Genomic DNA, 144179 nt, shown 5'->3' with positions numbered 1-144179 from the left:
TGGATAAAGAGTTTGTATCATCATAAGAAAAAGCAAAAAGAGACATTTTGAGGGTATTTTATAGTCCACCAAAGGGAAAGTTGTTCATCAGTGACATCACACATCCTTGTCGCATTGCCAATGTGAGGATCACCATAGCATTAGTGATTGCAATATTCAAATGCTCATAATAACTTTCTCACTATTTGTCCGATTTTTCTCAAACTTTATTCTTATTCTTTGATTTTTCTGTTTCTACACAAGCCTATTTGTTTCAAAGGTTTCATTCCCCTTTAAGGTTAAGGACTTTGATATTAATTACCCTGACTTTAGCCTGGTTGCCTTACAGCAGACATGCCTTTCAAGCAATTTATTTCTGCCAGGTATCTATTCTATTTACCTCACCTGGGTTGAGTGCAGCACATTGTGGTAAGTGGATCAAAACCAAGGAATGTGGATCAAAAAACAAAAAGAAATACATGCTTCTAGTCTATATTAAATGAAACACTGATTATAATAAGATCCCCTTTTTAAAAGTAATTTGACAACACAAAAAGCCAGCTTTATAATATTCTTAATCATTACCCCCATTTCAATAAAATTCCAGATTATGATTGTCAGTTGGCACTGATGAATTGTTTTATTAATATAAAGTGTTAACAGGAGATAGAATAATAACTTTGTTTGAAATTGAATCAAGGCTTCGTGTAAGATGTTGGGTACTATAAATGAGCTACATGTAGGCCTACATGTAGAGTAGAGAGTTTGAAAAGAAAACTGTTCTTCAATCTGTTTCTGGGTAATATAAAGTCATGCATTTTAAAGATTAAAAAGAGAAGGTAGAATACCAAGAAAGAGAGAATACCTCAAGGTTATCAAATGACTGATCTACATGTAATAATGCACAGATCATACTGTACATACACTGTATAGTATTAGTACAGGTTATCTGTGTAGCTATGGGAGAAAAAAAAGTGTTGGCATAACTCCAAATGTTTAACATTGAAATAGTAAAGCTCTCAGTTCAGTAAGAGAAAGGGCTCCCTCTTGTTCAATAAGAGATAGATTGAGTGTGCACACTGTTGATTGTTGTACGTCCTCTTCTCTGAAGTTCTCCTCGTACCAATTGATCAGCACAGGCCGTTTATGAGAAGTGAGTCAGTGCATTGGTTCTCGTGTGTGACTAACAGAGCACGGCATTGGCTTACAAATCTCTTTGACTGGTCTAGGACTGGTTCATTGTGCGACTCCATGCTGTTCCCCTTTAGGACTGTGTTGTGTTCTGGCTTGGAGTTGTTTAGGGTATGAGTAATCCTCCTAAACAAGAACTCTTCAAGATCTTGTAGGGCTGATTGTGTGTTGTGACACAATAACTCCAATACAATGATCTATTTTTGATAAACAGAGAGCTGCATACATGTGCATGTATGTAACTGTCCTTGCACTGCAGTACACTACATGTACCTGTACATAGATTGTCAATCCTAAATTAATGAAAAACATTAGGCCCTAATTGTATTATGTAAACCATTCCTCTGGATCACAGCCTCATTTGCATGCTTACACATGATTTTGGATTTTATTTTTTTTTAAAGTTTTTGAAGACCCTTTTTTTAAAGTCTGAGTAACGTTTGCATTTTATTTGAAATATGAAGAAATACACTGAAACACAACAATTTGTACATCTATTCATGTCCTGTGCTATGTATAATGCATACTAGATTATGAGTTTTAACAATCTTTGATCATCAACTTGAAACTAACTCATCAAAGTTTGATCAACATAAATTAAATCAGTCATAATACATGCATCCTTTTAAAAAGATTGCACTTTCAAGTTTCACAATCCCGAATGTGGATAATAAAATTCATGCCTTTTTCATGGAACTCTCCTGTTCAATCTGTTGGCTTGTAATATTGTACTGTATGTACAATATGCACATTTTCATACAATAAGCTTTGATAAACATAAAAATACATTGTTTTAATCTGTAACAGCTCACAGTCCATCCCTACATGTACATGTAGATTAAAATAATGATACAATATAGTTCTGTGACAAGACCTCTCAGTTATAATGCTTTCTTTTTTTCTATTATTTTTTTTCAATTTCTCTCTTCCCCCCTTCCCCTTTATCTTAAGTACTTAAAAACTCTGGGGAGGGGTGTCCCTTGCTCCCCTCCTCTGTGACACTGCCACTTGCTTTTAAAGGTCAAGTCCACCCCATAAAAATATTGATATTAATCAATCTAGAGAAAAGAAATCAAACTAGCATAATGCTGAAAAATTATTCAAAATCAGACAAAGATTTAAAAAACAAGAAAATTACATGTATGATGTTTTAAAGTTTTGTTTATTTTTCACAAAACAGATATGCACAACTCAGTGACATGCAAAGGAGAGAGTTGATGATTTCCATCACTCTCACACACTGTTTCTTGTGTTTTTTTTGTTGTTTGAATTGTACAATATTACAATTTTTTACAAATTTGACATTAAGGACCAACTTAACTTTATAACTGAACCATAAAATGTTATGACCATGGAGCTGTTAAACACAGAAATGGCTTCATGGTTATAACAATGGTAATAATACATGTTCAGGGAGGAATAAAACTTTGTTTCCATTGACAATAAGGGAAAGTTTTGTCCGATACATATACATGTACATTTAGAGCATCATCATTTCCTATTGGTTTTTCCATAACTTTTTGCAATTTTTTCCTTCAATAACAAATAGACTGACTGACCATAACTTGTCTGATAAAATGACATTACTTGGAGTCCCCAGTTTCTTCTTTAAAAAAGGGCAAATTCTGTGTGTGTTTTTTTTGTGACATACACTGTACAAAACACATGGTATGATTAAAAATTGTAAATCATAAATTGTAATAAAGTAAACTAATCATCATTTTCTTGTCTTTTTCATAAAACCGCTCCTCAAGTAAGACACTTTCCAGGATATACATGTATGCATACCAGTATCCTTTTCCCGTGGTGACATCATAAAAATTTGAATGTAAAATACATGTAGGTTTATAAAATAAGCTTTTGAAGTACATGGTAAGTCATAAAACTGAAAGTAAAAGGTCCTGTAGACATGTATGTTTTTTCATGAAACTCAGATTACTTGTAGTCTTGGACTGAATTCAGGCCTCGTACAATTACATCGACAATTGAAATCAAGGTAACAGCCATACCAGGTCATTTGAGGTCAATGAACAGTGACCATGTTCTATCAATTTTTAAATTCAATTTAATCTAGGTAAATTTGGTAAAAGAAAAAGAAGAAAGAGTGGATGAATGCTTCATACAGGTATTTCAAATATATTACCGTAAAAAAAGACTTTTGGTCATTTTCAAACGTGAGTGACACGACAATCGGAGAGGTTTAAGGGCTCATATCTTCAAACTTAAAGGTTATGAATCAATCATGACTACTATATTATATACAATGTAGGACTGGCATGGGCCACTACAAGTTTGATTTGAATTCAACAATTCGTTTAGTAGATATGATTACAAAACGGTGCGTGAGTGACACGACAAATTTCGGACATGGGTTTCTGACCATTAACACATATGGTTGGATTCGTGCCCAAGTAGTTGTCATGGAGTATTGTGAGTACCAGTAAATGGACATAAATAGTGTACCTATCTAACACATATAGTCAAAATCAATCAAACCTTCTCTATGGAAAATGGTACCCTCCTATATACCGTGAGTGACACGACATCCAAAACGTGAGTGACACGACAAGTGCAAAAATACAACATTTATCTCAACATTGAAAGTATTTTTTGCATGATGTAGAAGAGTAAAATACCATTAACCAAAAAACAAGCTTAATTACATAATAACTGCTTTCTTTGAAGTTCATAATATGTCATCCTGATGTTTTATTCTTGGTTTATGGTCATGTTTGCCCATCAACTCACATTCCCTCTACCATACCACATTGTCACACTAGAGCTTCTACCACTCTCCTCTTTAGTAAATGCAAATCTGCTCTGAACATGCATCGGCCCGCTTACGGGAATCACTAGCGGTATGAATGGTGGCCAAACAAATAGTGATTTTGAACTTGGCATGTAGCTGCTTCAAGCAATATCCAAAATGTTCTGTCAAATCTCAGTACATTCTCACCTGAAATGTTTATGTTTTCTTGCAAATTTGTTTATGTCATGTCCTGGAATACAAGCTTTATGGCAAATGAAAAGGTTGATTTAATCAATCAGAAGGAAAAGAAAAACATTTTCTTTTCCGAATTTGAAAAAAATGTTTGGTGTTCATGGTGATCTCTTATACACACTACTACTAAAATTTCTGCAAATTTCAAAAAAGGATCCCTGACTTTTCTCGCTATGAGTATAACAAAGAAATAACATTGCTCAAAAGAAAAGTGAACTTTCTGCTCATTTCTGTAAATGCAGACACAGAATGTTCGAGTAATACCTAGACCTATGACTTGACCCATCACCAACACCAACCATTTATGCATTGTAAATATGTCCATTGCTAAAGTATAGTGGTTTTTCTCTTGATACATTCATAATTTTGTGTTGATTGACTATGTTGTTATATTCTTAATCACAGTTCATTCACCAAAATATGAATTAGGATCCGAGTCTTCACACCAATGGAAAATTGTCAGGATTTTTTAAACCAAGGCAACCACGGAGAGGAGAGAAAATAGATGAACTTAATGTCAAATTCAATATTTCCATAAAAAGGAGTAAAATTAGGAAGATGGAGGAAATTATTAGCCTAAAATAGGCCTAAATGATGTCAGGAACAACATTTTGACTGTATCCCTGGTAAAACGCTTCAAAAATTACTGGATGTCCTTTTTTATACACAATATAATACCGTGAGTGACACGACATTGTGAGTGACACGACACAACTTTAACAGTTAATTTTAGCTTCACCTTAACACATTGGACCAAGTAACTTTATATACAATAAGGTACAAATAAACTGTATTTGCTCCAGTACTGGGATAAATTAATTTTCAGAATACACAGCTCTAGAAAACTTTTTGCATTTAAAACGTGAGTGACACGACAACCAGTTTTGAAAACTTCGAAATCCAATTTTTTTGAGAAAAACACTTCACAGAATTTTTTTTTGCTATTTAGGAGTTAGATACAATACACAGCTTGTATCTTGCCAACAAATGTGCTTCTAATAAAAATTTTATATTGTGATAGGCAATATGTGAATTTTAATGCAAAAATCAACATTTTGTAACATTTAATTTCCCTTGCATAAAATTCACTGTATCTCAAGACATAATTAATAATTTGATGTAAATGAAATGGAAAAATATACTTCAAGATGTCTAGTTTCAAAAAACATTGAAGCCTAATGATTTCTAGCAAGTTTTAATTTTCACCCCCATGTCCACTTTTGTTTGAAAATGACCTTTTGCAATTGTGTAATGCTGTCAAGACTGCTTGGATGTTCCACTTGTTTTTATGATAGATTCTAGTGGAACTGGAATGCAAATTATAAAATTTCTTTAAAGAATACCCCTACTCAGGTAGTCCTAAAAATACACCTCTACATTATATTTTACCCCTTTCATACTGGCCTCTTTTTATTTCCCCCCGGCGAACTTCTCTGGCTTGCATTCCCCACTTCCTCGATGAACAGAGAAAAAAAATGCTCTTTCGCATTGACATCTTTTCCCTGGCGAAAGTTGATGGGCAGTTTGCTCAGGCGGAAGTAAGTGCAAACCAGGGTTGAGAAGGTGCGCAGTTTTTAAATGTCCTGATATTGTGATAATAACGTACAAGCTCGACACATGCACAACAAACAAAAAGAAAATTGTAAACATTACTTATTACAAAAGATGTAAAAAAATTAAATTACAATTTACATCATATTTTAGAAAGATTATAAGCAAAAAAAAAATTAGGGTATTTTAATATTACGGATGATGTTAATCATCGTGGTAGGTTGAAATCGGAGTAAGAGATAATCTGTTGTCTCACGATGCGGCAAACTGAAATTGTGACGTTTCGATTGCACCCGCTAGTCTTCGTCAGGCAATGAAGTGGACACTCGCTTCGCGCGCCTTTTTATACCGTAGGCTGCGGGCGGTAGGTGCCGGAACCGCCGTGGTATGATTGGTCGGCGGATGACAAACAGAAGCCACGGACGGTGCGATCGACGGGGGGCTTGCTGACGTCGGGGAAATCCCGTCGGCTGCAGGCGGCTTGGAAAGCGGGCGATTTGCGGACGTCGAGGAGTCAATAGCGGCAGCTGTGCAATTACTAATGTGGTTAGATGTTTTAATATTTTCAGTTTATTTTTAGCTTATAAAAGACATTTTTTAATAAATAAAACCGTAAGTTTGAGGGTATTTAACTCTTTGGATTGATCGACCATCATCCACTTTGTTCAGCACGCGGAATCTCAGTTCAGGGGATTTTAGGGATACGAAACTTGACCTCCGATGTCATTAAAGTGGAAAAATTATCTGGTGAGCTTTGATATTGGCCTTTTTACCAGCGAACTTTGCCATGGAAACCGCTTTGCAAGGGAAGTTCTCCTGTGTACCTTTCACCCTGGACACCCTCCCCTTCTCCGGCGAACTTCGCTGGTGAAGTTCACTGGAGGGAAAGCGCATTATAAAAGGGAGTTTACATGTAGGTAGGTCAACATGCATGGATTAAAACACATCATTAACTGAACAATGTTATCAAGTGGGTGTATTACAGTATATCATAATTTCATTTTTGATAGTGATTCAAACGTCTAACTATGAACTTTATTTGATTTTCACAACACTCGGTAGTATTCAAATTCAAACTGCTGTTTTAGACAGAAATTATGCAAATGATGAGAGCCAAACAGACACAGTTAATTTTAAAGAATCAGAAAATGTAGTCACACACTTTGGCCATTTCTTGTGCATGTGAGCATATCTTGTAAATTGAGCTCTTATCTGCTGAATCTAATTTGAAAGAGATGAAATATGCCCCTCTTCTCTTACTTTATTTGTCTGTTTCCCATTAGCTGATCTTTTCTAATCTTTAAATCTTGAACTGCAAAGATAATAGAGAGCACATGAATTGGGCGTGTGAGGTAGATTATATGAAGATGAACTCTTGTTCCTCCTACGCTCTGCGTCTCTCTTTACGAATCAAAGGATTGTGAAACACACCCAGTATACTGCATGCACTGACTACATTTGCCAACCAGATTTATATTCTCAGTGTTGAAATTTGTGGTAAATAGTATCAGAGAAAAAATAACATGAGGCAGGGGGGGGTTCACCATTTAATGCTCAGAAACGCCCTGGAAACTAAAAAAGGGAGCACTGCAAATCCTTATTCATTGCAGTGTTAAAGCTTATCCGATGTTGCAAATTTTGATAGGCAGTAAGTTGTGATGAATAGCCCCCAAAAGTTCAAAATATTATTTTTTGGCATCAATAGTATGGATATATAGTTAGGACATTGTGCTTCCCAAGTACACGGTGTATGGGAAAAATTGATTTACTGTTTTTGTGCCTGCTGGAAAGACTAAAAATGTCTTGCAATAAATGGAAATATCTTCTTTCTCTCATTCTATTTCTGTTTATTAAAAGGGGAATAGGTAGTGTAGACTGCTTGTGAAAAAATGATGTAGAAAGAAAGATGGTCTCTCCTTAGTCTCCTAAGAAAATCTTGAAGATCCCCTAACTATCCTCTCTGTGTGTGCTCAGGGTCTGAACATCATAGCAAACATTGATTTCATAAACCTGGGCTTAGTTTGACTCGGTTTTTTACTGGCATTGATGAAGCCATCAGGGGAAAACAGTGAGGGCACTTTGACCTGATGCCTGGGAGAGTTGACAGAGACTTCATGAATTTTGCAGTAAAGCCCTGCACTTGTTCTGCCAAGCTGAGCCTGTTGTGCTGTGTATACCACTTGTTAGGTATACTGTGCTTCCTTTGGTTGACTAGTCATGTAGCATGTACATGTTGTCACGCTACACATTCTAACAGGCTACAAATATGGCAACTGTTGCAGAGGATGCAACGTGCAGCATTTTGTGGGCAATTATGAAGGGTTATGAAGAGCCATTGCTTCGTTTTTGCAGTCTTCATTGCATATATTATACCCCTTTCATAAACCCAATTATGCGGCTAATAGCAGCATAATTTTGTCGTAAAATCGGAGGAGGACCAGAGTTATCCGCATTATTTTGATGCTGCAATTATCCGCATAATAGCAGCATCGGGACCAGATTTTGACTTTATGAAAGCATTTTGAAAGTAATGCGGTAATTACCATGGTGCGGTCACAAGGTCACCCTTTTCCAACGCAACCGCATCGGAGGGGGTGTGTGTGGTTGCCATGATGATTATCCACCTTTTTCAGGACAGGCGCTCGTAAAAATTGTGTGGATTATTTTCGGAGTTTGTGAACGCAATTTTTATTGAATTATCCGCATTACTCTTAGGCGGCTACTTGGAGGATGGGTTTATGAAAGGGGTATAAGCCTATATCATGGCCTTTGCCCTGGCGTACAGATTAAGGGGGGGGGGGGGCTGGGGGCACTCCCCCCCCAAAAAAAAAAAAAAATTGATTTTTGTAATTTAGAGATGTCAAAATTTTATGCTCACCCATAACTTTTTGTATATTTTGCCCAATACAACATATCTCGCTCCCTCAGAATTTTGACTCATTACCCCTCTCATTTGCAAAGTTGACTGCAACATTATTTTTTGTCATCAAATACCTGCTTTAGAGAATCTAAGACCCTGTTCTCATTACTCTTTTTAAATCTAGTTTACTGGAAACCAGTTCAGGAAACCAGTTTGGAAGATCGCTCTGCTCGTGTTCCCATTTGATCACCTGAAACTATTGAATGTGGTTTTCAAAATCACTTCATATAAAGCGGTCTTTTTGCTATGGGAATACTCTCAGTGGGGTGACACATTTCGCGCAAAATTTGAAACCGCAGCATAGCTACACACCTTGTGTGGAGTAGCGCGCACAAAAGGTCGTGTCCTCACACTTAAATCAGTTTAAGGCAAAGCGATCTTGAAAACTACATCATGAGGTGGTTATCTGAACCGGTTTGGAAGATAGCTTCCAAGACTGCTTCGACCATTCTTATTTCGTTAAACTAGTTTTAATACAGTAAACTATTTTTAGCTTGTTAATGAGAATGGTGTCCAATTCTAATGATTTAAAGTATAATAATATAATAAAGTATAACATGAACAATTCTTAACAGCATTTTTTTGAGGGGCAGGGGCAACTGGTACATGTACGTACTAATTTTCAGGCTAATCCACCCTGAGCCCTTGACTGCTGAGTATTGCCATCAGCTGTATGTATGAAGATAACCTGTTTGATTCCAACATCTCAAAAGTGAATAAAGATCTGCTCTCAAGTACATGCTGTAGGAACATTTTAAAACCAAGTTTAAATATTCACATCGCAAATACTCAAATGCTGTGGAAATTCAAAAGAGCAATAATCAGTTTGCTTCAAGTGAAAAATATTGGGTCTTGGGTGTATATATGTATGTGTGTATGTGTTCCTGCCTAAAAAAGGTCACATGTAAGGTCACCAGCTTTTTAAAAAAAAGCAAGACACTTTAAATGAAACAGTATGACTTAGATGAAAGTCAATTTTTAAACTCTTGTGAATGATGCCCTAGTGCTAACCGAGTTATGAACACATGATACCATAATATGATCAAAGCGCTTTGATCATGTGTTTGGTAAAGCACTATATAAAGTACCTGTCATGTACAAGTACATGTATGTATGTATAAAGTCTAATTTTCCAAGTTGCCAGATAAGACAAAATTGGGAGGAGTTTCAGATCATACATATTTTCTCTCAATATCTAATTTTTAATTGAAAAGTAGTGGAGTGTCCACTATTTTGGGGAACATAATAAATGGCATAGGTATAAAATAGGAAATCCTGTTAACTCTTTTTTTCTCACTTCTCTCTCCTATTCAGTACCACCCCTCATCCCCTCTCTTTATTCTGTGTAGTTCATATTCTTTTACAGACATATTGATGAGGTATTTTCAATTTTTCCTCCTTGGTGTTAGGCAGGGCATTTTAGGCCTGGGTTATTATTCCTTTGTCTTACATGTAAATAATCATAAGTTTATAGTTTATAGCATTGTTTAGAGTATATTTTCTTCAGACTTTGCAGAATATGGTGTTCCCTCTACCACTATAGGATATACAAAAGAGTATTAATGTTCACTTGATTTCACTATTATTACAGCCCAAAATGCCCCTAATGTTCCCCAAATGGAATGTTTTTGGGTGACATATTTGTTTATTTGCCCCAAAAGCCCCCAAGATCTGCCACAAAAAATAATCAAGAATATTCATAATGTGTGGCAGAAAAGTTATGAATATTGATTATAGGCTACAAATGTATCATTTCAAATGACCAATAATAGCACCCAATAAAAACAAAATATTAGAAAAATAGCCCTTAAAATTATATTTTTGTCCTTCCCTAATACCTATGGACCCTGATATGAATAAAGTTTCTTTTAGCTTCAATCACCAACAGTAAGTGATGAAAACTGAATGTTTCCAAATTTGTTAGGCTTTGTGACTTTCATTCTATCATGCACTGTACATGTAGTGCAGAGTCTGTAATTTTGGTGGCAGCGGTGGGATTGTGGAGAAGATCACCATTAGCAAGTCTTCTTAAATTCATGTACAGCCCTGTTAAGTGATCATATCATATGTGCATTTTATTTTGGCCATTTCTAGTATTGTACACAACTGCACATGATGGTGTTGTGGCTGAAAGCTGCATGGATCTGTGCCGATAGTCCTACATGAACAGAGATTGCCAACTAAAAGACAAAGTATCAGGGCCAGCGTGTGATTTGGGGTTGGTTTTTACTTTAAGTTATACTGCTTTCTCATTTCTCAAGAAGTTTTTTTCAGATTTGACTTGCACATTAGTCTCCAGATTAAGCAATCATGAATACCTTTTCCTGAATCTTTTTGAAACTACATTCATTGCCATCGTAAGACTATACATTTTTAACAACTATGGGTGACAATTGTGCTGATCGAATCACTTTATTGTCTGTATTGGAATACCGCATACATGAAGGGGTAGTAATATAAATCACCTTTACTTCAGCAATAGTTATAGTTTTATATGACTTTGAGCAAAGTTTTTTGTTGAAATTGGTGAAGTGAGCAGAACAAAATCAATCAGTTTTTATAGTTTAAGTTTCTTAACAGTAACTCAGTGTATTACACTTCATTACAATTTATGTACTGGTCCCATAAACTGTAAGGGAAAAGAGACATCAGTATCACGAAATAAGTGCACATATATAAATGAGAAAATGCTTGAAAATTTAGTTCAGGTGCCCCCTAATATTCTTAGGCCCGATTTAGAAATAGTGAAGCCAAATTTAATTCGACAGACTTTTGGAAGTTGAAATGTCTGGTGAGGAAAAAGTGGTATGAACTGAATGATTATGGCATTTAAATGCAGGATGAACTTTGTTTTAACTGTCTGTTAATTAGTGCAGGGGAATTGTTAATTAATTAACAAGGTGTAGTTGATCTCTGAAGTGTATTCAGCATGTGTTACGTGCACATATATACACCATGTAGAGCAAACGTAACTGTTCCTTCCATTTCCGCATACTCTTCATTACCAAGGCAATGGTCTGGCATGGGTGAGACTCAACTGCTACAGCCCAAGCTGTGTACGAAACCCCCAGTAAATACACAGCCCACTCTATCACGCTTTAGTCCTTTTTCCCCCCTCTTATTCTCTATCTCTCGTTCCCTGTCCTCAGTATACTGGAATTGGCTGGATTGGGCCATGGCTGAATGGCTGTTGACGGTGTGTACACTGTACATGCATGTGTGTACGTGCGACTGTGCGTGGAACTTTGTGTACAGCTAGTGCAAGCAATCATATTTTTTACCCCAAGTTCATCATATGTTGATGGGCAATGAGAAGGCCTGATCATTTATTTGCAAAGCCAGTTTTGTGTGAGAAAGTTGCACATGGGGTCGGGCTGTGTGTGAGGTATGGTTGGACTTCATGATGTGAGAGTATATAAATAACGCAACTATACATATGTACATGTACATGTAGGGACTTTTTTTTAATATCCCCAACCAAATTTACATTGATAGGCTATGGCTTGCAATGAGCTCATATAGGCCTACTCTCTAGAAAATAAGAAGGTCTGTTCTGGTACTTCATGGTTATTGTCATGTAACTACGGTAATGAGTGAGGAAATTTTTATGGTACCATTACCAGTTATTATGCTTAGACACCATTCTCATTTTACTTTCTAGAACTAGTTTTACTGGAAACTGGTCCAGGAAACTAGTCTGGAAGATTGCTTTGCTAGTGTTCCCATTTGATCAGCTGAAAGTGGTTTTCAATCCCACTTCACGTTAATTGGTCTTGTTGCTATGGCCTCGCTCTCCGTGGGGGTGGCATTTGGCGCAAAATTCGAAACCGCAGCGTATACATTCTACAGTGCGTATGAAAAAAAGTTAACACTTTGAAAAAATCCTGCAAAATTCCACATTTGTAATATCCTGGAGATTTTTCCACATTTTAACATTGATACAGATCCATAAGCTAATGACGATATAACTGTCAACATATATTTCCGCTTGAGTGAGCACCACTTACTTTTGAAAAGTTAGTGAAAAATTATTTGCGCAGAACTTTGAAATAGTTATGGAGATAAAAGTAGACCTTTATCATGAAGAACACGTGGAATTTAGCTAGTAATTTTTGATTTGAAGATATCTTTTACCTCTTAAAACTTGTTTCCTTGCCCAAAAAACTTCGAAGAGTGCATTGCGCCCCTCCGCACTCCCCCACACACTGAGGCCATCAAGACGTTATTTGCTTTACACTGAGCTGCGATTTACATGAAATGGCTTAGGCTTGATTTTCATTTAGTTAATCATTTTCAAATCTTAGGAAAAGTGTCGAGAAACAAGTATTAAATGAAAAATGAAATGTAAACTCACTTGAAATGATAAAAACTTTATAGTGAAAAAAATGCTGGAGATGTCTGATATAAACTTTTGTTCAGATTCAGTTATGTCCTCAGATCCAGCTTGCACAAAAAAGGTAAAGATTGTGCTTACTAAATGCTAAAATGTCAATTTGGTTGGCAAAATTGTTACAAAATGCTTGAATGTATCCGTTTTATTTTATTTGACTAAAAGTGCAAGGGAAATGTATGAGAAATGTTTCGCAGGGTAAGTTTGATATCGCCCTTTCCCCTTGACACGGCGTGAAAACAAGCATTTCTGCGCAAACAGTTTGCTGCGAGCTTTACAAAAATTGACAGTACTCAAGTGTAACATTCTGTCATTACTTTTATTTCCATTGTATAGATGAGACCCAAACCCAAGATTATTAGTGATAAAAATATCCACATGTTGTATGTTTTTTAATTCCCAGGGCTTTTTCAAAGTGTAAACTTTTTTTTTTGATACGCACTGTATACACAGTGTGTGGATAGCGTGCTCAAAATGTGCGAAGATCACTTCCTGAAGAACGATTGTATCCTCACGCTAAAACCAGTTTAACAAGGCGGTTTCTGAATTGGTTTGGAAAATCGCTTCCAAGACCGCTTCGACCGTTCTCGTTACACGTTAAACTAGTTTCCATTAAACTAGTTTTAGGAAGGTAGTGAGAACTGAGAACGGTGTCTTAAATTAATCTATTAAACTGTAAAGAGTGTCTGTCTTCCTAATGTAATAAGGCATACTGACCTGAATTAGCAAGAAAACAATGTTTGCTATAAAGACATAGCCCTAATATGAAAATTATGTTTAAAATGATTGAAAGGGAAAAAAAAAATTGTAGCATTTTAAGAAAGCAGGCCTATACATGTAAATGTACATCCTTACCCAGAAAAATGGAGAAAAGAAAAGGCGATTTCAGCCATGGAATGTTTTTTTTATATTTTTCTTTCATGTACTTTGGGAGGGGGATTCTTTGGTTCTACCATAATACCAGAGAAAGTTTTGTCTTATCAGATGTGGCATGGCTGTTATTGGGCAAAGGAATGATAGATTACTCAATTAGGGAAAGAGAAGGATTTTTCTTGAGTAGCTGTAGAAAATGAAATTCTGTATGGCGATATGGGGGAGGGATGCAGCAAGGAAGTGTCAGGTTGGCTCCATGGGATGATGAGCTTCTTGCAAGGGGAAAAAAAGTGATAAAGGATGGAGAAGAGAGGGAGAGACATCTCGCTGGGTGTCTTGGTGAAGAAGAAGATGCGTCCTCTTCATCAGCATTGAATGCTGCCAAGCGCATCACCTTAGCCGCTTCCCCCATCAAACCATCTCCCTGAATAAGATTATAATACAGAGACTGCCCTCAAGTCGATTGCCGCCACTGTCGTGCGCCGGTTGCAGTTATATACCCCTCTCTCTCCCACGTATGATACCTGACTAGTCTTGCTGTACGAAGAGTGTTTCGGCAGCGAGGCAAAGCACAAGATAATTATGGATTATGCACTATAAGCTCTTGGAACAGCATTACACTTCTAAAGGATGGAATTACGTGCACACTGTTGAGTGTCTGTCTTGATGAAAAGTGTTGTGTCAGTACACAGTGATATCGTTTTATTTCATTATTTAAAGCGTTGCCTTCTTCCTACCTTTAATTGGAAAAAATGCAAAAGTGGTCTGATTTGCAAGACTAGGGTATAGGAGATAGGACATGGAGCATCTTTAGCTCCTTGGCATATCATTAACATAACTGTATATTTCTAGTTTTCTGTGTGTGCTTACATAGACTCACCAAAGTCAGGTGATAAGAGAGCTGACATTTAATTTTGCCAATGTTCCAGTGGGCTCCAATCCACAAAATCATCTTCCATTTTGATAGTGGTTTGGGAATTTAACTTACATAATACATGTAAAATTATTAAAAATAATATCATAATCCAGCTATTCATTTGGTGATTGTGTGAGCACTTTACAGATTACCATTCACCTATTACTAGTAATTGAATTGAATCAGTCTGGCTGTATGCAATATATGCACATTCTCCACTCCCTGAGGAGTATTCCACCCAGTCTCATGTGAGACACTCAAAATGGTTGACAAATGCAATTACTTTTGCATCCTACCAGTTCATACATGTACACATGAACTACCCGGGTGAAGGGTGGCAAATTGATAAAGTGGGAGTTCAATTTATGTAAAACACCCTGATAGAAAGGTTAGAGTCTGAACCACTATACATGTACATACACAATGACACTTCCATTACCCATTCTTGTGTCTATTTTCCAGATATATACATGTCTGTTGATTTTGTTTTGCTGACTGTAATAACCCTGAGAACACCTGCACCTGCCACAGCCACTTTTCATGAACCATCTTTCTGAAGAAAGAAAGAAATAAAGAGAATTTAAAACTAATGAAACAACCAAATAGGGAAAGCCATATTGATATTACACAAAGATGTTGATAAAAAGTAATGATTTTAAGTGACAGGGATATGACAAGCCCAATAAGTTTCAGCATATTAATCAAATTTATCTTAAGTTGAAATTGGCAAATATAATTTACCATTCTTCTATGCGTCTTATGTAGAATTACTGTACTAATATACATGCACACATGCACTGGAGGAATAAGAGAATAAGTCTGCTCAGTTGGTAAAGTATCTGCTTGTCGAACCAAAGATTTAGGGTTTGAGTCCAACCCGGGGTGCTTACTAAAGTTTAAACAATTGAAAACACCTTGTCCCTTGGATAGGACCTTAAATGGAGGCCCCTTAGTTGTAGAGGAATGATGTCCTCCTTGCTGCACTATTTGTTTAACTAGTACCCCGTTTTAAGATTTCTCTCTCTCATGTCACACTAGACAATCGTCTGGAGCCATGAAATTCCTTATAAAAACACGAGATGCTGTTTAGATCAACTGCGGTAATCACGAGGTACATCGTCTCCATTTTGACTCGCGAATTGCATTGTCATGGCAAAATGTCAATCAAGGGAGAAAGCGCGCACTGTACAATGATCGAGGCGATGTGCGCAGATTTAGGACTTCGTTTTCTTTTCCGAGACTGTTATAGTTCTACAGACTAACAGTAGATCAAGCCGTGTGATCTCGCGATTGGTGTACCCTCGCGATTACCTCAGATTCGTGCTTTGTCCTTTGTGCTGAGACCATTCAGATCTAACAACTCGTGTAGAACGACCTGCGGTAACCTCCGGAGGCACTCCAGATTTTTTTGCAGATCTAAACAGGGTATGGGGATAACCCTGGTGGAGTGGCCCACCTGTAAACCCTTGTCATTTTATTTTGGGAGGAGAGGCCCACAGGCCACATTCATTGATTCACTTTGCTTTTTGCTTCCTTGGCACAAAACGCCAAAAAGGATAATTCTGTGCATGTACAATTATATGACTCCTACATGTAGATAGATCCTTGTGATTTGATTGGTTGTTTGATATCATTCATGCAGCCCATTTCACAATAATGTCATCAACTGCAATTTTCGATCCATTTATCATGCAATTTTGGATCCATACGATTTTCCCCATTGCACGCATGCACCGAGACTGCAGCTACAGCCAGCTGCTGACACCAGCAGTAGTGCGTATGTTGTGATGACGTAACAATCATGAGCATTTTTGCATTGAAATGAATAAATTTCATGTGAAAAAAAAATTAATTTTTAGGTGTCATAAACCAAACAATAAATGTTTTTGAATTCGTGCAATGGATCATTCATCTTTCACCTCATGAAATATTCTGTCTATTGCACTCATAAACATTATTTGTATATCAATAAATACCAAGACAGGTTTACAATATACACTTTACATGTATATACACTATCAAATTCATGTCCTTGCATATATTTCAGTACAATTTTGAAGAAAAGTGTATAGTTATTGAATGTGACAAGTTTTAACCCCATTTATGTATATTGGATCATTGAGTTATTCAACCATACCAATACTATAGCAATTTATGTAGGCAATTTTTTTTCAAGAAACTTTTTTAAAACCCACTTTAATAACTATATACTGTGCTGCATACACAATGAAGCAATGTTCTGATGCACAATCTACAACTACATGGCCTACATGTACATTGACTATTGTCTGTTTTAGATATGTCTTATTGTTCAAACAGAGATGCCCTCATCATTACACCTTAGTTGATGACAAGTTCTATGTAGTTCTCTTACGGATTCAAATTACCCATTCAAGCATGTTACAGTGAATAGAGCCTGCCCCACTATTCCGAGCCCAACAACAAACACTGTTTGTTTCTTTCAGAGAGGAGCTTGTCTCTATTCTATTTCTCTGACGAAGAAGAGTTTCACTTTTTGACCTTTGGCGTTTGACTATGCTGCTTCGGCAGGGAGAAACAGTGTGGGAAAAAGAGGGATGGGAGTTGACTCTGTTCATTCCAAGTGTATGTGTAGCAGGCATTGATATTTTCAAGTTTTGAATGGGCGGCGGTTAATAAGTGCATACAATCGAAACATATTGTTCAAAATTGAATGTAAAAAAAAGTAGATCAGATAACAGGTGAATGAAGCTACCTGGCAAGAAAAAGATGAACTGATTTCCACTGTCTCAGTTCTGTCACCTAATTCATTTCTATTTCCTTAAAATTGTTATGCCAACCAAACACACTATTAAACATTTCAGCATGTCTGTTTTGGTAGACATATATGGTTCACATGCACTGTCCATGCAAAAATAGTGAATGATAGATAGATAGATTCTTTCAAAGTATGGTACACTGGACATTGTCGTTGAATGTACAAACATGACCAAACGGATTCACAAGGACTTGTTGTCTTAAAATTATTTTTTTATTGGTTAATGGTTCAATAGTGGTTTTTATTTTACCTGACTGAAGAAGAAATCATGAAAACTTATCAGTATTAAAGCAACCAGATAACCAATGACTTGTAAAGGCCTTCTCCAAGGGACCAGATTTTATTTTGTATGGTGACATCTTGTATTATTCCCATTACTCTCAAATTTTACAGCAAGTGCTCAGATAGACACGTATGAGCTCTCTGCCATTGCTGCAACAATTTTTACCCCTTGTTTGATCTATGATTAATGATGATGGATAACATCAGCAAATTTTCCAAATTTCGTTTGTTCGATATTTGGAATGTTCCATTCCATTCCATCAGACTGCCTGATCTTTAGCCCAAATAAGTAAGAAAATGACTGACCAACCGATAGAATGCATCAAATTGCCTAAAATGCCAGACTCCCATCTGAGATAGTTAGAAATCTTGTTAAAACTTTACAGTGGCCCACACATCTTTTCCTGATATGGAATGACTTGATCGGTTCAGCTTTGATTTATCAGGCTCCCCATGCTGATTTCCATGCAGTATGGCAGAGTATAAAATGTACATTCAACACAAAATATGAACATTTTCAGTCTTGTGCAATAATTCAAAGCTTTTTCAACCTGGCAACACTGCTTTCTACTTTTTATATATAGAACCACCATGAGATTTATGTTCATCTTTGCTAGATCATTGGCTTAACTCTACTCTACAGCTCTGGCTCTGGAACAGTGAAGTACTTCATGTATTGCACTTCCTCCACCAAGTTGCATATGTGCCATGGCCGACGTAGCCTGACGTAGCCTGGCATATCCTGGTATATGCACCGTGCAGCCATGACAGTTGGACTCTTCCTGTTTTGACAGTGATTTCCAGTAAAAAAAAAAAGAACGCAAATTAGGGGAATGATTTCATGTTCGGCTTGTCTTCAGGAAATGTGCAAGAACAAATACGTTTTTTTTTCTGGATTATATAGTAATTGGGTCTACATCTGGAAGTTGTTTTATGCACTATAGATATTAACAAAACAACAGAGATTTACAATGAAAATGCTATAATTGTGTTCCTTAGTGATTCTAATATAAATACATTTTTGAGATAATCGTGTTTGCAAAAACATAGCTTGAAGCAATGCAGCATTCGTTTACTTCTAAACATGGAAACAAAATGCAAAATAAATTTGAAAATGAAATCATAGGAATTATGTTTTGATGTTTGCTATAATAATTGTGTTCCTTAGTGATTCTAATATAAATACATTTTTGAGATAATCGTGTTTGCAAAAACATAGCTTGAAGCAATGCAGCATTCGTTTACTTCTAAACATGGAAACAAAATGCAAAATAAATTTGAAAATGAAATCATAGGAATTATGTTTTGAGAAAGTGAAAAATTTAATGACATGTCGCATTGTCAAATTTGGCTATGTGTTTCTTTTTTTTTCATTTAAAAGTATGTAGATATGTAGTCGTATATGTTGCATCAACTTCTTGTAAAGGTAGTAGCGGTTTGTTGAGGGGTGGGGGTTGCCATATCTACATTACTTCATTAAAGATAGAAAAGAATTGAGAAATGAAAACTGATCCTGATTATTAAAGATAAAGTAATAGTAATACATGTATGTGTGAGTGTGAGTCTTCAAGGTACATGTATATTCTCTTTTTGATTTTTGGATGGTAGGATAGAGTTCATCACTCTAGATATTATAGTTATGACTTTCCTATGCCAACTTGAATAATGGATTGTTTTTAAAGGGGGTGGGGTTGAAGTGAGAGAGATTAGAAGCAGAAAAGCACAGAAGTTTAATACTGAAATTAGAATACCATGGAAATTGCCATTTTTTTCTTAACACTACAGTTTAACTTACTGGTCATGTTGCATTCCATGCAGTGTGTCTTATATGTGTTATTTTGAACAGAAAGTTTTGTGATTGTCTTTAAAAAGGCTATACTAGTATTGTTGCAATAAATTTATACTAAAATTTTATGAGGTACATGATGATGTACATGTAGTATCATGAACCTGATCATCATCTATAGGCCTACTCATTTGGATTTTTCTCAGAATTACATGTATACTCCTTTTTTGTGGTTTTTCAGTCTCATTACAACACCAGTGCCTTTGATTAGGCAATTACACGTAGATGTTGGCACTCTACAATTACAAATTCTTGGATTTGGTCAATAACATTGTTCCATTACCCCAAAAAAAAAAGAAAAAGAAAAAAATGTCCCAATCATTTGCTTCTTCCAAATGATTATGGTCCTCAAAAAGTTAGGCAACTTGTCTGTTTGATACAGTTTTGTAAGTTGATCTTCTGTTATCTCTACACTGTTACTCATGTGCAAGTGTACACAGTTCATGCAGCTTTGTTAATCTTGGAACAGTAATACTAGAGAGAGCTGACCTCCTTTGTGTAAGGTCACCAATGAAGTGTATTCTTCAAGAACAAAATGGCCGTTGCTGTTGTCAGCTGACTGTTGTAGTTGGCCCCTGTTCCCTGGGCGATTGGGACATGTAGTCTGAACAAGTGCAGTCTCTGTCCCACTGCAAGTGAGTTCACTTGGAGAAAATCTCAATCTTACATTACATCATGTACATGTAGGTAGGCCTATGTTTAGGTAGGTGGTAACATGTGAATCTCCAGTTATATAGGCTTACGTGCAAGTCATACAGAAGGGATTCGGGTGTGCAGAATGGTTTCTTGAATTAGAAAGAAAGCTATTCTTGAACTGTCACTCAAAATCATAAATATTCATATTTTCAAACATACATCTCTTGATTTTCATGAAAATCATTTTTTGTAAACTCATTAATGTCATTATTAACAATAAAAATGAATCTACATACAACTTGTCTTGACTCAACATTGCATTCCTCTATTAAATACATATTTGCAAACTTCAGTGTAAACTATCTTTATTGGTTGGTTAATGGGCAGATTGAATGGTGTGTGCTTGCAACAATACAGGTGAACAAATGAACAAAAATGCATTGAAATCCATTGAAGAAAAAAAACCCTTCTAAAACAATGTTTTGTAGGTCTACATGGAAGTTAAATTATGCTTGCAAAGTTAGTGATACCTCTAAAATCAGTTGAATAAAAGTATTTAGGACCATCATGTTTTTTAATGTACATGTAGCATGCTGACATTCTGTACTGAAAATAAACTTATACTACACATACATGTATTTATACCATGACATGTGTAGGTGGTATTCTTGAACAATATTGGTATTCCCCTAAATCACATGATTTTTCAATCTGAATGTATGAGTTTTCAATGATAGAATCACTGCAGAAGACACGCTGCAGTGAATAGCAAATAAGTTGGGGGAAACAAATAGCAATTGAATTCTCAATGCTGAATTATGGGCCTACCTAATTAGTGCACGTCTAATCCTGTGCACAGCTTTTGACAAACCCAACTTGTGCTAGTCTTTGGTCTGTTTAGGCAGCATTTTACGGGTATGCACTTTGGACTCTCACATTGTACTTATATACCAAGACATCTTGATGCATGTTGATGGTGTACCGGTATGCATAGTTTCTTGACCTACATGTACAATTAAACTAAAATAATTCTTGATCGTTTGTTTTCAATTTGGGAACCACAATTGGCTGCCTTTTACCGAATTCGCATTGTAAGAAAGTGAACTCCACTTCGTAGGTAAAGTGTATTATAAAGCCCCCCCCCCAAAGAAAAAGATTAAGACATTTCACTCTGGCTGCACATGAATATACCTTCAAGTACATGTACATGTATGCATGAATTCTATAATATCTACCAAAGTATATTAAAAAAAAGTATTGGAGCAATATTGGTCTCAGGTATGAGCACAGTGTGATGAGCTTGTGACCTGAAAATCTCTTTCTGATTCTGCAGAAGTAGGTTTACTGTTCTCATTCATGGCGAAAATAGTGTAGGGTTAAAGCCTGTGTATAGCTTTGGTAAAGGGTCAATAATGTGATTGATAATCGAATATCATCTAATATGACAGTCTTACTGAAGCGTAGAGACCGTTAAGATATTTTTCCAACTGCACTTCTCTGAGAAAATTTCAAATATTCAAATCTTGGATATATAGTGCCCTCTCTCGGCGATGCTGGTTTTGAATTAAAAAATGGGCATTCAAGCACTTATTGTATGCATTTAGTGATTAGATATCCAAAAGTTACAGACAAAGAACATATCTTGAAAGTTTCAGCCCATTCCATGATTTGGAATAGGATTTAATTGAAAGACAAAAACACACAGATATTTTAATTTGATCGGGTGACCCGATCAAGTTAAATATCCATGTAAAATCGCAAAATTTATCCTGTAAAACACATTTTGATTTCATATCCTCCACATCATAACTGTTATAGGGCATATCCATTCATATCAGCTAGCAATGAATTGGAATAGTGATAGGTGCATTTTGGTGGATTGACCAAAACTATACACAAGCTTTAAGGCCTCTGTTCAATTTGATGTGCAGACCTTTTATAGTAGCAGTTGTTGCCAGAGTAAATGTCTTTGATTCACTCGGGCTTCGTTTGGGGGCTGCATTCTTTTCAAAGACATTTTAAAATCATTCGTTTGTTGGTTGTAGAAATAAGTTTCTTTGAAAATGCTGACATGGGACAGAAAGAAAATGTGTGTTTACCTCGCACATCCAAAGACAAGTTGATAAAATTCAACAGAGATCCCAATCGGGATTCTACCCCAGGCCTGCTTCCGGTTTGGACTTGAATTGCTATACACTCCAAATTTGACCTTTGCTTCCTGGGTCAAAGTAACTATTATATGTGATTCTAATACAATGCAGGACAAACTTGAAAAAAAGACGTCTGCATGGTACGTGTACACTAGTGGTGCACCATGCAATCACAAATCGTTTGTGAAAATAATCAAAAACAAAAACACACATTGTTTATGAATGTAAACAAAACTTCATGAGGAAAATATTAAATTTTGTTATGAGAATAGAATATCTAAAGTTTACACATCGTGGGGCAATATGTAAACAATGTGTCATTGAGTTTGTTCTTCAGTTGGAGTGTGTAACATTAAAAATCAATGATACGATGTCTAGGCCATGGGCGTGTTTATAAACTCCTCTGGTAGAACAAAGAGATATTTACATGTGCTTTTAGAAGTAACACCATCTGAAGCAGTCATTCTTGCCCCCAACCAACCGTCAAACGCTTTAACTCAATTTGCAATTTTGGTCAGTGATTGCTAGGGTACGGTGGGGAAGAGAGGCAGGAAGTTGATTTATGGGACGGTTCGGACTGGAGTCAAGTCCTCAGAATAATTATGTGAACGTTGACCTTGTGAGGATCTGAAATCAAGGATGATTTTTCTGAACCTACTTGGAAATTTCGCTTTGAACATTTCATAGGCTTTTAAACATGTAGGCCTTCATGTAGAGTATGTTTGGGATAGTACTGCCAGTTCCATGCTGTTAGCTCGGATGAACAATCTGCTTGTTTTAATTGCCAAACATAGGCCTAATGTACGAAACCTCCAAAACTAAACAAACCCTAATCCTCGTCTTTACAATAGTCTGAACCCAAATTGTGTTACAATCCAAACTCTAACCCCTCTGAGATACTAAATGTCGCAGGAGCAGAAGTCGTGTCACCAGAACTGCTGTGCCGTATTCAAACTGTAAAGAATCAAAAGTTTGGGAGGAAACTTGCATAGAGACGGCATGATTCAAACCAAATCATATTGTAGGAGCAGATTGGAAATCAATAGTTGAGAAGTCAACTGTCCCTAGCCTACTGCATTGTGTAATGTGATCTTGAGAAATCTTTTCATCTTCTATTTGAAAGGCGTCCATCGATTCAGGTCTGGACCTTCAATGACCGGTGAATGTCTGAACTCATTCATGTACAATGGTTGAATGGGAGAAAACAACAGACCTTGGATGGTTGTTTAGATCTTGTTTGGATTTTCTTTCCCATGTACACAACTTCTTACATGTAAATACAAGAAACGATAAAAACAGTGGCCACTTTTTTGTTGTTCTACAATCATCATGCCCATTTATCAGAATGGCCAGAGTGAATATACATGTACGTCTTCAACAATTCTCATTACCGGTAATTTTTAAGTCAATTGCCCATATGACCAAATGCAAGGAGAACATATGAAATAAATGATAAACAAAATCATTCCAAGAACATCTGTAGTAAAGGAAACAAGTATGACACCGTTCTCATTTTACTTTCTAAAACTGGTTCAGGAAACCAGTTTGGAAGATCGCTTTGCTAGCATTCCCATTTGATCACCCGAAAGTGGTTTTCAAAACCACTTCACGTAAAGCCATCTTGTTGCTATGGGAACACTCTCAGTGGCCTGTGGGATGACATGTTTCGCACAAAAACTGAAACTGCAGCGTAGGCAATTCACATACAGTGTGTGGAGTAGCATGCTCGAAATGTACATGTACGAAGATCGCTTCTTGAAGAACGGTTGTGTCCTCACACTAGAACCAGTTAACGAGGCAAAGCGATCTTTAAATGACAATCACAATGCTGAAAATTTCATCAAAATCGGATGTAAAATAAGAAAGTTATGACATTTCAAAGTTTCGCTTATTTTTAACAAAATAGTTATATGAACGAGCCAGTTACATCCAAATGAGAGAGTCGATGATGTCACTCACTATTTCTTTTGTATTTTATTGTTTGAATTATACAATATTTCAATTTTTACGAATTTGATAATTAGGACCTCCTTGCCTGAAGCACAAAATGTTAAAATAATGGAATTCCATGTGTTCAGAAAGGAATGAAACTTCATTTCACATGACAATGACAATGAAATAAAAATATTTCATATTTCATATAACAAAATAATGAGTGAGTGATGTCATCAGTTCCTCATTTGCATACTGACCGAGATGTGCATATAAGTGTTTTGTGAAATGAAGCGAAACTTTAAAATGCCATAACTTTCTTATTTTACATCTGATTTTGATGAAATTTTCAGTGTTATGCTTGTTGAATTTTTCTCTTTTTATTCAAATCAAGTTTTTGTTGGGGTGGACTTGTCCTTTAACCAGTATAGAAGATCGCTTCCAAGACCGCTTCGACCATTCTCATTACACATTAAACTAGCTTCCAGTAAACAGTTTTAGTACAGTAGTGAGAATGGTGTCTATTACATGTATATAAATCATCAAGGATTAAACAAAATAAGGGAGGTAAACAATCAAGATAAATTCTGTTCAGGCAATAAATAAAAGAAAAGATCTAACCAATTGACCCATTGTTTTTCAGATGACAAAATTTGTCCTTATCCCTAGGAAATAGGTAGGGCTAAAGGGGGGGGGGGGGTCTCAGCCCCACCGATTTCCCAGGGTTCAGTTTCAGGCTACATTTTACCAAAGTGCAACATTGTATGTTGTTACAGGTATTACAGGTATTTGGCTGTGCCAAAAAGTATGGTTAGCTGGCTTATTGCGGCGCTAGCTAGGCAGCTGCTGTGCTAAGAGCTGTAGTATGACACCAGTCGGGCTTAGGAAATACATGGCTTAATATCTTGCAATTTTCAGGGTGTTTAAACATTAAACTGCCAGATTTCAGCTCATTTTTAATATTTCATAATGGCCAGCTTGCTGAAACATGGCAAGTACTTAAAAAAAGCCTACTGTTATGAGACAATAACATTACACCTTGACTTTACAAGACTTTTATAATTTCTTACCAAGTCTATTTGAATTTAGCTTTAAGGAGTTGTGGCATATGTTTTATTGTGTCTCCCTCCCTTCAAACACGAAAGAACAGGGGTTAGGATATGACTAACATTTATGCTTAGAAGCAGGCAATCGGACCAAAGTCTTTCTATGTTGATTACATGCTTAAGGGCCACACCTACTTCATACAGCAATGATTCAACACCCGTTCTCGTATTACAGGAGGACACTAAAAATTATGAAAATTTGCAGCAAATATTAATAGGTCGGGTACAGGAGCAAGCAGTAATGTACGAGTGCGTGCATGTGGTGATTAGACAATTGCTGTACCGTTTGTTTGATGCTGTATTCTTGAAGGGAAGGGCAGGGTAGTTCTGTGATCTGGGGCCCCGTTTCACAAAAGGACTCGCAACTGATGTAACTTTGCCATTATGGCAAATGCCGTGGTAACAGGGCTCAGTAGCCAATGAGAATCAATGTTACCATGGTAGTTTCCATAATGACAAGGCTACAATAGTTATAAGTGTTTTATGAAACCCCCCTGATCCTCTGACTGATTATTATGCATCCACCTCAAAGGATGTGTCTTGACTCTTGAAACTTGCCAAAGAAGTTATGAGACGTACTACATGTATATGTGGTTCTGATTGGTGTCTTAAAAGTGATTGACCTTAAGATTTGAAGTCATTGTTTAGTAATGGGGGAATTGGCGCTTTGGACTGCATTGTCGACTAGAATGAATAAAATTGATGTTGAATCTTAAATTTCAAACACAGGTGTTGTACTTCTATTTATGCCTGTCTTGATTTTGCACAAAATGCATTTGTAACCAAGAGGCCGTTCTCATATTATGCTTTCTAAAACTAGTTTACTGGAAACCGATTCCGGAAACCAGTTTGGAAGATCGCTTCACCAGCGTTCCCACTTGATCACACGAAAGTGGTTTTCAAAATCACACCTGTTGTGGAGTAGCGCGCTCAAAATGTGCAAAGACCACTTCCCAAAGAATGGTTGTGTCCTCACTCTAAGCGCAAAGCGCTCTTGAAAACTACATCACCAGGTGGTTTTGTGAGCCAGTTGGGAAGATCGCTTCGACCATTCTCACTACATGTTAATTGTTAAACTAGTTTCCAGTAAACTAGTTTAAGGGAGGTAGTTAGAACGGTGTCCAACTTGTTGCAAAGACTCACACAGCAAAGTGTGGAAAGGGCATAATCTTTGAACTTGTAGGGGAAAATACAGCTAGCATACTGTAAGATAATGTGCAATTATAAAGAGTTTGTAGTGTAATACTCTAAGGTGCAAGTTAACCAGCGGGGACAAGACCTCCATGTCTTGTACTTGTCCTAGAAACTTGCGAAAGAAAATGAAGAGAAAATTTGAGGCTCATCTTATTGCCATTGAGATGGGTCAAAGACCTCTTCGATATGATCACTATGATGTAGTAGTAAATTCTCATTGAAAACAAGATCTGTATTATCTAAAACTTTTGTTGTAATTTCACACAGAAATTTGAGCATGCTGCAAGTTAGTAAACTAGCTAGCAATTAGAGTTGGTGGCAGGCTATTTTTTTACTACAAGCTAGCAAACAGTACATGATTATACATGCTCACTATGATTGCTCGAAAATTTTGCTGCATGCCTAATACAATCTGATGAATTTTAGGCCTGGTTTGAAAGTCCATTTTTGATGCACGTGTACACGGCGTGTTTTTCGGTCGTGTACACGTGTACACGTTGTAAACACTGAGTGAGAGTGAGTTACAGTATGTTTTCAGTGTTTCCTACATGTAGCCTAAGTCATGGTTTTAAAGCTTACCTGAGAAGTTAGAAGTATCAATCCACAAAAATTGGTGCAATTAAAAAGTTTACTCAGCTTAGCAGCGCATTAAATTAATAAAGAATGCAAAAGTAAATCAGTGCAGGGCCCTAGTTAGCGCCGACGTTCGTTGGATGCGCATTTTGTATACTGTACCGTACATGCATGCACAGATGGCTGCAGAATTAAGTGTAACTGAAGTTATCGATTGATTTTCATTATTTTATTGCCAATTTGAGGAGCGTGTGTTTGTAGGCTTGTAGCATATGTTTATGAGCGTATAACACGTAACTGGAGCAATGATCGCTGTCGCAATTGGTGATTCTCAAATTGGCTCTAAAAGTGATTGAAGAACGCTTTCGAGAGTCTCGTTACGTGTTATACGCTCATACACATGTGCTACAAGCCTACAAACACACGCTCCTCAAATTGGCAATAAAATAATGAAAATCAATTGATAACTTCAGTTACACTCAATTCTGCAGCGATCTGTGCATGTATGGACAGTACAGTATGCAAATTGCGCATCCAACGAACGTCGGCGCTAACTAGGGCCCTGCACTGACCGGAGCATACCCATTTCGTGTGGTACAAAAACTTGAGTCTCCAGAATAAATGTGGATTAAATCGGCGATTTTGGAAGTAAACTCACTCTAGGTTAATTGAAATATATTGACATATTAGTGATTAAAACATGTGCAGTGTCTTAGAACTAAGAATTAATGTGAGGCTGTGAGCTTGTTCACTGACTTTACAGTCCCACGCAAGCTTTATGCAGATGCTACCGTGTACACGGTGATGGAATTTAGTACACGTGCACCGACTTGACCGTGCGTGTACACGTGTACCCTAAACGGGCCTAATGAATTTACCCACTAGTTAGTACTTGGCTAGATGCTTGCTAGTTTAACAAGCTATTAGCAAATATTTACATCAAATAATATAATATTCAAACTTTTTGAGTAATGCACTGCTGTGTGAAAAAGGGTAAAATAGCATACTTTAAACACCAGAAAGTTTAGGACTCCTGAGTGACCTCTTGTTGACTCTTTTTTTTTTGGGGGGGGGGGAGGGGAGGGGTGGGGGTAATTAGGTGGGGGGGATTTGCATAAATATGAATTATTATTTATTTGTATCTCATACTGCGTTTTGTAATAATGCTTTCAATCATGATTCATGTTTCCGTTAAAATCTTGAAACTGGCATTGAACACACCCATAGTAAACTTTATTTTGAACAATGTCCATATCTGCAATCCCAATATTCGATGCAGACTTTCTACAAGATTCATGGGCAAGTCCACAATAAATATATCGAAATTTTGGGTTAGGATCTACATGTACCTACCAAACCTACCTTATTATGATGGACAATATCAGGATTATCTCTAATCTCACTATTTTTCCCCTGGATTCTTTAAAGATAGTATAGATAAGGATGAAACTGTATATGAAATTTCTTGTTTTAACTCTAGTCTTTTCCTAGACCCAAGTACCCGATTCAAGCTTTACGAAAACATTACTTCCCGCCCAAATTTTTGCAACCGCTATAATTGCAGTAGGCGTAGATGTATGTGTATTTGCATATTGACTTTTTTTTGGTTGGCACTTAGCAGATTAGACCAGAATTAAGAATCTGGACTTGTCCTTGATCTGCGGAGTTACATGTGAATCCCTCCACTCCAGGCTGTAGAATGCCTTCCAACCAGAAGCTGGCAATGCCTGGGTGGATCACGGCCCACAAACCTACTGAGCTCTCACATCCTCTTGTCAAAGTTGCTATTTCAACATGTCTCATCAAAGAAATTATTTTCATCTATTTACAATCATGCCATTGCACTATAAGATCAAATAAATAAAGTTCTAATTTGTTTAATAGCTCTTTGGACGATGCCCTTATACTGCCTTTGCTATTAAAGGAACTTTTTGCTGGGACCTGTGGAATAGCATGAGTACATTCACATTCTGATTATATTGTAAACAAGAAAAATAGATTTAATTTTTGAAGTTAATTTTATATTTATATTATACAATTCCAATTTCATTGAATTTATCTCTGTAATGTTCACCATTTGTCATGGATAGTTTTGGACTGAAACGTCCAATATTGCACTTTTCTGTTTAATAGTACTTCAGTATCAATATGTGCAACTCTATGTACGTAAGATACTAGTATATCAGGATGCTATGTATAATGCTATTCACATGTAATCATTACTATAAATTCACTCCCTAGTTTCATACAATAACAAATGAAATAAATGTGATTAAAAAATAATTATTTCAGTCTGCTTGGAGAACAGTTGTCATTTCCTCAATAGATTTATTTCAAGCAAAATAACACTGCTAGGGAAAACTGATTAAAATTATTTTAACCAAGAGACCCACCAAAAATGAAGAAAAATTATTATTTATTTTTTTCCCTTCAAAGTCCTTTATTATTTCTACATTACTCTTGGATTTTGCAATACAAACTTGCCTACAAAGATGTAGTATATAAACATATCAAGCTACAGTGTATGAGAGTTTAAAGGGATGGTCTGGGCTGAAAGTATTCATAACGTAATAAGTAGAGTGGAATTTATTGAGCAAAATGCCCAAAATTTCATCAAAATTGGATAACAAATAACAAAGTTATTGAATTTTAAAGTTTAGCAATATTGTGTGAAAACAGTGGTCATGAATATTCAATAGGTGGGTTGATGATGTCACATCTCCACTTGTTCTTTTGTATTTTATTATATGAACTTGGGTTTATTCAAAAAGTTTTCCTCCAAGAACTAGAAAAATTGGATGAACAATTGATTTAGTTCATTAGATATATTTTGCTGCAATTTATTTCATTATAAGGTGGACATATTAATTATTATTCACACAAGTATGAAATAATGAAAAAAATATTATTTTATGTAATAACGTAAGAAAACGGAAAGTGGAGATGTGACATCATCAGCCCACCTACTGAATATTCATGACAACTGTTTTCATAAAATATTGCTAAACCTTAAACTTCAATAAATTTGTTATTTGTTATCAGATTTTGATGAAATTTTCAACATTTTGCTCAGTGATTTCAACTCTATGTATTAAGATATAAATATTTTCAACCCGGACCATCCCTTTAAGAATTAGAACCGTATGTCCTGATAATGGTCGAATATGTATCTGTGTCGTCACTGTACCAGATAATATAAGCCTGAGCTTCATCCATACTATGAAATACATCACAGTATTGCCTTATGTACATTTTCTCTTAAATCAACAAAGACACCTTTCCTGTTTCATTGCCACGGTGTATACAGACAGGACTGTCAGGCAGCCATAAGAGCTGTGAATCGTTTGAGCGGACCAAGGAAGTTGGCGGAAATAAACTTTTTTTTCTGTTTTCTCCCCCGCTCGTTTGAGACAGGAGAGGAAGTAAATTTCCCCACTTCCTGGATGGTCCCTGTGCACGACAGCCATGTTCTCGCAAGTTGTACGTACATGTAGGTGGGACGAACCCTGCATGCAGTGACAGTATGATTGTAAGCAGGCTTCATTTATGAAGCTTCAGAATTGTGTCCAGATGCAGAATCCTCAAGAGCTTGCAGAAGTTGTCTACATTGTAGTTTTTGGCCCTGTATATCTTTGCACACTGTAGTCCGATATGCAAGAGGGTTTCAAATTCTGGGAATTGTATGATCTTGGTCATTTGTTGACATTTTAAATGTACTTTTAGAGGGACATGATGGCCCTCTCCCATAAGCTACATGTACTTAACAAAATTCAAAATTCTTTCCCCCGGGGGGGGGGGGGGGGGGAGGGGGATACATGTACATCTCCCTGATATTGTGCCTATGACATTGTGATGGGTGTGATATAGTTATATTAAACTGAATGTTTCTTTGTTTAATATGCCTATGCCTACATTTAAAGCATATCCACGTATATCATAAATATAAAAAATGGATTCTCATATTCATTTTGTCGCACACGCACATGATTGTTCCTGTGCCCCACTCTTCCATTCTATCTAGTTTCACTCTCATATTGGCATCTTGTCTGTCACAATCTTCCTTCATTTTGTTTGACTTACGTGTAAGGAGCTCCGTAAACACAAACCACTGCTTAAAATGCTACATGTTACATGTACATTGATCGCTTGCATGCTCAAGAAAATGATAAATCAAATGATATTTACATTAATATCAGCACAGTTTCGGTTAAAGACATACTGAACATAGAATATGAACTGTGATCCACATTCATGGTTGCCCTACATGTACATGTACTTCCATGTGGGCATGGGCTGCAGTGTACAACACCAATGCTGTAGACAACTTTATTTGACAACACTAGACTATAGTAGAAATCATTGCCTTTTTCTGTTACTCTGAGCGTTGATAGTCAATGTGGAGTAGCGCACTACTCCCACGCACATGCCTTGTCTACAAAAACAAACTTTTTTAAAAACTGCTCATGGTATACTTTGACACTGTTAGTGTAGTGGTATCATACAATACTTTCTACATTGTTAGTCAATGTTTCGACATTAAAAATTGATGAATAAGAAAATGCTTTGTAGACCAGTGTTATTATAGACTTACATTTTCATGTTTTTTCTATTTTTTTTGGGGGGGGGAGAGAAAAAGCATGAGTGTATTTTTCTTCTCTTAAATCTCTGAAAAGTATCGTAAGGGGTGAGTAAAAAAAAGTATTGTTTTCACTTTTCTTTAAACATACAGTATTATCTTGAATCTCCTACTTTTGATACTAGATATTTTTTTTTGCTATTTTGGTTCATAACGGTGAATTTTGTTTTCCTTTTTAAAACTAGATGGGTTTTGCAGCTTCAGGAATACACCTCTATCAAATCCAACCTTGAATTCCTTCCATCCCAATCTCCACAGCAAAACTTGTATTCTGTCCTGTAATCAAATCTTAGTGCCGCTCTTGTATAATATCATACACGTATTAAGAAATTTGAGGAAACAACGACTCTGCTCTGTCCGTTTGCAACTCTGAACTCTGTGTAAGGCATACAAGTGAGTCTGTATTTGCAGACTACTATGCCACTACCAGTCCATATACTTCAGCAGCTCGCCAGGCAGTGCAGGCAGCGGCACTGCACCACTGTACAACAGGCCCAGGTCAGCTTTTCAAGAGAATACATTGGGCACTGTCATCGCATCCTCACCATGTCATGCTCATAGTGTGTCAAATTTGAATAATGTATGCATGCCCTACTTCACTTGTTCGGGGTCATACAAGGTCCCTCCAGCGTTTGATCAACTTTGATGCAAAATGGTCCTTATAAAGCTTGGAAGCTTTGCACTTCAATTGAGCAATAAGTCTCAACAAACATTAACATAATAATAGCAGTGCCATGTTGGAAGACTGCTAGTAAAGACTAGTAAGTGTATCACCTATGTAAGGCTTTGTTTTGGAGCAAGTGTATCAGCTATATAAGTACATTTTGTATACATCATAAATGATGTTTCAATTTTTAGGATATGAAAATTAATGTATTGGTTTCATTTTGCTGTTTTATTTGTTTTCCTTCGTAGTTCATAGTAATAATTTTCTTTAAAAAGAATCCACTTGAGGCATTATTGGGTGACTTTTGTGTAGGCTGCATTTAATACTGTAGATCTTTACTTATAGATTACCTCATCATTACCTAATCCACAGAAACTTAGGGACCTCTTGATGTTTTGGTTCTCATATAATTTATAGGACAGATAAATAATGACAAATTAATATCTGAATCAAATGGGTCCTGCTGCTGGATATTTAAGACAAGTGAAACGAAGTTCATAGTAGACATAGGCCTATATTCTTCTTTTTATGTGAATATTACAAGAAAAAGGGCCTACTCCTATGGTGAAATATATTGTAGGTGTTATGCATTCAATAACTGAATTTGGTTGCTGCTTTTCAACCCTCTCTCTATTAAAGCATTGCATGTCATTATGCTATTGACCAAACTAAGATACATGTACATGCATGTGTAGCCAGCAGCCACAACGAGAGAGAGCGACAGAGGGACGGCCCAAGCCAAGGAACTCCCTGGCAACCCAGGTATATTGATACACCAGGAAGGCCTACATGCACATATATACACAGCGGCTCCACGACGACAGGCCAACCTTGTGTGCATGTACAGTGGTAGTCGACCCAACATGGAATGATCATAGATCTATGTTAATGTAGAGAGTATGTTAATGGATGATCAACACCAAACATTATATGGCCTGTTGTCATCTACCGGGGTAGTTTGATTGGTGGAATAATAATACACTTCCTTTACTTCCATTCGGTCTGTCAAGGACTCTGTGTACATGAATTCAAATTCTGTAGGTTGGACCATTTGTAGGAAACTATCTACAAATTCCGTCATAGTTGAGCATTTTTTGTTCGCATTACGTAGGGACCTTTATTTTCATAAATTTTGCTAATGGTGCAGAAAGAACCCCCTTCCCCCCTCCAAAAAATATAATTGTTCGAGTCATTACTTCAATAAAATAGTAAGCATTTATAGTGGAACACATGAATATAATCTAATTACTTGCTCTTAAAAATTCAGAATATTTTGATATTGGTCTTTGAATAGATGACAAATCATATACACTGTAGGCCGCCTACATGTAATTCTGAATACAATGAAACAATCGTCAGTACAAAAAATATTGTAATATGATCTAGGGCAAGTTATTCAAGATTTAAGTGATCCGAAAAGTTGCTCAATAACATGGTAGCCAAACAGTGTGACTTAAGACAAAAATTGAACATGGCAATGTGAACTTGAAGTCATAATTTGATTAGATAAAACATTAGAGTTAAGAATAGTTGGAGAATCCTGCACTGGAAAGTGGAAAGGAACTGGGAGATTTCAAGCAAAACAAAAAGAGGTGAGGGGATGGAATGAAAAGAAAATATGACAATAAAATATTAAATAATGATGCTACTACTACTACTGCTGTTAATTACACCAACAACTCCAACAACCTATAAAAAAACAATAGAAGCAGTGCACAACAACAATAAGAACTAGATTGGGGCTGTTTCATAAAGCTGTTCGTAAGTTAAGAGCAACTTTAAGAACGCCTGGTGATCCTTTCTTATGCGTTAAATAATCACCAATGCTTATACCATTTACTACAAGAAAGGATCACCAGTCGTCCTTAAAGTCGCTCTTAACCTACGAACAGCTTCATGAAACACCCACCTGGTTTTAGGTTTAGCTGTTGCTTCTTCAGCGGTGATCAGTGGATTGAAGGAATCAACCCTGCCAAGCACCCAGGCGCCTCACCTGTGTTGAGTGCAGCACAGGTTTGGTGAATTCATTGCTGAAGTAAATTTTGCCATGGCTGGGTTTTAAACATACATGTACTTCCCTTTGTTTGAAAGCTGAGATTCAGAACCATTAACAAGTGATGACTCGTGAAAGAGAGAGAAAGAGGGAGATAGAGAGGGGGTAAATTACACTTTATTTTTACCGATCAGTATATCATTACCTTCAGGATTCATGACTTGTTCATAACTTCAAAAAGTCAACAATAAGGCACAAATAGTTCCTATCCTCTTCCTAGTATATTCCCACTCATATTTGTTTACCTTCCATCGGGCCCAACATGAAATGGAATTTGCGTATTGCGCAACATTCTTTCAAAGTGCAAAAATATGAAGTTGGAATTGCATCATATATACAGTGTACAGTGCAATTAGGTTTTTGAGCCAAACTTGAGTATTTGTAGCTAGCAGAAAGAATTGTAAGACATTAATTTCATAGTTATTGCATCATCATTTCTCATGAAGATTTACTAAGTTACACAGAGCGAGCTTAACATGAATTATTGGAAACTGGCTAAAAATCTAGACCCATTTGCCCATATGATATTCTTAACCTGGGTTTAATTCAAACTCTGGTATAAATTTGCAGTTTAACTCTGCATAGCCAGCTGTGACCATAATATCCTACAGTATACATGATCAATTTATGTGCTTATTTGACATTTGTCCTGACAATTGTCAGGAAATAATCACTAAAATCGTTTTCTTCACCTTTAAAGGGGAAGTTCACCTTGACAAAAAGTTTATTGTAAAAATAGCAGAAAAAATAATAAAAATAATGCCGAAGGTTTGAGAAAAAAATCATCAAATAATTAAAAAGTTATTAGAATTTCAATTATTTGATTTGTGACGTCATATGCGAGCAGCATTCCTACATATCGAATGGTAAAAAATCAATGAAATGTCATTTTCTCCGAAAATTGAAAATGTTTTTCCCTGTACCTTTTGTATATCGATAGACGAATCATTTCACACCCGATCATGAATAGAAAACAAAATTAAGTCAAAAGGAAACAAACAAAATTTGAAATTCATGCATTTTTATAATATATTACATAACACATGGGGCAGCTGCATCGTTTATGATGTCACAAATCCAAAACTTTGAACTCTAATCACTTTCTTACTCTTTAACAGATTTTCCTCAAACCTTCACCAATATTTTTAACTATTTTTTCTGCTATTTTTAAAACAAAGTTTTCTTCAGGGTGAAATTCCCTTTTAAAGCATGAGGAAAAAGCGAAGTTCACATTAAAAAAGAAATGATAATGTAAATGAGTGTTGACACTTTCTGCTACCCAAAATTTAAGCACTAACTTAGACCATGGTCTAACTTGAGCCTGACTTCAAAATAAGGGCCATTTATATTTGTAAGAAGTTAAGAAACCATTGTGGCTTTAAATTTAGAATTTTTCACTAGTTTTCATAGAGGTATTATTTTGCACAAGCTGAAAGCAACATGATTTAGTTTCTACTTAACAAAGAGGGGGCTATTTCAAATTATTCCATTCATGTAGTCAGTGTATTGCCTGATTTGCCTCCACAGTTTACTGTACATGTACATGATCCTCCATTGACATAATACATTATACATTAATAGCATTCTATTTTTGTTTAATAGTCATCATGCCATTATATAACCATCAGTTGAGACATGACATGTATTGAACATGACCGTGGCAAAAGCGATTGCTTTAAAGGGGGGGGGGGGGATGAACTGTGGGTGGTCCCTGCTGATCTGTATATCATGATAGTATTCAAATCAGTGGTGGTCTCTCATCGACTGTGCATTACAAATACGTAGTCTTAAAATATACGTTTCCTGATATCTACTAATACTACAGAGAATAAATTGACCTATAATTGTATTTGTATAGGGAAACCAAAATTTCATAAAAATCCACAAATGAAGAAAGTATGACATTTTACTGTTTTGCTTTAATAATTTTTACAGTCATAATGCACAACACAGTGATATGCAAACTGGAGAGTTGGTGATGTCACACAATTATCTTTTTTTCTAAGCCTCAAAAATTACAAGAGCCTCTTCCTGGATCAGGCGGGTGTAAATGCATATAAAACAAATTATCAAGCATTTTGATTCCAGAACAAGTTGGAGTTTTTGTGATCAGTTTGGTCTGAATTTGCTAACTCTATATGCTATAAATCTCCTGACATAGTCATGAAGCCTACCCACAGAATAGGTGGTTTCAAACTGCCTCGATCATAAGAATCCCTGTTAAATTACGAGAACTTTTTAAGTTCTCGTAATTAAATACCCATTGATTATTCCTGCATTCACACCGCCCCGAAACATACCCTACGGGATAAATTCCTGAAGTCAAGAGCATGTGCAGTATGGTCTGATAAGCAGGCAAGGTGGAGATTCAAAACCACTAGCTCAGCAGCCACTCACGGCTCTCGTGCCCAACTACACGCTGGGATAAAAGTTCCAGTAAATTGCTTTCACATTGCCAAAATACCTGCGACCTTGGAAAAATCACCGCGAAAGTTTTCATAATTTTGCCAAGTCCTACTATTTAGTGGGTATTTTTTTCGGGGATATTACGCGTAATTTGCTTTCACATTGCCAATACTACCTGGTATTTTCTGATCGGGTAAATTTCCCGATCAGAAAATACTTGGAACTGACGAACTTCGGTCTGAAACCACCTAATGAATGGGTAATGAAGGAAAAGAGATTGTAAACAAAAAGAAAGAAAACCTTTGATAGGGCCTTGGTTATTACATGTATGTAGGAAACAGAAAGTTTGACGTGGTGATTGTTTGGCATTACAAGTTCAACTAATGGAGTGTAAGTGTTGCAAGAAACTTACAAACGATTGCAAATCAATTTTGGTTCCCTAAATCAATCATAAGTCTTGTAATTAATTGCAAAGTTCGAATTGATTGCGGGTATGTTTCTTGGTTCAACAAGTCTAAATTGATTTAGTTTAGTTGAAATTAATTCATCACTTAATTTGCAACTGATATTAGTAACTGTTTGCAAATGTTTTCTTGCAACACCCTTAAAGAAATTAAATATACAATCTTGTCAGAATATCAGTTAATTGAATGAACGTCAGTCATCGCATGATATGGAATCTTTTTTGTTATGTTCTTTTGAATTTTTAGATATTGAATATGATTGTTTTGATTTTTTCGATGAAATATAACTTTGCTTGAACTCCTGTCTTGGAGTTTGGTAGTGATTTACATGTACGTGTGCATGTTTGTACTATTGTCCACAATTACTGTAATTCCTGTGAACATCATTATCAATATAGTTAATTGGGACATTTTAGGAAAAAAGAAACGAAACAAAATCATCCACCTTTTGCTCAAATAGAAAACCATTTCATGAACATCAGGTCTTGTTGAAGGGAAATCGATTTCAAATCAGGGGAAACTAAGATGTGTTAAGGCATAGAAACCTGCAGTAATTGCTGGAATGGCCTTCATTAAAATTTCAAATGTTCTTCTAAAATACTTAATGAAGTTCTTAGCTTGCAGTGTAAAGACATCTAGTCCAAAAATGATGAGAACAATCCGTTTTGACTATGAGAAATCTTGTGAAGCAGTGGATTCCAGTTATAGGAGCAAGTATAGTGCTCGTTGAACTCTAATTAGTCTTAACATGTAGATTCTGACAAAACATTAGGACACAAATACATGTTACATATTAGAAAGACATGGTAGTGAATGGGCCTAAAAAGACATCACTTTATAATAATAAGAGGAATAGAGTCAAGAATTACAAAAAAGTAAAAGAGAGGACTACCGGTACATATAAAGAGGGAAGTGCTGTAAAGACATGTACTAGTACTGTACTGCCCGCCCTACATACTAGTTCATGGTCATGCGTATTCATAAATTAGCCTGACCTATCCTACAAAGTTTATTGTCTATGAGTTGAAACTCATCCTGCATGTGTGTCGGCTCCACAGATTGTGGGTTTGTATACACGGAGATCCCCAGTACACATGTACGTAATAAAGGGTCTGCAGTGTAGTTACAAGTGCCAGCAGTGTTTGTATACAGCCAAGAACTATAATATGTACTGAGTTGTATGTTGCAGATTTTGAAAAATGTTTATCGGTATTTGTTATTTTTTGGTGGTATATTGTAAATGTGTGCCAAAAGTCCCTCTCTTTAGGATTATGCTATAGGGGCCTGACTAATGAACTTGAAGAAATATTCTTTTTTGTTGTACATATTGGCTACTTCTTGGAAGGAATAAGAGTTTGTGGTAAATGCTTAGGCACGTCATCAAAAATCCCTTATGCGTCGCTACTCGTCGCGACGGAATATCAAGATCCGGGTCTGATTCCAGACGGGGAGCGACGAGAGCCGACGCAACCCGACGACCCCCCTTTTCCCATTCATTTTGGGTGATATCCCTTCCCGTTACATCCTTTTATCTTGCCGACTCGCTAATTGGAGCGTCTCGCTTCGTCGCAAATAACAATGACGGATCGATAAGACTGCTAACAACATCCGGGTTGCGTGAAGCGAACGTGATTGCATATATCTATTTTTTGCACAGGCATGCCTTTTAATTGCATTAATTGCGATTTTTATATGAAATAACGATTTCATCATATAAATGCGACATAGATTATATTCCGATGTCTGAGTACTTACCGCCGTCGGCGCTCTTTACTCCCCGACATCGCTTATCACCCACGGAGGGTATTCTGTAGTCACATTATTTTTATCTTGGTCATCATATTTCTTACCTCGACATCCTTTCTGTGGTCATAGATTATATTCCGATGTTTAAGTACTTGCTACCGTCCGCACCATTTATTTCCCGTCATCGCTAACCACCCACGGAGCGCATTCTGTAGTCATTTATATTATTTTTATCTTGATCATCATATTTCTTACCTCGACATCCTTTCCGTGGTCATAGATTAAATTCCGATGTCGAAGTACTTCCCGCCGTCGGCGCTATTTATTTCCCGTCATCGCTATTTATTTCCCGTCATCGCTAACCACCCACGGAGCGCATTCTGTAGTCATTTATATTATTTTTATCTTGGTCATCACATTTCTTACCTCGACATCCTTTCCGTGGTCATAGATTACTTTCCGATGTCGAAGTACTTCCCGCCGTCGGCGCTAGTTACTTCCCGTCATCGCTAACCTCCCACGGAGCTCATTCTGTAGTCATTTATATTATGTTTATCTTGGTCATCATATTTCTTACCTCGACATCCTTTCCGTGGTCATAGATTATATTCCGATGTCTACGTACTTACCGTCGTCGACGCTATTTACTCCCCGACGTCGCTAACCACCCACGGAGCGCATTCTGTAGTCATTTAAATTATGTTTATCTTGGTCATCATATTTCTTACCTCGACATCCTTTCCGTGGTCATAGATTAAATTCCGATGTCGAAGTACTTCCCGCCGTCGGCGCTATTTATTTCCCGTCATCGCTAACCACCCACGGAGCGCATTCTGTAGTCATTTATATTATTTTTATCTTGGTCATCACATTTCTTACCTCGACATCCTTTCCGTGGTCATAGATTACTTTCCGATGTCGAAGTACTTCCCGCCGTCGGCGCTAGTTACTTCCCGTCATCGCTAACCTCCCACGGAGCTCATTCTGTAGTCATTTATATTATTTTTATCTTGGTCATCATATTTCTTACCTCGACATCCTTTCCGTGGTCATAGATTATATTCCGATGTCTGCGTACTTACCGTCGTCGACGCTATTTACTCCCCGACGTCGCTAACCACCCACGGAGCGCATTCTGTGGTCATTTAAATTATGTTTATCTTGGTCAACATATTTCTTACCTCGACATCCTTTCCGTGGTCATAGATTATATTCCGATGTCTGCGTACTTACCGTCGTCGACGCTATTTACTCCCCGACGTCGCTAACCACCCACGGAGCGCATTCTGTAGTCATTTAAATTATGTTTATCTTGGTCATCATATTTCTTACCTCGACATCCTTTCCGTGGTCATAGATTAAATTCCGATGTCGAAGTACTTCCCGCCGTCGGCGCTATTTATTTCCCGTCATCGCTAACCACCCACGGAGCGCATTCTGTAGTCATTTATATTATTTTTATCTTGGTCATCACATTTCTTACCTCGACATCCTTTCCGTGGTCATAGATTACTTTCCGATGTCGAAGTACTTCCCGCCGTCGGCGCTAGTTACTTCCCGTCATCGCTAACCTCCCACGGAGCTCATTCTGTAGTCATTTATATTATTTTTATCTTGGTCATCATATTTCTTACCTCGACATCCTTTCCGTGGTCATAGATTACTTTCCGATGTCGAAGTACTTCCCGCCGTCGGCGCTAGTTACTTCCCGTCATCGCTAACCTCCCACGGAGCGCATTCTGTGGTCATTTATATTATGTTTATCTTGGTCATCATATTTCTTACCTCGACATCCTTTCCGTGGTCATAGATTATATTCCGATGTCTGCGTACTTACCGTCGTCGACGCTATTTACTCCCCGACGTCGCTAACCACCCACGGAGCGCATTCTGTAGTCATTTAAATTATGTTTATCTTGGTCATCATATTTCTTACCTCGACATCCTTTCCGTGGTCATAGATTAAATTCCGATGTCGAAGTACTTCCCGCCGTCGGCGCTATTTACTTCCCGTCATCGCTAACCTCCCAAGGAGCGCATTCTGTAGTCATTTATATTATTTTTATCTTGGTCATCATATTTCTTACCTCGACATCCTTTCCGTGGTCATAGATTATATTCCGATGTCTGCGTACTTACCGTCGTCGACGCTATTTACTCCCCGACGTCGACGCTATTTACTCCCCGACGTCGCTAACCACCCACGGAGCGCATTCTGTGGTCATTTAAATTATGTTTATCTTGGTCATCATATTTCTTACCTCGACATCCTTTCCGTGGTCATAGATTAAATTCCGATGTCGAAGTACTTCCCGCCGTCGGCGCTATTTACTCCCCAACGTCGCTAACCACCCACGGAGCGCATTCTGTAGTCATTTATATTATTTTTATCTTGGGCATCATATTTCTTACCTCGACATCCTTTCCGTGGTCATAGATTAAATTCCGATGTCGAAGTACTTCCCGCCGTCGGCGCTATTTACTTCCCGTCATCGCTAACCTCCCACGGAGCTCATTCTGTAGTCATTTATATTATTTTTATCTTGGTCATCACATTTCTTACCTCGACATCCTTTCCGTGGTCATAGATTATATTCCGATGTCTAGCGCTGTCGGCGCTATATGTACTCCCCGACATTGCTTACCTATATATATCTGAATTTGAATAAAAAGTATATGTATTATCTAAAATGGTATAAAAATATATCAGATAATTATAATGTTTGTTATAACTATCGGAATCTACCCTGAATTCGATTTTCTTACACATTTTACTTTGTTTTCTAAGTGACAGTACAATGAAAATATGTATAACATTGTATAATTCAGGTGCATATTCATGTCTAAGGACTGAATTTATTTGAATTAAAAATGAACCTTTCCCCGTTCAACCTACTCCATTGTTATTTTTTTCTTTCAAGATTATTTTCATTTTGTACTCCTTCGATAATTAAAGTGGATACTAAATAAGAATACTTTCCATAATATAAAGGAGAAGTTGTCTTTATTGTTATACCCCATATAATTTATCCTCTTTGAATGAGGCCCTTGGAGAAGAATTAAGCACACTGAAAATAGGGTTCGATTATAAAACAATTATGTTGGGGAATTCGTTATATGGTTAAACTTCCCTTTTCTTACTTGTATAGAGCAGAAATAGATCAATTTGGAAAAGTATGTTAAAGTTTCTATTAAAACCACATTTAAAGTCAACACAAATTTTGCCCCGCTGACATTTTGTGTAGTAATAGTTTTTTTTTAAGAGCGGGATCCTTTATCAACGACTCGAAATCAGCTAAATGCGCGTCTACCAGTGTATGAGTATTTCCGTTACAATAAAATGGGAGTTATATTGAGTAAAACACGCATTAATATTAAATACGGAGAAACGGATAAATATTAGTATACATTGAATATTAAAAATGCTTTGGTCACTTGACCCTGCAAAGAGCAAATCTCAAGCTATTGTTCATCCCCTGCGTTTATCAATTCCCTGGCATTGTCAATCTTTTCATCTAAACGCACGAAGACGACATTCTTTGATAATCTGTAATCCCCACCCCAACTCGCTTACTCCCGTGAATAGAAACCGGTAAGCTCCGCAAAGGCATGTTTTAATGAACATTATGCACGATCCCTTGGTATTGCCATTCCATTCATCACGTAAAGACGACAGATATTCTTTGATAGTCCGTTATCCCACCCAGTGGCGGACCGTGATCCGGAGGAGACAAAGCACGGGGGGCACAGCATTGTTCACAGACAATGAAGTGCCCCCCATGCTTTGTCTCCTCCGGGTCACGGTCCGCTACTGTCCCCCACCGCAACTTGATTGATACTCTCGTGAATAGAAGCCGGAAAGCTCCGTAAAGGCATTGCTTTATTACGAACATGTTCAAAATCTATAGAACTAACATGTATTTTATTACCAAACCACCCACCCTCTCCTTAATTAAATCGTCCACTGATAGACTCGAATATGAATATTAATGACGATGTGCATATAACTCTTTTCACAGGATATTTCTAAATTTTAAAATTCAATAACTTCGTTATTTTCGTTATTTGTTATCCAATTTTGATGAAATTTTCAGCATTTTACTTTGTGAATTTTACTCTATTTAAATTGATATATTCTCAGCCCGGTAAAGACTTGAGAACATGCTTATGTAGTACAAAACCAGAATGGGTTCAATTCTCATTCTAATTGGTCTGCGTAATTAAATTAGGGTTGATTTTAGCCGCTGAATAGTCTGTAATAATTTACATTGTTAATAAAACATTGAAATACAAAGATGAAATAAAATAAATATACATAAAAAATTATAAAATCATATAATTGCATAATTAAAAAAATACCCTTTTTCTTTGCCAAAGCTATAAATTATATTCCAAAACTGACATAAACATCTTACGTGAAATTGGGCGTTAATATATATTATGCAAGTAATGTTTCCTTTATAATGATTCAACAAAATTATATATATATTGTCAATGGCTGGTAGGGATGTGTGATGCTTGTGCGTGCCAAATTTCGGCGCGATCGACGGCGGTTGAGAACATCCGCCACCCTAAATACATCTCAACACACTTAAAATGAATGGCAACATACTGTCCACTGTGTATATTTAATATAATTTCATAACATTTTACCTAACTTTCCAACAAAGTTGGAAAGCTATACTAAATGGAAGACTCAATTATCATCCCAAATAATGCCCGATTTATTAGACATTTATTGAAAATCGTTCCAGTTGCTATAGCGATATGAAAGTACTTTCGTATACCTGGCAGAATGAATTCTCTACTATCCCGCATAAGATATGATTTACGTAACTTTCCAATAAAGTCGGAAAGGATAGACGCAATCATCACCCCCAAATCGATACCCGATCGTCGGACATTTCTTGAAAATCGTTCAGGTTGCTATAGCGATATGAAACTACTTATACCTGGCAGAATGAATTATCTACTACTACAAGGTATTTACCTGACAATGTATGTTCAAGGTCATAGGTGGCGGAGCAGAGGATTATCTTTTGTGTTTGGGGGGACGCAACAATAGCCGCCCCCCCAAACACAAAAGATAATCTTCTGCTCCGCCGCCAATGTTCAAGGTATGTACCTGGCAGAATGAATTCTATACTATCCTGTACGTATAAAATATCATTTACGTAGCTTTTGAAAGTCGGCAAGCTATACTTTAATGGAGTAGACGCAATGATCATCCCAAAGTAATGCCCGATCGTTCGGTCATTAATTAAAAATGGTTCTAATTGCTTGACCTGGCAGAATTAATTCTATACTATCATGTATAAAATATGATTTACGTATAGCTTTCCAACAAAGTCGGAAAGCTATTCAATATTTGAGTAGACGCAATCATCACCCCCAAATAAATGCCCGATCGTTCAGTAATTTATTAAAAATAGTTCAAATGGCTAGACCTGGCAGAATGAATTCTCTACTATCCTGTATAAAATATGATTTACGTAGCTTTCCAACAAAGTCGGAACACTTACACTATACTACAATGGAATAGACGCAATCATTCCAAATTAATGTCCGGTCGTTCGGACATTAATTAAAAATCGTTCAAGTTGCTATACCTGGCAAAATGAATTCCCTACTATCCCGTATAAAATATGATTTACGTAGCTTTCCAACAATGTCGGAACAATACTACAATGGAATAGACTCAATCATCATCCCAAATTAATGTCCGATCGTTCGGACATTTATTGAAAATCGTTCAGGTTGCTTTGCCTGGCAGAATGAATTCTCTACTATCCTGTGTAAAATACGATTTACGTAACTTTTAAACAAAGTCTGGAAACTTTTTAACTAAAATGCAGTAGATGCAATCACCATCCCAAATTAATGCCCGATCGCTTTGACATTACCGTTATTAAAGTTCGTTCGAGTTGCTTGTGATGTCAAATTACTTTCATATACCTGGCAGAACACACGCTTACTATCTCGGAAGAAGTATTATTTGTAAGCCTGAGTTTGCAAAATCGGTGGATCGAAAAAAAATACTTCGGCCGATTCGTTTGGTTCACAACAATCAATCATCAAAATATCAGTAATGTCCAACTTGACTACTACTCAATACTTGATTTGTTTCCCCCAAAAATGAAACCGATTGTGTAATTATGCCTGCCTATAGCTATTCATCATTACTTTGAAGTTTATTTCGATCATATTTAGAGTCTTACTCGTCTGCTCGTGCCGAGATAATTCATGCAGATGAATTCATGAATATTAATGGCATCGCCATCGATCGTGCATGCGCAGTACTGTTCTTTAATCAAACCAGAAAATGGCGGGAAATTGACGCGATCAACGTGAAATAAATCTTGCTCTCAAGAACAATATTAATATCATGACCATATAACATTATTTAATCGTAATATTTAACAATGATTTGACGGAAACCTTTTTTTTATACTAACTTTCTTTTATTTTTCCTTCATTTAATCCCCCTTCATTTTTTCTTTCCTCTCAATTCATTTCTTTTCTTTCCTCTCAATTCATTTCTTTTCTTTCTCTCCTTCATTCTTTCGTTCACCTTCCCTTCCAATTCTTTATATTTTTTCACAAGTCTAACACTGTGTAGCCTTCTACGCGTATCTTTGTTTGTCGATTGTCCCGTATTTCATTTTGAGAAAACTGGCCACCCTGGCGAAACGTTTGTATTTCGTTTCAATTTTCAATGGAGGACATCATATGACGATCGACTTGAGTGCACCTGAAAAAAATGATTATCACGTCATGATTGATTCTCGAACATTGTCTCCATGCAAAAACTCTTTTCAAAATCGTAATATCACCAAATAATATTTTACATGACAAAACAGAGAAAATTGCTTTTGATATTTTCCCCCATCGATTTGAAGCTAGTTTGTGCCCAACTTTGGGCTCTGATTTCTTGAATGGAAATATGCCATACGTCATCGAACACGCATGCGCATTTTGCTTCTTTTCTCGGAGCTCGGAATTAAGAGACGTCCAGAGATGGAATGAAAATAATTCTGCCATATGAACATAACAAACTCTGCTGACGTCGTCAATAAAAAAAAAAAACATGCCAGTATTAATTCTTCCATATGAACATAACATACTTTGCTGCATGACATCGTCAATATTCTTAGTATGACCATAAAATCTTATTAAATCGTAATTATAACTGATGAATTTAGGGCTCGATCCGAGACATTCATATTTATTTCGATCGCATGCTCTTGTTTAAAAAAAATGGATTGTCATTATCAGGATTAATTCTCGAACATCGTCATAACTCATATCCACAATCTTTCCTCACAATCTTTATATCAACATTGAATAGCAATCCAAATGACCATCCACAGACCACAGAAGATTACATATTTATTCCCATCAATTTATTTGGAGCACATTTTGGATCCAACTACACAATCTCAGGCAAGTTACAGCGCTCTCCGCTGTTTGTACTTGTTTGCTGGCGCTGACAAGCTGGCGCTGACAAGCACGCCTGTTGTTTCGTGAGAGTGAGTAAAATCTTTCGGATCGACTCTGCGTGATTCATGTCTTAAGTATTGTTTCATTTTAAACTTATATGTTTTCATCTGCAAATATAATTGTTGGAGATATTTTGAGAAGAATTCGGGAAGAATTCTACATTGGTCCCCGGTCTTTTTGTGTTTTGTTATCATGGAAAATACAAAAGAACTTTGCTCTGTCATCTGCTTGTGCAACGCCCACCCCGCCAGCGCATACCGTCAGTGCATATGCATGCAGCTCATGCGTGCATAGCCGCATCGACGCGACGACGCAGGAGCAAAAAAATTGACCCAATTTTCTCCGCCTTCAAAATTCGATGTTCGATCGAATTAAAGCTGTCGAACACCGTTTTTCAAAATAATCGTAACTTTCCAACAAAGTCGGAAAGGGAAAAGCACTTGATGATATAAAAACAAATTGAGAAGGAAATACATAAATCAAGAAAAGATTCGTGCAGAAGCGATCAGAATGGAAGTATTGCGCACGCACGACAAGCCGTCTTCCCGATCAGAAAAAATAGTACAGTTGAAGCGAGATCGAGGCTCACATCCGGGTTGCGATGTATTGGATTAGTGGCGTTAATTGGGCCGTCGCAGGGCGTCCCGAAACCAATCAATAAACTGCCTCGGCTGAATAAAAAGCAGACGGACTTCGACGGGAAGCGACGAGGGGCGACGGGGCATTGAATTTACATCCTGTTTTTGCGTCGCGACGGGTAGCGACGCATAAGGGATTTTTGATGACGTGCCTTAGTTTTTTCCGGCTCCAATTTAACAGGACTTTATTTTTGCTGTTTTGTCTAAAATGAGCTGAGATGTAATTGTTAGGATAACATGATAATCTGCAAACCATTTCTCATAAGTAAAATAATAAGAAATAAACGGAGGATATCAGTAAAAAATAAAGATACAGGAAAGTATAACATTCATTCACATTTCATATGTTTCAAAAAGATAGAAAATGATAATGGTTACAATAATGATGATAATAATAATAAAGATTATTTTTTAAGCACATACTTAAAAAAATCACTCTACAGATGCACTTTACAGAGTAAGAGCATTACATAAATTTTATGTAATATATTAATTGCATTTAAAACAAAGTATTTGCAAGAATTGCAAAGCTGAAAAGCAGAAATTACTGAACAAAATTTATATCAAACAATTTCGACATAAGATGCATGTCAATAACAGGTATAAGTAAATTCACAAGATGATTACCTCTTGGACATAGCAGTTCATATACATGTTGTTATTTGATATTTTGTGCATTTATCTCACATTCTCATTATTGTATTGGCACTCAGAAAAAAAATCGATGAATTAGGAGAAAAAAAAAACATTGCACATAGAAGCAAGTATTTGTGATTTTATGTTTAGTGCAGAAAGAAAAACTTGTATTCAGTTTAAAAAGGAATGCTTGGAGATATGCTGAATAAAAAACCAAACATGATACAAAAAATATGCAGTTTTATTTTAAAAGAAACATCAGACACTTTATTTCTGTATACTGAAACACAAGCCCCATCGCCTTATCTGTGCATGCACTCATTCATTTTGCAAACATTTGATTTTAGTGAAACTCTGAATTTTAACAATTTTCACCATTTTGACTGGAATATTTTGATGGATTTCTGTCTCTTTCAGGAAAAGGAAAGTTTGATGTCCTGTTTTATGAGGCAGACCTACATGTATATGGACTGTGGATTATTTTGAAGGGGTCGAGCTGAACATACATAAGCTCTTATGCATATTTACTGAAAAAAGTGAGGGGGGGGGCAAGGGGATTTATTTCAGATTTGTCTAATGCCAATTCGTCCATTTGTCAACTCGTCTACCTCGTCTACTATCATTTGGTCTACCATTAGTTTGTCCCCTCACCACATGGTCTACTTTCATTTAGTCTTATCCCATTCCGTCTAATAACCATTTGGTCCAATAGCGATTTACTCCATATACCATTTGGTCTAATTGGACTACATGTAAGTGTTAAATTGTGCCGGGGGGGGGGGGGGGGGCACTTCCATTGACGAATGGATACCATGCGCAACCAACCATGGGGTCTTGAAAAGCACCCTAAACATATTTTCCATATTCTGAAAATGCACCCCTTAACAAGTATTGGCGTGTTAATCCCTACCCTTAACAAGTATTGGAAACAAAACGATACCCTTGGCAATTATTCCCTGAATTGAACCCCTAAACAAGTACAGCGATTATGTCACAGATGTCCGTCGTCGGTTTTATCTATACCTACATCATTGGGTTTAGTATGGCCTCACCTCCCACACCTCGCGCAAATCGGAACACTTACGTAGTGTTGACTGTTGAGGCAAAAAGTACATCCTTTATAAAACATTTTATTCTTTTTTATACCTACCCTCGCAAATTTGACCCTTGACACATAGCTTTCCTAGCGAAATGGATACCCTTTTTTCATTATTTTAGTTCTTTTGACACCCTTATTTTGTTACGTATGTAACATGCTCTATCTCTATCAATGTAAGTGCCCCCCCAGAATTGTGCAAAATGAATGAAAATGAAATGGATATTAGACCAACTGTTTATGAGAGGAAATGGTCATAGAAGAAATGATGATTGGACCAAATGGATGTTAGACAAAATGTTGATGGATGGAATGGCATTAGACCAAATAAAGGTAGGCCATGTGGTGAGTGGACGAGTTGGCAGTAGATGAATTGGCAATTGAACGGCAAGGGCTACTGTCCACTTCCCTGGTTGTATGGCCTCTTGTATCGATTGGGGCACCACACTTTACTTCACATTGTCACTGAAATGAATGAATATTTGAAGAAGTGTATTCTAAAACAGATCTTTGGATTTGAAATAAAGTTGTCAGTTTACCAAAATTGACTTCTGCAATTTTTTCCCCCTGTATTTTTTCCAACAATACAACTGAACTGTATTTTGGTATCTTTTGGTGAGTTTGGTATCAATGCAGCTTGTGAAAGTACAGGGCATAGATTCTTTTAATAAGGGACAGAAATTGTTATGCGAAATTTTGCATTGACTAGCATATTTTCAAACAACTTCATTTAGAGGGTATATAGGGTAGAAAGATCTTTGAAAAAATCTCAGAAAGTATGGTAGAAGCGATTGTTGCAGGAGCAAATATTTGGTCACCAATCAGTTGTGCTGGTCAGTACAGGCTTCCCCCTTGAATCATTAAATAATAGTGCAAAGTTATGAGCTTTGTCTTATTGAAACATTGCGAAAGGGCACAGATTCTTCCTTCCGGAATCTACCAAAGGCTTCTTTTGCCCCACAGAGTAATAGGACATCCACGTCATATGACACAAAGTTTCTTTCTTTCTACTCCTTTTCCCCATTTTGTATTCACTTGAAAGGAAGTAACTTGTACTGTTCATAACAGGAAATGACTTGACTTCTCCAAAAATGGGACCCACTTTCTTTTAGAGGGAGCTCTTCAATTTCAACTTTCATGGCGCAAAGTTATCTTTTACCAATGACCTTTGTTACAAAGCAACGTCATCCTGACATTGAATATATATTTGGATAGAAGCAAGAAATGGGGATGTAGTTGGTTAAGGTTTGATCAATTTCCTCATGTAATTAGGAGTCTGGAATGTTGATGTATTTATCAAATTAAATGAAACTGTAAAACTTTGTGACATATCTTTGAGACACATTTCCATCTCAATTTTTTCTGAGATGCTCAATATCCACTCAGGAATTGTGCACAATGTATCTTTGTAATAATTATTAAAAAAATGCTTCATCTATGGAACTTCTTCCTGGAAAAGATGGATTGGATTTGAGTAATAAAGAAACAGTAGAGTTAATTACATTTTCATATATCTAAGCTGGAGAGAGAAAGAGAGCAAATGATTGAAGTTCATATGTCACGAAGGTTTGCAATTTGCATTTAATTGTTGATCAATCCAAAATTTAGTGACACTTTGCTTACTTACTTTTGTTTTCATTCTGTTTCAGAAAAAGGCGGTGGATCGGAAACGACCCAATCCTGACTCTCCAAATCTGACGGGGACGACAGACGCGATCAACAGGAACCTTGCTAGTTCCAGCAGCGGCGTCAGAGGGGATGCTTCGCCGGCTAAGAAGCCATGTGTGGACAACAAGCAATTACCAGTGCAGGTGCCCACCCCAAGCCAGTACATCCAGCAACAAGATCCCAACAGGATGGGTGCCAATCACCAGGTACAGCCTACTGACAATGGCGTCACCAACCAGATGGTTGAGGGAGCTTCTGTAGCGGATAGCATCGAGGGTGTCCAAGCACTAGACTTGCTCAACGATATCGGCAACACGGATGATTTCATGCGTTTGTTGGACGATCCCAATGGAACGCAGTTGGATGAGATGATGAAATCCGGTCAGTTCAACCCAGACACTATTCTATCTGAACTGGCTAGGCTCGAGAACAATTTGAGTAAGCAACTCGGAGAAATGCCAGACATAGCCACAAACTCACCACGGAGTCAGGATCCAAATAAGCAGAGTGAAATGAAACCCGACACTGGTTCCAATAGTGCCGAATCTGGAGTGGTTCTCAAATCTGAGAATTCAGACTCTTATGACCCCATGATGAGGGGGCCTCCAAATACTGTTGCTACTGAAGCAGTGCCAAAAGGTGGACCATTGCCTAGTATAATTGAATTTAAACCCAATACAGGAAAGAATGTAATGATCAAACAAGAACCGCAGCAAATCAGTGCTTCACAGGCTGCACGGGCCGCTTTTAATGGACAAAATGTGCAGACAGCTGTGAGTAGTGGTGCCCAGAACATTGTACCCCAGGTAAATCATCTAACTTCAATGCAGGCCACTGCTTCATCGGCATCAGTCATGAATCCCTCAATCAGAGGGTCGTTTGTGAGTGGTGCTTCAGGGCAGCAAGGAAACTTTTTGAATGCACAGCAACAGCAGCAGTTAAATAGTAGGCAGTTTCTCCAGAACACTCCCATGGCCAACCAACAAAACCCTCATTCAAGGATGCCCAATCCAGTGCTCAACAGTAATATGAACCCTTCCATGACAGACCAACTTACGCAATTTGCAAACAATGCTATGCGCGGACAGTCTCCCCAACATGGGAGACTACCAAGTATAATGCAAAGCTTTATCCAGGACCGAGGTCAGAATATGGCACTTTCTAGTGGCCAGGCTGGGAACATGTTACCAGGACAAGCCTCTCAGTTTGTAGGGCATCCTCAGCAGTCACAACGTACGGCCAACCCAGAAATCCTCCAGAGGTTGCAGAATCCGCCCCATTACAATGCCAGTGCTGAGCAAAGGAAGTTTATGGCAAACTCATATGGCCAGTCACCTCAGCAGGGTCCTAATATGCAGCAGGGCAACAACCAGATGTTGATTCCCAGGCGCCCTCCACCTCGTTATGACGAGACACCACACCGCAACTCGATGCCATTCCAAGGAACTGTCAACCAAGGAATGCCTCAACAGCTCGGTCAACAAGGAGGTATGATGACACACATGGGAGGACAACCAAATGTTCGCTCAATCACTCCTGGTCCGAGTTTGCAAGGTCACCCAAACAACGGCATGGCAGCTGGTGGAGCTAACCTTGCTCCACACTCAAGTATGATGCAGGGCATGGCTCAGCAGCAGCCACAGCAACGGGGGTTGATGAGTCGTCTGACCCCACAGCTTCGACGGCAGCAGATGATGCAGCAGAATATGCGTAACATGCAGCAATCTGCAGCTATGGGTAACCAGATGAACATGGGCTCTGTTCCTCCTGGTGCTGTTAACATGGGTCAGGCAGGTGTGGCACAGTACCATCAAAGACACCTGCCTGGCCAGTGGCCAGCGAATCAGCTTTTGCAGCAACGTATGCAACAACAGACCAGCAACTTCCAAGGTAACAACATGATGCAGCAGTCATACTCAACGCAATCGCGCTTCCCTCAAAGAAACGTCATGGACTCTGGCTCCAACATGAGAACTTTCCAGAATATCACCTCTCAAGGAGGTATGAGCAATGCTACCAATACAAACCCTTCCATAATGGCTCAGCAACAATTCGTAGGTCAGCCACAACAGTCCCAACAACAGCAAGCTCAGCAACCAACACAACAGCAACAGCAGCAACCGCAACAGCAGCCTGTTCAAGGTAACCCCATTGCAGCCATGCAGAATGGTTCCTCCGTTAGTGCAACAAACCAGACATTTGGCAATAATGCCCAGCAAATGCAAATGGCTATGATACCAGAGAGCAACAACCAACAGCCGCAACAACAACAGCAACAGCAACAATCCGGCAGCACCGAAATGTTGGAATTGCTTGACAACATCATTAAAAATGATGGAACTCCAAGAACAAATAGTCATGTGTGAGAATTAGCAGGGGAATCTGCAACGATACCAAGAATGTTTTGAATATGATAGATGTATGTTTTTAAATGATATTGTAAGAAAGAAAAAAAATGTATTTATATGAAAATATGCATGTTTACGATTTAGATCTGTAGATACCACACCTTAAGTGGAAGTTTTTAAAGTAATATATGGTTCTCTGTCTCTGAGATTGTATGGGGAGGAGAGATTCTTTTGTCAGTATTGTCTTTTCTTTTCTTTTATATAATTGTCTAGAACAAGTGGTGGTTAAAGGTCTTATCTCTAGATAGGTATATTTGTGTAAAGGGTTTTTAAAACAAGACTATCATGAAATCTCAGGTTTGAAACTTCAGTGAATTATTATATCACTGATATTTAACTTCTCAGTGATTCTTGTACAGAGAGGGACATAGGGGTTCCTTTCATAATAAGTGCACACTCTTTTTGCTAGAAAACTGTTGCCTTTAACTTGAGTTTGGACTTCTCTTTTGAAGTGACTTTTTTTTTGGTAACGGACTATACTTAAAGCTCTGACTGACCTGAACGTCTAAAAGAAGGTATGGTGCATTTTAGTATCTTATCCCTAGGATTGGATATAATTTTTTTTCTATCTTGAAAGCAATCAATATTCTATTCCTGAAAGCAAATATTTTGTACATGTGATAAAATATGCAGATGTATATACAGAAGATGAAGTAGGTTCAGTGGTCACAATTATTTATTAATTATTTTGTTAATTTTGATTTGTTCACATATTCAGATCTATTGCCTTAATGTAAAGAATACAGAAGTAAAGAAATTTGACAAAATTTATGTGATTGAAGAATATAGCATTTTTAGATCGGAAGATAGAAAGGGTTTAGGACTGAAAATTTAAAGTTTAGCGTACATATGGAAATTTTTTTGCAAATGTTAAGATAGGTGGACTAGGGTTTGGAGAAGGTGTACATGATGGGACTTTAATGTTTAAAGGGGAATGAAACCTTTGGAACAAGTGGGAATGTGTGGAATCTGAAAAATCAAAGAATAGATCAAAGAAAGTTTGATAAAAATCGGACGAACAACAAGAAAGTTACGAGCATTTGAATATTGCGATCACTAATGCTATTGAGATCCTCCTATTGGCAATGTGACAAAGTTTTGCGATGTCACATGTGAACAGCTTTCCCTTTGATGAACTATGAAATACCCTCAAAATGTATCTTTTTACTCTTTCTTTATGGTGATGCAAACTCTTCATCCATTATGCATTCTTTGAAAAACCTTATTACATGCCCTCCTATAGAAAGAATACATGAGCTACGGATAGATGTGATAAAAGGGGCAGTTAAAGTGAAATATATAAAGTATTGGGACAGTTGTTCACAAGTGACATTGCACATCTTTGTTGCATTGCCAATTGGAGGATCTATAACAATAATGATCTAAACTTCAAATGCTTGCAACTTTCTTATTACATATTCAATTTTTCTCAAACTTTTGTTGATCTGTTTCTTTGATTTTTCTGTTTTTGCAGAATCTATCTTGTTCCAAAGGTTTCATTTTCCTTTGAGCAACCTGAGTTTGTCTTCACACTGACACTTTATAGCTATGGAAAGTCTGTGTACTTCTGCAGTCTGCTTGTCAGACATTATTTATGCACACTACATTTTGGGCCCTTTTCAACAGTGCATGATAACACAAACTTGATTGTCAGATTGTATACTTTTCCTATATAATATTGAAACATGCACAATGTTTGGGTAACCAAAATGATAACCTTTATTTCAGACGGTTTTCTTCAAGTCAGTGTAACAAGGCCAGTCTGAGTTTGTGGAAATCTCATGTTTCCTGACCCGTATTTTTGAAACCCTAAATAAATCTAGTGACTACTTCAATGTGTATGTAATTAGGTTATAACTAGACTTATTTGGCCCGAATTTACAAAGATAGTTTTAAAAACCATTGGTTGAACCCATTGTTTATTGTGATTTCCTGTATAAATTATGCTTATTTACAGTGTATATTAAAAAATGTCAAATGCTGATGCGCGCTTCTGTCACAGTGAGGCCAAATTGTCGCCTGTTGCCATGGTTATCTATGCTATTTTATTCATGAGTCCACTGTTTTTAATGAAAGAGTCCTTTCTTCCAACAGTGGACTCATGGATAAAATAGCGTACTTAACCATGGCAACAGACATCAATTTGGCACACTGTGACAGAAGCGTGCATCAGCAATAAACTCAGCATTGGACATTTTGTAATATTCGCAGTAAATATGCGCAATTTATACAGAAAACCTGCATAAACCATGGGTTCAACTGATGGTTTTAGAAACCACCTTCGTGAATTCAGGCCATTGAGGTTTTGTGAACGTGGGCCCTGATGGGCGTTGAGCACATGTTTGAATGGTTTTCGCAATCACTGTGTTGGTTTTCTCTGCAGATTTGACGAATATGTTTCCAAAGGTTGAACACAATAGGTGGATGGTACGATATTGCCGTAGCACCGTGAAACTACATGCATTGCAATACTAGTGAACACTGTAGGATCCCATCTGGATCCATCTAGTTCATGTACAAACTAAAAAATGTGCTAACCCACCTCCCCCCTCTCTCTCTGCCTTCCCCTTTTCACTTTCTCACTGTTGATCTCTTGCTTTATCTACATTTTCTTCTGTTATCAAAGCTGCATTTTCCCCCCAAAATGTTCAGAATATGCAAATACTGTCGAGTAAAAATTGCATGTTTTAAAACTAATTTAAATCAATGAATGCTAAATTTAAGTTGAATTTGAGATTTACCAAGCTGTGTAGAATTGAATATACAGTCATGCATATTAAATATTTTTTTGTGTGAAGAGTCGATTTGTACTCTTTGTAAGTTTAGACAATCTAAGCATTTTGGCCCTAAACTGTGCTGTGTATCATTGTATGCATTGTGGAGGTACATTACAGAGTTAAACCATAAATATGAGTGTTAGATGCTTAGATACTTTAAAGGACAAGTCCACCCCCAACAAAAACTTGATTTGAATAAAAAGAGAAAAATTCAACAAGCATAACACTGAAAATTTCATCAAAATCGGATGTAAGATAAGAAAGTTATGACATGTTAATGTTTCTCTTCATTTCACAAAAAAAGTTATATGAACGAGCCAGCTACATCCAAATGAGAGAGTCGATGATGTCACTCACTATTTCTTTTGTTTTTTATTGTTTGAAATATGAAATATTTTTATTTTCTCGTCATTGTCATGTGAAATGAAGGTCCATTCCTCCCTGAACACGTGGAATTCCATTATTTTAACATTTCGTGCTTCAGGCAAGGAGGTCCTAATCAAATTCGTAAAAATGAAATATTGTATAATTCAAACAATAAAAAACAAAAGAAATAGTGAGTGAGTGACATCATTGACTCTCTCATTTAGATTTAACTGGCTCGTTCATATAACTATTTTTTTTTAAAAAAGCAAAACTTCGAAATGTCATAACTTTCTTATTTTACATCCGATTTTGATGAAATTTTCAGCATTGTACTTGTCTGATTTTTCTATATTGATTCAAACCAACATTTTTCTGAGGTGGACTTGACCTTTAAAGTAATTTCATGCATAAAAAAATCAATCATAACTTGCAATCAATTGAAATTTTGAAGTACAAGTACATTAAAAAAAAAAGGGTTCCGTTCTACAAAGATTTGCAATTGATGTGATCAAACCCAACTCTGGAAATTCATCAATGTCATAATTTTTCATGAAGAAATTTGCACAATGTCCCTTTGGAATTATAGGCACATACTGGATTGCCATGATGACGGTGCAAGCATGAATATACATCATATCTAGAAAACACTTTGAACAGACCTGCATTGTTTGTGTTGAAGGTACTGGCTTTCCATATTTGCAATTCACTGGATCACTGGCTTATTCTTTGTAAGATGGGGCCCCAAGTTTTTTCTTGTGACAGTTCATATGAATGATTTGCTATGAAATTGGTTACGCACTAGTTTCTTACAACAAACCTTTGACTAATGCACTCCCAAGGATTTTTCACCAATGGCGATACGCAATCATGCACATTTTATAAGGATTTCATTACATTTTTTAAAAAACCTATTGTATTGTCGGCAATTCGGTGGATTCACAGTACAGTGCGCCATCTATCGGTTGCAGCGGATAGGCCAAAATTTGCAATGACTCACGGGTAAAAGTCGACATCTGCACGTGCTTTAGTTGATACATGCAATTATGCTGTGCTGGTCGACCTGGCTTGATGTTAACAAGGGTCCAGGAGGTGGGATAGAAATTTGCCGCATATTTCTTTGCGAAATTTAGACTGTTTTCGGTAAATTCTTCCTCTGCTTTTGCCATTTTATGTTTTCATTTTTTAAGCATCACAGTCACAGGACACTAGCACTGTGCGATGCCTACGCCTGTTGACCCTGAAGTTAGAATTTGGCCTGTCCGCTGCAAACGTATTGTGAATCCACCGAATTGCTATGGGTTCATCCTCATTACACAACAATATGCCAACTTATTGGTTCGTTATTTATTATATTTACATGTGAAAAAGGAAGACCCTTATGTTTGTTGCATTATTATGTCCTCAATGAATAGCTCTTTATGAGGCCCAGGGCAAAGGGAAGATAAAAAATGATATGTCTGTGTTTAAGGATGTATAGTTTGATATTAAAAATGATGGACCAAAATTGATGAATGATCGTGCTAGCTTGCAGTTAAAAAAAAGCCACAAAACATGGATACATGTCCATGCAGATTCAATTCATTCAATTCTTAATTTCATTTCCATTCAGTCATGATACAAAGTATATAAAAAATAGTAATATAAATCAGATGCACGTTATTGGATTGACATTTCAAAGAAAAGTTTTTATGATATAGAGTATAATAAATGGAGGTTCGGACCTTTGATGTGATGGTCAAGATAAAAAGGTTTTAAAAAAGCTACTGGAATGGTGACAATTTATTGGTTATCAGCAGAAAAATTCAAAGTTCTTTAGTTAGTGCAATCAGTGTAGTAAGGCCCAAGTCCAAGGCTTGTAAGATGTGGTCATCACTCAGTCTTTGGTCTCCATCCCTGCTAAGTAGGCTAGTGTATATTAACTTGGTGTATAAGCACTATGTCTATCTTCTGAAAAAGTCTAATGCTTAGTTGGTCTCCTCTCCAAGACATCTATTATTTTTGTATATTATCAAATGAAAATTTTGGTCATACAGTCTATCTAACCATATACATGTAAAGGTATAAGACTAAGGTGCTTTTCCAGGTTTATTTATTAATTTGTGTAATGCCAATTTGTCTAATTGCCCACTCTTCTACTATCATTTGGTCTACTGTAACTTCCTCCACTATCCACATGGTCTAGTTGCCAATTCGTCCAATCACCATTTCGTCTAATAACCAGTGAGTCTAATAGCCATTTGGTCCTTATAGCATTTAGTCAAATTGGACCAAGTGTTAATTGTGCAAAATGAGTGAAAAGGAAATGGATATTAGACCAACTGGTTATGAGATGAAATGGTCATAGACAAAATGGTGATTTGACAAAGTGATGATTGTACCTAATGGTTATTGGACCAAATGGCTGTTAGACGAAATGTCAATGGGCGGAATGGCATTAGACTAAATGAAAGTAGACCATGTGGTGAGTGGACGAGTTGGCAGTAGACGAATTGGCAGTTTACCAGATAAAATGGCCACACGGCCTTATTGGAAATTACACACAGTGATAAATGGACTAGATGAAAATTAGAACAATAGTTTGGAGACAAACAAGGATTAGACCATGTGGGATGAGACCAAACGGAGAGTAGACGAAGTGTATGTAGACCAATTGGCAATATACTAGTAGCCATTCTGTAATTCAGGGCTTTAAAGTGCTTGATTGAATACTGCCCTCTGTCGCTGAATATTGTATACCAGTATATTTTAAGGAGAATGGTCTAAATCTAGTGATCAGCCGTTAGATGAAGTTAACTTTCCCTTTAAGTATACCCAGACCATATCAATTGGGCATTGAGGGTCCATATGGCGTTCTTTATAAGAGTCTACATTTTGGCTTGTAGTTTTTATCCTGGTATCATAATGACTTTCCTTGATCAAATTGATTTTCAGGAAAAATTTTTATATATTTAACAAAACCTTAATTTTGACAAAGCTTTACATTGTAAATGAAAATTGAGTAATTAATTTTAATTTGGTGGTTATATTTTTAGTCATTTTTCTAATGTGTGTTGATATGTTTCATTCACTTAGTGAATACTGTAATCGTTTGTTGGAGGTTTGTGGGATGTTAGCAAGATTAGAAAAATTCTAGGACAGCTCAGAACAAGCTTGATTGTAGACTTGTGACATAAGTATCAACCTTCTTTTACCAAATGAGAGATAAGGGAGTTTTCACAACAACTGTGCAGATCATGCTTCCTGAAACATTGAGAATCTACTGTCAAAAGTCTTTCATGACAAGCAGCATTTTTGAAAATCGTTCAATCAAGACAGCTGTGTGGTCCTGGGGAGCGTTTCATGAAAGGACTTGTCAGACGTTTTATCCGACAAGTCCCATTTTATCCGACAGTTACTATAGTAACAGTGCCTCTCAGCCAATGAGAATCAAGAAAAGATGTCAGACCTGACAACTTGTCGGACATAAATGTTGATGAAACGGTCCCCTGGACTCTGGACAAATGACATATTTGCAATTGTTTTCATCAGCTCTGAATCTTAGATCGCCTGCGGTCTTAGTACTACAACTGTAGTATGCTTTGCCATTGACTTATGAAACTAACTTGAATATTCACTAGGGAGTTGAGAAAGTGCTTGCATGGTGCGCAGGCTTGCCAGAATCTCATAACTGGAATAATGATATATCTATACAGCACTTCGAGATGCTGGTCAGATTTATTCAGCCCTTTATGAGAGAAATGCAGAAACTGTTAATGTCGAAAAATGTAGGCAAGGAAAGTGTTCTTATAGGCAGGTGGTGTTTACTGACGGGTTCTTCCAGCACCTGACCCATTGAGAAACGTTCAAAGAAATAGATATATGGCCAAGGCAGAAAAAATTAAAGATCCCTATCGATGGATGGGTGGTGACTTTAACCTATTTCAGGTAAATATTCAACAAATTGTAGGATTTTCATGCAATACTTGTATCCAATAAAATGTCAACATCATATCATGTTGGTCGTGTTTAATCTCCTCACCACACCAATTCCACATTGTCTTGACTTAATGCATTACTGCAGTTTCACTCTTGGTCTGTAGTCATACCAAGGCAGGTTAAAAGTGTTGTTCTTACATGCCTTTGCCAATGCATATCCATATGCTGTAATGCTTTGGGGCTTGGAGGGGAAAAAAGGCTGTTTTGTGTGCGCTGTTCTATATGAAGAAGAAAAAGAAAAAAAAAGACTTACAAATCCACCTTGGTGAGTTGCTTTGTCTCTGCCAAGATTCAGCCTAGTTTGGCAGATTGCCAGGGTTTCTGCAACATTTTATTTTCATGCTGTTAATTCTTGCAGATATGCCATTGCATTTTTCTCCTGCACAATACCTTGCAAGCCATCCCCACTCCCAACCCCCCCCCCCCCTCTCTTCTCTCACACACAATCTTACCCCCCCTTCATATTTCAGAGCTGCCAAGAAGTACGGATTTCCCGTATTTAGTACTGAAAAATGAGAAGAATACTGATGGTTTCAGGCAAAATACTGATTTCTAAAGTTCCAGTTTTATGTATAGTCATGGTATTTCTTTTGAAAATACTAATTTCCTCACTAAAAATACTTATTTTCAGCTTGTATAATACTGAAATTTTCTTGTTCAGGGTGGCAGCTCTGATATTTGCATCAGCAACATGGAAACACAACTATAACTTAGTTCTGTGTTTCAGTCTTTTGCTGAATACACATGTGCAGAAACCTGTCTTTTAAGACCATGTTTTGGTAACAAGATTGTTTTTGAAGCAGGTGTTTATGGACATGATCTTGAGTATAGTTTCAATCACAGAAGAATAGTATATCTTTCCAGGTTGCTGCCTAAGAAGACTTTCTCTTTCTCTGGGGGTAGCTGGGACGGTCTTAAATTTTCTTTAAGATGCATTTTGAAAAGCACAAGTCGACAATTTTTTTTAATGCAGGTTTAGAATCTGTTCTTAGATACATGCAGTATGTACAGCAAATGTAACATCCATTGAGATTTGATTGACTTGAATGCTCCAAGCAGTCTGTTTGAATATGCAGATGTATGTACTTGATTTAGATGTAGCTGATTTTCATGATCACTTGTCAACAAACTGTATCTGGATGTTCTATGATCAATAACAAATTCACATGTTTTAAGTTGATAGTTTGTGGTTGGTGTTGACATGACAAAAGGATTAGATTGGAGAGACCACTATCGCAATGGACCTGACCACGATCAAAACAGTAGAACAGTCATAACGACGACGTAAGAATGACCATTAATGACATCATGGTATGTTAGTAATGATACAGTATTACATATTCAAAGCAATACTTAATAACAAGGTGTTTATTTTGTGTAATCCTTGATTCCTTCCATCACATGGCTTGATTTTTCAACTTTTCTTCAACATCTTGAGATCCTGGGCCCTGTCTGACAAAGACTTGCAAAGATTTATATCAAACTCAAATTGCAACTGATCTAACATTCCTTTCTCTCTAAGGCCACCGCTCACCTTACAACAGTCTGCGGCCTGGGAACTAAATGTTGAATTTGATGCTAGTATTGAGACGTGGAATATCTTACTGTGTAATGTTCTAAATCATCATACGAATAACGACGTTCAAATCTGTGACTATGCGATCATCCTTATTTAGAACAATTTCGAATTTAATATCTAGTCATAATGGCGTAATAGCAATTACACAATTGGCTACGATTTGAAACTTATTTGTCCTTTTCTCCAAAATAAAGGCTTGCAATCATCCAAAATTGTTGTATTAGTATTTTTTCAGTTAATTTGAACCTCAAAGATGCTTCTCATTCATATTTTTAGAAAAGGAGCAATTTGTTCCAAAATCGGATCGTGGACCAGTCAAGAGGTGTGCGGTGGCCATTACTTGCACTTAGATCAATCGCACTTTTAGTTTGATTTAAATCCATCATATAGAGCCAGTGTAGGATCAATCAATTGCAATGCTGTAGAGATGGCTTCCACATTGTCCTCAAGCTACTCTTGATCCTCATTGGGCCACATAGTTCATTTTCCTTGACAGCGTGTCCGCAGGAATGGGATATATAATGTAGGAAGGGATGCCTGTGTACTTAAAAGTAGTAGTCGTATCTTGAATAAATTTAATGGGATGTTTGAGATAGGGTTTGCTTATGTCTCTGAAGAATCCTTGAAAATGTTTGGTGGCAGGAGTGGGATCATGTGTAATGTAGTTGGATATAGGAATGAATGGGTTTTCTGAATGTCTTAGTACCATTGACAAATCTAATGGAGGGGCGGGAGAATAATGTTGCAAATCTGGTTGTGTCTCGTGTTAATATCCTTGATACATTTGGTGTCAGGAGTGGGATTAATGCCTACTTTTGAAAGCAGGAGTTGTGCTTGCCTTGTACTATCAAATGAATTTAAATGTTCACCTCATTTAGTCTGAGGTTAAGAATATAAAGCCATGCCTGGCAGGCTGGCACTGTCATTTGGGTGGAAAGCTTAGAGAATTGCGAAGCTACATGTTTGGTATGTTTTTGCGATGTAAGTTTGTGTCCGTGAAATAGGACTATGGTAATAGAGACAGAGCAGGTCCTTGCTGTCAGCTTGTGAAAGATTCTGATTTTGTAGACTAAATTTGAAGTTTTTTTATTCCCAAATCTTGGATGTTTCTGACCAAAGATGTGAAGGAGGCCAGTGTATCAACTGTGGCATAGGTTTTATGCAGATCAAACATTCCTTGAGTACTATACTCTTGCATTCAGAAACAGATTTGGGTGAGAAGGCACCTGTGAGGTACAGTCATATACCAAGCTGAAATCAAATCAGTAACAAATCTGTATGATCCCAAAGGCAGTAGTTTGAGAAATAAACCATACCGAGCTGCCAGGTAGAAGTGATTTGCAGTATTAAGTACTGAAGAATGATGAGAAGAAAACTGATTTGTTCATGCAAATACTGATTTCTAAATTTTCAGTTTCATGTGTTGTCCTATGGTAGTTCTTTGAAAATACTGATTTCCTCACTGAAAATGCTGATTTTCAGCTTTATGTTATTGAAATGTTCTTGTTCAAGTTGGCAGCCCGACCACGGTTCAAGAAGATACATTTATTTGAAAGTGTGAACATGGTAACAAACCATATGCCATAATGATGTTAGTCAGCAAGCAACCTGCATTGTGCTGCTGAATGTGTGAACAACACTCTGCCATTGGAGATGTGTTTCAGTTATATATACAAGTACCAAGCTTCACAATCTATTTTATGCAAATGTGATAAGGATTGAATCACTTCAATTTTTTTTTCAATCATGGTGACAAGTATGATAGTAGTGGTGCTTTTTAAACTGCAGTTAAATCTGTCTTTACTGATCCCCCAAATTATCTCCCTTTTTAAAGGAATATGTGCACATCATGGTCCAGTGGATTAGTCTCCGGACTTTGAAACAGAGGGTCGTGGGTTCAAATCCCAGCCATGGCGTAATTTCCTTCAGCAAAGAAATTTATCCACATTGTGCTGCACTTGACCCAGCTGAGGTTAATGGGTACCGGCAGGAAGTAATTCCTCAAAAAGCTGTGTGCACCTGAATAGGTAGCCTAGCTAAGCCGGGTAATAATAATAGCAGGGCCCGCTTGGAGAACAGTTTTCGGAACTGAAATGGCTACCCTGGGTAAATATACTGTTATTATTATTATTATTTTCTAGAACTTGTCTGTAATGGCCACTTGTCTTCTGGCTTCTTTTTCTGATGCCCCCAGGAGCCTTAATAGACAGGTTTGGCTTTACAGCATTCTTCTTGGTAGTTTTGCCCCCCTCCCCCTCCCCCTGGCTTTATTAGCATCAGTAACATCATGGACTGGGTTGATATGTCAACTTTTTGAATTCATTGAAGCATTTTCTTGCAATCTATTTCCTTATATGGCAATCAGTGCTAAATGACCATCTCATCTCCTCTGCATGTCTTTTTGAAAAGAGTAAACAATTTTTAGTGCTATTTCAAATGTCACTCCATTTTGTTTTTAATTTCTTCATCATTATTATTTGCATATTTATCTTGTAGTAAGTAGCTGTTGTAGTTTTATGACAATATATGTAATTCGGTTTGAGAACTGTGCATATTTTTATGATTTTATTTTCTATCTTTATTTATGTGATATATTGTTGCATTCACGCATGAAGCAGGCTTTGAGCTAGAACAAGATTTCCAAATATTTTATTTTAAAAATCAAGCAGGTCTTCAAAAGTCATTGAAGTGTTGTTCCAGTTCAGAGTTTGTGATATCTGTAAATGTGATAATGTGATCATTTGATGTTTCCTTATTTCTCTCTCTATATATAGAAAAAACAGAAAAGAATGAAGTCACATGTTAATTTCTATTACTGTGTAATTTATTTTCAAAGAATTAATGTTTGCTATATGCCAATTGTATTTGTAAATACTGGTATTTTATTCAAAGAAGGAAAATTCTGAAATGTCCATTTTCATGTGTTTTAGGTTTATAATATTGTGAGTCATTTGATATGCCGATGCAAACGTCAAAGAACAATGAAAAAAACTTTATAACTTACTTTGTATATTGAAGAAAGGTTGTCTTATATTTATAAATAGATTTGGTATCTGTAAATTTGCCATACTTTTGAAGATACAGAAAAAAAAACTAAAGCAGTATAATGTGACATGGGGATGACTACTGGAAGACATAAAATGAGCACACCTTTTTTCCATTTATATGAAAAATTCTTTCTTCCTATATTTTGTAAGAAAATGAAAGGAGGTGTATGAATCTTGCTGCAATTTTACAACCAAGATGTTTGGCTCATATTTATCATTGACATCTGACCGTGTATATATGTCATGTTATATGTTCTCATTCTCAAGAACTGTTTTTGTGAGGATCTATCTCTTTTTCTTTTTTTTCTCAATTTTTTTTGCCTGTGTTTTCTATAACTCTAGAAGATCGTGTTTAGAAATAAACTAATTTTACACATAGCTTATAGAAAGGAAACTGAAGTCAACGCGTCATGGGTGCTTATTGTTATTTTCTCTCTGTGTTTTGCATGTGCTGTGTGTAAAATTTACATTCGCAAACTGTGAACATGAGTTATGAGCGAAGGCAATGACAGATGGGCGACTTTGGGGCCATGGTCCCCACCCCCCCAAAAAAAAATGGTGAATAAAAAGAAAAGGAGAAACGGATAATAGCAAGAAAAGGGGAAAGAGTGAAATATTATGATATTGTCAGTATGTGTCAAAATCTATTACAAAATTATATATTTTTATTCAAAAAGGTCCCAAAGTTTGCCCACTTGCTGACAGCTTTTTCGAAATTTGCCCCATACCGCTCCATGTCTGACTCCTTCAAATTTTGGGGCTCATTCCGCCTCTGACTGAGGGAGTAAGAAATTATGTAACAAGTTTCTACCACACACTTTTGACAGCTACAAATTTTCACCACAATGACACCTGCCACTGCCATCTCCTACAACTATACCATCACCATAAAAAATATTAAGACTACAGGTCGGGACTATCACCTGTGCCCGTCTTGTGCAGGTAAATTGCAAATTCGTCTATTGCCAACTCTTCCAATCTTCACATAGTCTAATGCCATTCTGTCCATCAACATTTCGTCTAACAAGCATTTGGTCCAATAATCACTTTGTGTAATCACCAGTTCGTCTATGCCCATTTTGTCTCAGAACCAGTTGATCCCCATTTTCTTTCCATTCATATCGTCAAATTAACACTTGGTCCAATTACACCAATGGTATATAGACTAAATAGCTATTGGACCAACTGGCTATTAGACGAAATGGTGAGTGGATGAAATGGCATTTAGACCTTATGGATAGTGGACGAGTTGGTGGTAGACCAAATGAAAATAAACTTTTGTACATCAGTGTAGTTAGAATCTCTTTGAAGTGATTGTTTGAAAATAGCAACACACTATAGATGAGGATGGGTAAGGGAGGGAGGCACTTGACCCTCAATAAGTTCCACCACATTGGAAAGAAAAGGAAAGGGCCAATATGATGTCAAAATCTGAATACTATGTCAAAATTTATCACAATTAAGTTTAGATTTTCATTGTGAAAATGGAACATTTGGTTGCTTTCCATTTTTCAAACCGAAACCATACTACACCATGTTTTGCCCCCCCCCCCTCAAAATTGTTAATATACCACTATTTCTAAATATGCCAAATTCTTCCATGACATAGCAAAACGAGCGCACATGTGGTGCACATCATGAAGGTTTTTGGTGAGAAAAGTAAGCAAAAGATCAATTTGAAGATTGAACATAATTTTTGGCCCAAATTTTAGTTTGAATCCCCCGAGAATCCCATTCACTATATGTGTATATATTTCAACCTCATAGGTCAGACGGAAAAATTATATGATTTCTAAAGACATGTTTGCAAGTGCTTGGTTTGTACCCGTGTATTCCCAGAGGTGTATGCAAACTTCCAACTATATAGGCCTACCACTAAAGTTTAAAATGCCGCCCCTCCCCCCCCCCCCGTCATACTGCGGGCTCCTGAAGTGGTGTTTGATCCGGGTAACATTGTCTCCTTATTGCCAAGGAGTTACAAGTGAAGGCCTTTACCCCCTCCCTCCGCCGCTGCCAACAAAAACACTAAATTTGTTCTGCTATATATTGTACCTTTTTGTCTGTCAAATTGGAAATGCGTATATTAAAGTTGAGCAAAAAAAAATATGAAAGGATTTAATGAAGTCTAATTACGGGGCTAATTATTGCATTAGAAAAGTGAATTTGCCGCTTGGAAAGGTAAACCAGAGATGCGATTAGCGAGCTGCATTTTATTTTACCAGTTTCGCTATAATTATATCCTGTACAACCCGGGATGTACAATCAATCACATATAGCGCGATAATATTGCATACCACACGTAGATGTACGTTGGATATCTCGCGCGCACCTGTTATCAAAATAGCCATAGATGCTCCGACATTGAATGTGGTATCGGTTATCAGCGAGCTACATCTAACATGACCTTTGAACTCCATGCACGAAGAAGAGTATCGTATTATCTGCAGCTAGGACAAGTGAATTGTGATAATATAGTTTCTATGTTATGTACTTAAATTTTGCAAACTAAAATAAAGTGATGGCCGGGGGACGGTCGATGATCGACCGTCCCCCGGCCATCACTTTATTTTAGTTTGCAATTTAAGTATATAATATGCCCATGGAATATATCACAAATCTACCCACAACGACTATGTTCAGGTGTAAAGGATTATAATCAGTTGACACATTTTTGTTACTTTCAAAAGGAAGAACAAGTACACAATCGAGGAGAGAATACAATAAGCGGGGGGGGGGGGGGGGGGTACGGGGCCGTAGATGTAACGATCTTTCAAAATCCACATTTTAATATATAAAAACGAACTGCATATTTAAAATTGTTTTGCAGTGCCGGCAACTGAAATTATATATAGGATGTACAAAAATTGTAGTCCATCAGAGTGTCAGCAAACTATTTTGGTGTATATTGAAGATGTCAGATAAAGGGGGAAGTCGGGGGCCCAGGGTTGGAGATCGAGGCATCCCTCTTTCCCTCTCTTTGAGCAATCGGAGGGCAGCTAGGCTTATATATCGTATAACGGTCTCGATAGCGTTATAGCTCTTGGCACAGTATTATAACGCTGAGTACTCACATAAACATCACAGTAATATTATGCTACATTTTTCATTTCATCACATTCACTAATTCATTTCATCTCATTCAATGCAAGACCGAATGGACAAATTGGGATCAGGAAATTCACTTTGACAAACTACATGACATGTATAGCGTACACCACGCAGTATTCCAGTGTTGGTAGTCGTCGCATACAAACTACTCAGGGGTTGTGCTTGCGGGATAGGTACCGCCCACTTCTTGGCTAGTCTGATAAATTCAGACTACTGTTGGAAAATATCGAATTGATCATCGATCAGCCAAAATCGGTGGGGAAGGGGGGCTCCCTCGATGATAATTGCTGAAATCATTGATGTTAGAAACTATGACTATTGTACACTCATGACAGTAGCTATTTTTTAAAGGCGAAATGTACAGTGGGTGACAAACTGTCTTAGTATTTCACTTGCCTAATATCCCGCCTAATATCTGGCGTTATTATGAAATGCAAAAAAAAATTAAATATTTTATTTTTAATTCAATAAAATTGGATACAAAAGAAAGGTCCAAAGTGATCGAGGATAATTGGGCACTTCCATGGTTGCATTTAGGCACTATGCATTTTCCCTCAAAAAAAGTTAAATACTAAAAAAAAGTCAACATGTTCTGCTATTTTTCATCGCATTCCGAGCAGTTATGGCCATCGTGTCTGTAAAATGAAGTATACAAAAGGGACGCTAGTGCGAGAATTTTCCTAAGCAGACTGCTTTCGGATCGACGTTCGGTATAATTAAATCATTAATGGGAAGAAAGGAGTTAATCGAATGCATGACAATAAGTATAAAGTACTTTCGCATGTTCTTCTATATTTTATGAAATTCTTACAGATTCATTGTGCATCATGCGATACGAAATCGGAACAGAGAGAGAGACGGCCTAGAGGGGAGGGGGGGGGGGGGGGGGAGATAAAGACATATGTAGAGATCTGTTGATTTTATACATGTTGTATTACAGACATGGTGGTGGTGGAGAGAGACCACTAACAGACTTTAAATTGCGGAGGTACTGATCGTGAGATAGAGAAAGAAATACAGACAGAGACATAATGAATACAAAGGAGAAAAGAACTAGAAATGCAGAGGGAAAGAGATAGAGACGTACAGTACTCTTCCAGTATAGATGCGGTATAAAGAAACATTATTGATTGACTGTATATTATTATAATCTGCCAACCTGTGCGCTTTGAAACACCAGTATAAAGCGCCCTACAAATGTCATTATTATTATAGGGATAGAGACGGGGTATAGAGGCAAAAATAGAGACTGCAGAGAATGCGACCATTGAGCGATAGCAGTAGCGTACCTAGGATTTTCCACGGGGGGGGGGGGGGGCAAAATCGTCCGCCAATCAATTTGACAAGCAAAAAAAAAAGGTCTTCAACCCAACATAAACGATTTCGTAACCCCCCCCCCCAAAAAAGAGGTCCTCAACAGGATATAAAGGACATTTCGCATCAGAAAAAAAGGGTCTTCAACTTCGAACGGAGGGGGGGGGGGGGGCACTGGTGGCTCATCAGGGATCAGTTGTGACTCGTCAGGGTTGCATGGGTTGTGACTCGTCGGGGGGGGGGGGCAGTCTAGTGAGTGATAGTGAAGATGAAGAGAGAAAGTGAGGAAGAGGGAGAGATACACAACTATAGAGACAGAATGACAGAGCCATAGCAAAAAATTAGGTAGAAACAGACAGACAGAGAGAAAAAGGGCGAGTGAAGACTCGGAAAGATAACACAACTAAAATGTAGAAATAAAAGAGAAGTAAAGATGAAGATTATGATATGCTACTGCTGATGGTGATGATGATGATGGGGCCCGTGATGGGGATGATGATGCCAGTGATGATGAAGATGATTATGATGATGATGGTGATGATGACTATGACGACAATGTCCATAGCAATACACAAGTCAAAGTAATATTACTAACAATGATGATAATAATAAGCCTATATAGTTACAATAACAGAAAAGCGAACCGAAGTTCAACTTGGATCGTGGTTAGGCATACAAGGTAGTTCCCTTCCGCGTTTACATTTCATTATTTACGGATCATTTATTTGTACAGCACCTGGAAGCTTGCGATGTCTTGATTTCCTATATCTGTCATGAAAGTTATTTTATTTCCTTTTCTTGATCATTCCCATTTTTCCACGTACTTAACTCTCCTTCATTATATCATATAGTCCAGCATATATGACAAATTGCTTTCTAAAAAAAACTCAGTATTCCCTATTTGATAAGAAAACCCTGTTCCTTTTAACAGTAATATTTTGTTTAGGGTAGGGTTAAGGGGAGGAGGGGGGGGGGGGGTGTCCCCGATAACTTTGGAGCTTTTCCTGCTCATTTACTAATAATAATTCTCTGCATATCACCTATGATGTGCATAAAACTGTTTGTGTTATCAAGCAAAACTTTAAAATATCATAACGTTCTTATTTTATTTTACATCGGACAGTGATCATTTTTTTTTTTATTCAAATCAACTTTTTGACGGGGTGATGCACAGTTCTGATTACAACTCATACGCTCTGCCTGATTGACCGAATAAAAACAAAATGAAGTCTAGCGCTCGTTTTAAAGGGGATAGAGCCGTGTGGAGAGCCTAGGAAGTTGAAAAAATATTATTTTAACATATTTATAGAAAAGTTGAGAAATATGTGTCGATATTTCTATACATTACGAAAATTTGTGTTTAAAAATGGATCTCATCTGACACCCCAATTTCAAATTCCAAGCTACTTTCACTCGCCCCCCCCCCATCCCCTGATATCAACAAGGAATGGTTATCAACAAGGAATGGTTATCCTTAAGTCAACAACCACGCACTCTCCCAGAGATAATCCACCTTCCCCCAAGGAGAAGTGACCTTCATAAGGCCTGGCAGAGAGAGAGAGAGCAAGAGAGAGAGGGTGATTTTTTAAAACTTATTGTTATTTTGGCAATTGTGGGTCATTTTGCATCGTTCAAAATTTCATGTCGATCGTCATCTAAATTCCGAATTGTTTTTAGATATGCTAATGTCCTAAAACAAATAGAATACAAATTCATTCTTTCAAGATTAATGTCAGCCAGGAAGCTCTGAAGAGTTTGTTTATACTATTACGTAACAAGGACAGCTGCAATCCCACTCCATGCTGTTCATCAGCCTGTTGTGGTGGCAGGCATCGGGTTATCAGCTCTTAATCATCAGCAGCAGCAGCAGTCACTAAATCGACCCCACCCCAGTTTAAACGCGAGAAATGCAACTTTCCCAAAAAACTGAAATTGGGGTGTCAATACCCCACTTGAGATCCCATTGACTAACACACAAGGCATTATCAGCAGTCAGATGAACCCCACCCAGTTTAAACGAGAGCTCTCCCAAAATCTGAAATTGGGGTTTCAAATACCCCACCTGAGCTCCCATTGACACAACACGCAAGGCAATGGAGTTCCTGTGTTATAAGCTGGTGGGGTATTTTTTAAACACAGGATTCACGTAATGAGAGAGCCAATTTGTGAATAATTTTCAGCGCCATGTATCAATAACATTATTCCTTCAAGCTTCAGTGACATTATTATTCTTCAAAAATCTAATGAGATAAGCACCAACTTTGATGTCTTGATTATTCATATATTCTTTTGAATTGTCGTTTTCATTTACATGCTTTTCTAGTCACCTGGTCTATTAAATTTCTTCATCCTGCTATGTAAGGCAAGCTTACATAATATCTTGCTTTGAAATCTGCCTATCATGATGAAAGAAATGAAAGGTCATTTGACCAAAATTGCCCATGAAGTAACTACGAACTGGTCTATTAAGAAGACGGGGGGGGGGGGGGGGGTGGGGGGGCTGATTCAGCCCCCTTCAAATTTTTGTGATAAATAAGCCGCGCAATTTTTTTTTACCGCGACGCTCGCTGACTTTTTACCAAAATCGGATATAAAATATGAAAGTTATAACATTTTAAAGTTTCGCTTATTTTTCAAAAAACAGTGATATGCACAACTCAGTGACATGCAAATGAGACAGTCGATGTCCCTCACTCACTATTTCTTTTTTTTTATTCTTTGAATTATACGATATTTCATTTTTTACAGTTTTGACAATAAGGACCAACTTGATTGAACCATGTAGTATTAAACAATGCCAATTGCACATGTTGAGGGAGGAATTAATAGTTGTTTCACACAACAGGGAGAAAATTTGAATATTTTATATTTCACATAATAAAACACAAAACAAATAGTGATGTCATCAGTATCCTCATTTGCATACCGACAATGATGTGAATATAACTGTTTTGTGAAATTAAGCGAAACTTTAAATGTCATAATTTTCTTATTTTACATCTGATTTTGATGAAATTTTTGGTGTTATCCTTGTTGGATTTTTTTTTTTTATTTGAATCAAGTCTCTTGCAACTTTTGAGACCAAAATTACGACCCCCAGGTATGCCGTTCCGAAAATATTCAACATTTCAAAAGTGCATGCAGACCCAAGATTGCTCAAAAACGTGAATTCGTGTAAAAATCCAATGCGAATAGTCTTTTTAGTCAAAATTCATAAATGAATGAAAATTATTTTTCCTTTTGATTGAAATCAATTAAATTCATCTTGTTTATGGTCAAAAGAAAGTCCCAGACAATTTCCAATGAAAAGAGAAAAAAAACAAAGAAATACATAAGAAATTTAGAAAATGATAAAAGACATAAGAAAAAAATGTGATGTTGATTTTTTTTAGTACATTTGATCAGATTCCAATAAAGAGTCTGTGAACCCAAAATTAGCATTTTAGGGGCATTGTTTAGTTAATTAGAGCAAACTTTTGATTTCAGGCAGCGATCACACAATCGACGGCCGAGATCATAAGGGGGGGGGCTTCAACCTCCCCCTGGTCATCTTTGGCGTTGAAATAACCCAGTCTTTTTAGGGTTAATACATTCATAAGTCTGCTGTATTTGCCAAAGCAGTCTGAAAGCTCATCCTTTATAATGAGAAACCTCTAACGTTCAAAATAAAATTTAATTCCTCACTTTTACATGTATATTCTTTTCAATGCTAAGAAGAAAGAAATTTCACATTACAATTCTTGATTTTGTAAAAAAAAAAATCAGCTTTATCAATGTTGTTAAATAAAGCAATATTTAGCTTTATCCATGTTGTTAAAAAATCTAACATTGTTAGATTAATGTTGTTTAATAAATCTAACTTTCAGCTTTTTCTTTCTGTATTGTAATGTTTAAAACATATTAATTTCAATATGTTTAATGTATTCAAGCTAGACCAAGGAAAATGCAAAAGTACAGAGAAAGAAAGAAAAAATGTGCAAAGTACATCTCAAGTTGGCAAATTTCTTTACAAATTTTATTCATAATTAATAGTTGGATTTATATACAGATGACATTTGCATGCAAGGGAGAATGTTTTACAGGATAGCAATTCAACCCCATCACTATTTGCATGATTAAATGAATTATCAATGCTCTTCTTCAACGACCCCATGTGACAAATATAAATTGTTGATATGCAAAGTATTTTTTTCGCCCAGATTCAACTAACCCATTACTTACCGGAACAAGGTCGTCCCTTTACAGAGTCAATATGAAATACAGAATACAAAAATACAGTCCACGTGCTAATACAAACAGGAATATCTACGCAAGGTCCCGCTCAAGGTAATGGAGTTTCTTGAGTGATATAAGTTTTACTCTGCATGTATGCAGCTTTGAAAACACAATCTAGTGACCATATAATCCCTCTTTAGAGTTTTACATTATGCAAATATGTTGTTATTCAATAATATTTGTACATCTAACCCAGCATTATCACTTGATTGCAATGTCCCTTGGATAGGTTTGAAAGCCATAAAGGTCCCTTGGTTGACAAGCTCGAGAATGTACAGATCTTTTAACTCTTTAGGTATGATTTTGGCTAAGTGGATTAGAGGGTCATGGGTTCAAACCCTAGCCATGGTATAATATCCTAAGATCTCCTGAAGCTCTTCTGACATCTCACCACTAGAGGGGGCTATTACAATATTTTTCTCAGGACATAGCTTCCATTATGTTCTGTATGATAATGACACATGTATCAGCTAAACAATTCGAAAAAGCCATTACAAAGAAAAGGGAGCTGAAACAGGATGATATCCTTTAAACGTAATGGGAAAGGTTTTTTACTATTTGATAATACACCTCATAATCTCAAACTTCGATATCATTTTTATATGATGGTAGCAAATTTTTTTTTCTAAAGACATTGACCAATCACATCGATAATTTTTCAATTTTTTTCATAACTGACAATTTGAACTCTTCAAAACTTTGCTAAAGCTCTACACTTCCGTTTGAACTTTTTTTTTAGAAGTCTGCACCTTTGAATTATTCTGAATAGATAAATGGGCACTACAATTACTGCATATTATCACTGTCGTGGTATAATCTGACATTTTTTCTTATATGCTTGCTGTTGCACCAACTGGCATACATAGCTAAAGAGCTAGAGCAGGGGTAAGAATAATAATAACAATGCACCTCGAAATAGATAACTTCTAGATAGATGGTGCTATAACAAATGCCTATTATTATCATCATTACATATAACATTATTTTGATTAAAAAACAATATAAAATAAATATATATCTATAGTACAGGTAAATAGATACAGAAGGGTGGGGTATTCCATTATCTCGATGGGGGGTTGAGGAATAGATTAGGATAGAATCGAAGTCCCTCCACGGATTCATCACGGCATGCCTTCCCTACTTCCTCGGCAGCCAGTAACCTGTTAGAAGTAAACAAAAACCATGTTACCATGACAACTTTATTCATATAAAAAGATTAAAAGCAGCACTTTGTATACATCTGATCAAATCTGATTGTTAATAAGGTTTTATATGTACTTGTTATAGATAACATACAGATGCTGGAAAAGGCCGCTGACTTTGTAGAGTTAAACAAACTTCCATAATGATTTGGGTTGCAATGATTCTAGATTGGTAAAAACAAGATGTATGAGGAATTGCCTTGATTTTGTAATTCATCAACGGTGACTGGAGGTACATCAAAACATAAACAATTTATTGGTTTGAAATATAACACATTCATAATTTGCCTTGTATTAACAAACTGAATGCATGGAAAACTAAAAGTTCCATAATACCCTTCAAATCAGCTTCTTGAAAATAAACTGGACATACTATTTTCTGAAAAAAATGCTTTGATAATAAAGATGGTATCTTCCGATTGCTTGATTACTGTTCGCAACACTCACATCTTTACCACATTGTGAGGTGTTGTATAACACAAGTAGCAAATATTCCTATTCACGCCATGGTATATTGGACTGAGTGAAAAAGAGACACTCTACAAGAACATCTTAATTCAACCTCACGCGAAATCTCGTAACTATTGCATCTATGACTATTAGCTACTTCACAACAGTATAAGGTATTTGTATAGCGCATTTGCCTCACGTGGGTTGAGTGCAGCACATCTTTTCCATTTCACAACTTACTCTGCAACATTGAATAAGCTTTAACACTGCAATGAACGAGGATCTTCCAGGTGGGTGTTTCATAGAGCTGTTCGTAAAGTTGTGCGTAGCTGTTCGTAAAGTTACGCACAACTTTACGCACGACTGGAACATGATCTTAAAGAGAAATGCCAGTAGTTGCAGTAAACACTGATTTCATGAGAAAGTTTGTAAAACCAGGCTTAAATGTCAGTATATCATCGAGGATCTAGATTTGGTACAGTTACATAAACTGAACTTTGTGAAATCTTGAAATCTACGCTGAAAAATGTTCACACTAAAGATCACCAACACAGATAGGCACACGTGGGACAGTGTATTATTATTGCTGGAATAAAGACCCGACGGAAGTGACCGAATCCGCGCTTATTTTGCTGATTTCTCAGCAATTACACAATTTCTTCCAGAATCCTTTGGCACATATTTTTTATTCATACAAACAGACACTTGGGTGGTCATTATATTAGATTCTGTAAAAAGTCATTTTGAGATCGTTACCAAAACAGGAATTTATCTTTAAGTCCTAACTCAATTACATATGAATATCAATTGGCATGAGAAAGGGTAACCAGTCGTGCGTAAAGTCATTCATATCTTACAAACAGCTTTATGACACACCCACCAGGGCTCGTTTGAACAATTTTAAGGGCAAAATTGCCTAGAGACCCTGTGTTATTTTTTTCCCCTGACTGTGGGTCAATTTCTTGCTGAAGGGAATTTACACCATGGTTGGGATTTGAACCCACAACCCTCTGTTTCAGAGCCTGGAGTCTAATGCACTGGGCCACAATGCGCCACATATATGAACTCCTAGGTATATCAACCAGGGTTTGGGCCGGGTATTCTACAAATCATTGAGTAGCTCTTCGAATTCTTACCTTCCTTTGGCTAACATTACAGAGACTCCAGCAATCTGGGCAAGCTCATCAGCACTTAAAGATGCCTTCTCTGTAAGCTATGAACCAGAAATAGTAAAAAGGTGTGAATTTTTACAATTGTAATAATAACAGCTATAACTATACCATTATTATACATCTCACTCCAAGATCCTAATAAAATGATCAGCTTTGCAATCATGTGTGATGAGCCTATCCCATGTTTTTCCTCTTTATCTATCTCTCTCTCTCTCTCATTCCTTTTCTCTTTGGACTTGTGTGTATCAAATGTATGTGTGTGCATGATCTGTGAGCCTGTTGTTAATGTTCTCATTTTGTAATCAACATTACAGAAAAACGGTGAGGGGACATTTCCTCATGTCCTGTATTTTATCAAATAACATGATCTAGCATTGTTGTTGCATAAAACAAATGATGCATATTTACATTTCTTTAATTCCTTGAATGTGCATGTCCTTTATTTTTGTATCTATGTTTTAGTAGAGCTGGGTAATAATATTTTCAGTGCTTACAAACATTTGTATTGAGAACGAAATCTAACGAAATTCATTTACCTCGTTTTAGAACTTTATTGGCAAAGAGTACATTTATGTTCGATGGACCGACATGAACAACAGCCCTTCCATACATTCTTTTAAAAGAAAACTGAAAAACTTCTTACTTAAATCCTACCGAGGTCTTCATTACAAATTCCTGCTGGTTATCATCTCCTCTCAGACATCAAGTTATTTGTATAAGTCTATCATTTTGTTTTAATCTCTATTTTCGGTCGCAATTCGTCCTTTTCCTATTTATGTTTATTTCTCCTTTTGTCGTCCTGTTTTTTTAAATTCTTTTTTCTTTTTAGTTTTGTCCTGTTCCGTGTGTTATCTTGTTCTTTTTAATCTATTCAGTAAGTCTCCATAGGCAAAAAACAACCATTACATCTCTCTCTCTCTCTCCTCTTTTCTCTTCCTTTAGGGAGGTTCACATTATACAAGCTATGCTTTTGAGTGAATCTCCCATTTCCACAGATACCTTTTTTTTTCTCTTTAAATTATATATTATAATTTGTCTACAAAATGCACATATTTTGTACATATCTTTATGTTAATTATCATTGATGTTGTTGAAAATGATTACAATGACAATGATTTGTATTGTAAATATTTGCTATGAATGTATGAAAATGATGTGTATCAATATTTATGTCAATTCTGTTGGAAATAAAACTGAATCTGAAATAAATGTGGTACATTATTATCACTACCATTTAACTAGATCGTAATGAAACATCACTGATCCCATTAAGATAGATGGACATAAGGAAATCTCAATAACACGAGGTCTTACCAATTCAGCTGTTTGATCAATCGCAGCCTCTTCACCCTTTGACACGGATTCAAGGACTAAGACTCCACTTGTAAACCTTCGTAACCTGTATCATAAATCAAGTTCATTGTAAAAAAAAGCAGAAAAAATAATAAAAAATATTGGCAAAGTTCTTAGGAAAATCCATCAAAGAATAAAAAAAGTTACTAGAATTGTAATTATTTGATTTGTGATGTCATATGCGACTAGCTTTCCTACATATCGTATGGTAAAAAATCAATGAAATGTCATTTTCTCAGAAAATTGAAAATGGTTTTTAATATACCTTCAGTATATCAATGTACACAAATTATTTTGCACCCATTCCTAAAACAAAAATAAGAAATAGGTCATCACAAACCATTAAGAAATGAAATTTATGCATATGGGGCAGCTGCTTGTTTGTAACATACAAAAACCCTAAACTTGAAATGCTAATAACATTCTTAATCTTAAATGGATTTTCCTCAAACCTTTAAAAGTGTTGAAGCATAAGAATATAATCAATGTGTTCTAAATTTTGATTTCAATAAAGCCTTGGTAAAGTTTGTGATGAAAAAAAAAGTCAATTTTGTTATTGCATAATTAATGTGTAAGTTTGGCTCATAAGTCTTTCATGGTGAAGGCTGCTATCATACTTTATAGAAAGTTCTATTATCTATTATTTTTCTTGCTAGATAAGGCGATCAAGTTAACAGTGTGTAACAATTGGTTATCTATATTTACACTTCATATGAATATGATAGCTAAGTTTGAACCCAGGTCTAAGAAAATGAGTCTATATGGTGAAACTTACAAGTAAATTTCATGATATAAATGAATACAAAACTCATTTTGCGTGAACAAAAAAAATTGGTTTAATGTCTATAAAGTCATGTGACTGCAATATCACAAGGTTAATAGTTCAAATCTCAATCTGGCCCAAATATCCCGAGGTAAGATGCTTATTGATTTTCCAACCCTCCTAAGTAATCAAGCAATTACTTAATAACTTTCCAACCCTCCTAAATAAATTCAATGAAATTGTAGTTTAGTATGTTGTGTCAAAGCCGAGTATGTGTGCTTTTTTTTTTTTTTTTTTGGGGGGGGGGTTAGTACATACCTCAATGGAAGTCGAAGCCTTTCAAACTGTTGGCATGCATCTATCAAGTCATCAGGAGAAAGCAGCTTTAGAAATTGAAAAGAAAAAGAATAAATAATTCCATGACATAGGAAGAGAGCCATTTTAACTTTCATCTATGACCACAGCAATCACCATCTGAAGAAGGCGAGGAGGTATCTGCACGATTCTTTTTCGATTGAGTGAATATGAAATTTTATCTCTAATATACAGTCATGCAGATGAACATTCTCAACGACCATGTACAAGCCTTTGTAGAAACACTGCCTTCTAATCTCAAAGCCTAAACTCATTTTTTCAATTACAGCTTAGACCTGAATGAAGAGGTTCAGTAATAGGATATCTTGAACTTTTGATATATACAGTATACTCTGTGCGTTGTGTGCTGGAGATAACATAAAATAATTTGGGCTTTCCTCTGTTCAGACTTTATAAGAAATGCCTGAAAAATATACAAGAATATATGCACATTTCTCAATTCTTTGGACAAATGACAAAGTAATAGGCATTATTGATTTCTAAAATGAAACAGTATCATGTTCAAACATACAATAAGTAAAAAATGATATTAAATGAAATGGAAAAAAATCTGATGAAAAAAAAATGTACTTGTAAAGACAAGATTACGTTGACCTGTACTTTCATTGTTATTGTGCATGCATGTGATGCCTATGAATATTAATGAAAAATTGAAAATGCTCCGCATGTACATCAAAATCATTACAAATCCTGAAAAAAAAAAATTAATGGCCACAAACTTATTACAAATAGAATTTGGTCAAGTTATATCTTCATCAAGAAATCTACCGATATTACATTGGAAAGACACTCACATCATTTTCGAATTTGCATTCTCCTTCTGACAATTTTTGTAAAGGAAAGCAGGGGGGGGGGGGTGGGAGTTTGTATGGGTAGGTGTATGCGGCCCCACAAAATAGTGATCTCCTCCGTGATGACTGTTAAGAATGTAAATAAAAAAACACTTCAAGAGAGAGTAGATAAACGTGTATTCTTACCTCCATTCCTCTAGCTCTGTTTATTCTACAATACACATCTGTGATGGCCATCATTCCTCCATTATCCTGTCAAGGAATTATAAGACATATCATACACCAATTATTTGAAAATAATTACATTGTAATAGAAAATATCAAAAGAACATATACATATATGCTGCAAGTCTTTGTTTGGCAGGTCATCAATTTTATTCACAAGATATTTTTGGTTAAGAATTGTAAATGTCACACAAATAATTGTTAGATTAAAAGCACAAACGATCTCCTATAAAAACACATTTGGAAGGGTGTTTTTTTACATCATTTTTGTGCAAAAAAAAAGAAGAAGAATGACATTAAATACATACATAGTATCTGTAAAAACACAAGTATTCCACCTGGAATTTTGTGGAACCAATTTGTAATGACTGTGAACAAAAATAATAATCATGTAAGATGAGAAATGAAGAAAGGCCTGTGCTTCTTACTAACCTCTACGGGTGATATCAAGACCTCTGCAAGTTGTTTGGCTAATTCTTCATGATACTTGAGACCTGAGCCATAGGTTTCTCTTGTGACTGGGTTGGCTATACCAAGGCTGAGAAGGTAGGACTTGAACTTCACAGTCTTTCAGAAGAAAGGGAGGAGAAGAAGAAAAATAATGGTTATAATGCATGATATAGAGTTCATTGATATACTGTACTTGTACTTGCTCTTGACTACTATCATAGTGATGTTGTTAGGCTCTGATTAAAGTAAATTACAATAAACATAGTTAGAAATGTGCACAAGAATACAACTAAAACATAATATGTAAAGTAATGATTTCTACAAATTCTAAGGAATATTGAAATTTCTTTAAGGCTGCTGGAAGTATGGGGTGAACAGCAAATGTAATTCACACTTCATATGAAATGTATTTTGAAATAAACATTTTATACCATGTGAATAAAAAAACTTGACACCTCACAAATTCCCCAATTTAAAGAAAAAATGTGTCATGAGCACATAATTATTATATATGACCTGAAATAGTAAGTTCTCCCAAATAATTAAATACCATTTTTATTTGGTATTTGTTAACGGTTGGATAACCAGGAGATATTTTTTGCAGAGATGCAAATTTTGTTAAGGCATGACTGCAAAGAATGAATCCAGATGCTAATGTCATAATCCTGCAAGCTTTGTATGAAAATAATCCATTTCAAAACACCTTTGCAGTAATTTACATTACAATTTTTTGATAAACACATTTAAGCATCAATTATCAAGTTAATTCCATTGAAAAGAGATTAGCAAATATGATTACTACCTCATGTGGGATTATTAAATCATTGGCATCTAGATTGTAGTCATGGCTTAATTTGGCACAAATCTAAATTTACATCACTGCCAAAAATACCTCCTGGTCATCTAAGTGTTAATACATACCACATAAATATGGTATCAAATTATTTGGGAGAACATTCTCTTTCAGGCCATATATAAAAATTATGTTTTGATGACATATTTTTTCTTTAAATTGGGGAATTGTGAGGTGTCAATATTTTTTTGTTGACTCACACAGTATATCATGCGTTGCCTTTGAATTTTTGTTGTTGCGCCATTTGGCTCGTATTCTGAAGTCGAGTTTAACTTAAACTCAGGTTTAATTAAAGTTGTGGTTTAAGTATGGATAGCCAATTGTTACATAAATCACTACAGTAGATATATCATATTTCAGCTCATTTGGCTCTCAAATCAATCATAATTGTCTAGGAAGTATGAATATATGATTGTCTTCACCATTGAAGAATCAGGAAAGAGCACAGTAAATATAAGAAACATACAACTTAATAAAAATTTTGACACTTTTGGCTTCCCATAATTTTAGCAGAGTTTATAGGGGGGGGGCATTATGGCCCCCCTTAAGATCTCGGCTGCCGATCGCGCAAGCGACGCAAAAATTTGCACGCGGTAGTGTGAGATGTAACCTACAAGGCTGTATGGTAAAATTTTCCCAAAAAATAAGATTTTATTTTATATGAATTAATTATGCCAATTTATGCATAAATCATACTTTTTGATCTAATTCACTAAATAAAGCTCCTAGAATGTTAATTTTTGGTAAAAATATTCTTTGTAGCATTCTTAACAATCGCAATTTAAAAAAACTTCGGTTTGGAAATAAATTTCTTATGTATTTCATTGTTTTATGCATTTCTTTGTTTTTATTGTTTTTTCAATGGAAATCGTTCCAGACTTAATTCTGATCATAAACAAGGCAAAATTAATTAAGTTTAATCCGTAAAAGTATAAATAATGAAACATTAATGAATTTTGGCTAAATACACAATTTGCATTGGATTTGTACATGAAATCACATTTATGAGCAATTTTGGGTCTGACATGCACTTACATAATGTTGTGTAATGTTGTAACCGCGTACCCGGGCATCACAAATTTGGTCTCAAAATTTGCCCAAGACTTGAAAGTAAAAAGTCAGTGAGCGGCGAGGTCAAAAAATTTCGCCCAGCAGATATATCGCGGAAATTGTCGAGGGGAGAATTAGGGTTAAGTTAAACCTGACTTCAGAATACATGCCAATGGGTTGAGACATTACCTCATCTTCAGTGATATCTCCTTGTTTCTCCTTGATCTTGTTAGCTATTGTCTTAGTCAAGTCTACCATTTCTTTTGCCTAAAGAGAAAAGAGAAAAATTCAATTCATTGTGTTTGTGGTAAGGTTGAAGATGGGGGGGGGGGGTGGAGTGTATCATGCAACATGGACGAAGGGATAAGGGCGACTGCTGTAGTTGTGAAGTGGATTTGGACACCCCCTTGCAGAGGATAAATTCAGACTTATTTTTTGGCCAGTCATATCAGATGTGCTGGTCTAAAACATGACTAAAAAGAAATTATTATTATTGGCACTTATATTTATTTAATAGGTTGATTATTAATTTATTTAAAAAAATTCATAAATATATTTAGCACTTATTAAGTTACTTATTCATTTTTTCGAAAGGGTCTAATGAGCTCATTGTCAATATAGTAAAATGCAATATCCAAATAATATTTTATCATGGTAAAGGTGCATATAGCCATAGAATTTAAAAATAAAAATAAAACAAATTTACAATGAATGTGAACAAGTTCTAATACTCACCTTAGTCATAAGCTTGTCCAAATCTTCAAATGCCTGCAAAGCAAAGAATTATTACAACTAGAGTATTACCATTAGGGTTTGAGAACAATTTGTGTGAAATTATGTTTCATTGCTCAAAACAATGATGTGTTTTAGCATCTACATCGCAGACACTTTCTGCAACATTTAAAATCTATTGAAAATGCCTGTCAAATTATAATGGACAGATGAGAGGTCATTATTCTTTGTCATCAAGGGTTTGTGACAAAAGATTCCCTGCATGATAGGAAACATCTGCGAAGTTGATTGCTAAAATGCCCTATTAACAACTGGTACAGGAATGTGATTATTTACAGCTGAGCTTTTCTAGAATATTTAAATCATACTCACACAAATAATACAATTCAAAAGAAATAGTGAGTGGCCTGCATGACATCAATTTCTTGTGTTTTACTGGCGTAGCGTTTTTTGTAATTTCTCATGTACTTCATTGTTCTTTTGAACTTTTATTTTCAATGTTATTTCCATAAAATTTTGTCAGTGACACTTATTCATTCATAAACAACATAAAATCAAGTCATTTGAATCAGTGAATGCAAAAACAATCAAACATTTATGATATTTGGAGGAAACACCAAATTGTATTGGAATTGTACATAAAATGACAAATTGACCTATTTTAGGTGTGCCATGCATAAAAAATGCGTACATGGGAGATGCAAATTTGGTCTTCAAAAACATGAGAGACTTTGTGGAAAACGTCACTGCGAGAGCTTTTCCCAGTGAATGGTGGGGCTGCCTGGAAGGCCCCTAGATTAATAAAATCATAATGTTGTCATATTCATGAAAAGAATATATATATTTCAAAATAAATCAATAGATAAATTAATGAGTGAATGAATAAATTTATCCAAATTACTAATGATTTCTCTTAATTACAAAATCCTATACATACCCTACCTTGGTTATATTTGTATCTGTTGCTTTTCTTTTCTCTTCCAATTTCCTCTCGATTCCCACAATACCTTTGTGAATGGAGCGAGGCTACAAAGAAAGGAAGAAAATGACTGAATAAATTAGGTCTGAAGGAATCCCTTGTCCTAAATTTATTATCTTAAATCTTCTCTCATTTGCTAGTGTTTCATAGAATGCATTGTTTTTAATGATGAATAGATATAATGAAGAGTGTGCAACTCCTCCATTTTCTTTCTATTTCTCTGTTTCCCCTTCTTCCTCCTTGCTCTCCAACTTCTACCTCTTCATCCTCCTTAATTCATTCTTCTTACTTTCTACTATTTTTCTCATCTTTTTCTCCTTCTCATCCATCTCTGTTCCACATAATTTTATCCTCCTTCTTCCGCTTCTTCGCCTTTCTCACTCTGAACATTGCTTTATGATCATAAATAATAATTCACCAACACTTGAGGAGATAAGACTGACACTGTGTATAAAATTTGCAAAATCACTTTCAATTTATCCTCTGTGTAAGACATGGCAACTTCGGAAAAACACATACAAACACATATCGTCGTTGTAAAAACAACTATCAACAATTTCAAATAAGAACAAGAAGATTAAAAAAAAAGTCCATTGCCTTTTTGGTTGACATTCTCAACAATGGCCGGGTTCTAAAAGTTAGGAACCAGACGGCCAATAATACATTGACTTCATTGGGGCTAATTATGTATTCATGAGGTCATATCACAGGCCCCTATGGACTGATTCTCACCAAATTTTGAGATTGGGTTTTTTTTCATCATGCCCTACCAGAATATGGTATCAAAAATGCTGAAATGAAAAAAAAGGGTTTTTTGTGACGCCATTACTTCGGTACTCTATACCACATTAATCCTATCACTATCTGATAATCATCATTACACAATTTCTATTTCGTCTGCATGTGTTCCTGACATTACCTGTGCTGTTGGTTTGGATTGCTGTGCTGCTGGCACATACTGCCACATCTTTCTGGACAGCTGCTCAGTCAAGCAGGTGAAAAACTAGGACAAAAACAAATAATGACAATAATAATGATATCCAGATAAGCTTATACTGTACAGCACTTATCACTTACTTAGTAGCAAGTCCGTTAAATAGCACTCAACGACAATGGAGTGGAATTACCCTGGCTTTAACAGAGCTGCTCGTCCACACTTCTGAATAAATTCATTTACTTATAACATCTGCTAGTAAAATTCACTGATGAAAATCTTTATGAATCATCCCCTCAATACCTGTTCTTCTCCTCCCTCTCTGCATCCTAGTTTGACGTATGTATTTGGACTGCTCATAACGGGGCCAGGGTTTTTATTGGGTGTAGCTGGCTGGAGGTGAATTACTACACTCCTGAGGAATAAAAACAAAAGAAAATACTCAGCAAAAATGTCGCTCCTTTGTCTGTTTTAAGTATTTTACCACCTTTACACTAACCATATCAAATAAGAGCTCTCTTTTGGAGAGCAAGCAAAAAATGATGCGCTACTACCCAATATCATAGATACACTCACACAACAAGTACCCCCACACAAGACTAAAGCAACACTAGGAGATAGGTCATTTCTGATGTCAGCCCCACGACTATGGAACAAACTTCCCCTCAACATTAGGAATTCAACAAATTTACATAATTTCAAGTTAAAATTAAAAACTTATCTATTCCGATAGTATGTATAGCACCTAGGAAGCTCTTGCAGCGCAATAGAATATATAGATATAGTTTTTGCGCTATATAAATGCATATTATTATTATTATTATATCATCAAATGAAAAAAAAATCAAATCTGAACACACTTCTAAATTCAAATTAGTTCTAATTGTGATACACATTTCATTCATTTGTTTTTTTAACCACATTCAGGGATCCCAGCTTTTCTAGAAAACATAATTCCCTGATTTTTTTTCTGATGAAGTTTAAAAATTCCCTGATAATTATTTAAACCCATTCCCAGTTTCGTACATTTTCTAAGTTGTTGCAGTGAACATGTATTTTCAGTATAAAAACAATATTAAACTAATTAGTACCACCATAACCAGTTATTCAATGGATGCTGTTTTGATATGCAACAGAATATAACAGAGTCTGACAACTACCGTGCTTTTGACTTTTGGGCTGATCAAAATGCCCTGATTTTTTCCCTGACTTAAGGTATTTTTAAAAATCAAATTCTATGATTATTCCCTAACTGGAAAAAAGTAAAGTAATTTTCCTAGATGGGTCGGGAACCCTGACGTTAAGAGTATTACAATAGCAATGATTCAATTTCATATGAAAGGAAAGAACAGGAATTGTGAAAGAGGTTATGAATCGATAGTCAATTTTCTGTCATATTCATATTGCTGACCCATTTTATAACATATGATGCAGAGGTTTAAGTCTGTGATGTAGTGGCTACCCATGGGGGCCACTTCCATTCACGAGTGGATACCATGCACGACCATGGGGTCTCGAAAAGCACCCTAAACATGTAATTTCCATATTCTGAAAATGCACCCTAAACAAGTATTGGCGTGTGAAACCTTACCCTTTACAAGTATTGGAAACAAAACGATACTCTTGGCAAATATTCCCTGAAATAGACCCCTAAACAAGTACAGGAATGTTTTATTGTTACGGGTCCTTCGGTCGTCGGCTTTACCTTATTTGGTTTAGTACGAACCCACCTTCTACACCTCGCGCAAATAGGACTCTAAACACGTAGTGTTGGGGCAAAAAAGGACATCCTTTATGAAACATTTTAATTTTGTTTTATCATCCCCGCAAATTTGACCCTAAACACGTAATTTTCCTAGCGAAATAGATACCCTTTTTTCATTATTTTTGTGTTTTTGACACCCTTATCACGTTACGTACGTAACGTGCCCTATCGCGAAAAGGACATCCTTTTTACGTGTTTTTTTGGTCGCGCATGGTATCCACTCGTCAATGTAAGTGGCCCCCCAGGGAGTGGCTATTGCAGGCACTTGGGTGGTTGCAATTTTCAGCAAAAGCACTGACTCACAAGCCTCATGCCTCTTGCACTATTGCAATATCCTTCAGTGTGCAGCACTTCCACTGCCACTCACACATGTGCATTATTTTATCAAAATAATAATTCGTAACACAGTAACAATGACAATAAAGACAATAGCAACAATAATGATAAAAAATATATTACTACATGTTCTAAACAAATTTATACTACTCCTTTCACAACTACTGCTACTACTAATGATAATAACATTATAGAAAAAATGAAAGTAATACAGTTGTATAAAAATACCACTTTATGGAACTACTGTATGGAACATCATATGACTACTGTGCTTGAAAATGACCATTGTTCTGCTGAAGAAACTTAAACACAAAGAGATGATTTATAAATACATGTACCTACCCTTTGCCCTTAGAATCTGGAAACTTCTCTACATAAATGATCAGTGAAAGGTGAAAGGCGATCACTCCCTGTTCAAGAAAACACAAAATATACAATGTTACTGCTATCAAAATCCTTCATTAGCAGCTTCATTTTGGGGGTTAAATCTCCCCTTTCAATTTGTTTCAATTAGTTAATTTTGACTGGGTCCACAAGTGGTTGGTTTGCCTTTCGGTCTAATACCACATAAACCCACATGGTCTACCATGATACATTAATTTGGTCTAATTGCCATTTGGTCTAATACCTTTTTATTAGAATTTTCATTTTATAGTCTAATGCCCAGTTGGTCCAATTCCTTTTCATTTAGTTATGATTTTTTTTGCCAATAAAAATTTGAATTGCAAACAGTTGATCTATCCATATACTGGTGTGAGATCAAGTGGATTATACACGAATTAGGCATGACACTGGAAATTGCAGTGTAATTTCCAGGACAGTGATTTTCCGTTTAAGCGGTAAAAAACCCTGGAAATTCTGTTTTGTTCATATACTTTTCAAGTAAAAATTCACTAAAAATTAACCTTTGTAAAATGGTATTTCAGGTTTTTGCTGTGTACATTTTCAGTGACAAAACAGAATTTCAATTTTTAGATCATTTAAAAAAAAAAAATGGAAAATCACTGTCTCTAATACACAAAATGGTAAATGGCAATTAGGGGAAGTGTTATAGACAAGCTATGATAAGAACATGTGGGATGACATCAAGAGCAAAGTAGATAAAGTGGATGTCGACCAATCAGCAATTATTTTTCATGGAACTGTATATGCACAACTTAGAGATATAAGTGGGTAATGTCACTCACTCACTATTTCACACTGTATTTTATTGTATGAATCATACAATATCTTATTTTTTGGCAGATTTGACAATAAATGATGACACTTTTTATCAAATCACAATAGAATACCATGAACAACATTTGGAAACTTCATCGGCTGTTCAGGGAGGAATCAACGTTGCTTGAAATAATAATGAAAAAAAAATGATAATGAAATACAAGAGAAATAGTGAGTGGGTGATGCATATCGATGATGATGCACTTATTATTGTATTGACTTAACTCAATATTGTTGATTGGTTGAGAAGCACTAGCCTCCGACTGTTACCATGCCACCATGGCAACTGGAAATTCATGACCAGTAGCTGACGATGGTGCCAAGAACTTTCTTAAAGGACAAGTACACCCCCAACAAAAAGTTTTTTGAATAAAAAGAGAAAAATCAAACAAGCATAACACTGAAAATTTCATCAAAATTGGATGTAAAATAAGAAAGTTATGATATTTTAAAGTTAGCTTAATTTTACAAAAAATTTATATGCACATCTTGGTCAGTATGCAAATGAGGAGACTGATGACATCATCCACTCACTATTTCTTTTGTATCTTATTATAAGAAATATGAAATGTTCTAATTTTCTCCTCATTGTCAAGTGAAACAATGATTAATTCCCCCTGAACATATAGAATTAGCATTGTGTAATACTGTGTGGTTTAGTCAAGTTGGTCCTTATTGTCAAATCTGTAATTATGAAATATTGTATAATTCAAACAATAAAAAACAAAAGAAATAATGAGTGAGGGACATCACTAACTCTCTCATCTGTATATCACTAAATTGTGGGTATAACTTTTGTGAGAAATAAGTGAAACTTTAAAATGTCATAACTCTCTTATTCTACATCCCATTTTGATTAAATTTTTAGCATTATGCTAGTTTGATTTTTCTCTATTTATTCAAATCATTTTTTTTCTGGGGTGGACTTGACCTTTAAAATGCACCCTAAATGAATGATAGTACTCACCCTGCCTTGCATATCTTTCCACATCAACCTGTGAGTTGTCAATACAGCTATTCCATGGTCAAACTGGGTCTGAAAAGGGAATATAAGATTTCATTCAAACTTTTTTTGCAAAGTTGTATACTCTATCCCATCCCCACAACATGTGAATAAAGTTTTCAGACATATCAAAGTCTTCATCCTTCAATGGATTCATTTTCAAAGCACTTTCTAGTAAATTAATTAGAAGTGAAGTTTTATTTGATTATTTCAAACACGGATCACTGACCATGCTAAAAAAAATGGGTGTTTTACGTTTCATAACTAATATGGGTTGGATTAGGGGATATTTTTCTGCTGGCCACTGCACTAAATTCAAAGTGAGGTTGAGGCTGGGACCAGTGACGGATCGATGGGGGGGGGGAGTACTAGTAGCTAGATGACACATCCTTTATGGCATCCCCTTTAATGTTTTTTTTTTAAAGAAAATGTTGGGCATACATGCGCAAGTGAAGACCTTTTGTTTTCCTTGTCATACATATTCCTGACATAAATCACCTCCATTTAACAGTGGAGAACTTTTTACTCCCCCCCCCTGCTTGGAAAATCCTGGATTCGCACCTAGCTGGAACTGATCTCACCAAATGCTGAGCTTTTCCTAATGTGTGATTGGTTTCATTCAATTCAATTCAATTCATTTTATTGTCATGTTTAAAAACACAAAAATTGTCCTCGGACACTTCTTAACAAAAGGTGCATTAAAACAAAAAATAATATTTCACAAACTATAAATACATCAAAATAACACATACATGTAGTATAAATAAAATAAATATATATACCCTGTCTGCATGCTCGAGCACCCACAACACAACACCGACACTGTGTGAGACAAAGTGTCACCACAGTGGAACAATGCAATCTACATGTAGGGTGGGTACTCAAGCATGCGGACAGGTACCAGGAGCCATTAACTGGATACATGAATACATGAATACATACATTTAGTAAACCAAACTCCTGTGTTGGAGATGTTGGTCTGATTCAAGCTATCACCAAAAACACCAACCTGGACCCTGAAGTCGCAAATTTTAATTTCTTTTTAAATTTAAGTACAATTTAATTGAACATGTTATATAGCCAAGGCCATAGTCACTATATGGCGCTATTGTGGAAATATTGGGCTTTCACATTTAGAACTTGGTGGAACTCCATATATTGTACTCCTCATTATTTCGGGGGAAAGTTCACCCTGAAAAAAGTTTATTGTAAAAATAGCTGAAAAATCATAAAAGATATTAAAGGTTTGTGGAAATTCCAACAAAGATTTAAATCAATGTGACAAGCAGCTTTCCATGAATTAATAAAAAATAATAATTATAAATAAATGAAATGTTGTTTCACAGACCTGTTTTTATTGTATCTTCAGTACATTAAAGGGGAATGAAACCTTTGGAACGAGTACCGGTAGGCTTGTGTCGAAACAGAAAAAGAACAAGAACAAAGAAAGTTTGAGAAAAATCGGACAAATAATGAGAAAGATATGAGCATTTGAATATTGCAATCACTACTGCTATGGAGATCCTCCCGTTGGCAGTGCGACAAGGATTCGTGATGTCACGTGTGAACAACTTTCCCTTTGATGGACTATGAAATATCCTAAAAATGTCTCTTTCTTGCTTTTTCTTATGGTGATACAAACTCTTTATCCATGATGTATTCTTAAAAAATCTGTATTACATGCCCTCCTATAGAAAGAACACATTATCTACGGATAGATGTGATAAAAGAGGCAATTTAAGTGAAATATATACTCAAGTAATGGGGAGAGTTGTTCACAAGTGACATCACACATCTTTGTCGCATTGCCAATTGAGGATCTCCATAGCATTAGTGATCGCAATATTCAAATGCTCATAACTTTCTCATTATTTGTCCGATTTTTTCCAAACATTTGTTGATCTGTTTCTTTGATTTGTCTGTTTCCACACAAGCTATCTTGTTCCAAAGGTTTCATTCCCCTTTAACAAATAAATCATTTCACACCCTCTCATGAAAAAAAAATATTTTGGTCATTATGAACTATTAAAACATTGAATTTCATGCATTTCATATTACATAACAAATGAAAAAACCTTAAAATTCTAATATAAACTTTCATAATCTTTGATTTTTTTTGTTGAATATTTAACACTATATTCTATTATTTTACAAAAAATAGAGGAAGGGGGAATGTAGGGAGGAAAGAAAAATGGAGGAAATGAAGAAGAAAGAATGAAGGAAGGAAAAGGAAAGAAAGGAAATATATAAAAAAAGGAGGAAAGGATTAGAAGATATGGGACACAAAGAAAGGGAAAAAAAAGGAAATTAGAAAAAAAAAATGTTTAGAGAGAACTGGGAACAAATGAAAAGAAAGATAGACGGTAAAAAGGTCAGGAAGGAAGGGTAGAAGAAAGAATTAAAGAAAGGAAGGAAGATGTAATGGAAAAAATGTGAAGAAGGAAGATATGAAAGGAAAAGAAGACAGAAGAAAAAACAAAAGGAGGGAGGAAGGAAGGAAAGAAGAAGAAAAAAAAGAAAGAATGAAAGAAATAAAGAAAGAAGAGGGAGAAAGCTAAAATTCTAATATTTGTTTTCAAATTATAGTCTGACAATATGTATTTGAAAATGTTAAACAGGCCTAGAAATCTAAAAAAAAAATGTTCATGGGTTAAATATAAAAAATGAAACATTGTCTTACTTGAAAATTAGATGAATCATTGTGGCACAAATGCATCTTTCAAATTTTGCACCATGTCAATGTACAAAGACTCAAATTCAAATCAATGACTGAAACAACTTTCGAAAGTCACTATTAAAATAACTTGCCTCATGAGTCACTAATCACATCACAAGACCAAACCAATAATTTGAAAATCTTAGACTAGATATCAACAAATTACAATTTCACGATGTCGATGCTGTGAGTGTGATTATTCTGTTCGGTGGAACTAGTAAAACTATTTTTCATGCATGATTGTTTAAGTTTGAAAGGGGAGGCTGGTGGACCGCGATGCACAATTGGGAACAACCAGATCGCCTCCAGCCTTGAGTATGTTTTTGTTACTGTCTTTCTTTTTTAATTTCCCTTTTCTTCTTTAATTAATCCTTTCATTCTTTCTATCCTTTAAAAAAATATTTTCTCTATTTCTTTTTTCTCTCTTTCTTTTTTTTAATATTTATCTTTCTTTAATTCTTGAGTCCATCCATCCTATATTCATCCCTTCTCTTCTTCCTTTCTTTTTACCCTTTTCTTTCCTTCATTCTTTGTTACTTTCATAGTTTCTTTCTTCCATCCATCCATCATTCATTTACCCTTTCTTGTTTTTTTTATTGCTTTCTTCTTTCAGCCTTCTCTTTCTTACATTCATTCCTTCCCTCCTTTCTTCTATCTGTCTTGTTCTTTCCTTTATTCCCTTTGTTAAATCTATCCTTTTACCTTTCCTTTCTTTTTTTGACTGCTTGCTTCCTTTCTCTTCTTTATTCTTTCATTCCTTCCTTTGTCTCTCAATCTTTCTTTTTTTCTTCCTTTCATCTATTCTTTTCCTTTTTCTATTCCTTGCTTCTTTCCTTCCTTTATTTATTTCTTTCCTTCTAGCTACCATTTTACCTTTCCTTTATTTCTTAATTCCTTTCTTCCTTCTTTCAATCCTTCCTTCCTCTCTTTCTTTCTTTTGTCCTTCTTTCCATCTCTCCTTTTTCCTTTCTTTTTATTGCTTCTTCTTTCTTTCCTTACTACTTTCTGGATTTGTCCTTTCTTTCTGTATTGCTTGCTTTATTTCTTTTTTCTTTTCTTTCTTTCTTATTTTGTCCCTTCTTTATCTATCCTTTCTTTACCTTTTCTTTTTTTCCTACCTTCCTTTCTTTTATTCTTTCCTTTCTTTCTTTCTGTCTTGCTTTCTTTTTGTCCCTTATATAGGCTTATGCCTTCATTTTATTTTTTTTGGGGGGGGGAACGAAAGGCTAGAAAATAAACTTGCACCTTTTTTTAATAATGTTTTCTTTATTTTTGGGACCAGTACATTTTAAGTTCGGTTCAGTAAAAATTTGAAAAACTGGGTATCTACTGGTTCGACATGAATAGGTTGGACCAGTAGAAAAAATGGGTTAGTGTGGAGCCCTGCGCAGCTGCGGTACGCGCGGCCGCGGTACGCTATTCCTGAATCTACTTCCTGATTTTGAATGGGTGGGACTGTTCCCCGGGTATACGCACGTATTTGCACTAAAATTTTAATGCTAGGAAGTTAGTATTAGAAAAAATAATACCTTCTGGTTCCCATCATACAAACGAATCCCATGTTGTTGCTTTACGAGGGTCTCTCGAGGTAATAACGCATCATTTGTCCACTCGAATCGGTCCATTTTCAGGAAATTCAGCTGCAAGTCAATCCAAAATTAGACGACATTAATTAGCAAGTTATGCAGCAGAGAGAACGTTGAGCTACCAATTTACATGTATACCGTACAAAGAGATGTGTCTCTATGAGTAAATACTATGAATTGCAAATATATATATATATCTCTATAGATCCAATAAAATATATTTCAAACATAATTCAAATTTACATCCTTATTTTATGAAAAATATAATATTGTTGACCTTTATTTTGTAATAATGATTTATATCTGGTCCAGCGTTTTCTCCTAATACGGCAATAAATCCTACCGGCAAATTTAAAATACGGTACCGGTACCGGTACTGTAAAAAAAATTATCACTGACAAATAATGACAACAAGCTGTCTCGGTCATCTCTAAACATTTTATTTTTATTCAACTCCAAATAATTGTACAGTTTGGGGAAAAATGGCAGATGGTCTTGGAAGTGACGATGAACTGAATGTGCTCTTTGAACGTGTTTCCATCAAGCTAGGATGGCAGTCTAATCATGATGCAAATCTTGACGAGGTGTTTGAACAGGTAAGCCGCTTCATCATTGAGGTAATCGCAGACCGGTAACAGTGCTGCGCCGGCGCGCCCGGCCCCGAGCCGAATGCATGGCTCACGTCAACATGGTCAAGGGTACGGTGCACAGACACTGTGCTAAAATTTAGTAAAAAATATATTAGGGCACATTAAAAATGGAAATTTCATATCAATCTAGAAAGAAAGAAAGAAAGAAAGAAAAGGAAGGAAGGAAGAAAGAAAGGAGAAAGAAACTAGAAAGAAAGAAAAAGAAAGAAAGAAGGAATAGGAGTTTGGGAAGAGGGAAAGAAAGGAGAAAAGAAACTTCAAAAGAAAGAAAGAAAATAACATTAGATAGAAAGTTTGAAAGAAAGAAAAATGGAAGGTACGAAACAAATGAAATGAAGGAAGAAAAGAGAAGAACTTGGAAAAATGATGAAAGAAAGAAGGAAAAAAAAAAAGAATGATGAATAAACTCAATAAAGTACAGAAAGGTACATGTAGATCTCTAGACCCCAAAGGAAGGAATAAAGACGGGGAATAATTTTGCTTTACAAATTTGAGAAAAGAGATTTTAAGAAAAAAGCTCTCATGTACAGTCCTATGTAAACATATCGTCGCATGCATCACGAACCCTCCTCTCTGCGCACTTCAATGCGAAAGTTAGTTTTGCAGAAAACGCATTTAAAGAAAAGCTTTTTTAAAACCAGCAATAAGTGCCTTCAAGTACAAGGAGAGCAAATTATTTACCGGTGTCTTCGTTTGATACATGTAGTTCAGGTTCCAAAGTTCCATCCCGTATCCTTATATTTTCTTGAAGTGAATTATTTACGCTACAGTGGGCATCGTAACAGAGCGGACGGTTTATGGTGAAATCGAGAGGCGCGATAGCGCACTGTATCTATTCCAGAGAGGACGGTCGTGGTGCGTACGACGATATGCTATACAAAAGACTTTATGCAAACAGTCTTTCAAAATGTAGAGCAAATTGCGATGCGATCCCTGGAAAATTATTCCCTGAAAGATTCCCTGAAAGAACATTTATGAATCAAACTCAAACTAAAAAAGGAAGAAAGGAGAGAATAAAAAATCTATTGAAAAAGAAGGATGGAATTGGAAGGAAGACCAATTATCATTTTGCATTGGTCAGGTATTGATACAAAATCAAACTCCATAATTTCTTCTGAACATCTTGGAGAACTCATCAGTCACCCTTACTACTACCATTAGACATCGAACATCAGTTTTGGCGAGAAAGATAGTGGTTATCATTATAAAGATGTCACCAAAAGATTCAAACCTACAATGTTTATTCTGCTGAATTACGTTGGCTACACTTACCAATACGAATACATATGTAGGTAATATTGGATGGCCTTGAGTGGGATGCAAAGAAATATTGTTCTGGATGAAGCGCATTTGCATTCAATAAATTGATGCTCCTTTACCACACCTCCTGGCAACTAATACTTAATGCATTTTCATTGTGACATAACTTATGCTTCATGCGCACAATCATTTATTAACCAATGATAACCTTGTGGGCGGGGCTAAATATTCATTCATAGGCATGCACGTTAAATCAGTTTTAATATTTTGTCTTTTTGAAACAACTTTGAAAGACATAAAAAAATATCTGCGCCTTTAAAACCCTACATCTAAATAATGATAGCCTATATTATACAAAACACGAATGGGGATGATAGTAAAATGTTAGAATCAATGATTATTCCTGTCTAATAATCCTCTATATGTAGCTGTATGGAAGATTTATAAAATGGGATAAAAAAATGATAACTTTTCAGAATATATGTACCACTTATGTATTTATGTTCTTATCTTTAATATGCTTACTGCTTAGGTTTGTACATGTATGTATACATGTGCCAGTGATTAATTTATGTGCCCAGCAAAGGTTTTAAAGCTAGGAAAGATAGTTCAAAAGATAAAATTTTCATAATGCCAATTTGACTTTATGGCAAGAGAAAATAATCCGAAGCATTGTCAACCATATTGTTGTGTAAAATGGATACTATATGACCTTACACATTGGATGAGTGGAATAGAGGTGACAGGTTTTCATGTCAATGTTGAACCGTATTCAGGCCATCAATTAATGTGTTGTTGGAGAGTGAATCTTGGGCAAAAAGTCTGCCCTAGTTCAACTGTTCATCCAGAGTATTGAACACGTTTACAATGAGAACATCATTCTTATGTCATCCTTTTTTAATTGGTATTCAATAATTATATTCCTAAATATCAGTGAGAATAATCATGATGATGTGCTATAAAGTCATTTTTTTGTTTGAATTACAGCTTTCTCAAAGCACCAAGAAAAAGAAGAGTAAACGGAACAGAGCATCGGTTAAGAAAAAGAAGAGCCAAACCACCTCAAAAAAGAAAACTCAAGATAAACATAGCAATCAATCTCACCCACCTCCTATCACAAGTGGTCAGGATGACCTAAGCCAAAGTACGTCACCAACAAAAGCTGACCATGAAACCTCTAGAAACCTTCAGTTGGAGCTCCAGGCAGAAAGTGTTAGCACAAGTAGCAGTGAGGTCACCCCATTATATAAGGATAAGAATGACAAATACAATGAAGTCTTGGGAGATATGACCCATCTTGTGTCTCCAAAAAGCACAAAAGATTCTCCATCTAGTTCTCCACCTGGTATTAATGATTACAAGACTCAGCTCAAATTGGAGGGGTGTTCTTTACATAGTGAGCTAGATTCTGCAGATGAGCCTTTGAGAGGATCAGGAATGGGTGTGCAAAAGAGTTATAAACATTCAAGCGATAGCTGGGAATGTGAAAACAAAGAGGATGTACAAAGGCTGGATGAATCTCAAACCTCAACGGAGAGGGCAATGAGGAGAGGTGAACGTGCAGTATCTAGAGGAAGGAAGCTTCTTGCAAGCACGGAGGAAGGTATCAGAACTTTTGCAGGGTTGAAGGATGAGGCCGAAGATGATGCGTCAGAGGTTCCAACCAAAGACTTCACAGAGTCGCCCCAACCTATGAGGTGGCTCATGTCTCCTCCTGCCATGAGACATGAATCAAAGCTGTCTCCTTTGCATTCAGACAGCCAAGATGATGATTCCATTGACGATTCCAATAAAAACGCTGATGATATCGGGGATATTTTTGGTGAAAACATCCCAAGTTTGACTGAAAGACTGACACAGAGTCACAGAGAGAACAAAAAATCATTCCAGAAGAACAGGAGGAGAAGTTGTGCTAATCCAAGATCTGCTCCTGTTGTACTGGACAATGATTGGATCGATGATGATGATGATTTTGATAAAGAAGATGAGGGAAAACTTGGAGGGGAGGATAACGGTGATGATGGCATCCTAGATGGGGAGACGAGGCTGGATGTTGGAAAAGATGGAGCAGAGGGAAGTGGGGCTTCTAGCAAAGAAGAGGAAGAGGAAGATTTACACCATGATCCATTGCCACAGAAGAATGATGGACAGACACTCAACACCAATGCAGAATCTTTTCAAAAAGCAAGGTATGATGTCATATTTACAATTTACTGTTTTTTTCATCTTTATTAATACCAGTAACTCATGTTATACTCTTAAAAACAAAATCAACTCAACTTAAACTCTGAATCAGCCTTCATTTAAGTTCTAGGTTTCCTTTTTATTGTGGTAGTTTTATGTAATATGATGGTTTACCAGATATTTCACAATGATAGATTCCAATGTTTTGTCTCCCTTCCATCTTATGATGGCCAAAAAAATGTTGTTTGAAACCTTTTGTTACTCATTTTCAAATTCTTTTTTTTTTTTTTTTACATTTGCTAGGAGCAGACATAAAGACACATCAAGCAGCGATGATGACTTCGAATCATGTGAGTACGAGATGAAAGAGATGTAAATGAAATCATCATACAGCTCTATTCAAAGAGACACGCATTGTCGATTAAATGACATGGATATGGTATGCAAAGTCGCAAAGTCATGTTGTTTGGGTTTTTTCTCAATTTTTATATAAACATTTTTTTTTTCCATTTTACAAATTTCTACATTTTTCGTAAACAAAAATTTATACAAAAAATCAATTTGTCATGAAAAATATAAATATGTACATGTATAAAGAAGGCGTATACCCTAAAAAGCAAAGGCTTGTGACAGGATGTGCTTGTATACATGTACATAAATACAATACATTAAACAATACAAAGAAAAGTCTTCTTTTAGCAAAATTTCCTCTTTTAACTTTAATTGGGTAAATACATTGCTCCTCTCCAAAGTATCTTATTTCATTAATTGTGAAAAGAAAAGTTAGGAGCTTGATTTCAAGGGATAGTGTTTATTTCTTATTTGAATCAAGAAATATTCTTAATCTTGGATATATTCAATCATTCTAGTACTTTTGTTTTTTGCAGATACCTCATTTCCGACTTTAATATTGTACTTTGATAGTCATTGAATACTTTGTTCTTTTTGTAGACATGTTCAATTTTTTTAACTTCATCTGTACTTCAATTATTCTTTGTTTATCATGTATGTATTATGAATTGTAAAAGGAAACAAGAGTGGAAAAAATAAATTTATTTAAAATCAAATCAAATCAAATTCCAGTCCTGAAAGCTGTCAAGACCCCCCAACGTCCAAAGCAACAATCAGACTCAGACGAGGCTGTCTACGTGGTCGATGATGATGACTTTATCGATGACACTCCCCTGGAGAGCAAGAGTGATGACGATGATGATGACGAAATCTTTTATCACAAAATCAACAATCTTGATAATCCTCTTACTAGTGAGAACAAAGCAGCCAGAATTAAGGTACCCATTTGTTATGATAGAAAAGTAAATCATATGCTTTTGAATCAGACAGATTTTTCAAAATCTGATTTAAAGTCAGTATTATTTCTTGTCTATTTAACATCATATATAATGTATTGCAACATAATGATTTTAAAGTATTCAACCACTTCAATTTGTTTGACTAGTTGAATACATTGCATATGTGTTGCATGGCATGACGAGGTCAAATATCAACAAATGACTAGAGATAAAGATTAAAGTTATCAACAGATAAATGAATATGGCCGCACACAGCCAGTTTAAATGTAGGCACCTTGTATACATCAATGTCCTCTTTTATTCTTGATTCATCAGCGTCCAACTGTTGGCAGTCGTTCTGGTAGCATACTTAGCCAACTCATTTCCTCAGACGACGATGATGATGACGTCTTTGTGATTCCAAATAAAACTCCTGTTGTTAGAAAACCAAGTTCGAAAGGTGAGAAATATCATTTGGGGCAGAAGATTTCCTTTGTATTTTTTTTTCATCACAGACCGTCTTCCATGAAGTTGTACAGCGTACAAAAGTACCTTTTCTATCTTAACATATTGCCTAATAGTAACAGCAAAGTAACGTACAGTGCACTTCTCATGTTTAAGAATTGAGGTGATACATTGTATGTATGTTCATTGCCATTTAAATTTGAATTAAATACAATCTTTAGTCATTAGTTACAGGGGCTCTGAAAATCTCACAATTTTGGTCAGTAATATGTGGCAATCTTTTACAAGAATGCACATTAATTTCTTTTCAAATTATTTTTCATGAAGTTATTATGCACACATTCATATCATTTCTGCGGTGATATAATTTTGAATTTCCATTCGTATCATATCTGGGGTGATGAAATTTTGTATTTCCATTCATATCATTTCTGGGGGGGAAGAAATTGTATTTCAAAAGTTTTAATAGATCGTAGAAAGCATGGCTGCGATAACACTGCATCTGATTGGAAGTTGTTGCATTTGACCCTACGTAGTGGCCTTATGGAGAGTTGACATTGAGAACAGAACTGTTGAGCTTGCCGTGAAACAAAGGGTGATTTTTGTTGTAAGCTACTGAAAGCCGTGCATCTGATTGGCTCAGAGAGAATTTGTCAGTTGAATATGGACAAGATGCTCCATGGAACACTACTGTTGTGTTTGGACAGCATATCACTTGATCTACCGGTAACCAAAAAAGTGATGACCCCTCTAAAAAATGTTGAAACGCAGGGTCTTCTGTTCCTTTGCAGTGATGTGGTAAAGGTTCACTATCTATCTTCTTTATATTCTCTTTTTTGTGCTCTTCTTGACAGTAGTCACTTCCACCACCTCATTGAAGAAAACCCCAGCCAGGCAGCGCCGTCCCCTCCAGCCCACCACACTGCCTACTAACCGATACCCGCACACACCCTCTCCAACCGAGCGAACCGCGCCAGTGTCGTTCCTCGCTTCTCTCTCCACCCCGGGGAAGGGAATGTCGACCAGGTCAAGATATGTGAGTGACTTCAAACGGAATAAGGATGAGCTCACTCAGAAACTGTTCAAGCTCTACAATGAAAGTATCTTTGAAAGCAAGGTACAGTAATAGAAAAGGAGCTATTCAGTGTACAAACTTTCTTATCTATGCTGGCCATGATTGGAAGCAAAGTTTTTTTTTTTGGGGGGGGGGGAGGATTGGTCATATGACTCCCCCTCACATCCTCACACACAACCGCATCTTTTCGTAGAGGTGTTGTAGCTCAGTGGATAAGTCTCCCAACTTTGAACCATAATGTCCGTGGTTCAAATCCTACCGCAGCACTTGCATCCTTGGGGAAGACATTAATCTACATTTGCCACTTTTCATCTAGGGGTAGTAAATGGGTGTTCGGTCTGAAGAAGTTTCTAGAATTCTTGAGCGCCCGATCAGGATAGTCGTGATTATAAAGGTGTCTTACTATTGTCCAATTTATTGCTCTCTTGATCTTCAGCTTCCATACGATTATAGAGATATCTTACTATAAATACATTTATTACTCTCTTGATCAATTTCTTCCATCTGATTATAAAGATATCTTACTATTGTGTAATACATTTATCACTCACTTGATCTACAGCTTTCATCTGATTATAAAGATATCTTACTATTGTGTAATACATCTATCACTCACTTGATCTACAGCTTTCATCTGATTATAAAGATATCTTACTATTGTGTAATACATTTATCACTCACTTGATCTACAGCTTTCATCTGATTATAAAGATATCTTACTATTGTGTAATACATTTATCACTCACTTGATCTACAGCTTTCATCTGATTATAAAGATATCTTACTATTGTGTAATACATTTATCACTCACTTGATCTACAGCTTTCATCTGATTATAAAGATATATTGTGTAATACATCTATCACTCACTTGATCTAAAGCTTTCATCTGATTATAAAGATATCTTACTAATATTGTCTGATACATTTATCACTCTCTTGATTACCCCGGTAACAGCTTATATGATTATAAAGACATTTTGCTATTGTCTAATACATTTATCGCTCTCTTGATCTACAGCTACCCTCTGACTTCAGTATCACATGGAACAACAGAATGAGGAAGACAGCTGGATTCTGCTTCTACAAGAAGAGGCTTGGTGACAGGACAGCTAGGATCGAACTGTCTGTCAAAGTCTGTGACTCAGCTGGTAAGTAGCATTCCATGACCTATTTTTCCTACAACGCTTAGTCTGTTCATGTATGCTAGTAATGAAATATTGCAGTACATATAACTGATGCATATCAGTAACAATTTTCACAACACATTTGTATACTTTAGGTCTGTTAAAAAAACGACCCCGAATCTCTGTTTTTTTTATGCACTTTAGAGTCAGTCAGATGAGGGCCACGTGATAACATGAATTTTTTGCATTAAGCCAAATCCAAACATAAAACCAACCTCTAACCATTACCCTAATCCCCATAGCATCCTGTACTATATACCTTATCAAAAAATTCACAAAATTCTTATTTTTGTAATAGTTTTTGTTTCTTGAATTATTTGTGTTAAATCAATGACATATGCAGTTACCTTAACTGTTGAGAGTATCTCAGAGAAATATCTGCTTATAACATTTTACAAGTACGGAAATCCTTCTTTTGAAAAAATGTCAACATTCCTAAATTATTTAAACAAGTTTAACCAGGCAGAGACCTTACTTTTTCAGAACGTCTAAGAGATACATTGGTTCATGAGCTATGTCATGCCGCAGCCTGGCTGATCCATGGAGTTAGCGATGGTCACGGGAAGTTCTGGAAGTACTGGTAAGTTGTATATTGTAGTCCCTCTCTTTCATACACAGTATGAGTTTGTTTTGCTTAATGTTGGAGACAAAGTTATTTCATGTTGCGTTTTTCCAATAAATGTGTATGCAGGGCTGCTATAAAGAATAAAGACCTATGCAGATTTTATCAATTTGTATCACATCAGTATTTTTTAGATATGAGAATACAACGGAGAGTATGTAAAGTTATCTTAGGACGTAATTACATCAGTATCACATACACGAATGCATGTCAGGTATGTAATTTACCAACACTTGAGGAGAGAAGACTGACACTAAAAAATTTGCAAAATCACTTTCAACTCATCCTTTGTGTAAGACATGGCTACCTCGAAAAAAAACATGCAAACATATATCTTCGTCGTACAAACAACTATCAACAATTTCCAATAAGAACAACGAGATTTAAAAACAGTCCATTGCCATTTTGGTTGACATACTCAACAAAAGATGAGTGTGTAGACTAGGAAAGGCAATGCAAAATGGTCATCCCCACCCCACCATACAATTATTTTTGTCATTTAAATAAATGTCAGTCTCCTTTCCTTCAAGTCTGCCATTTTCATATTACATTCATTGCCTTTTATGCTTTATCTAAATTGAATTAACTTTTAAATGTACAGCCTTTTTTAATGCATTTTACTATGGTTTTCACTATGTATTTAATAATGTGCCAACACCAAATTGTAAGCATGATTTTTCCAGCTCTTGCTGTTTTTTCATGTATGATTGTTGACATGTTTGATTATCAATAAAGACCATTTTTGAATTGAATTGAATGAGTTGTGGCTGGATGGCTGCTTTTTTTTTTTGAAGTACCCTTATTCCATTTCATGTCTATTTTCTGTTTGCAAATGTTTAACCAAATGTTCACAGCTTAATCAATTTAAGGGATACTAGAAATTGAATTCCTTTAATTGTTAATGAAATTAAACATCAGAATGTTTTTTTTTGTGTGTAAACATTCAAAGATATTCCATCGCAATCTCAATGTTAAACACAAGACACCTGTCCATTATGCAAAATGATAAAAAATAGTTTTATCAAGAAAATCAATACCAAATGTAAGATATTATACATGCATAATATTGATAGCCTTAATTAATACACTATCAGTTCTTGCTGCCCATGGTGGAATAATAAATGATTGCACAAATAACAAGGGGAATGAAAAAGTGTATTTGTTGGAAGGCTAGTATACTACATAGTAAAAGAAAGCATTATTATAGATTAGTAAGTATTGTTCTATTTTTTTAAATACCTTAACAGGGCTGCCAAGGCTAACCTTGCCCACCCCGAGATCCCAGTCATAAAGAGATGTCATACCTATGAGATCAACACCAAGTATAAATACAAATGTGTTGAGTGTGGGAACATGTAAGTATCTAAGTGTTTTGACCAGTCAGAATACTGGTACCGAGTTAAAGGACAAGTCCACTGCAATAAAATGTTTATTTGAATAAAAAGAGAAAAAATCAATGAGCATACTGACAATTTCTTCAAAATCGGGTGTAAAATAAGAAATTTCATTAATTTGAATAAAAAGAGTAAAATCCAATAAGAATACCACTGAAAATTTTATCAAAATTGGGGCGTAAAATAATAAATTCATGACATTTTAAGGTTTTACTTAATTTCACTGTTCTATTCACATCCTGGTCAGTATGCAAATGAGGAGACTGATGACATTATCCACTCACTATTTCTTTTTGTATTTTAGTATGTGAATCATAAATAATTTTTAATATTCTTCTCATTGTCATATGAGGCAATGTGTTATTCGTCCCTGAACATGAAGTATTACCATTGTTTTAAAGTTTGGTCCTTGCTATCAAATATATTCAAATTGAAATATTGTATGATTCAAACGATAAAAACAAAAGAAATAGTGAGTGAGGGACATCATCAACTGTCTCATTTTCATCTCACTTGGAACTGTCTTATAAAATATAAGCGAAACTCATAACTTTCTTATTTCACATCTGATTTTGATGAAATTGTCAGCATTATACTTGTTTGATTGATTTTTCTCTATTGATTCAAGTCAGCATTTTTCTGTGGTGGACTTGACCCTTTACTATATTGTGATGAAAGATACTTTACGCTATTTGGTCTATACACAATTTCTACTCTGTGGTGTGTATGTGTGAGGAGGGGTTGTGTATGAATTTAAATTATGGTTTTGCAGAGATGGGATGGCTAACTTGGTAGAGCAGTGGTCTCATAATCTGGGCAGATTAAATTCTGCAGTTGTGTTATGAGCTGGTTATGTGTAATGTGCTCTTCAAATAGGAAGGCTTTGCAATGTGTGAAGTTCTGTCCTAATATCTGACATTATTTTTGTACATGTAGATGACAGGAAGTTTGACAAAAAAGGAGAAGTAGTTGGACTTTTTTTGTATTCATGAAGTCTTTGTCCCGTAGTCATATTCGCTGACATTTCAATATTTTAACTCTCTCTTTCAGCATTGGTCGGCACTCAAAGTCAGTCGACACCAAGAGGTTCTGCTGTGCATACTGCAATGGCCGCCTGGAACTGCAGCCCACACTGAGAAAAGACGGCACCCCTGCCAGGGCACGGGGACCCAACCCCTTTGCTGCATTCGTCAAGGAGAACTACGCATCTGTAAAGAAGACCCACGGGGCTGCCAAACATGCTGAAGTGATGAAACTCCTCAGCCAAGAATTCTCTACAAAAACCAAGATCACTGATACATAAAATCACTTCTTAAAACATTTGAATTGTAAAGCATCGGTCGTGTGAACAAAGATTCTAATTACCATGGATGGCACATGATTCTTAGAGGCACTATTCACATGGTCATTGAATCAGAGTTCTGTGGGGTATTTTATCTATGATTCAGTGTGCAATCTTGTTCGATAATCACTTGAATTTTGGCACATTTAGTATGTTACTTTGATTGCTCAGTAGGTGAAACTAACAAACTGAAAAGGTGGTACAAGTTTAATTACATTCTATGCAGGGACCTCTTCCCATAAAAAAAAAACATTTTGAACAAAATTTTAACATTACATTATATATGTGACTGCAATAGTATTCATTACTCAATCAATTCTGCTAATAACAAAAATTTAAAGTTTGTAGATTGATTTTTTAAACGCATTGCAATTCCCCTAAAAAATACAAATGCCAAAGGATTCTGCAGAAATTGATGTTAAATTGAGTATGATTTTGTTGTTTTAATTTCATAGATCAAGTCCATCGATTTAGGGATAGAAAAATATATATATAGAGAGAGAAAAATTAAACATGTATAACACTTAAAATACCATTAAAATCAGTTTGAAAATAAGAAAGTTAGGATATTCTTAGGTTTTCCCTGTTTCCACAAAACAGATATATTTTGGCCTGTATCCAAATGTGGGAGGCATTGATGTGCATATCAGTTATCACAGCTTATTGAAAAATTGAAAATATTCTAAAGATACAATTTTACATGTGATTTATTATTTTTGGGGGTATGCTTGTTTGACTTGTCTTTATTTATTAAGCTTTCCTTGGTGAATTAGAACATGAGAGGCTGAAAAGATAATGATTTTTTGTCAACAACAAAATGTCATCTAAAGAAGTAGAAAATAGTTGTTTAAAGGAGAATAGTGTTTCATTCAGCCTTTTGTTTGGTGGAGGAAATATATTTCAGCCAAGTCATGTTCCTTTTAACTAGAAAAGTATCTTAGATGGGTTTCATTGTGATTTGTTTTTAAAATTTATGCGATCAGTGTGAATTTCTAAATCTGTACGGTTGTTATGCAAATTATGTAAGTAATTGTATAATGTGTATATTTTCACTTTTTTAAGAGAATTCTTTTGCTATGCATGAATTTTGATTTGTATGTGACAATCATGTTCTAGAACAGGGTTCCCATGGTCATGGAAAATCCTGGAAATTGTGGTAATGGAAAGTCAGGGAAAAGTCAGGGAATTTGTAAAATTTGTGAAAAGTCATGCAATTTAATTTCCCTCAAGGCGATGGCAGCTTTCCAATTTGTCGTGTCTCGCAACTCTCATACTCTGACCATATGCTGCTATTATAATTGGTGTTCATGATTTCCGTTTTTGTGACTTCACAAATTCTACATAACTCCCGGGACATTATGGGAAGTCGTGGAAAGCATCAATTTAGTCATGGAAAAGTCCTGGAAAAGACATGGAATTCTGTTTACAAATTTCTTTGGGAACCCTGTAGAACCTACCAATTGAACTCAGGAACTTTCATATATAGGAGACACTGCATCAGCCTACCTTCGCATGAGTCAAATGATTGCCAAACTTGAAGCAGTATTTCAGACCGGAATGTGCAAAACATGTTATTTACATTTCTAAGCAGAATTCTTGACCGAACAGATTTTTATTGTCCTAATAGATTTGACTATTAAGGCAGATGGATGTGATTGTGATATATTTTTGTTTACCTATTTCAATCAAGAAAGTTTTTATACAAATTCTTTCTTCAAATTTTGTAATATTGTGTAGAATTATGTTGTGAAATACATTTTGTAAACATTTTTTTTATTTTACTATTCTTCCTATCATGTATAGTTAAAGGTTTATCATGTGTATTTTTAGCTTGACTTGTTTTTAAGAGTTGGGTTGTTTCTCTAACATTCCAGGCCCCGGTTTCACAAGGCTGAGTGATTGATCATGGGGCTAATTTCTATTGTGTATGACAATCATAGGGATTAATCCCATGATCGACCGCAACAGTCTGTGTTACAGGGCCCACATGAGATTCCTGTAATATCCATCGCTCACTAGAGGCCTGTTGCAGAAAGAGTTGATTTTGAATGCAAGTCAAAATATCGAGCGCAAGTTGCGAATACGGGTGCTTTATTGGCTGAAAATCAAAGTGCGCAAGATTTTTTTAGTTGCGTAAGATTTTTTTTAGTTGCATTTGATCGCAAATCTTTCTGCAACGGGCCCCTGGATCTAATAAGAACAGAGGCCCATAACACAAAGCTTAGCAATGATTGTAGAACGATTGATTCCATTGACTACAATGTACAATCAGTCATAAAATCAAGTGTACGATCAATCACTGACCTTCGTGTTACGGGACCCTGTTCTTTCATTTTTGCAATCCATCACAAATCTCTTTGACTTACTAGAAAAAACAATAACAACCATGATTTCCATCATGATTTTTTTATTTGCATTATCAGCAAATTAATTTGATGACAAATGATTTACAAATAAGATGTTTTAATTCAAGATTCCTTATGGAAATAGAACTGTCAGAATTTCTCCAGTGAATACCTTAGAATGGTCATTATCAAATTGTCTTTGAATTTCCATTCAATTGTAAAGTCTTTTGAATATCCTTTGCTTGGAAATATCTCTTGCAGTGAATTTCCATTTAATAACTTAGCTTCTCGTTAGTAATTTTCCATTGAATAGCAAAGAAGAGCAGGTTCTCTTTAATAAGTAAAATTCCATTTTGGCAAGGATTGTTATTTTGAAATCAGTTTACCATGGAGCTTCTAAGTGATAAGGCATACCTGTGTGTTTATGTGAGTTTCTGATGAATAGCATGGTGTGTAATGTATATCCATTAACTGTTTGTTTTATTTTTCACCATGCATAACAAGAAATAAATTGACAGAATATAATGTTTCATTAATAACAATAATACGCAGTAGGAACAAAGCATAAACAAATTTTTTTGAAGTGCAAAATCCCTTTATGTTGGTAAGTAACTTGTTTAACTAAAACATAGCTCGAAATGAGCATTCATAAAAACCAGAACAATAACTTATTTAATACAACTAAAATAATGCCTCTATAAAATATCAAGATATGGACATCATATAATAATATCAAGGTATCTCTAGAGTAAAGATGCACTGAATAAAGGTCTCTTCATATTTTTTTATCATTTGAAAGAGATGTTTCTTCAAAATCTCACCATTTTGGCTCAGTGAAGATTCATCTTTTATTCACCCCTCCCATTTCTTTAAAGGAAATTCATTAGGATTATGATTCAGTTGTGTTGTGCAATGTCTTTTTAAAATGTAAATAAAGTGCCCATAATAGCATCATATTTTAAATTAGATATATGTATTGCCTTTTGATATTTATTTATTTATTAGTTGTACACAGGATTATCAAAGAGTGGTCCTGTCATATTCATAGATTGGGTGATAGTTTGTAGGTTCAGTCTTTGACTTTACAACACAATATTGTGTGATAACAGAGTTTGCAAAATGAGTATTGCTGGAATACACCAATTGGAAATCGTATTATCTCTCTGAAACAGATACAGTTCGAAATATTTTGCATAAAAAATTCCAGTATGATTTTGATTAATACTGTAATATACCTTTAAGAAAATTTTCATTTTCTCACATTACAAACACCATCAAAAATATTTCCAAAGCACCACTCCCCCACAAAACAGGAATTGGGCAAAGAAAGAGAAGGACAAGAAAGGAAAGGGGAAATATAGCAAAGGGGAACAGAGAGAGAAATAGAAGCAAAAGAAAATAAAGAGGAAAATGGGAAGGAAGAGAAAGAGGGAAAAGAAGGGAAAGAGAAGGAAGAAATGAGAGAAAGAGAATGGAAAGGTAGAGAGGAAAGAAAGGTTATAGATAGAGACAGAGAAGCAAGAGAGTTCAAGAGGTAGAAAATAAATGATTGGGAAGAGAGAGATGAGAAGAAATGAAAGGAAAGAATTGGATAGGGGAAGAAATGAAATAGAAAAGAGAAGTTAAAAGAAATAGCCTCTCGATCTCCGTTAGCTTTTAGTATTTGGACTTGGCGAGATAACTTATTTCGCGATCTCGTGTTGACATAAAACCTTTTGAATGTAGACTCGGCGAGAGTTTTGACATACAACTTTTGGTATATCGACTTGGCAAGATAACGGATTTATCCATGCATATGTTGGCTTAATAATGTTGTTATTTCGACTTCTGTACAAGTCGATGTCACTTTAAATTTTCCGTAGATATCAATAATAAAGAAAAAAAAAAACGCTACACCAAGTGCGACAAGTTTGTAACTCATATTTATACGCACATATTACTTCGAGCGCGGCAGGGGGGGGGGGTGGCAGGATGACTGTCCAAACGATTGTCTTCAAGTAGTGGGACAAAAAAAAACTAAAGCAGAGAATAAAGTAGGAAGAAAGGATGAAGGAATAAGGAAAAAAGGGAAAAGATAGCATAGAAAAGAGATGTTGAGTCTTCTTAGTCAATAATACAATATAATATTATACTAAATGAGGAAAATAACATTTTCTTTTGATCGCCTTGTCTTCATTTAAAAATGACCCAGTGTTATCCCTGTTTTGCACATGTTATTAGTCCCGCAAGAACAAAACAAAACAAAAGCAGAAAAGAGCTATATGCTTTCACAAACTGACTCGACTATCTGTCAATTTACAGGGCATAATACTGCATGATTATGGAGGAATCATTTGAGCATGGACAACCCCCTAAAGACAAAAGGCATGATAGCACGACACTGCGTTAATCGCAGCAAAAATTTAACCCAAAACCAATTTTACATCAGAAGCAGATGAAAAGAGCCCATGACAATGATAAAGGCAGTACTCAAGTTCAGTATTTCATCAGTTGCCCGTTTATTCATCATAGTGATCAGGGTCTAATCTAGCTATTGCTGTATAGGAAAAAGAACTTTGCACGTATGAATGGTCGCTAGCATTTTGCCCAAATTCTTGGAGAATTCCCCTAAACGGAGTCATTAAAATGGCTGCATTCCCGAACACATTTGCGTCCTTAGGTTGTCACAAGATTTTTCATAGGTAATCCGATGCCGACAAAACGAATCTCCCTTTACTACGAAGCGATTATGATGGATCATCAATAGAAGGATAAACTAATCTCTTTTGTTACTACATCGGGCAATTGGATCGCATCGCTTCGATGTCAAATTGTTAAAACGGTGGTATCTGGTAGTTGGTTCTTAATTGGCATACCCCAGTTTCATGAGGCCTACCGTGCAAATAAAAGTGCATTGTCCCCTTCTCCTTAATGGTTTTCTTTTCCAATAAGGAGAATGTTAATATTATGGCCTATTGTGTGCATGCGAAAAAAAAATCCGAGAGTGAACCACCTCCGTCTTTACAAAAATAATCTATCGAATTCCAGAGTGTGACTTCAATCATTTCGCGTGTTAAATGAGCTGAGTTTGGAAGTCTTCGAGCTCACGTCTGCAGAGATGGAGGCGTAGCTGTCGAGAATAACATAATTTATTTCTTTTCTATAAGTCAGCTTTAGTTCTTCAACTTTTCTTTCAATTTGCTAACATCATAACTATGTTGTTTTACTAATTAAAACCTTTTGTTCGAAGACAAATTGGAAGCGAGACATTTGAAAGCAGAATTATTAATATATCATGGCGATATATATTTTGGCGGGAAAATATCCTGTGTTGAGATGTCTGCTTCTTCTGATTGTGGCGCCATGGGACACGGAAGCATTGCACAACAACGAGTTTGGATACGCGGACACCGCGGCTGGCGTGCCCGAGCTGCCCCAGGACGAAATCGATGAGCTACTGCTAAAACATAACGAAGGTCGTGCAGAAGTTGAACCGTCCGCCGCAAACATGAACAAAGTGGTGAGTTGAATTAGATTAAACACTGCAGAAAATTACATTACAATAAATTCGAATTAAACTAAATATACCATTTTTGTTGATATATCAATATGTTCTAGGTGTATTATATTATCATTGGCTATCCCTAATCTACCATCAGAATACATTTTGTATATCAAGAATCCGGGATAGGCCTATATTCATAATATTGATTGATTTTATTGTTCAGGGAAAGACTAAAATGGATTAAAGAAAGGAGGATTAAAGAAGGGGAAAATGGAGACTGAAATGAATAATGAAATAGAGAAAGAACAGGGCACTTGGAACGATTTTATTTCTACAGGGGGATGCTGGTTCTAATTTTGACAAGAAAAAAACAAAAAAGTTTCACAAAATGAAGGTCGTTTTGTTCACGAGAAATTTTACAAGTAAAAAAAAGGAGGGGGGTTCACAATAAAATAAGGCTGATTTTTTTTCCAGGGGGTGCTACCTATTAAGAATAACACACAAAGCACCCCAGGGAAATATTGCGGGTGCTTCAGCACCCCCGCTTCCCAGGGCCATGAGAAACTGTGATATAAAATAAAACCAAAATGGAAGAAAGAAGGGGAACAGATTATTAAAGTGCACAATGGTTGTGAGCTATTATTGTTGATACTGTTGATGATGAATGAACTTGAAATTTGAAATAAGAAACGGGAAGTGATAGAATTACTAATTTTATAAAATTAAGTTAAAAGGGCGGTTCCAATTAGCCCATCTGCTCCAGACATTTAATGGACACTTACTCTCTGTACGTTCATTTCTAAGAGGTTTATTCTAAATTCATACATACGGCTTGGAAACATGATGTTAAATAATACAGACAACAATCAAAATGTTTTAGCATATGGCACAGCGGTGGAGGCACAAGGGATATTGCTCACACAGTTTCAATATGCTGGATTGATTCCTCCTACACTCAATATTATGTACTAAAGTGTGGTGTAATTGGTCTACATATATTGCAAATATAACACACCAATTCTTGCCTATTCGTCTGTCGACTGTCGCTAACTCGTCCACTTATCAGATAGTCTACCATCATTTAGTTTAATGCTATTCAGTATATCAACATTTCGTCTAACACCGGGGTCTAACAACCATTTGGTCCAATCATCACTTCGTCTATGACCATTTGGTCTGGTAACCAGTTGGCCAAATAACCACATTCTTTTATAATTTCGCCCAATTAACACTAAATAAATAATACCAAATGGTTTATGAACTAAATGGCCTTTAGACCAGTTGGTTATTAGACAAAATGGAGTGTGGAAGAACTGATGTAGACCAACCCGAGTTGGTAATTGGACGAATTTGCATTAGAACAAATGAAAATAAACCAGCTCAAGTTATATCTCTTAGAAAAGTCCAATGTTGGATCGAACACATGATTGCCAAAAATAAGTTTTCGTTTTTTTCTTATATTCTCTTTCATTTCTTCCTCGATTTCTTATTTTTCGTTTCTTTTATTGTCTGGTTTCCATTTGATCTTCCTCTCTTCAAACCACTTCTATTCCTCTAATATTCCTTTTCTGGTAACAAGGTAACCTTTTATCCCTTTTATGTATTATATGTAATGAATATCCTTCTGTTTTCACGTCATATCGCTTAGTATGTTTTTCCCAAATAGGAGCCTAACTTTCTGCAAGCTCTGTTTTTTTTTTACTAAGGCTTCTCGATTTAATTATTATGTTAAATGCTTTAATAGTTTTCAAATGCTATGTTTAAAATATATTCCTTATGTATTCATAATATTTTTTGTTAAGAAAGTGGAACAATTATATTCAATTCAATATTTTCTGTCTTTACCCTCACTAAATATACATTCAGAGATGGAATCATGAACTTTACGTGGCGGCAAAGACTAAAGTGGAGTCCTGCACGTACGTCATCGATATACCAGCAGAAACAGGGCATTATGGAAAGGTGGTCCAATTTACCGGCATCTCTAGGGTAAGACGTTCTCAATAATAAATATTATACTGAGTATACTGAATATTTTGTTTTTCTTAATATACACTTATTTATTTAGGAGCTACAAAGTAATAAAGACTGAAATAAATGAATATGAAATAAATAAATCATTTTGACGATCGTTGATTTTTAAAGAGAGAAGTTGTTCATAGACATTTATAATTATCTAATTATTATGTAATGAAAGCCAATTTTTGTAATAGTAATCGATGATTACACAAGTGTGTACTTGAACTCAACCTCACACTAAATGAATGAAATCGATACTCTATATATTCTAGCCCAACCATGCCAATATCTTTATGAACATGACGAAAGGTGATTTGTTTCTTATCCTATTAATATTTTTGAAAATTGTTCATATTTCTTTATTAACAGAAACCTACATTTGATTTGGCTGATGCGGTAGATATGTGGATGTACTTGGGCAAAGACAGCTACGATTATGAACAGGACACATGTAGCAGAGATGACATGTTTTGTAGGATGTACAAACTGGTATTTTTTTATAACGAAAGTTCTCAAGAATTTCAGATGTCTTAATTCGATCATTCTGCATTAATCGATATTACTCTTAACGGGTTGGTGATTAGGCCAACGGTAATTTCGATTCCATTTAGGAATCAAAATGAATTATTTTTCTATGAAATAAAAATGAAAAACCTGTTATGAAATGATATCGAAAGTCGAATCGTTCCAACTTGAATTTGATCATGATTTATTATTATTTGATCAGGGCCTGAAAAACAAATTGACTATTTTTCCAACATCACCATCATCATCATCATTCATCATCATGTACAAACTGGTAAATTATATAACGAAAGTTCTCAAAAATTTCATATGTCTTAATTCGATCATTTTGTATTAATCAATATTACTCTTAACGGGTTGGTGATTAGGCCTACGGTACTTTTGATTCCATTTAGGAATCAAAATGAATTGTTTTTCTATGAAATAAAGATGAAAAACTTGTTATGAGATGATATCGAAAGTCGAATCTTTCCATCTTGATTTTGATCATGATTTATTTTTTTTGGTCAGGGCCTGAAAAAACAACTATTTATCAAACATCACCATCATCATCATCATCATCATCATCATCATCACCATCATCACCATCATCATCATCATCACCATCATCATCATCATCACCACCATCATCACCATCATCATCATCACCATCATCATCATCATCATCATCATCATCATCATCATCACCAGCATCAGCAGCAGCATCATCACCATTGTCATTTCTGTTACCAGTAATTGCCACTAGTACCACAATCATCATTGTCGTATTCACTACCAAACGATGTGCTTTTTTTACTGTGAATGATAGGTTGCCTTTTAAGGAAACGCTTGTGTGAGGGAGTGTGTGGGGGGGAGGTGTCTAACGGCGGCGCCAGGGTTGGGGAGAAGAAGGTGCAGGAGGGCGACCGCCCCATCTGCTATTTTTCAAGTAGTGAATTACCCTCGCGTCGCGGTTCTAAGGTTCAAAGAAAGCATTATTATATAAATTCTATTTTCTTTATTTTTCTCTTTAAAGTTTACATGGGGGCCGATGGAGATCATTGGCTGTGCACACACTCTATGTAGCTCTCTCGTTGATACTTACTCAGACCGTGTCTTGGCAAATACTTACTACTGGAAATGCAACTACTATCCTGTGTAAGTTTACTCTCATGAATACATTTCAATTTTACGGTATGTTATGGACAAGAGATGGGTTTTAGATAAAGGGATGATGTCGCTTGTCAGTAAATAAGCCTTCAATTCTAAAAAAAACATTTTGAGATTGTATTTTTTCCTCCACGAACGTTCGTACTTCTTAAAAATGCCAAATTAAATTTCAATTCAACTTCCGAATGGTTCCCAAAGCCACAGCATGGGGGAGGGGGGGGGGGTATTACACATTGCAATAGGGTTGTTAATATACGCGCAACATTATATCGACTGTTGCTTTGCAAGTGATATTTCCAACTCTCTAGTTTTTAATGGTCGATTGTTTTTAGTGATAGTTCTTAAGGTCGGAATAAATTTGCTACTCTCTGGCACACCGAGTACCTGTGACTTGCGCCCAGTATCGTAAAGGTCGGCTCCTGCCATGGTATTAATTAACGGCGTATATCATAGAAATTGATCTGTTTAAAAGAAGAAAAAGTATATGAAACATTCCCTGCTTGACTATTTTTGCGACAGTTTTACATTTTCCTGAATGCAAATTGACATGTCACAAATAAAGTTAACACACTTTATCCTGTCCGATTCAAGTCTTAATAGTTCAAATTTTCCATTTTTTGTTGTTGGTTACAGGGGAAACTTAGATGATGCCAACCCGTACACTGTCGGTACCCCATGTCTCGATTGTCCTGATAATACTGGCTGGTGTAACAATGAATATGACATGTGCGGTAAGTTGCATCAGGAATGTTTTCATAGTTTATGAAAAGAGCAAAACGATACCATACCGTTATTCGCCGTTAAAATAACATGAGAAACGTTATTTGGTTTACAAATACATATCGTTTTTCATAAGATAAGCGTCATCACAAGGTTCTATACGAGACAACATCAAAGGTATCACGAACCCCCCCCCCCGAATGAAACCCAAGTTTAATATCCGTCAATTCAGAAGAAATGATGACAGTGTTGATGATAATAGTCGGGGGGGGGGGGGGTGAAAAAGAGTGACGATGACGATAATGATGATGCCGATGATGAGGAGAATGGTGAATATTACGGTCAAAATTAGCAGAACAGAATAAGATGATGACGACGACAACGATGATGATGAAGATTTTGTTGGTGGTGATGACATTTACGTTGAATGGAGAATCCAGTAAAGAGGAGGATAGTTGTTATGACGACGAATACGATGCAGCACTACAACATCGATGGATTTCATCAATTTGAATAATAGATACTTTATCGTAAATGATTAGTAATTATTTCATATTTTGTCAACTACAGATCCCGAATGCAGCACGAGCGACGATTCCTGCGACTGTCTTTATAGCGATACTTGCGAGGGTGTATATGATTACGACTCGGAAGCGTGTACATGTACATGTAACCATCCCGATTGTGCAGACGATCAGTTTGGTGAGTCATGCAGGACCCGTTTTCATTAACACAGTTTACCGATATTTTCAAGGAAGTACCAGCGTTGATCGTATTGATACTTACGATAACAGAATTTCATGATTGTATATTTTCTCACCGCACTTTATATCTCGCAATCAATTTTATATAAATAATCGGTAATCAATGAATTCATAATGAATTGTTACGGAATTGATTACCCATGCGTAAATAGTGAAGTCATGAAATCATGAAGAAGACGAGTTGCCGTTTGAAAACAAATTAAAGCATGGACACAACTTGAAAGAAATTTGATGAAAAAGTGAGGGAATAGAAGGTTCTAACAAGACAAAAAAGACCCATACCACACGTTACATTTTCATACCTTTTTGCCATGCTGCATCCGATAAGGCCAAGCATCATTAAAATCATTAGTTAAAACTTGAAATTATACTCAAACTGATCCACAGATATGATATCAATGGAAAACGGAATAGAAATAATTGTTTGATTTGTGAGCAAGTATCATTCCGTTACCACTCATTACTACCCATTCAGTTGATACCCATATATTTGAAATATACAACTCTTTACAAAAAAAATATCCATTTAAATGTTTCTGCAAAATTTGATTTGAAATATTCTCTGTTTCAGTGTGTATCTTGAAGTGTGGCAATCCTGCCTGGGCAGTCGTGAATGTTGATGAAGGAATATGTTTCTGTAATTGTCCAGCGGGGTACGAGGCAAATGCAGCTCTTGACGTTTGTAACGGTAAGAGATTTCTTTTTGTTTTTTATGCTTTCTTTAATTTTACTTTCTTTCATCGAATTCCACGCAGGTCTCTCCATTTGTGTTGTTTTATTTTATCAATTTGAGTTTATTTATGTATTATCTTTTCATACTTCCGTGCCCTACCGGCCCCTCTCCTTCATCTACTTTCCCCTTCCACCTCTTTCTCCCTAGCTCAACCATCTCCCTTCTTCTTCCAACTACCCTCCCTCCTTTTCATATCCTTTTTTTATACTTTATTTAATTTTCTTATAAATATCCCTTCCCATCCTCGTTTCTCTCTTATTTTATTCTGCTAATTTTTCTTACATTAATCACCATAACCGTCACATTTGTTCCTCACATGTTCCTCCTTTTCTTTCTCTCTCCCCTCTCTGCAATCTGCTTATGATGACAATCCTTCTCCTGCAAATTGTGAATATCATATAATTAATCATTTTTGTCTGGAATTGAAATTGTGAATATCATATAATTAATCATTTTTGTCTGGAATTATCTTAGTACTCTTTATTTATGATTCATGCCAAAAATGTTAACATATTATGTATATTATGTTATGGAAAATGTATTATACGAATGTTATGGATGCAGAAGAAAACAATAAATCAAATCAAATCTCTATTTCTGGCGTTTGTAAAGATTTCACTGTAATAATAAGTATGATGAATTTATTCAAGAAATGCACCTTATTGGAAACAATAAGTGTGACGAAATTTCCAGAAGAGTTCACAACTTCTTGTACACTGTTAGAAAATTTGTCCTTAAAATAAAAGAAGTTCCTGCAGCAGAGTCTCGAGAACACCTGTAATCTAACCAAATTGCGTAATCTTACAGGAAATTGGTATTTGGTGTATGGAACCTTACAAATTTCCTTTAATAAAACACTTCCCCATTTTAAACAGACCTGATCTGTTAAATTGCGTAAAAATTCCTGTTTTATGAATTAACAGAATGATTCTGTGATTGATCTTTGCAAAATATTCTTTCTTTTTTCTGTAAAATCAGGGTATTTTTAACAGTGTAATGGTATCAAAACTGTTTCGATGCACAGCAAAAACTGGTGTTAACCGGTGTACATAGAGGACCACACCAGTTATTTTACACCGGTGTTAAATTGGTGGTGTTTTACACCTATAGGTGTTATTACAACACTTTTTGTTGTTACATTTACACTCTTTGGTGTTATGTTTAATCTCTAGGGTGTAATTTTAACACCTCAGGGCGTGGTCCTCTATTAACACCAATTGGTGTCGGTTTTAACACCGCAGTTTTTACAGTGTGCAATCCATGGATTGCAAAATTCAAAGTCAATTGATCAACAGTTTGGACATAATGAATCTCTATCGACACGAATTATCGCTTTCCGAAAAACGTAATGTGAGATATTCATTGACTCTCATTTCGTCGACAGATATAAATGAATGTCTGGGTGATCCGAACCTATGCGAGCACAACTGTGAGAACACCGAAGGCTCTTACCAGTGCACCTGCTTGCCTGGTTTCGAACTGGACGCCGATGGGCACAGCTGTGGACCTTTCTTCCAGATCGGCCGCCACGATGCCGACCTCATAAGAACCACGACAACTGCAGCTCCGACCATCCAACCACCAGCGACAACGGAGGAACCGACGTCGACAGTGTCGACAACACTCGAATCGACAACGCCGGTCGAAACGACGACGGAATGCGTGGTGTACAATTGTGGCGCACAGGGAACTTACGATCCCGTTGGCTGCACGTGTAATTGCAATGCCGGTTATTTCTTTAATGAAGCAACGTGTGAAGGTGAGTACGGTGAATAGTTGACGAATTGATGCGCATTTCTGCACTTCATCCTGACAAGCAAACTAGTGTAATAATCGGACAAACTGGCATTTCCGAGGCCATATGGATGTGGCTATCTTTCATATCGCCGAGAAAGTGGAAGCTAATCTCATCCACTGAAACAAAAGATATTTGCTTTATGCTCTTATATCGAAAACGATCTTATTTAGAAATAAAACAGAGCACATTCTCGTTTTAATGAGATCTATACTGGAATCATATTGGCTAAATTCAGGCAAAGCTAGGAAATCTAATCATTTCTGCACCAAATTAAACAAAGCAGCATATTCCACAGATAAAACCCCCTTGTAAAAAGTTTAGAGTGCTGAAGCACCCCAAAGTTTTCCTGGGGGTCCTGCGTATAAGTAAGTTATTCACCACAGTCAGCACCCCCTTCAGGAATTCAGGTTGGTGCACTGAAATTTAGAAATTTGATCAAAATAATTTCGGAGTGAAAATATTTTTTATGTTTCCTTTTCGATTGTTATTCTGACCTCAATGACCTTTCGGATTGAGAACCCCCTTTTTAGCTTTTTTTTCTTTTCAAAACCAGCACCCCCTTTTCAAAAATCATTACCAGGGCCCTGATTAAACGACCCCTTCCTTCTGCTTCCTCTCTAGATATCAATGAATGCGAGAGAGGGGATACTGTATGTGATGGATGTGAGAACCTTCCTGGTGATTACAGATGTACCTCATGTCACGAAGGCTTCAATTTACACGTAGCAACAGGAAGATGCGAAGAAGATGGTGGGTTTTACCTCTTTTAACATCTCGTTTTCTCGCTTTGAAATAAATACCTGATTTTTGCAAGGGTGATATCATGGATGGAAAACAAATGAAAGTGTTATTTACCGTCAATAACTGGGATATATTCATTTGATTTGCTAGTTCATTAAAATTTTCTCTATGTCATGTCGTATTCTCCCAGCCTTTTCCGTGTAAGAAAAAAAATGAACCTCTTCATTTCTTTCTTTTTCTAGTTCACGTTGAAATAAAAATGTAAAATGATCATCGCGTTGTTTCTAAATTGAAGTTGGGCGTGCAAAACAGTAAATTATTTCATGGAATTGCCCCAATTTTGTAAATGTAATCAAGATTTTTTTTTTCTTCTGTATATTTTAGTTTGCAAACTAGGAGAGGGAATGCATTGCAATTACAATGGATTCCTGGACGAAGAAACGTGTGAATGTGTCTGCTTCTCGGGCTTCAAAGGAACTCTATGCGAAAGTAAGAACGAAATAATATCAATATGTGTGTGTGCGTGGGAGGGATTGCGTGTGAGTTGAGGGTGTGCGTGTGTACCAAGTGGATAAAGAATAGCATAATGATGACGGGGTAAATGCGATATTCAGGGGCCCGTCTCACAAAGAGTGCAAGCATTATCAACATCTATTATGCATGTTGGTTCAAAATATCTTCTATAACTATGATGTATATTCATGCATTTATTGATTTTTTGAAAATTCACTAAGCTTCTCTTTGTTTACAAAGGACATTGTGCAAATTTCCTGTAGAAAAAAAATTATGACAATGAAGGGATTTTCATAGAGTTACGATTGATCCGATCAATCGCAACTATGGATGGCCAGCAATGTCACCATATATTATGCATGTCTGTTCAAAATATTTTCTAGCTATGATGTAATCATGAATTCATTGTTTTCTTGAGGATTCACTGTGCTTCTCTTTGCACACAAAGCACATTGTGAAAAGTTTTCATAGAACAAAAATTATGACATTGATGGATTTCCATAGATTACGATTGATTGGATCAATCATAACCATTTGTAAGACGGGGCCCTGATCTTACAATTAACTCGTGTGTATGTATCATTTTTAGAATGCGTCAACCTGTAGGACAGCCATTCTCAATTACTTTTTTGGAAGCGCCATATTTCTTGTTGAGAATCTGTAATGCTCCACTATCCATTACGCAAACCAGCAATGTATCAGCGGAGGGGGGGGGGGGGCAGAGGCCCCTGGTGGGGGTCGAGGGGGCAGAGCCCCCAGAAGATTTGGAATTTGAGGCATTTCAAATTGTCCAGAGGGACTCTAATTAATATCGACAGAAGAAATACAAATGCCAACAAACTACACAATATGAAAAGAAAAATGGCCAGTGACTTTTTCACAACATACCAATGATACTACTAGTTCAGACTGTTCTGCTCCAGGGGGTGTTTCATAAAGCTGTTCGTAAGATACGAATGACTTTACGCACGACCGGTGATCCTTTCTTGTGCTGTCTGATATCCCTATGTAATTGAGTTATGACCCAAGAACAGGTTCCAGTCGTGCGTAAAGTCGTTCGTAACTTTACGAACAGCTTTATGAAACATCCACCTGATCTGTTGGCTGAAGCAAGTGGCGTAATGAGTAAAAAAAAATGAGGAGGGCTAGATATGGCAGCTGAAGCAAAAATATTGAAATTTTCAATACAAAAATCTATATTTTGACATATTATTAAGATAATAATACAATATTTCCCTTTCCTTTTCTTTCCTTTTCTCCTTTTGTTTTCTTGGCCGTGAAAAACTTGGGGGCCCCCAATTCCCGCCCCCATCTGTACGCCAGTGGCTAAAGTTATACGTTCCCCGATTTTACAAGGGCTGAAAATTAGGCGTTGCACCGCACTAGCGCCCCAAACTGCCCCTCTCTACAACTCACGTGCAGTATCCTGGGGCAGTATCATTCATTTAGTTCGTGTTAGGCAAGAGTGCATGCAGGCAATCACGGAAGGCAATACATCTGAGCATACATTTTCACTTTTACAACTTCGGAAACAAATTTTCTGCTTGTTATGTCCCAAAATCATAATCTTTTATGATCAGGATGCTCTTTGAATATCACATTTGATGTTTAACTCTTGAACAAAAAGGATGCTCTGGAAATGCAAAACTTCTCGCCGTTGAAATAAAAATCCTACAAACGGGGTTTTCAAATCACTTGTGTGGCACATAATTTTTTTACAGCATAGAATAAATAAAAGAACAGCATCGATCCTGTATAAGAGAGGTTATCGAGTGCTAAATTGGACAAAATTTGAGGAAATCAATTAAGTGTCAAGTAAAGAGTTTTTGTTTTCTCTTTGTATTAAAATGATCACCAAATCCCTATTTTCAGGTTACTGGTATATACATTTTTATCTCCCTATTTTTTCTTTATTTTTACTTTTTTTTAATAACGGCTTCCAAGCGCCATTCCGCAAGGCTCGGTGCGCCACAAGTGGCGCGCGCGCCACCATTTGAGAACCCCTGCTGTAGGACCTAGATCTTACTGCATTCATAGAGGCCGATAGTTTCATATCTACTGAAGATATTACTGTAATATATTAACTCAAGAAACTTTCCCATGTTGAGTAAAAAGAACTTTATCTACCGTGGTGCCAATCTCTAGTAGTATACAAATCCCTCTTCCAGTTTAATGCGGATATAGGTTGATTTCATAATTATTGTGGGTTTCTGTTAATAGGTGTGTGCCCGATTACGGAGTCTAGTTGTTGGCCTGCCTATGATCCGATACACCCGACAGATCCAAGTCAGTGTGTGGTGTATTGTCCAGAGTGCGGTAAGAGTAAAGGATCAATGGATGGAATTCTGATAACCATGATAATGATAATGATGATGATAATAATAATAATAATAATAGTAATAGCCAATTTTTATACAGCGCTTTTCCCCAGAATGGCTCAAATCGCTTTACAGCATACTGTTACCCCGGTCATTGGATTCATATCAATCCCTCACGAAAAGTGCACAATTTCCACTCCTACATGACTTTGGGGAGCATTCCTTGCATTCATCGCAGCCAAATTATGGCGCTGGCAAATTCAAACATAGAATATCTTTCGCATCCTACCGATCATAACCATGATCTAGTTAAATCTTGGTTAACTTAGACCACACTTTTATAGAGTGCCAGTTGTCAAGCCATTCACTAATCGAAAATTATTCTTATCCTGCTACAAAAACTGTCAAATTATTGAGTCTTGAAATGGGATGAATAGTAAAATATAAAAATATTATGAATTTTATTGAATTAATTGGTACATTATAATTGCCACGAATATCAAAGAAACGTTTTAAAGCCCGCGTACATAAAACAAAACATTCAATCATCTTAATTTTTTTTTCTTCTAATGTTCTTATGTTTTCGGCTCTGAATAAACATGCAAGAATTCGTTTGTAGTTTCTGAAAGTTGTATCAGACTCTATATTCTGCACTTTGTATAACGTTTAAACTGTTTAATGAATTGTTTAATAGCTGAATGTTTTATTGATCGAAGTAAAAAATGAAATTCCTCTTCTCAGAATGCGAAGGATATCCATCGTGTGAACACAATGGTATTCTCGCCCGAGCTTCTGGGTTTGAATTCATCAAGAATGGCATCTGCCGCTGCTACTGTCCTTTGCCTTGGAGTGGAGATACGTGTGATGGTATGTCAGGGGTCGTGTGGTAATTTATGTATCATCCTACTAATGTCCAATCGATTATAAAGTCGACCTACAAGAAATAGCTAAATCTGAAGACATCCGATTTTGAGAGAAAAGAATGGGCTCGTGGGAATTGAGTCTTTCGATTCATTCATGTAAATCGTCTTGAATCTTCATTCCATGATACGATCACCGCTGAGAATATAGACACACAAAGACTCGGGTAGACTTGTCATGCCACAAAACAACAGCTATTTATTTGCCAAGAACTGTTGATCTCTTCATTAAACTTTATTATGCCAAATTAACATATGTATTTAAAAGACGACCCTCTTCAATTCTTTTTTTTTTACAATAATTGAACAATGACCCAAGCTCTCAAGACATACTGAAATTATTTTAGTAGTAAGGGTGTAGTAGTGGTGGTGGAAGCAGTAGTGGTTGTAGTAGTAGTTGCAGCTGCAAAGGTACTACTACTAACATATCTGTATAAAAAGCGCTTAGAGACGTCGTTCCGATGTGTAAAGCGCTATAAATGCGGAATATTACTATTACTACTACTAGTAGTAGTGTTTGCTGTAATAATGTAGGAGTGCCAGTAGTATATTGTAAGTGGTGGTAGTAGTAGTAGTAATAGTAGTAGTAGTGGTGGCTGTAGTAGTAGTAGTAGTAGAAGTAGTATTTTGCCTACTAGGCAAAAAAAAAATGTCTGGTATACAACCGCACCTTACATAATTGTACCTTACATTATTTTATCCTTCTGCACATAGAATGCAATTTAACTTGCCTGAATGGAGGAACTTTAAATCCTGTAGATTGCACCTGTTCATGTCCCTCCACTGACTGGTATGGCGTCGACTGCTCAAGTGAGTTATTTTTTCAAATTTCTATGTCTGAATATCAATCAATCATATTGAGCGACTATTTCATTTTTAGTCATTGATTTTTTCTTTGAAAGATAGATGGATTGACTGACCGAGATTGATGGATAAATCAGATGGATTTACAAATACAGAGAAGGGGTGTAGAATAAAAGCGTATATGGATGGGTAGGGAGATTTATAAGTATGTTAACTAATCAAATTTGTCAATTAATGAAATGAATCTATTTACGAAGTGAAAGTAAAAATCTACCAATGAATAATAACAAAGTTTAAAACAAGAAACGCGATTATCCCTGACTGTTCAAATATGTACTATAAATTTGCATTTTCTACTGTTTTATCTAAAAAATAATTTATACTTGATGTTCTTTTTCTTTACTTGTAGAACCATGTGTCCAAACCTCACGTCTATGTACAAACCGAACGCTGAGTAAATGCGGGAATGTACCCATCATAGATGCACACTGCCCTATCATGTGCGGCGCTTGTCTCGGTAAAGTACTTTTGAGATGATTAATAGTATCATACAACATTGAATCAATATAAAACAAATAATGTACGTAATTTTGTTCGCGTGTTCAGGAAAGAAGTTGTGATTGTGAATGATATTTGACTGCATGATGTGGATGACATAACATGAAAGCATGTTTTTACATTGCTTATTTTATTTACATGTAGGTCACAAGATATTTAAAGATTGAACATGTTGAGTGTAGTTGCAGTAGACATTAATTTCACAAGTATGTCAATCAAAGGTTAATTGTCATTGCATCATTATGCATCTAGATCTGGTACAGTTACATCAACTGAACTTTGTGAAATCATCTAAGCGGAAAAACTAACACACATGTGGGACAGTGTATTGTAGCTTGGAAAAATCCCGACGTGTGGATGGAATACCACGCTTAATTTCTCAGGAATTATTCGATTATCTATACACACGGACGCTTGGGTGGTCATTTTATTGGATTCTGTATGAACTTAATCTAAAAAAATTAACATGCACGACTTGCGTTTATTTTTAAGTGAGTGCGAAAGCAAAATCAACATGACAAGGATGACTGAAAATTAATCGATCAGAGCTAAAACACAACCGATTACCCTTACAACGTGTGGAAAAAATGAAATATTTAGCATAAAGAATATAACGGTTTACAGTAGAGTATTGAGCGTCAGGGCAACCAAACAGAAATAAATTCTTATTCAAATACACGTTATTGTTCAAATAAGAGGTTTGGAAGTTTTGAATAAATTGTTGAGTTACAGGGCAGTCCCAAAACAGATGTGAAATACTTTCAACAGAGGAAGAACAAAATGTACATAAATTAGATTCAGACAAGCCAATATCGTAAAGATGTTTGTTCACCCCCATTATCCGATTGAAAAGTTTATATTGAAAGTAGCGGAGTTATGTAGAAAGACAGCATTTAAAGGGAATCATATACAATCTGTTCCAATTATTAACCGGTTCATTTAAAATGGATGCCCATTTTGATTGCGAAGTGGGGGACTTTAAGATTTTATCAACAGAAATTCTATGGATAAACTTGCATACCTTAAAAACATTATTTAAATTATACAACAAATCTTCTTGAGTTGTTTTACTCTCGACAAGATGTTGACTAAAATGTTTCCATTCATTGGGTATTGCAGAAATCAATGAATGATATTCAAGAAAATTACAATTAATTTTGTATTTTTGTAAAAAAGTTGTATGTGAGAGAAAATTGTTTTGTTCATCCATTAAATGTTTAATACTGATGATCCCATTTTTAAGCCAAAGTTGTTTATATATAACTTTCCCATCTACTTTGATCAATGAGTTATTCCATAACACTTGATTCTTTATATTCAAATCAGATAAATTAGGAGAGAATGTTAAACGACTCCAAGTAATTAAGATTTCTCGAATGAATTGATTTTTTATTTGTAATATTTTGGGATCATCGTATTTTAAATTACATGTCCAAAACAATTCTCCTCCAAAGGTGACCAAGTTGTGTTCGAAAAAACATTTCCATTTTCCTTTATTTTCTGTGCTCATATAACGTTTAACCCACGCAATTTTCAAGCCAGAAATTACAGAAGGTAAATGTAACATTTTCAATCCACCTTGACTATAGTCTCCAATAATTGTAAGACGACTGATTTTATCCGGTTTTTCATTCCAAATAAAAGAGTAAATTGAATGTTCTAATTCTTTCAAAAAATCTTCAGGAGGTTTTGGTAATACAGACAACAGAAATATAATTTGAGAAAGGCCGAGTGACTTCAAAATAGTTATTTTCCCTATTGGAGTTAAATTTCTCATTTTCCATACTCTTAAAACATTCTTTATTTTCTTAAGCTTTGGAATAAAATTCAATTCAAATATGTCTTTTAAGTCAGGTGAAAAATATACTCCCAATAATCTAAATGGGCCATTAGAAAATCTTAATCCGGAAAAGGATATGTCTGGAGGATGTGCTTTGTAATAACCTAGTGCCACAATTTCAGATTTATTTCGATTAATGCAAAGCCCTGAAAAAACCTTAAATTCATCCAAAATATACATAATGATTTTAAGAGACTTGACGTCATTTATATAAAATGTTGTGTCATCTGCATAAGAGTTCAGCTTAATTTCTATTCCATTCACTGTTATACCTTTAATATCACTGTTTCCCCTTATCCATAAACACATAATTTCATTACAAATGATATAAAGAAGAGGACTTAAAGGGCAGCCCTGCCTTACTCCACATGAAATTTGAAAAAATTCTGAAGCATGTCCATTATTCAAAATACAAGAATATATATCATTGTACATAACTCTAATCCATAATATCAAATCTTCACCAAAATTAAAATATTTCAAAGCTTGAAGTAAAAAGGACCATTCTAATTTATCAAATGCCTTTTCTATGTCGGCCATTAACATAAAACCTGGAATATCGTGTTCATTTGTAAATTCAATCATATCTAAGGCTAAGCGAATATTTTCACCAATATACCGACCATGTAAAAATCCTGTCTGGTCATTATTGATAATACCACCTAACACCTTTCGCAATCTCAAAGCTAAACATTTTGCAAGAAGTTTATAGTCGGTGTTTAAAATAGAGATGGGCCTCCAACTTTTTAAAAGCAAAGGATTTTGGTCTTTTTTAGGAATGAGATGAATAATTCCTCTCCTCTGATCCAATGACAATTTACCTTGTATAAAGGAATAATTAAAACTATTGATTAAAACATCTCCTAATTCTTTAAAGAAAAATTTATAGAATTCACACGGGAACCCATCCGTTCCCGGAGTCTTGTTGTTATTCATTGATTTCAGAGCATTAACACATTCTTGCATTGTTATAACACCTTCACATTTCTTTTGTAACTCTGGTGATAAAATATTGCATTTATCACCCTGAGGTAAAATATCGTAAAGATCAATTTGAGATGGATGAGATGATGTGAATATAGTTTGATAATAGTCTCTGAGAGAAATTAGTATTTGTTTTTGTGAAGTCACAATTATATGATTATCAATTTGTAATTTAGTTATAACATTCTGTCGTTGATTCCTTTTTTCAAGATTTATAAAATAACGTGTGTTTCTTTCACCATTTTCGATCCAATTAGCTCTTGCTCTTATAATTGCACCTGCTGTCTTTCTCTCATATAACATCTCAAGATCCTCTTTACAAGATATTATCTCATTTTTAATCACTTCAGATTGATTCTGGGAATAACTGGACTCAAGGAATTTGAGTCTAGCTATAATATTTTTTTCTCGAGCTCTACCTTGCCTGGCTTTCTCTATTGAATAGCCAATCGTTAATGATCTAATTTGACATTTAAGAAAATCCCAGAACGTATTAGGATCTAAATTATTCAAAAACATATTCTTGTTTTCTTTTATACAATCACGAACCAATTCCGTGTATGTTTCATCTTGTAATAATGAAGTATTATATTTCCAAAACCTCTCCCCCTAGTTTTATTTAAAAAATGTAAATTACAAAATATCGCCGAATGGTCGGTTTTGAAACCAGGTAGGATATCACAATTATCAATTTGTGTAATCAAGTTGTGCGAAACTAAGAAAAAGTCCAAGCGACAGAATACATTTCTTGAATGCCAAGTAAACTTCTGGATATCAACATTATGAAAGCGCCAAATATCTACTAAATTATATTCATCCATTATTATATCAATTGAATTTAAAGAGTGCAAATGTGTGGTTTGGCGGCCACCTTTTTTGTCTTTGTTTACATCCAAAACCAGATTAAAATCCCCACCCCAAAGAACAGATTCACAATCAAATTCTTGTAACTTATGAAGTATTTCATCAAAAAATGTATGATTATCGTCGTTAGGACCATACACATTTATCAGTGTGATTTTTTGTTGATTTAAAATGGTATCTAATATTACAAAACGACCAAACTCATCGTGATATTCTTTATTAACAGTAATATCTAAAACGTTTTTCAAAAGAATACATACTCCTCGACTATTGGAGGTTCCATGCGAAAAGAAAACTGAACCCACTCCCCAATCCTCTACCCAACTTTTTTCATTAGCAATGGTAGAGTGGGTTTCTTGTAAAAAGAAAATACTCGCATTTTTACTGCGTAACCAAGATAACACCTGTATCCGTTTAAATCGGTCTCCTAGACCACGGGCATTCATAGAATAAATTCCTGTCTCAGTCATAGTATTTATTAATAGTACCTAATCATGCTAATAGTGAACCTACAGCGTGTTTACATGAAATTACAAATGGGTTCGTTTCAATTGTACTATTAATAGCTTGAATTAGAATGTTTTGTCCATCATAACATGAAAATGAATTAAAGTGTCTATGTACACAAATGTTCCAAAGATCAACTTGTATCGTTGCTTCAATATCGGTTCTTTTTCCGTGAATGAGTGAAAGTAACTTCTGTAACATTCCACCGAAAGACTCGGTATCGCGAACAAGAACTCTGTTGCAGTAAAACTGTGTTTTCGCTAAACATAAATAGAATAAATATCGTTTTTTTATACCTTTTGCAATTCGTTATTCAAAATAATTCCATGCCAATCAGATCAAGGAATAACCAAATCATCGTCGTCGGGATCACGATGCACTTGCGCTGTGACAATACGATCAATATGAGGAGGACCTTCTGCGTCATACTGAACACGGGTAGAAGGCGTGGAAGGGGGTGTGGCAGGGGGTGTAGCGCGGGTGTGCCCAATGGGAGAAGAATCAATGAGCGCTGGTTCCATCCCGGAAGTATCGTGCCTTGCCTGGGTTCCCCGCGAGACGTTCTGTGTAGGCGAGTCAGCTGCGGCGCTGGTCTTGGCTGCGTAGAATGGTGCTAAGTTGCCACGCCCTTGCCGCCATTTTCCGGCAGAGAAATGATAACGTGTTCCTGAACGGAAAGCCGCGTTTACTTCCTTCATCCATTTCTTCTTCTCTTCTCTATCTCTTTTCGTTAGATCATCGATGATATACATTCTTTCCCTTTCTAGCTTTTTTCTCTGCTGCGAAACAATGTACCTCTTGTCCTGATACGACAACATTTTTACCAGTAGATGACGTGGCAGGTTCTTCACTTGAGGGCCGTCCCGATGGGCTCGTTCTATCTGTGGGTGTTCCATATCAAAGTACTCAGTAAGAAAATGACTTACAACTTCCATGGGGTTCTCATTGGGATGAAATGGTACTCCAACGATTCTAAAGTTATTTCTCCTTGAGAAATGCTCCAACTTGTTTTCGGCTAGCTCTGCCATTTCAAGACGGGATTCATGGGTCGAAATGCGTGATTCTAAATCCTTCACTTTTTTCTCGAGAGGAGTAACCTTCTTCTCCAATTCCGTTGTGCGAGCATCCTGAAAAGCTAGAGACTCCTCAAAACTAGAAAGCATTGACCGAATGTCAGAAATCCCTTTTCTAACAAATTTTTCAAAGTCGGAAGGTGGGGGATTTGGTTGTACCTCGGAAGCTGACTGTTGACGGGGCGCTGCCCCGGAGGGCCCAGTTGACGTTCCGCTACGAAGATTGATAGGCATGGTTAGCTTTCTATTACGTACTTAGCATGCGAAAACGAGAGCTCTCGAAAACACGTCACTCCTCGGCGAACATTACGAACATCTCCGTGTATTGAAACGCTATTGTGAAATTGAAAGGGTTCTCAGTCAAAAACATCATAATTTTGTCATATCATTAGATAATAGCACGCATGTACAGTTGTTGTAAACATGTTCGCTTCATGATTCTTTTGTAAATTGAATTGCTTTCGTGTTTGATTTCTGAATAAAGTCTTTCTATGAAAAAAAAAAAAATTAATCGATCAAAATATTTCAAGTACGAAAAAACCTGAAGAATGAAAAAAAAATCGTCCCTTTGATAAATAAAACTGTTTTGAAAGCCACCTTAATCTCATATTTTTCTTTTCAGATGAATAGATGCAGGTGAAATACATGATGGTAAATGATGGATTCGCAATCATCTCCTCCCGATAATCGTACCCATTGGTAAAGAACTTCGACACCTTCACGATAGTACCATCGGATACAACAGAACAGATTAATGAAAAAAAAAACATTGGGCACTTAGCCAAAGATAGATATAGGCCTATATAGATATATTGATAGGTACGTTTATAGATACTTATACAGTATAGATGAATGAATAAATTGATCGAAAGGTAGAGGGATGGAGTATAAAGAAATCATAACAATTATACTGTAGGTATAAGTGACATGCAGGGAACACACTGTGTCCATGTTGCATTAAGTAGAGCTGGAATGTGCGTCTACAATGGTTTGGCATCCAGGTCTGTATTCTTATCTCTGGTTAAGCTTAGACCATGGTTCTACCATAAAGATATATACTATATATCCCTATGGCCCGTATTCTGAAGTCAGGTTTAACTTAGACCACGGCCTAACTCTGTTCTTGAATTATGGGAGCCAAAAATTCAAAATTTATATTTATGTTGTATATTTGCTATGTTTACTATATTGTTTCCTTTTGTTTTCAATTGACATTATGTTTAATCTCTAGGGTGTAATTTTAACACCTCAATGTCTGGTCCTCTATTAACACCCACTGGTATCAGTTTTAACACCACTGTTTTTACAGTGTAAAGCTGTCCGTGAAGCTAAGAAGAAAGTTATGAAGACTCAATACACTGGCCTGCAAATATAATTTAAAATCATGTAATATTTCATAAGTAAATATAACCATGTATGTAAATACTGTAATACGAAGTACAGTATTTTACCTCAATGTAACTGGTTGTGGAAGAAAAGGAAATAATTTTGGAACCGAAATAGCAATTTATTCCAACCACGGTCGTAAACCTGAATCTTACATAAGCTGTTAGTGCCATCAACAAATCATATATATCTGTGTAATATTAATGGGAAAAGACAGAATGGCCTATTTTTGTTTGTGTTTTGTGTTGGTTGATTGAGAAAATATGCAATATTTTCGTACAAATTTAGCACTCACGGCCTTTTGTGGAATGTGAAGAAATGTCGTGATTAATCTATGAATTATGATTGCTTTGGCTCGGGCACTTAATAATATGCTTACAAACATCAAATACATGGGGATGCATGAAAGATTTCTGGTCAAACCAGTAAAGGGTATTTTCGTGAGTAACAGAGGTCATCAATATGATTTCGATTTATTTTTAATGGCTATGACCCCATCATGAATTAAATGGCAATTTATCATTAACAACATGAACAATGTGGAAAGTCTTGTCTATTTGGAGTGTTTAACATCCGAGGGGCGAAAGAAGCAGAAAAAAATCAATATGAAGCATGTATGTTTTCATGATGTGATATCTCTCCCTGAAGCTTATCAAATGTCTCGAAAATTGTCCTCGTTAAATATGTTGATTGTTTTCCCTTTCTCCTGTTCAGCTCAATTATATATTTGTCTCAATCTCCACTTCTAACCATGTCTAACACTAGTGTTTTACCATGTTTACGATCAAGAACCAAAAAAGAGAAAAGGGAAGGAAAAGGGTGATGCGTGATATTATTTTCTGAATACTACGTTAACAACTATCACAACATCAATTTTTTTTGGACTGAACGATCATTTTTTCGGGCTTGGTCACTTCGCTTGCTCACAACCTTATAGAAATTTGCACAACACCACATGCCATGTCTGACCCCCTCATAATCTGTGGCTCATTTACGCTACTGACTAATAATTCGTATCATCCTTCACTTCATACCATAACTCCATTTTGCTCTGCATTCTGTTAAATGATTTATTTATTTTATATATTTATTAAAATAAATTTTTACAATAACAAGCTCAGATTGACTGTTTTTCAACATGGTCCTGTTAACATAAAATAACAATGTATACATAAAAGATAAAATGTAACTCGGGTTCTACACAAGTAATGAATGAATTCAGTAAGATTAAAATCAGAATTATCACTAATACAAAAATTGTTCAAAGATAACATATTCAATTTTTGAGGAATCGATGAAATGAGAATAGATATCCTATAGACCAATTTCACAACGTGAGAGGGCAGCAGACTGGTCGCCATGCTGCGGTGGGCGAATCAACTTTTATAGTACACAAGTCAATAGGGTATTTGGTACATTCGTTCGATTTTTTTTATTTTGGACCAATTGAGCAGATTTCTTGTAAGATTCACAATGAGCATTAATCGGAGAAGTTCAGGTCGCAGCTGTGCTGTGTTCAATATCCACAACAATTGGAGAAAGCTTCAGGATTGGAAGCAAAGTGAATGTGAAATTCACTCGCCTTGGACTCATGAAGCCTGTTTGTGTGTGAAGCCGTACTCCCTGCACAGGTTTCCAGGCCGTGATGAAGGAATGCGTCGCCAGTGGATCTCTCTTTCCCTTCCTCCTTTATCCTTCCTCTCTGTTTTATTCTCTTGCCTTGCCCCCTCCTTTTGGATACTTATAGGCCTGCATAAAATGTGGTGGTGGTTTTTTTGTGGGGGGGGGGAGGGAGGGGGATTTATTTGATCATGCTTAGATGGAAATATCAGTCCCTCTCTCTCACACTATCCCTCTCTCTCTCTCACTATTCCCTCTGTATTACACTATCCCTCTCTCTCCCTCTCTCACACACTCTCTCGCTAGCCCCCCCCCCTCTCTCTCTCACTACCCCCCCCCCCCTTTCTCACTATTCCCCTTTCCCCTCTCACTATCCCCCTCCTCTCACACATACTCTCTCCCCCTCTCCCCTCTCTCTTATCCTCTCTCTCTCACTCTATGTCTCGTTCACTCTCTCGCTACTCACTAGCAACAAGAAGTGAGCTCCCTGATGAAAACCAACAGCGAATCTTGGTCATCATCAACTCACTTTTACTGACAAAACTAAGGTGAAAAAGTAGCCAAAGTGCAAAAATTCATCATACCTTCATCGGTCAGATATGGCCATTGTCTTACATCGTCTACCCAGGTGTCCATGCTTTATTTTATTGATTTATGATGAAATTAATGACACAATATCAGAGCTTATCTGTAATCTTTCATTGAATTTGTAAACAGAGCCAATCGCGGTCAGCGCACTTGCCCACCGCAGCAATGGCGTCGCCGATAGAGGGCCAAATACATAAACCGGCCGTGAAATTGATATCCTATAGACAACACAATAACAGTAAAATATAATCTAAGGTGTATAATATCATTGACATAGTAAATAATTCAACAAAATTCATGAATGAAATTAGGAATCTAATTATCACTGAGCATACCATACAAGACTTAAGTAGAAAAATTACAAAATCAATATCGCCAAGCAAAGTATTGATGACAAGTTTATATATTTTTACGTTAAGATACCAATTTTGTTATTTAAAAAAAATCACGTAGACATACATGATAAAAATTATCACAAATTATCTTTTACAACAAGGTTCAATCAATGTTGCATATTCACGATGTTTGTTGCCTGTTTAACAAGGAGTAATATTTTAAAGTACAAGGCCACCAATATCAGTTCGATTTAAAAAACTTTGAGAAAATCAGACGAACATAGCACTAAAAATTTCATAAAAATCTGAAGTCAACGTTATGGAATAAATAATTTTTGCTTATTTTCACAAAATGATGAAATGCACATCAGTAGGCCTAGATGTAATATGGTAAGTGCTTTTTCAATTCATTATGTGAAACGTATTTGAAAAAAAATAATAATCAGGAGGATCGATCTCCATCATATCACAACAACTTAGAATGATTTTATATTTCAACAAGGAACCAAACCAAGTTTTAATTTATTGAAGAAAATAGAGTTATTTCATAATACAAATCGTTTCTTTCATAAAAATCATAAAAAGCATAACAAAAGTTTTTATACATGATGGAGTGTAGAGCAAAGAAGTCATAATTGGGTTGATACGTCAGAATAAAATCTTACATTTTCTGGAGCCCAAAATATTCAAAGTATTCCCCACTGAGTATAAACGGCTACCTCTCATTTTGGAGTGGGGGGGGGGGTCAACTTTTTTTTAAAGATAATTGAATTAATCGAACTTGATAGCTTCGTACTTTCAGCCTACAATTTAATCAAAATGTTCAAATTTTGTATAATTCTTTTGAAAATGTTATCAGCCCGTGGAGTGCCAGGTTAAAAGGGCAGAGGTAAAAATGGCAAAGGTAATAATGGCAGAGGTAAAATGGCAGGGGTAAAAACGGCATTATTTTTTCTTTGCCTGTTATTTTTTCTTTCAAATTCAGCATCCCCTATTCAAAAATTGTTTCAAGGCCCTTGGGTATACACAGTCTGGATTTATAGATTTTTGAAATAATTTTAAAAGAACGTAGTATGCTTTCTTTGTTCTGTTTTTTTTTTGCTCGTTAATTTTTCGGCAACACTTCGGTCATTATTTCATTTCTCACCAGCACAATTCTGCTATACGTTTGTCCTTTTAGGGGCAGGCTATGAGGCCCTAAATTTAGTAAAACTTTATATTGCTTGTATTCTGCTGTGTTGAATTCCATAATATCTGTATGACCTTTGTTGGTAATTAAAAACGATAAAAACTTAACTTGAAAAGCGGTAAATGAAGCAAGAGCTCACTTACGCAATAATGACATTTGGAAATTACTTTGATGTCATTAATAATCTTTTGCCCTTTCCCCAAAAGAAATTTAAGATAGACCACCATGCAGCAAATGCATTTAAATAAACATCTTACAGTGGCGTACGCAGGGGGTATCAGGTGTTCGGCTCGGTGTAAAAATGGCAAAGGTAAACATGGCAAAGGTAAAAATGCCAGAGGTGAAAATGGCAAAGGTAAAAATGGCAAAGTGTGTGATGTAATTGGTTCTTTAAACTTTCCCCATTTTGCTTTCCGTCAGTATAATAATGTTTGTGCTTGAGTTGTTCTGATGTACTTGTCCCGTTTAGTGTAGTCTTGTATCGTCCCGTCTAGTTTGTATCTTTTTATACCATTTTCATTAATTAATGATACTGTAATATTATTTTGGGGAACCTGAATTACAAGCTCCGCTTTCCAAGGTTTCCCCCACAATATACAGCTAGCATTTAAGTTAAAACTGAACTTTCTAAAATTCAATTATACATTATATCTGTGTACTGGACCTTTGTGAACTATTTCAATATTTCTAATTGTTAATTTATTCTATACTCACATTTCTGTTGTAAAATAATTATCTTTGCTGTTATTGTGGAAATAAACGAAATGAAAATGAAATGAAATAATGCATATCGGTTTTATGAAATTACGCAAAACTTTACCATAGCATTCTAAATTTCCATTAAATTTCGACTACATTTCCAGCGATATTATTTTAGTTTAACTTGTTGGATTAGTTTTCCAATCCAGATCAAAACTAGGAGCGGACATGGCCTTAATTTTGCATTAAATAAACAACGATTGAAGAGAGAGAGAGAAGTCCTTGATTGAACAATGGACTTCAGATAAAACGAAAATTTTGTTCAAAATAGTTTAAAAATGTGATGGTTACAAAATTATCACATATAATCATATATATAGATACATATCTATAGAGCAAAATATAACAATTTCTTCATACAAAAATGCAATGAAATGATGAGCACTTTATACGGTCAAAATAATGTGAAAAATAAGGGCAAGACAATGAATCGTAGGTGGCTGATGCCATAAAATATTGTTGGCTGGGGTAGGGTCTGATACCAATCATGCTAGATATCATCAAATGTCCCCTCAACTCTGAAACATTCTTGATCATGTTGTTGCCAGAACAAATTTATCTGAATCCCAGGGTGACCAGATTTCACAAAATGAAATACGGGATAATTGACAAACAATTTAAGATCAACAAAGAAGCCCACACACAGTGTTAGACTTGTGAAAAATATAAAGAATTTGAAGGGAGGGTGAACGAAAGAATGAAGGAGAGAAAGAAAAGAAATGAAGTGAGAAGGAAAGAAAACAGAAAAAATAACAAAGTTAGAATAAAAGAAAGAATAAAAGAGATAAAAAGAGGCTTCTGGCATTCTTTGAAATAAATACAGAAAGAAAGGAAGAGAAGATGAATAAATGTGTGAAAGACAAAATAAAGGAGAGAATTAAAGGGAAAAGTAAGAAAAAGGAGGATGAGAGAAAGAATGAAGGAAAGAAATATGTTTCCTTCATTCTTTGAAAGAAAGAAGAAAACAGAAAGGAAGGGGGGAAGGAAGGAATGGAAAGAAAGATAGAAAGAATAAGGGACAAGAATTGGAAGGGAAAAAAGAAAGGAAGAAAGAGAGGGAGGGAAGAATGAAGGGAGGAGAGAACGGAAAAAAGAGAAAATAATGGAAGGAGAGAAAGAACGAAAAGAAACAGGAGAGGAAGAGAGAAGGAAGCCAAGTTAATTTTAAGGAAAGTAAGAGAAAGAAGTAAAGAAAGAAAAGTGATCAGAGACAGAGAAAAAAGGAAGAAAGGGGTAGAAAAGAAAGAAAAAGGAGTTCAAACTTTAAGCAAAAAAAAAAAATCCAATCATCTAATAAAAATCATGATGTTATTGGGTGTTTTTTATGTATTTTATTTCAAAAGGTAAAATGTTTTAGAAATGAATGAATTCCAAAGTGAAACATATTGTCAAACTTAAATAAATTAGATGAAACATCGCGGCATCGTACACACCAAGACTCAAAACGAAAGCAACTAGATCTATGAAAAAGTCAATAAGTTGTTCCTCCGATTACATCTCCAAATCATTAATCTGAGAATCCATAATATAGTTATAAGAATTTCCCGTCCATTTTGTGACTATTTTGGTGGAAAAACTTTTTATCATGCGAGATTGTTTGCACCATTGAGAATTTGCTCCGATCCTACATGCCTACCTATAATAGTATTCTGCCACACACAGGCCAGTTCGTTTGCAATGCATTGGGTTAGCAAGAAAATCACCGCAGAACTTGCAAAAGTTTACAGTTATCGATTTAATTGTTGTCTCTGCTTCCACATCTGTTGGGTATTTAATGAAAATTCGTCACTTTTAAATGTATTAATTACATTTTGTTCAATATTTTGAAATACGGGACAAATAGGCGTCCCGGGAAGGGTTTGTCGGGACGCCGGGACAAAGGAGCAAAATACGGGACAATCCCGGGAAATACGGGATGTCTGGTCACCCTGCTGAATCCCCCCCAAAAAAGTCAGACATCAACATGATTAACAAGACTTATTATCGAGACCAAATACTCTCCTATGACCAGGGTGGAAGCAGGTTTGGCTGGTATCGGGATGAGGAGAGGGAGGGGGTTTGAAGGCTGGAGGTGGGCAGTGGTTTACAAAAAAAATCTGCCTAGAAAAAAGATCCACGGTAACCACTTCACAGGCAATTTGCCACCTCTCAATGAATAATAACAAAAATAATATTGACATTCTAAAGAAAAACAAATTAGTCGGGAATAGAAAGGCTCCTCAGTTCCCCCTTGATCCGCCCCTGACTCTGGTAGACCAGTTTCAGCTGTTGGCCAGTTTGATCCAGATTTTTAAAGGAAAAGTTGGACAGTGTATAGCAAAAAAAAATCAATACTTATCGGGGTTGGGTAGGGAAATCTTAGTATAATCCTTTAAAAAATGACAAAAACGAGATTACCCAAATTTTATCTACGAAACACTATTCGGTAATCTATGAATTGCTAGGATCACTTTTCCCCCTTTAAGAGGTAGGGCAAGCTCAATTGTGGAATGTAGGCCTATGCCGTACTCATCCAAAGTGGTCGAGCCCTCTAGCTGCTTGCTCTGGAAAAGCAAACGCTGAACATTGGGTGGAATGCCAATCTTTTTCTCGACCTGTCGCTTGAAGGCGTCTGCCGTGTCCGACGTACGAACTAGAAAGGACTGCGACTTGCCTTCGAGGTCACGCACCCAGATCTGCAGTGGTGCTTCCGGTGAATCTTGCTGTCCCGGTGTTGCAGCAACGGCTACGTCCGAAGCTTCCATTTTCTTCAAGATGGACGCCTGTTCGTCCAGGATACAGTTGAGTTTGTAGTTCTGTTTCAGACCGTTTACACCGCCGGAACGGATACTCGTCTTCCTCTGGCAGAGACAACATTGGATGTTAGATGTCCAACCTTTATAATAAAGCACCAGTTGAATGATGACGATGATGACGACGACAAATTAAAAGATAGTGATAATACCTCAGTCACATTTGCTCTATGGCGGCCGTGCGGGGAGTCGAAAACAGCCTTTTTAACACATTTTTGTGGGGTAAAAGTTACATGATTTAGAGCTTTTATTTGGTAGGTATACACAGTGGCGGACCGTGACCCCGAGGAGACAAAGCATGGGGGGGCACGGCATTGTTCACACACAATGCAGTGCCCCCCCAATGCTTTGTCTCCTCCGGGTCACGGTCCGCTACTGGGTATACAGTATGATATTGTCACTTCGAAATTACTTGTAGTAGTAAAGAAAAATCTACGCTACCTTGCAATTATATTTCCGGAAAACGAGGGACATATCGATCCCATTTGAATTTGCGACCCCCATTAGTCGCTCCAGCTCTTGTAAGTTAAAATGCACTATAGTTCACGTCATAATTTTCATCATCATGTCAATACCATATAAACTTTTGAAGATTGAAAGGCCTACATACCTTCTATAGCTACAAGCTCTCCTAGACATGCCATGCAAAATGTATGGCCACATTCTAGATCCCTGGCGTCTTTAAGAACATCTTGGCAGATAGCACAGTTGAGGCTATCTACAAGCTTTGCGTACATCGATTTGAAATCTTGATGACTGTCCATTGTCTCTGGCGAGTTTCGATGTGAAGATTTCGCTAATTAATGTTTGATTAGTTCTGGAGAGATATTTGTTCAACAATTTTTTTTGGCTCTTTCTGAAGGAAGGATATGGCATGACAACGTTATACTGACTTTACCTTGTCAGCTGCCTAAAACTGTCAGACGCAATAGCGTGGGTTTTCCCCACAGAGTGACTGATATTTCATTGTGTTGCAGATGCCTAAAACTGTCAGACGCAATAGCGTGGGTTTTCCCCCACAGAGTGACTGATATTTCATTGTTGTTCCATGTTCTCATTCAAACCGGGGGGAATTCCAGATTCCACACTCTAACCAAGAATAAGACCTCGAAAACATACTGACTGGGTTACTCCCATCACAAAACATTCAGCTAGGATTACACCAAATCTGAATTCTCCCGAATAAATTCGGACCGACTCTGCCCCAATACGGCCTGAATCAGATGGTCTCGGTGGATCCGAATGCTCCTGAATCCCTCCCGAATACTTCTCGCATTAGCGGAGGGAGAACAGAATACTCCCGAAACCAGCCGAATGCGTGTATTCGGATGAATTCGCAGCTGATTCGGTTTTGGTATAACCCTAAATTTAAAAAGAAACAAAAGTCGTTAACACATTCCAAGATGTTTTCATTTTCGTTCACCCTTTTAAACGAGGCATGAACGAATTTGAAGGGTGGGGGCGGAACATTAAAATAAAATCACAATTTAATGGTCCATGTTTTTTTTTAAATTTTGAATCTTGTACCTGCATGCACGGTTCTGTGTGTTTGTATGTGTGTGTTTTTACAGACCACGACACGCGACACCAATGAATCCGACAATCCACGAATCCAAGTGTCCATGAGTGAGAGAGCCCGCGAGTCATATGACCTACATTATCGGCGTTATGTAAAGCTAGGGCTACACCAGAACCGATTTTCCCCCCGAATTAATTCGACCCGATTCTACCCGAATACGGCCTGATTCGGAACTTATTGGTCTCCGTGGATTCGGAACTTATTCGTCTCTGATTCGGGGAACTCCCCGAATAGAGACGAATTCGTCCCGAACAGGTCCCGATTCAGCGCAGAATCGCCAAGACTTGACCCAAATCAATTTTGGCCATTCCGAATATAAAGCCGAATGCCACCTGAAAAGTGACCAGAATTGAGCCGAATGTGGCCCGATTGCTACGATTACAGCCCAATGACGACCCAAATGTTGATCCGAATCGAAACGAATATGGCCGAATGATCCAAGCTCGGAACGTTACTCTTTGAATGACACGGATAAGTCCGAATCGGGTCCGAATCTGCCCAGAATACTCCGATGCCTCCCCTAACCCAACCGAATGTCATCTGAATACATCCTAAATGTACGTGGCCCGAATTAAATTTGTTGTGGCCACCGATTTTGGAATATTTTGGAGGGTACGTGTTCGGCTGGATTTTAACATTTCAAAACGAGCCAAATTCCCCCGCGAATGTTTCTGAATCCCTTCCGAATTTTCTCGCATTCGCGGTGGGAGAACAGAATAGGCCTACTCCCGAAACCATGCACCCGAATACGTGTATTCGGATGGATTCACAGCTTATTTGGCTCCAGTGTAACCCTAACTTAAAAAGGACAAATCCCTTTCATTCAATAAAAGGAGAAAACTCCAGCATAACACTGACACAATTTCATCAAAATCATATTTAAAATAAGAGTTATGACACTTGAAGGTTCTTTTTTACAAAACAGTTTTACACATCCAGGGCTCCGTAACACAAAGGTTTGCAATCAATCACTAAATACCAATGACCAATCAAGATCATCGTTGCATGCGTACTCTGTTCTATACTGACCGGGAACCAATCGGTGCGGTTCTTTCATACATGCAATTCATCGCAAACATTTGTGTTACGGAGCCACTCACTTACTCATTATATATTCATTTTGTATTTCATTACATGAAATATTTTAGTTTTCTCCAAAATTGTCATGTGAAACAAAGATTTATTCCTCCCTGAACCCCTGGTACAAGTTGATCGTTATTGTCAAATCTGAAATATTGTATAATCCAAACAACAACAAAAATAATAGTGTATGAGAGACACCAGCGACTCTATAATTTTCAACAACCGAAACATTTTTTTTCCGGGGTGGACTTGATATGGCAACGAAACAGGAATTGAACGAATATAACTTTTGATAAAACCCTTTTCTAAAGCGACTAAAGCGAATGAAAAATAATGGTGATTTGTAATGCCCCATCACAACTAGCCTTTGCAAGAGTGGAACAGTTTGAGGTGTGGATTCATTGAACGACGTGCATGTGTAGGCCTCCTCTCATTGTCAAAACTAAGCAAATACAATAATTAGGCCTATGTAATATCTACTTCGAATTTACCAAAGTGGTCGATTATGCCGAATATCCTGTTTTAAAATTAAAATTGTTTGCGGTTCTTTAAAAAAAAAAACCCGCCATTTTCGCTGTTTGCTTTAGGTATACCCTCGATCTACTATAAATTGCCATTCGAGGTGGCGTGCACAACCATTTATTGATTGATTTTTTTCGTTTAGTATCCTTTTATTGTAACAATCATTCTCGGGTTTTTCCATTCAATTGGGGATTCCCCATAATGTCATGTTCCCATGGTGCTATTTCAACAAAAATGTACTGATTAATATCCAACGTGCATGAATCGTACCGCATTGTGCGCAGTCTCCGTGCATAGGAATCGAATACGCAAGACAACAAAAATGGCTATGTCTAAAAGTGATGCCTTACAAATCTGCGACAAACTTGAGAAAATGCTGCTTTGCGCCTTCTGCCATGATGTCCTTGATAATGTCAGGGTTCTTCCTTGTGGCCATTCATTCTGCTTATCTTGTTTACAGGAAGACGCTGGCATCAATGAATGGAGATATACTGCCCAGTGTTGCCTCTGCAAGAGGAGCCATCAGTTACCATACGGAGGCTTGGTGGCCCTTCCGCAGAATTTTAAGCTCAAGTCTATCATCGAGGAATTGGAAGGATGGCAGAAGCTGGCCGAATCTGCAAGCAAGTACAAGGATAAGGTAATGATAACAAATTGACTTTGTAATTTTCTCCCAACACTATCATAACAATTTTTATCTTAATTTCACCAAGCCGTACATATCACAAGCAAACTGGCAATTTTACCATCACTTTCTTGGCTTATTACACGTTATATCATGGACCTACTAGTACGTCCATGGTTATATAGGATTATACAGAATTCAAAACCCATGCGGAAATTTGATTGGTCCGCGGTTCGAACTTTGAAGCTTGTAGCGGCAAGGGTATAATTTTCGGGACGAGACACACCCACGAATAATGCATTTTAATCTGAGTTTAAACATGCATTTTGAATTAGCTAGATATCTTTTTGCTCTGCAAAGTTAATTAAAGAATTCTTATCTTAACCAGAGCAGCTAAATTATAGGGGAAAAATGTTCTTCAGGCCTACATAATTCCTGCTCACATTTTTACATTGGTTTATTATCATTGCTATTATTGCGAATGTTATTATTACACTCTAAAAAATGAAGTGCTAATTCAGCTCTTAAAGAGCGTGTATAGTGACTGCAATTCGAAGTGCTGATTTGTCTAGTTCAAATTTTTCATTTTCATTTTTTAGAGTGTATCATCTTTAGTAGTAGTAGAAGAAGTATCAAAATTATGATATTCATTAGCATTATTATGATGATCATTGTGAAATATTTTAATTAAGAATATTTTTTATGAGCATCATTATTATTTTCAAAACTTTTTAGCCGCGCTTCCAAAGGCCTGTTATTGAGTCAAAAAATTCCAAAATATATACACCAGCAAAATTATTACACAACCAATAAATGAACTCAAACAATATTAATAATACTTCACATTTCATTTCCATTTATGCTCTATATTATACTGTTTTTTTTTGTTTTACGAAGTAAGAATGCCCTATAAAATTGTACTTGATTTGCATTGCTTTGTATTACTTTGTATTATGTTTTGAATGGAAATGAAATAAAAGAATTGAATTGGATTGAAGTAAATCATGAAAGAAGTTAAATCCATTTAGCATTATATTTTGATAAACAAATCCTATACAGAAGTAATATATCTATCACCTTCATAACACTAAATCATTCTTTTCTTTGCATATGCAAACATAATTATGTTATTATTTGACTTTTGTAAAAAAACGAATGTTGTTTGATTAAATGATACTAATCAATTCAATGCATCATTTCTTTTTTTCTCATCGAAACCAAAGATTATATTTTAGAAGCTAAAATCGACATGTACCTGAAAACGTTCATTTATCCAATTTTCCCCCAAAATTTCTTTACATCCATAAAAAGTGTGTAATATTTTCCAACTCCTTAAATTGAAAAATTTTCCCTTTGAGCAATCTTCATTTATACAATTGATTATTCAAAAATGATATTCTACTTCTCTTATTTTACATCCGATTTTGATGAAATCTATCGATTCGAATCAACATTTTTCTGAGGTGGACTTGACCTTTAAGTAAGCTGTGTTCTAAGTATTGTGTGTCTAATGTAATGAATGACTAAAATAGACCGAAACGGTGTTGAGTAATCCTATCGTCCTTTTACTTACTATGTAATAGGCATAGATTTTTTTTCCTTCATCAGTATTTTTTATATTTATTTTATCGATTCCAGACAAAAAAGATGGCAGTCGGTAGAGCTAATCACCTCCCTTCCCACACTGGTATGATGATTGGTAGCGTTGGTACTAGTCAGCAGATTTCACAGAACAAGACTCCACAGAATTCAAGTGCGCGGCAAAGAGACAAACAAAAGATAAACGAAAGACAGGTGGTTTCGAGGCCTCCACCTCCACCTCCAGCTCCAGGTAGGCGGCGCACCATTAATTTTGGGGAAGCCTTGCAGCAACAAACTCAGCAACAAAACCAACAACAACATCAGGGGGGAGTGGATCGTCCA

The 144179-nt window shown here is 36.1% G+C and overlaps 5 protein-coding genes across 6 annotated transcripts; 3 read left to right on the top strand and 2 right to left on the bottom strand.

Annotated features, from left to right (window-relative positions):
- The first annotated feature begins 49336 nt into the window (after positions 1 to 49336).
- On the top strand, positions 49337 to 54252 carry LOC121430491 (putative mediator of RNA polymerase II transcription subunit 26). Its single transcript, XM_041627773.1, has 2 exons — positions 49337 to 49355; positions 50788 to 54252. Exons 1-2 carry the CDS (start codon positions 49337 to 49339, stop codon positions 53211 to 53213), a joined length of 2445 nt encoding a protein of 814 aa, XP_041483707.1. The 3' UTR covers positions 53214 to 54252.
- A 19157-nt stretch (positions 54253 to 73409) lies between these two features.
- LOC121413177 (vacuolar protein-sorting-associated protein 36-like) lies at positions 73410 to 93780 on the bottom strand. Its single transcript, XM_041605941.1, has 14 exons — positions 93596 to 93780; positions 89315 to 89383; positions 87469 to 87536; positions 85329 to 85440; positions 85011 to 85094; positions 84055 to 84138; positions 83116 to 83148; positions 82570 to 82647; positions 80460 to 80594; positions 79989 to 80054; positions 78955 to 79019; positions 77835 to 77919; positions 76485 to 76561; positions 73410 to 74856 (listed from the first exon to the last, which is right to left on the bottom strand). Exons 1-14 carry the CDS (start codon positions 93689 to 93691, stop codon positions 74757 to 74759), a joined length of 1152 nt encoding a protein of 383 aa, XP_041461875.1. The 5' UTR covers positions 93692 to 93780; the 3' UTR covers positions 73410 to 74756.
- A 251-nt stretch (positions 93781 to 94031) lies between these two features.
- Positions 94032 to 105870, top strand: LOC121413161 (acidic repeat-containing protein-like). Of its 2 annotated transcripts, none has more exons than XM_041605932.1 (10): positions 94032 to 94248; positions 96550 to 97751; positions 98050 to 98096; positions 98830 to 99035; positions 99372 to 99495; positions 100358 to 100617; positions 101596 to 101725; positions 102245 to 102341; positions 103631 to 103738; positions 104828 to 105870. In XM_041605932.1, exons 1-10 carry the CDS (start codon positions 94135 to 94137, stop codon positions 105078 to 105080), a joined length of 2541 nt encoding a protein of 846 aa, XP_041461866.1. In that variant the 5' UTR covers positions 94032 to 94134; the 3' UTR covers positions 105081 to 105870. The 2 variants fall into 2 exon arrangements, with proteins under 2 accessions (XP_041461866.1, XP_041461860.1); XM_041605926.1 differs by having other exon boundaries at positions 100355 to 100617.
- Positions 105871 to 110519: 4649 nt separating this feature from the next.
- Positions 110520 to 130970, top strand: LOC121413151 (fibrillin-1-like). Its single transcript, XM_041605915.1, has 15 exons — positions 110520 to 110963; positions 112815 to 112937; positions 113337 to 113456; positions 114508 to 114629; positions 115275 to 115372; positions 115932 to 116063; positions 116697 to 116813; positions 118243 to 118617; positions 119278 to 119406; positions 119782 to 119886; positions 122131 to 122226; positions 122970 to 123095; positions 123863 to 123958; positions 124362 to 124469; positions 130401 to 130970. Exons 1-15 carry the CDS (start codon positions 110739 to 110741, stop codon positions 130406 to 130408), a joined length of 1980 nt encoding a protein of 659 aa, XP_041461849.1. The 5' UTR covers positions 110520 to 110738; the 3' UTR covers positions 130409 to 130970.
- A 7093-nt stretch (positions 130971 to 138063) lies between these two features.
- Positions 138064 to 139335, bottom strand: LOC121430485 (E3 ubiquitin-protein ligase TRIM31-like). The gene is made up of 2 exons (XM_041627761.1): positions 139058 to 139335; positions 138064 to 138530 (listed from the first exon to the last, which is right to left on the bottom strand). The coding sequence occupies exons 1-2, from the start codon at positions 139209 to 139211 to the stop codon at positions 138064 to 138066; spliced, it is 621 nt and encodes a 206-aa protein (XP_041483695.1). The 5' UTR covers positions 139212 to 139335.
- Positions 139336 to 144179: the final 4844 nt, after the last annotated feature.

Source organism: Lytechinus variegatus, chromosome 1 (assembly GCF_018143015.1).
Source record: "Lytechinus variegatus isolate NC3 chromosome 1, Lvar_3.0, whole genome shotgun sequence".
Lineage (NCBI taxonomy): Eukaryota > Metazoa > Echinodermata > Echinoidea > Temnopleuroida > Toxopneustidae > Lytechinus > Lytechinus variegatus.
This window is presented reverse-complemented; position numbering and strand designations above follow the sequence as displayed.

Bases quoted from the DNA above. Each gene is read 5' to 3' on its own strand.
- LOC121413177 (XM_041605941.1), bottom strand. From the start codon at position 93,691: ATGGACCGATTCGAGTGGACAAATGATGCGTTATTACCTCGAGAGACC. The intron at 89,384-93,595 runs GTATTATTTTTT...TTCCCTTTTCAG, and splicing joins TGTATGATGGGAACCAGAAG to ACCCAGTTTGACCATGGAAT. The intron at 77,920-78,954 runs GTATGTACTAAC...TTTATGATACAG, and splicing joins AGGCTTCGACTTCCATTGAG to GTTACGAAGGTTTACAAGTG.
- LOC121413161 (XM_041605926.1), top strand. From the start codon at position 94,135: ATGGCAGATGGTCTTGGAAGTGACGATGAACTGAATGTGCTCTTTGAA. The intron at 99,036-99,371 runs GTACCCATTTGT...TTGATTCATCAG, and splicing joins ACAAAGCAGCCAGAATTAAG to CGTCCAACTGTTGGCAGTCG. The intron at 102,342-103,630 runs GTAAGTTGTATA...ATACCTTAACAG, and splicing joins GGGAAGTTCTGGAAGTACTG to GGCTGCCAAGGCTAACCTTG.
- LOC121413151 (XM_041605915.1), top strand. From the start codon at position 110,739: ATGGCGATATATATTTTGGCGGGAAAATATCCTGTGTTGAGATGTCTG. The intron at 115,373-115,931 runs GTAAGTTGCATC...TGTCAACTACAG, and splicing joins CAATGAATATGACATGTGCG to ATCCCGAATGCAGCACGAGC. The intron at 119,407-119,781 runs GTGGGTTTTACC...TGTATATTTTAG, and splicing joins AGGAAGATGCGAAGAAGATG to TTTGCAAACTAGGAGAGGGA.
- LOC121430485 (XM_041627761.1), bottom strand. From the start codon at position 139,211: ATGGACAGTCATCAAGATTTCAAATCGATGTACGCAAAGCTTGTAGAT. The intron at 138,531-139,057 runs GTATGTAGGCCT...TTTATTATAAAG, and splicing joins AGAGCTTGTAGCTATAGAAG to GTTGGACATCTAACATCCAA.